The sequence below is a fragment of the Mustela lutreola genome, chromosome 2, assembly GCF_030435805.1.
Source record: "Mustela lutreola isolate mMusLut2 chromosome 2, mMusLut2.pri, whole genome shotgun sequence".
Taxonomy (NCBI): Eukaryota; Metazoa; Chordata; class Mammalia; order Carnivora; family Mustelidae; genus Mustela; species Mustela lutreola.
Window position 1 is genome coordinate 87,387,954 of NC_081291.1, and position 144,179 is coordinate 87,532,132.

General features: G+C 38.4%; 3 protein-coding genes across 5 annotated transcripts; 2 read left to right on the plus strand and 1 right to left on the minus strand.

The window, feature by feature from the left end:
* The first annotated feature begins 1,767 nt into the window (after positions 1–1,767).
* On the plus strand, positions 1,768–22,917 carry PP2D1 (protein phosphatase 2C like domain containing 1). The gene is made up of 3 exons (XM_059162512.1): positions 1,768–1,935; positions 8,224–9,287; positions 21,306–22,917. The coding sequence occupies exons 1-3, from the start codon at positions 1,907–1,909 to the stop codon at positions 22,103–22,105; spliced, it is 1,893 nt and encodes a 630-aa protein (XP_059018495.1). The 5' UTR covers positions 1,768–1,906; the 3' UTR covers positions 22,106–22,917.
* On the minus strand, positions 22,296–50,867 carry RAB5A (RAB5A, member RAS oncogene family). Its single transcript, XM_059162513.1, has 6 exons — positions 50,495–50,867; positions 47,213–47,468; positions 28,937–29,088; positions 28,503–28,625; positions 26,286–26,379; positions 22,296–23,738 (listed from the first exon to the last, which is right to left on the minus strand). Exons 2-6 carry the CDS (start codon positions 47,373–47,375, stop codon positions 23,623–23,625), a joined length of 648 nt encoding a protein of 215 aa, XP_059018496.1. The 5' UTR covers positions 47,376–47,468; positions 50,495–50,867; the 3' UTR covers positions 22,296–23,622.
* A 161-nt stretch (positions 50,868–51,028) lies between these two features.
* EFHB (EF-hand domain family member B) lies at positions 51,029–110,525 on the plus strand. 3 transcript variants are annotated; one of them, XR_009350880.1, is made up of 14 exons: positions 56,040–57,159; positions 78,238–78,300; positions 78,768–78,911; positions 79,616–79,796; positions 82,055–82,165; positions 85,836–85,965; positions 91,576–91,659; positions 92,231–92,298; positions 95,822–95,976; positions 102,113–102,320; positions 105,091–105,303; positions 106,938–107,119; positions 107,548–107,669; positions 110,189–110,327. XR_009350880.1 is itself a non-coding variant. In XM_059162510.1 (13 exons), the coding sequence occupies exons 6-13, from the start codon at positions 85,928–85,930 to the stop codon at positions 110,360–110,362; spliced, it is 1,122 nt and encodes a 373-aa protein (XP_059018493.1). In that variant the 5' UTR covers positions 51,029–51,079; positions 78,238–78,300; positions 78,768–78,911; positions 79,616–79,796; positions 82,055–82,165; positions 85,836–85,927; the 3' UTR covers positions 110,363–110,525. The 3 variants fall into 3 exon arrangements, 2 of the variants coding, with proteins under 2 accessions (XP_059018493.1, XP_059018492.1); XM_059162510.1 differs by lacking the exons at positions 56,040–57,159; positions 107,548–107,669 and adding an exon at positions 51,029–51,079 and having other exon boundaries at positions 110,189–110,525; XM_059162509.1 differs by lacking the exon at positions 107,548–107,669 and having other exon boundaries at positions 110,189–110,525.
* Positions 110,526–144,179: the final 33,654 nt, after the last annotated feature.

The window sequence follows — 144,179 nt, forward strand, 5'->3', positions numbered from 1 at the left end:
GTATCTTCAATAAAGGGTGGTTAAATAAATTTGAAAAATGCAAAATGCACTTTGTCATTGATAGAGGAATTTTACTCTTAGGAATTTATCAAATGGGTATATGTACAGGATTTTTTTGTTGCAGCATTGTTTTTTGTTTAGTGTTTTAAAGATTTTATTTGTTTATTTGAGAGAGAGAACACAGGAGTAGGGAGGAGGAGTGGGAGGGCAGGGAACAAGCAGACTACCTGCTGAGCAGGACCTGGGTGTTGGGCTTAATCCCAAAACCCTGGGATCATGACCCAAGCCAAAGAGAGATGCTGTTGTTCAGGTGGTCTCTTTTTCGATGATGGACCGAGGAAGGAAGAAAAGAACATTTTCACTTGAGAATCCACTTACTTGCTTACATTTTCCACTATAATAAGAACAAGTACAAGTTTTATGACTTTTTCTTTTAAATTGATTTTTTTAAAGATTTTATTTTATTTTATTTTAAATATTTTATTTATTTATCAGAGAGAGAGAGCAAGCACAGTCAGACAGAGGCAGAGGGAGAAGCAGGCTCCCTGCCGAGCAAGGAGCCCGATGCGGGACTCGATCGCAGGAAGCTGGGATCATGACCTGAGCCGAAGGCAGCTAAGCAACCAACTGAGCCACCCAGGTGTCTCTAAAGATTTTATTTTTAAGTAGTTTCTATACCCAAGGTGGGGCTCACAACCTCGAGATCAGGAGTCACATGTTCCACAGACTGAGTCAGTGTAGAGCCCCAGATCAATCCATAAATCAATCTGTATTTATTGTTCAAGTATAATTTATTTTTTTTTAGAGATTTATTTATTCATTTGAGAGGGAGAGAGAGAGAGCACAAACAGGGGGAGGAGGAGATGGAAAGGGAGAGCTGTCAAGAAGGCCTTCCATCAAGAGGAAGAGCTGGAGGTGAAGTGGAGGGAGCCAGGACCAGCTGGAACCTGCCAGGCATCTCTGCATCTACTGGTCATCTCACTGAACCATGATGGCATTCGGATATGGTGCTTCCAAATTCCTGTCTTGGCCAACTCTAACCTGGAACCACACAGGGAAGAGGATTCTGTGAAACAGTTTCCAGCTTAATCAAGGTAATGCTAGGAGATTCTGGAGGAAATGTAGTGATTTCCATTTTGGACATATTAACTTTGAGTTGGCTGTAAAACATCCCCACGGAAATGTCTAGTAAGCTGTTGTCTTGTCTAAATTTCTTCAATATGCAAACAAATTGCTCTAGAACTTTAGTTTGAATCCATCCTGGGGTGAGAGGGTGGAATGCAGTTTTGGATTATAAGCCTAGGAACTAAAGGTATTGGCCAGGAGTGAAGACAATCTCAAGAAACAAAAAGACAGTTCAAACAAGGTCCAGGAGTCAGATAATGACGTAGGGCAGCGAGATGGAGTGGGCAGACCCTGCAGGGCAGGTAGGAGGCAGCCTCCTGGAGGGACGGCCTGAGATACCTTACCTCCACCGACTGAGAACTGGTGTATACATTAAGCGTAGCCTTCTGGAATCAGTATTTTGAAAGTGCCATACTTACAAGAAAAAAACTCAACTGGATAGGCCCTCCTCTTATTTTTTAATCCTAGGATGGAGGCATAAGATAGTATATTTAATGAATGATTCTCCTTTTTGAAATTTCAAGCACAGGTTTGTTACTGAATACAGTTTTTGCCCTTCCTCCTTCATAGTCCTTCAGAATCATAAAGAGAGTTCTGACCGAGGTTCCAGGTGATGTCGTGAACATTCCATGTGGAGAGGTCTCCCATCACATCTGTGGGACAATGCCCCCCGCGACCACCATCATAACCACCTCCAGCCATCACCATTACTATCCAAGTTGGAGGAGCAGAGACTGGGGAAAGGTGGTAAAGAGAAGGCTAAGGGAGGTAACAATTCCAAATGAGCAAGGAAATTAATAGTGCTTTCAGGTAAATTTTCATTTCTATTGGATAACAGATGTAGTCAATGAACATTAAAAAAAAACTCAGGTGTAATTAACGTACAGTATTACATTCATTTCAGGTGTACAATGTAGTGATTCAACAGGTTTTTTGGTAAAGATTTATTTATTTATTTATTTGAGAGAGAGAGAGAGAACATGAGCAGGGTGAGGGGCGGAGGAAGAGTCAGAATCTCCAGCAGACTCCACAATGAACACAGAGCCTGACCCTGGGGCTTGACTTCCCAACCCTGACATCATGACCTGAACTGAAATTAAGAGTCAGAAGCTTAACTGACTGCACCAGGCCCCCCAGTGATTCAGCAGTTCTGTATATTACTCAGAGCTCATCATGATAAATGTGCTCTTAACCCCCTCCCCCCCCTTTTTTTTTTTTTTTGCTTGTTTGTATACAAGTTTGATGAGAAAGAAAACACAATTGTAAGAAACCAGAACACTCACGGGTCGCTCAGGCTGAATACACTTGATAACCCTCCCGGGCAGAGGGCTGAAAACTATTTGGCAGATTCCCTAAATCAGTAAATCAGATCCCAGTGTAAATGATCAAGGCCACAGACAGACAAATAGGATCCCAGGGAGAGTCTAGGAGGTGGGACTCTGTGAAAGATCCCACCTGTTTCCCTCACCGCCCCTCAGATAACTGTCGATTTATTCTCTATACTTAAGAGTCTGTTTTTTTGTTTGTTTCTTTTTTTCCTTTGTTCATTTGTTAAATTCCACATGTGAATCATGTGGTATTTATCTTTATCTGACTCACTTCACTTATCATTATACTCTCCAGATCCATGTATGTTCATACAAATGCGAGATTTCATTTTCTATGGCTGAGTAATATCCCAATATCCCAAGTTTTATATACATACATATACATATATATGTGTTTGTGTGTGTAATATCCATATATATGGTTATAAGTAATATAAGTAATATCTATAATTATGTAATATTTATAAGTAATATTTATATCTATATATGGATATTCTTTATTCACTTCTCTGTCAATGGACATTTAAGCTGCTTTCATAATGTGGCTATTGTAAATAATGTCCTCTATACTGTTTTCCACAGTGGCCACAGCAGTTTGCATTCCCACCGACAGGAACAAGGGTTCCTGTTTCTCCTCATCCTCGCCAACACCTGCTGTTTCTTGTGTTTTTGATTTTAGCCATTCTGACAGGTGCGAGGTGATATCTATCTCATTGTGGTTTTGATTTGCATTCTCTAACGTTGAGCATCTTTTCATGTGTCTGTTGCCATCTGTAAGTCAATAAACAATTTTATCTGCAATGTTCTTTTTCCTCCACTTTCTTAGTTATCAAATGAAATCGTGGCTTCCTGTTAGACTAAGTATATGAGGAAATGATATATTCTTCTGACTACCTTATACAAAAGAGGGCTTCCATCCCTCTCTATACTCTTATTCTGCCTTGTTTTTCTATCTTTCTTTAAGATTTTTGTTTATTTATTTGACAGAGAGAGAGAGAGATCACAAGTAGGCAGAGAGGCAGGCAGAGAGAGAGAGGGGGAAGCAGGCTCCCCGATGAGTGCAGGCCTTGATCCCAGGACTCTGAGATCTTGACCTGAGCCGAAGGCAGAGGCTTAACCCATCTGAGCCACCCAGGTGCCCCTCTGTTTTTCATGTTAGTACTTACCCCCACCTGGTATTACAGGTATACATGTTTCCTTTATGTATTGCCTTTGTATCAGAATATAAGCTTCATCAGAGACCATGCCTGTTTTGTTCACTGTTGTATCCCCAGCAAATAAAACAGTACTTAGCATATTGCAGACACTCAAGTAGTTGTTGACTGAATGAAAGACACATTACACTCTAAGCATAGCTTCATGTGAGAGAGAACTGTACTATGGCTATTCCCCATACACAAGAAAATAAACCTCTGGTGTAAAAGATTGACTCTAAGTCAAATGACAGTAGTAGTGTGCCTTATAGATTGTCCCAACAGTTCATCAAGCCTCAGGAAAACTGCAACCTTTACATGAACATTGCCAAATAATAGCAAATAAAAATATTTGTAATACATTTTAGCCAAAAGAGCTCAATAGCTTTGCCAGTACTCATTTCTCTCCATACTTCTCTGCTTGCCTGTCCAGTTCCTTCCCTGGGTCCTCTTCCTCCTTCCTCCTGCTAACTGGTCATTCCCTTGAATTTGCCTTGGACCCCTCCTGTTGATCTCTCTCCACTGTGAGTTTTTCTGGGTAGGCTTCTCAGGTGTCATGATGCCACTCATAGCTAGATGAGGGGTTAGGTCCCTGGGTGGGCACTGTCCTGGACTTCATCTGACCTGTTTAATTCTTTGCATGAGCACATGAATGGCTCTGCAGACTCCTCCCCTCGAAGCTTCAAGCCTCACCTGTCTGTGTGTCTTTAGCAACATGTGCTCACCGTAGGTGGCCTGGCGTAGGTGTTGAAGAAGTGAATGGAGGGGGTGCCTGGGTGGCTCAGTGGGTTAAAGCCTCTGCTCAGGTCATGATCCCAGAGTTCTGGGATGGAGCCCCGCATCGGGCTCTCTGCTCAGCAGGGAGCCTGCTTCCTCCTCTCTCTCTGCCTGCCTCTCTGCCTACTTGTGATCTCTGTCTGTCAAATAAATAAATAAAATCTTAAAAAAAAAAAAGAAGTGAATGGAGGCTGATCAAATTTGGTTTTGAGACTGAAGTGTTTATCAGTGAAATTGATATAATTTTGGTTTTTGCTTTTAAAGATAAAGATAATAGAATGAAATAAGACAAAGTTGAAACAAGAATGGAAAAATATTGATAATGTTTGAAGCTGGTGGTGGGCATATGGGGACTCATTATACTCTTCTATTTTTGTGTAGTTTTAATTTTTTCTGTTTAAAAAGACACACACAAAAATTTGTTGTTGAGGCAAAGCCAGGAAGGCCTACAAATATGCTAATATTTTCAGAAGCATTTATGAGGTGGAAATTTGTAAATAGGGGTGTCTGGGTGGCTCAGTGGTTTAAGCCACTGCCTTCAGCTCAGGTCATGATCCCGGGGTCCTGGGATCGAGCCCGCATCAGGCTCTCTGCTCAGCGGGGAACCTGCTTCCCCAACTCTCTGCCTGCCTCTCTGCCTACTTGTGATCCCTCTCTCTGTCAAATAAATAAGTAAAATCTAAAAGAAAAAAAATTTGTAGATAAAATTTTACAATATAAATGAGTAGCTATATTCAGTACAGTTGTGCCCTTCAGGGAATTAAATACAAATAAAGAAAGCAGCAAAACATTTTAAAATTTTCAGAGCTTTGCTTGTTTAATTTTAAATCATATTGCTATATGTAAGCCATAAATGAAGGTTGCTAAAGCCCATTGCCAATTACACCATCTTATTTATCATTTATCATAGAAAATTTTCATCGCTAGATATAAGACTTTTGCATAGCATATAGAATGAAAATTCTACTGGGAAAAAAATCTTAAAGATATTTGCCTATTTGCCTATTTTCTATAGCTATCGTATTGCTTTACTTATTTTTAGTTTACATAAGTTTCTCAAAATGGTGTTCCATTTTCTTTTAAGTCTTTATTTATTTAATCTCTACACCCAACGTGGAGCATGAACTCAGGACTCCAAGATCATGAGTCCCAGGCTCCTCCAACTGAGCCAGTCAGGTGCCCCTAAATTGTGTTCTGTTTTATGTGTCCAGTTTATTATTATTTGTTAGAGTAATCATTGTAGTAAGGCAATGATATATACAGTTTACCACAACATATTAATAAATACATATAACACAATTCTCAAACACTCAGATTCAGGTACTGCTATTAAAAAAAATCCTCACCCAGGGCACCTGTCTGGCTCAGTCAGTAAAGCAATTCTTGATCTCAGGGTTGTAAGTTCAAGTCCCATATTGGGTGTAAAGATCACTTAAAAAAAAAAAAGATTCCCATTGACTTACTGATTTTTTTAAAATTAGGTTTGTTTTTTTTTTTTAAGATTCTATTTATTCATTTGACAGACAGCGATCACAAGCAGGCAGAGAGGCAGGCAGAGAGAGAGGAAGGGAAACAGTCTCTGGCTGAGCAGAGAGCCCGATGCAGGTCTCCATCCCAGGACCCTGGGATCATGACCTGAGCTGAAGGCAGAGGCTTTAACCCACAGAGCCACCCAGGCGCCCCATTAAAATTAGTTTTATATAGAATATATTTTCCTCTAAGCGTTACAATTTCATGTGTTCATGTCATGTGATATGTTTTAATTTGGTTCAGTCCTAAGTGTCCCTTTTTGCTTAGAGTAGAAGGTGCAGGCAGTTTTCGAGCATCCCCTATTGCCAATTGCTTCACCATTTATCTCATTTGATGCTATAAATAATTGTGTTCATTTACAGATAAGAAAACAGATGTTCAGAGAAGCTTAATAACTTGGCTAAGGCTATGTAATTTCTAAGTGACGACAGGCTTTTTTTTTTTAAGACAGTTCTTTTTTTAAAATCCAAACTCTACATTGTTCATAGTATATTGTTTTGTCTGTCCATATTCAAACTTTCAGTATGAGACCATGACTTAGTATTGAGTAATAATGGCAGATTTTAGGATGGTCTACAAAATTTACATTTCAGAAAAGATGACAGATATATTTTATAGGTAAGTATATTTATGTAAGTTATGTTAATACTATTAATGTATTATTATATATTTAATTATTATGTTTAATATAATAACACATTATATAAGTGATATAATTATAATACTTATATAGAAAATATATAATATATATTATTGATATATGATCATTATAAAATGACACATATATTATTAATATATTATAGTATATATTATATATACATATTTCAAAAGATAGATAACAGGCCACTAACCAAGACTGGGATTTGGGAGGTAGGGGTGAGACTGGAGAAAAAAGGTGAAAGCTCTTTTATTTCTAGTTTGTCTTCCTGTCTTGAACTTAAAAATGATTATGTATTACTTTTATGCTCAGAGATACTATTTTGTCATCAGGACTAAATATATTCATTTCTTATTTTAACAACTATAAGCATTCTTGAATACCTGTTACTATGCTTGGAATATTCCAAGTCCCTACGGGCCTCAGACATTCTTATTGTTGTAGGCGTATCTAACACATTCAATGTACTAAGATCAAATACAACTTCTGTGAGTTGAGTTGAAGTTAAATATAACTTACATGAAGTTGAGTTAAAGTTAACATGTCACATATCATAAACATTTAAAGCTACTAACTAGGGGCGCCTGTGTGTCTCAGTGGGTTAAGCCTCTGCCTTCTGTTCAGGTCATGATCTCAGGGTCCTGGGATGGAGCCCCACATCGGGCTCTCTGCTCAGCAGGGAGCCTGCTTCCCCCTCTCTGCCTGCCTCTCTGCTTACTTGTGATCTCTGTCGGTCAAATAAATAAACTCTTTTAAAAAAATAAAGATTTTATTTATTTTAGAGAGAGTACACCAGCAGGGGGAGGGGTCGAGAGGCAGGCAGAGGGAGAGAATCTCAAGCTGACAGAGCCTCATGCAGGGCTCAATCCCCCCATCCTGAGATCATGACCAAAGCCAGAAAAGCTGGATGCTTAACCGATCGAGCCACCCAGGCATCCCTCCTATTCATTTTCCTGTGAAACCTTTAAGGAGGGGGAAAAAAAAGTATTTTCAGCAAGATAAAATGGAGTACAAAAATAATTATGCTGAAATTTTAAATCAAATAGCTAGTTTTCAAGCATAAACCTTCACATGCCTGGGATACAGCTTGTGCTGATTTCTCTGAGTATTTGTTCTTAGATTTCTAGTTGACTTCGTAGAGACTTTGCCCAATTTTATTCAGGCATACAAAGTTCAATCACCAATTTTTTGAGCACTTTTTGTGCATCTTTTTTTTTTTTTTTTTTTTTTTTTTTTTTTAGGAATGATAGACAGGTGCATCAGAATATTCAGTAGTAGGCCCGCATAGAGTTTTGAGAACCTAAAACAAATTGCAAAGACAAGGGTCTGCTTGCAAGGACTTTCAATGTGTTGGAGCACATGGGTGGCTCAGTGGGATAAGTGCCTGACTGTCCACTTGGGGTTGGGGCTTAGCTCATGATCTCACGGATCAAGAGATCAAGCCCAGAGTGGGGCTCTGTGCTCAGTGGGAAATCTGCTGGAAGACTGTCTCCCTCTGCCCCTGCCAGGTGCTCACTCTCTCCAATTCTATGATACATAAATAAACATAAAAAAGAAAAAAGCTTTCAATGTGTTATTCATGGCATGTCAATATCTTTTGTCCTGTTTGCAGAGTGTTTTGGAAATCAAGGGAATGGAATGAGGGAAAATCAACATTTGAATCAGAAAGTGACATCTCACTTTCATTGAGAAGAAGGTGTTCTAGAAGGAAGAAGAAGGACAGACCATCAGGAGACTCTGAAGACCATGAAGAGAAGCATGACCAACCGATGACAGTTCCCTGTTCCATATGCAAGCGCGAAATTGATCTACCTGATGTTTTCCTCCATAAAAAGCAGCATGTGGCTCTGGCCACCCTGGGGTTTCAATGGATAAGTACAAAGAAACCAACACTTCCACTGGTTTCCATTGAGAGACAGTTTATGATCACTAAACTATTGTCATTTTCTATATTCACTGAAAAAGTCCTCCAGAGCATTAATAATGCTTTTGAACTACTTTGGAAGAAACAAATACCAGCATACTATAAGATCATTGATAACATTCACAGGAGTTCCATATGTTCTCAAGCAATCTGTCATGGATTGATTAAAGGTGTAGCCATTTGTGAAGACAGAAATTCTACATGGAAAGCTGACATGAATGATAAATTCACTGTCGTGAATAACTTTGGCAATAAACCTCATGTGTGTTTTTTTGGTTTGTTTGATGGACATCATGGCGCTTCAGCAGCAGGCTTGACTTCAATGGAACTCCCAGTTTTACTTCTCCATCAACTTTCCAGATTTGATCCTTCCTACCAAATGACTCCTGAAGAGCAAAATGTAATCAAATCCTTTCACACGGTATTTAGGGAAGAATACATAGCTATAGAAGAACTTTTTTCCTCCATAAAGAAAAAGAGAAAAAAGTTGAAATGTGAGTATGAAAACATACACAAAGCCTTTGCGAAAGCCTTTTGGAGAATGGACAGGCTTTTACGTCTTGGAAGGAATGAAGTGTCCAGGGTTCGATGGAGTGGCTGTTCCGTAGTTACTTGTATATTGGAAGGCAATATTAAAAAACCCTGTACTGAAAAGAACTGGAAAATCAATAAAGCTGATGACTTGGCAAAGAGTTTCCCTTCCCAGATGATGCCACGAATAATGTCTGGAGTACTCCATATTGCAAACACTGGTATGTACATGGAGTAGTCTCATTACACCTTACAGTTATTTTTTATCCCTGGCAGCAAAACTCCTCTTGCTTCTGGAGCTATTTAGTGACCTATGATTTAGTGACTTACTAATCTCTTGAAATTCCATTGACTAAGAAATGATCAAGAACCACAGTTTTTTTTTTTTTTTTAAGATTTTATTTATTTGACTCAGAGAAAGAGATCACAAGTAGGCAGAGAGAGAGAGAGAGAGAGGAGGAAGCAGGCTCCCCACTGAGCAATGAGCCCAATGCAGGGCTCCATCCCAAGACCCCGGGATCATGACTTGAGCCAAAGGTAGAGGCTTTAATCCACTGAGCCACCCAGGCATCCAAGAACCACACTTTAGATGCAGATTGCAGGTACAAAAATAATTGTAATTTTTTTTCCCCAAGAAGGAACATATATGTAATAATTTGACCAAAACATTAAATTTTCTAAATGGGGTACCAATATAGCTGTAGATAAAGGCAAAGCAAACATATGACATTTGCTTAGATCTGAATAAAACATAAAACATTTCCCATACTTCCCTTTTTCAGGAGAATGGAAAGTTTTTTGAGGATTGTTACAAGTCTGGTCGTTTAAACTGGTCAGTTATTCTGATAACACATTTGGAATAGGTCACTTGTGCTCAGTGGGCAAAGTAGTATCAATTTAATTTTAGAGAAAACAATAGTTTGTGCCTTTACTTGTGCCTATACTTATAAGTTTATGAGTATACATTCCCTTCTCAAACATTTGGCTGTGTTTTTAAAATTGTATTTCAAGAAGCAATCCTTTTAGGGCTAAAGTTCTACCTTAGGAGGTTGCCAAAATGGAAAGCCCATAAGTAAAACATTTTTAGCAAAGTTAAGCTGAGTTCCATGAGATGCTTAGTCAGGTACCACTCTCATCAACAGAATTATTATTATTTTTAAGTAAACCCTACCCCCACTGTGGGGCTCAAACTCACGACCCTGAGATCAAGAAATCTCTTGGTCGGGCACCTGGGTGTCTCAGTGGGTTAAGCCTCTGCCTTCGGCTCAGGTCACGATCTCAGGGTCCTGGGATCAAGTCCCACATCTGGCTCTCTGCTTGGCAGGAAGCCTGTTTCCTCCTCTCTCTCTCTGCCTACTTGTGATCTCTCTCTCTGTGTCAAATAAATAAATAAAATCTTTGAAAAAAAAAAAAAAAGAAAGAAATCTCATGGTCTATTGACTGAGCCAGTAAGGTGCCCCTGTATAGAGTTGTTATTATTTTTTTGAAGATTTTATTTATTTATTTGAGAGAGCAAGAGAGAGCATGTGCAGGGTGAAGGACAGAGGGAGAAGCAGACTCCCAGCTGAGCAGGGAGCCTGATGTGGGACCGGATTCCTGGACTCTGGGATCATGACCTAAACCGAAGGCAGATGCTTAAACCACTGAGACACCCAGGTGCTTGATAAACAAGGACAGTTTATTTATTATTTTATTTCATTTTTAAAGATTTTATTTATTTGTGCGAGAGAGCACAAGCAGAGAGAGTGGCAGACAGAGGCAGAAGCAGGTGCCCCACTGAGCAAGGAGCCCAATACAGAACTTGATTCCAGAACCCTGTGATCATGACCTGAGCTGAAGGCAAATGTGTAACTGAATGAGCCATCCAAGCATCCCTAGAGTTATTGTTATTATTTTTTTTTAAGATTTTTTTTTTATTTATTTGAGAGTGAGTGACAGCACAGAGAGAGAAAGGGAGAGAGAGAAGCGGACTCCCTGCTGAGCACAGAGCCGGAAATAGGGCTAGATTCCAGGATCCTGAGATCATGACCTCAGCCAAAGGCAGATGCTCAACCAACTGAGCCACCCAGATGCCCCTGCCCTAGAGTTATTATTAATAGTAGTGTCCACTTATTGAATAGGGAATATAGCCCAAGTTTTCATTTAGTCTTATGAGAACCCTGGTGTCTAAAGATATCCTCATATCTTCTAAGTATTTTTTTTAAGTGCATTCGACATATAACATGGTACAAGTTTAAAGTATATTTATATGATATTTATATATTGTAATATTGCCGTTTGGGTGATAATTAGCACTTCTATCATGTTACATAATTATTTCTTTTTGGTCGTTGAAACAATTCTCATCTCAGCAAGTTTGGTGATTATAACACAGTATTCTCGATATTCCCTATACTGTGCTTTAGATCTCCAGGATTTACTACTTGCTCCAAGTTTGGACCCTTAAACATCTGTTCTATCTCACACTTCCCCCTTTATATCTAAGTGTTGTTACCCCACTTTTCCAGATGAGAAATTAGAAGCTCAGAGAGGTGAGATAATTTGTTCAGGGTCTCGGAGGTAGTAGGTATTGGAGCTGGGAATCAAGCCCACTATGTCATGCTGCATCTGAAGGGAATTGCTTCCACAACCAGAGGAGGCTGGGTCCCAGCAAGTGGGATGTGTCTGAGATGGTTCCGAACCAAAACCAGATAATCACAAAGACTATCACAATGTCCAGGTCCCTGGATGTAAGCCTGTTTCTGATCAAGCTCTGGTTCTGAGCCCAAGATGAGTACTCCAGAAAAGCAATAAAAAGAAGCCAAGTCCAATGCCAGGTTCCTCAGAATTTTGTCATTTCTCAGACTTTATGCTGAGATGGCTTCAGAGCAGTTCTACTTCATGCACAGTTTTCAGATTTTACACCACTCTGGGGACCCATATTCTTGGACGTGGGACCTCCATTAGAAAATGTCATTATAGGAGTGCCTGGGTGGTTTAGTTAAGCGTCTGCCCTCAGCTCAGGTCATGATCCCAAGGTCCTGGGATCAAGCCCCACGTCAGGTCCCTGCTCAGCGGGGAGCCTGCTTCTCCCTCTCCTACTCCTCCTGCTTGAGTTCCCTCTCTCTGTGTGTCTCTCTCTGTCAAATAAATAAAATCTTCAAAAAAAGAAAATGTCATAATACATCAGGGTCTTGTAAAATTGAAGGAAGAATTATGAGACAGTGAAGAGACACTATCATTAAATGTCTAATTTCCTATGATTCACTACTTCCAGGATCACTGCTGTTTGGCTGGTTCTCATTTCCAGGTCAGACATTTGTTGGATCTAAATTTTCAGGCTTACATAATTGTGTTAAACTCTTTTCATTTAGGCATCCTTTATTTTAATAGAGACAAATATGTAGGGAAAAGTTCCAACTTGTGAAAAGGAGGTCGTGATTGCTCCTGAGAGAAAATGATTTAAATCGGTTACAAAAAGTAAATTTTCACGGAAATTTATCAAGAGCATATGTTGTATTTTCTATAACAAGACCTATAATTATAGCACGGGAATTTACCTTTCCTGTATTTTTCGGTATTTCCTGTACAAATTTATTTAAATTTGTAAAATACCAGGGCCATCCCAACTCAGGAATTAAATAAAACAAAACAAAAACCTCACTATATAATGAAACATGAGTGCAGTAATGAAGCCACTGAATAAATTTTGAATTCATGCATGTGGGAAAAAATATTTCCAAACTGACATTCTAGACTTTTTTATTCTTAATGTTTCCCATTTATGTTTCATTTTATAGTTTCACTTGGTGCTCTATTTTATTTCAACTAATCCTCATAGAATCAAAACACTAACAAATATATTTATACAGAATACATAATTATACTTTTCTCCTAACCTTAAATAAACCATAAGTTTTACATTTCTAATTAACCACACTAGTTCCTTAGAAACATAAAGGATTCTTATCTGATCCCTTTGTCTCTCCCAGTGTTTTTATTTTTAATAGCTTTATTGAGATATAACTCACAAAGCACACAACTCACCCATGTAAATTGTGCGGTCCCAGATGTGTGCAACCATCCCCATAGTCAGTTCTAGAACATTTTTGTCCTCTTAAAAAGACACCCAGTACCCTTTAGAAATCAGCTCTCTAACCTGCCATTTCTCCAGGTCCAAGCAACCACAAATCTACATTCTGTCTCTATACATATCCGTATTCTGGGCACTTCCAATAAATGTAATGACTTCTTTCACTTTGCATGTTTTGAAGGTTCATCCGTGTTGTAACAGGCATGAGTACTTCTTTTTGTTGCTGGGTAATATTTCACTGTATAATTATGCTGTATGTTGCTTATCCATTTATTCAGTTGAAAAACATCTGAGTTGTTTCTAATTTTTGGCTATTATGATGAAGAATGCAGGCATGGACATTGTACATAAGTTTTTGTATGGACATGTGTTCACTCCCTTGGGTATATACCCAGGAGTGGGATTGCTGAGTCCTAAGGTAATTCTACACTAAACCATTTGAGGAACTGCCAAACTATTTTCCAAAAGGCTGTACCGTTTCACTTTCCTGCCAGTAACCTATGAGGGTTTTAATTTTTACACATTATCCCAATGCTGTATTTCTGATTCTAGCCACCTTAGTGGGTATGAAGTGGTATTGATTTGCACTTTTCTGTTGACTCATGATGTTGACTATCTCTTTATGTGCTTACTAGTCATTTGAATATCTTCTTTTGAGAAATGTCTACTTAAATCTTTTGCCCGTTTTTAAATTGGGTTACTTATCTATTGAGTTGCAAGATTCTTTTTTATATTCTGAATACAAGTCCCTTACCAGTTGTATGGTTAGGAAATACTTAATAATAAATAAATACTAATTATTAATTCTGATAATTAATACTTATCTTCTGAAGCAAAAACTTTAATTTTGATGAAATCCAATTTATCAACTTTTTTGTTTTGATATTTGTAGTTTTGATGTCGCTTATGAAATCATTGCCTAAACCAAGGCCACAGAAACTTATACCAGTATTTTGTTCTAAGAGATTTATAGTTTTATCTCTTACATTCCGGTCTATTATCCATTTTGAATTAATTCTGTATATGTCATGGGGTAGGGGTCCAACTTTATTCTTTTCTTTGTTGATAACACAGTTGTATATTATCTCTTTTACTACCTTATTTTGAATTGATTTCTTTATTCCTATTTATCTCATTTGTTAGGTTGTTAGCTATAACTCTTTGTTATACAACTTTTTAAGTTTAACCTCTCAGAGTCTACCATCAAATGATATATACCACTTTACATATAGAATAAAAACCTTACAACAGCATAATTTTATTTCTTCCCTCTGACTTTTTTGTTTATATGTGTGTGTGTATATATATATATATATATATATATGAACTTGTCTCTTTTTATACAAGCATACCTAGGAGGTATCGTAAGTTTGGTTCCAGACTACCACAATAAATCAAATACTGCAATAAAACAAGTCGGATGAATTTTTGTTTCCCAGTGCCTGTAAGTTATGATCACACTGTATTGTAGTCTATTGCATGAAATGCATTATGTCTAAAAAGGCAGTATGCACACACTAACGAAAAGTATTTTATTGCTAAAAAATGCTTATCATCTGAGGTCTCAATAGTGAGTTGTTACCTTTGGCAAGTAGAGGGTCTTGCCTTGATGCTGATGACTGCTGGCAGATCAGGGTGATGGTTGCTGAGGTTTTGGGTAGTTATGGCAATTTCTTAAGATAATAAAGTTTGCCATATCCATTGGTTTTCCTTTCATGAGTGATTTCTCTGTAGCACGTGACACTGTTAATATTTTACCCACATAGAACTTCTTTCAGAATTGGAGTCAATCCTCTCAAACCCGGTCACTGCTTTATCAACTGAGTTCATGTGATATTCTAAATCCTTTGTCATCCTTTCAGTGATCTTCACAGCATCTTCACCAGGAGTAGATCAGATTCCATATCAAGAGAACACTTTCTTTGCTCATCCGTAAGAAGCAACTCGTCATCCATTTCGTTTGATCAGGAGACTGCAGTTACACAGTCCCAGCTGCAGCCTCCACTTCTAATACTAGTTGTCTTGAATTTCCACCATATCTGCAGTGACTTATGGCACTGGTCTCGAACCCCTCCAAGTCATCCATGAAGGCTGGAATGTTGAATGTTAATGTTGATATTTTGACCTCTGCCCATGAATCATTAATGTTCTTAATGGCATCTAGAATGGTGAATCCCTTCTAGGTTTGAACTTACTCTCCCCAGATCCATCAGAGGAATAATTATCTATGGTAGCTATAATTTCATAGAAGTATTTAATGACTTGAAAGTCAAAACTCGACTCCTTGACCCATGGGCTGCAGGATGGATGTTGTGTTAGCAGGCATGAAAATAATGTTGTTGTACATCATTAGAGCTCTTGGGTGACCAGTTGCATTGTCAATGAACAGTAATATTTTGAATCTTTTTCCTGAGCAGTAGGTCTCAATAGTGGGCTTAAAATATTCAATAAACTGAATACACGCACTTTCATCCAGGCTTTGTTGTTTCATTTATAGAGTATAGGCAGAACAGATTTAAGACAATTTTTTTACAACTTTTTTTTAAAGATTTTTATTTATTTGACAGAGGCAGAGGCAGGCAGACAGGCAGGCAGAGGGAGAGGGGGAAGCAGGCTCCCCGCTGAGCAGAGAGCCCAATGCGGGGCTCAATCCCAAGACCCTGAGACCCAAGCCAAAGGCAGAGGCTTTAACCCACTGAGCCACCCAGGTGCCCTAGGATTTCTGGGATGGTAAATGGGCACTGGTATGTGAATGGTTTACTTTATCTATTCAGTATCTGTCTAGTTTGTACATATCTGGGGCTTAAAAAAGTATTTTATTTTATTTGACAATGAGAGACACAGCGAGAGAAGGAACACAAGCAGGATAGGTGAGAGGGAGAAGCAGGTTTCCTGCCAAGCAGGTAGCCTGATTTGGGGCTTGACCCCAGGACCCTGGGTCATGACCTGAGCCGAAGGCAGATGCTTAATGACTGATCCACCCAGGTGCCCCTCGTTTTTTTTTTTTTTTTTTTTTTTTTTAAGACTTTATTTTAGAGAGAGGCCGATCACAAGAGTGGGAGGAGGGGGCATTGGAGGAAGGTGAGGGAAAGCGAGAATCTCAAGCAGACTCTGTGCTGAGTGTGGAGCCTGATGTGGGTCTCTATCTCATGACCCTGAGATCATGACCTGAATGGAAACCAAGAGTCTGAGCCACCCAGGCGCCCCAGTACCTATTTGTTCTTAATAATTCCATTCAATGAGGCCCCAGAAACTACTTTTGTACTAGTGATGCAACCTTACATAATTGGTGAGCTTCATTCTTCTTACGCATTTAAAACATGCATATCCTTACCTTGAGGCTGTATTAAAATAATCACTTGGTAACCTTGAGAAGAGAAAGACAGGAGCTTGAAGTGGTCAGCAATTAAGGAATTGTGAATAGTAGAAAAGTATTGGGAAAGCTATGACTGGTCTCTGGATCTAGAATGAGCTCATTGGACAGAAAACTAGGGCACTAGAAAACAAAAGTAGTTTCTGATAATTATTTCCAGTTCCATCATTTTTCTTTAAAACCTAATTCAGGGATAGAGTCCCACATTGGGCTCCTTGCTCAGCAGGGATCCTGCTTCTCCCTCTGCCTGTCACTCCCCCTACTTGTGCCCTCTCCCTCTCCGACAAATTAAATAAAATCTCTAAAACAAATAAAATCTCTAAAATAATAATTCCAGAATCACCTTACTCTATGCAGGAAAAGAAACCATATCCTTTTTTTTGAAAGATTTTATTTGTTAGAGAGAGAGAGAGAGAGGGATACAGAGCACAAGCACAGGCAGACACAGTGGCAGGCTAGAGGCAGAGGGAGAAGCAGGCTCCCTGCCGAGCAAGGAGCCCGACCCGGGACTCAATCCCAGGACGCTGGGATCATGACCTGAGCCGAAGGCAGCCGCTTAACCAACTGAGCCATACAGGCGTCCCAGGTAACCAACCATATTCTTAAATAACCCTGACTTTTTTATATGCTTTACCTTCCCTCTCTTTTTCTGGGTTATGTTGGTGGTGAACTCATATATTGTTAGGCTCTAGATGTACAATAGTGCATTTGAGTTTCATGGTCATACAGCTTACAAAATGAACAAAGGGATCTTTTAAATAATCGATGAAAACTGGCTCCCCATCAGCAAGGCTCTCATACTGATCAACAGTAGAGTCATAAACCTGGTGCCCATGCATACGAATTCAGCCTTTCTTGCCAAAATTAGTCTTGCAGAAAAACTGGATATAAGTTGTTTCCCTGACTTCATTCACATAATTTCATTACGCTTCCAATTTAGGTACACCTCAGTTTCAATTTCCTGTTTGTCCATGCTCCTCCTCAATTGCTTTTTCTTTCCCCAATAACTATTTCATTTCTCAAGCTCTAAGTTATTGCTCCTTACTACTTTAAACCCATTAATCTACTTCATAAGAATTAAAAGTTTTTTTGTAAATGTGTCTGAAATCAAGTATTTATAGCTTCATCTCAATCTTTGGATTGCCTCTCTTCTCCTGCTTTCCCCTTCATGGAACCCAAAGGAAAAAAAAAAAACAAAAACCTTTATCAAGTTTCAACTTATTAAAATCACCTTCTTAAATCTTCACAGTAACAATGAAAAAATAACACTGCAGGTAAAAAACTCAACTCAGGGAAATAAAAGTGACTAAATGAAGGTCACACAGACATCAAGTTGGAATTAAAGCCCAACCAAGTGTGTCAGACTCCCAAGTGTTTCCAATTCTCCACGCTGTTTCTTCCAAACCAAGCTATTTCTGGGCACTCCTGCATCCCAGATATGTTTCTTTTTCTTCCACTACAAATACTTTTTCTTCCATTTTCCTCCAGTTTTTAAAAAATTTTCCTATTATCTTTAATGGTGAGTGGCTTTATCTGAAAAAAAAAAAAAAAATCTTGATCTTGCCCATTCAGATCTAGAATTCATGATTCTAAGGTCACTCCAAAGTTTACAGGAGTACTCTTCATTTTCACAAGTTGAAGATAATCCAGCAATCAAGTGCAGGAGGCAGTCACATCATTGTTCTCTGTATAAGGAATACTTTGCCTGACTACACATACCATCTTGAAAAGGGTTAAGTATCATCTCAAAGCAGTTTTTCTAATCCCCGTATAATTAATGTACCTCTTACAGTAATCCTGTTCCACTTTTGTTCTGGTAATACTTTCTGAAGGGCACAATCTCTCCAAACTGCTGAAGCTGGTAACTTTGTCTAGGAATTTGAAGTACTGATGTCCAGATTCACAGAAACTTTTGTGTAAGAGTCTTCAGATCAGCTCACTGTCTATTCTCATTCCCTCCCGAGATGTTACAGGAACCTTTCTTTAAAGCCAGTCTTTGGGACGCCTGGGTGGTTCAGTTGGTTAAACGGCTGCCTTTGGCTCAGGTCATGATCCTGGATTGAGTCCATCAGCGGGGAGCTTGCTTCTCCCTCTGCCTCTGCCTGCCACTCTATCTGCCTGTGCTCACTCTCTCCGACCAAAAAAAAAAAAAAAAAAAAAGCCGGGCTTTAAATTGTCATGAACTGTTTCTTTCCCCTTTCGGTTCCCCAGACACGTGGACACAGTGTTATTTAAATCTTCCTCCAATTTCCCCTCTTCCTTGGGACTTTTTGTTCATTAGTCTCTTAACTTTCAGTTTAATGTAGTCATCTGCTTTCAACAATTCCACTTGCAGCTGATAGCATATGCAACGTAGGCTCAGGCAACAAGAAAAAATTATTAACTCTGCACATAACAATTTTCCTTCTTGTTTGTCCCAACAGTACTCCTCCAAGGCTTGAATCTTATTTACCCTCTACTTCTTGGACTATGCATGAATAGTTGAGTAGAGTAAGCACCTCTTCCTCACGTTTTTCTTCATGTACCATTCACATAGGAAAGGATGTGAATTATTCAGAAGGCACTATTTCCATTTACACCAGGATGAACAAACTGTCAACTAACTCAAAGCCAGACAGCAAGTAAATGGTAGAGTGAAAAGAGCAACCAGAATTTAATGACCCTTCTTCTAGAAGTTCTATTGTACTCAGTCCAAGGGATGTTCACAACAGTAAAATAAGCCAAAATGACATTTCCTACATCTAATGAGCAACTGGGAAATGGAAAAAAAAAAAAAAAGGCAAATAGTGCATAAGGTTATGCTTACCAATTTCTGCAGAGGCAACTAAAATAAAGATACCAGTTTACCACTTTTCACTGTAACAACATAATTGTATTAAATTATTTTCCAATCATACAACAGAAGAACAGTACTTTTTCTTTTGCTTAGTGGTCTTTGAATTGCTGCATGCAAATAAAACATTTACGAAATCAGTCCATTTAACTATTCTGAGCCAAATAATGTCCCCTGTGTTTTCAGAGCTATGGTCGCAACTATTTCTAGTTTATGTACACACACATAACAGAAATTTTCTGAAATTTAAAAGAAAGAAATTTAAAAGAGGTATTGAATCATATGTCCTCCTAACAGAACATCTGATTACCCAGGTGGCATGTTCATTACCAATCCATGCTGTTTTGCTGGTACAGTAATAATTTACAACTCAGCAAAAGTCAAGAATTATTTTACCAATTTATCTTCTGCAGAGTTTAAGTAAAATGACCAGAAGAAAAGACAAGTTAATACAAAATAATAACCAAACTACAGAAAAGTAAGAGGTCATGTAGTTTTTAGGACTATCACTTATACAGTTCTCTGGTTTTAAAAACATTTTCCAGGGACGCCTGGGCGGCTCAGTTGGTCAAGCATCTGCCTTCAGCTGGGGTCATTATCCCAGGGTCCTGGGATAGAGTCCCACATCAGGTTTCTTGCTCAGTGGGGAGCCTGTTTCTCCCCCTGCCTGCTACTTCCCCTGCTTATGAGCTGACAAATAAACAAACTAAAAACAAAAACAAAAACCAGTATCTTTTGAACTCCCATTACTTAATGAGCCAACAGGTTCAGCCTATGTCTGACACTGATGCTTCATCAACTTAAACTCTTTAGGTCCAACCATACTATAGTTGGGTAGACTTTAGCCTTCTGAAATCTCAATTTCTTTACCTCAAAAACAGGATTAGAATTGAACCCCTGTAGCAACAAAATTCAGATTCCAGGTATAGTACCATGCTTGAAACCAGATATTCTAATGTAAATTTTGCATGATCCCAGGGATTTTAATTCTCAAAGGTACTGTAATATTCAAACATTATTCAAACTCCATCTCAGAATAATTTATATACCCTCTTATAAACAATGATTCCTTATCAAGAAAAACTTGCTTATGCTTGAATATATAATCATGTTCCTGAAAACTTGGGGAAAATTATTTTCTTAATAAACTAAAAAAATTTTTAATAAACCAAAGTTAGTTTCAGTAGTACAACCATCCCTTAATCTGTTCAGATTATGTTTAGATTTTTTAATGATTTCAATGAAGCACACATCACAAGTTCATCTGAACCATGATAAACTACAATCAACTTTTAAGACTTCAGTTTTTAATCAAAGGGTTTAATTTAATGTTGGCTAGCTATTATCCATGTAATACATTAATAATACATTTTTTTTCTTTACAGGGCTAATTGACTTAATTTCTTTTTAACCACACAACATGAAACTAGTAAGACTGACATTAACAGTGGCATTATAATTTTCTTCATTGCCCATACCTATAATGTGCTTAAGTTTTAAGTTTTACCAGGTACAAAACTATCAAACTCCACTTTTTAAAAAAAAATCAATGCTTGTGTTTTTAATTAAAAAGGCATTTATTTAAACATTTTAAAAATGTCTACTCTATAAGAATATATGCTGGTCATAAAAAAGTTCAACTCTTGGCTCTATAAAATATTCAGAAGCTGTTTCATAAAAAAATTAATGGTTATTTTGTATTTGTAGTTTTAGTTATTTTAATATTAAGTGCAGCATTTTAAACACCAAGTTACTAAAAAATGAGGGATAAACAGGCCTCTCAGTTTCAAATGTTAATTACCATAAGTCACCTAATATTATCAGTATTTCACATTACATAAAAAATATTTTAAAATGGCCTTTCTACTTATGCACTGAAACACAGAATAAAATTAACAGCATATTTTGATACAATTGGCTGTTAAATTTCTAAGATCAATTTTTTTCTAATAATCTTCTAGGTAATGTACAAGCAATCTTATGCAGAAATGGAAGAGGCTTTTGCATAACCAAAGAACACACTACGCGAAACATAACCGAAAGAAGAAGACTACTTCAGAATGGAGCAATGATCAGTTCAAATGAACCATATGGGCTCCTAGAAGGGCAAATAAAAACCACACGAGGACTTGGATTTCATGGAAATCTCAAACTGAAAAAATCTATTATACCAGCACCTCAAACGATCTCTGTCCCTATTGATGACTTATGCCAATTCCTTATCTTAGCTACTAATGGACTCTGGGAAGTTTTGGATACAAAGGAAGTCACTGCACTGGCAATGACAATATTTCAGGTATATAAAGAAGCCTATTATTCTAACACACAAAATCAATCTTTACCATCCAAAGAGCCTTTCCCAATCTATGAACCAAGCAATTCTGTATCAGAAAGTAATATACATATATTGTTTCAGTATAAACCTGAATCTACAGAATGTGTATCAACTATAGATTCAAAGGAAAATTTGTTTGATTCAACATGTTCTAACCCTAAAAATGAACAAAGATTTCTACCAGAAATGAGTAATCATGATCTTTACAGTGAGAAAGTAATCAATGGACCAACCAGTGTAGATGAAGTGTCCAAAAATTCAAGTGAAAAAGAACCATGCACTGAAAGTTTCTATGAAGGTGCAGCCAAATATATTAGCCATGAACTTGTAAGTGCTGCTTTAGTGGCTGGCTCCAGAGACAACATTACAGTCATGGTAATACTTCTCAAGGGAATTGAGTATCAGTTTCTGACTGACAAAAGATAAAGTTCCAATTATCAAGAGTATAAAAATGTAAAGACAATTCTTCAAAGAACCAGATATTAGGATAATATTTCAATACCACATAAATAATTTTTAAGACTGTATTAAAGAAACTATAAAAGCATATTTTAAGTTACATAACACCATTTATATATGTTCACTGTTCCATGCCAAAAAAGAGAAAAACAAGTACTTGCTTTTTTATACCACTTTATTCCAACCTGAGCACCTCAATATAAAACTAAACACTGGTGAACTGTTTTCCTTACTAATTCTGAATTACTGTAATGTACAAGTTCTGCTAGCAGTTCAACACTTAAATAGATTAAATCATCTCTGACACATGGTAGATTTCATATAATGAAAATACCTAGAACAATTAGTGCAATATACTGAACTGATCAAAATAAAATGAACTTTGGAAAACAAGCCTGCAAGATTGTTACTAACATACTGCAATACTTATGTTACAAATTACTGGTACATTGTTTATTATGGTTCTAAGCCATGTAGGAACAACAGAAGCCCCTTCCTTTCAAAGGGAGAGAAAAGGAAAAATTAGCTGTTTTAGTAACTGTACATTTTGTATACTTTTAAGTAATTCTTAAATATTACAGGAAAGTAATAAACATATATGGAGACTACAGTGCAGTACCCTATTTACAGTACAGCTGAAGATCGAATTTAAAATAATCAAGTTTGAATGTACATAATTGTTAGTGCATTGACTATATTATGTCCAAAGGGAACAAAAGCTCCCTCCCTTCCCCCAAACAATAAAACCTATGTAATGGCTAGCAGTGATTAAACAGAAATCACAGACACCTGGTTCGTTCCACTTCTGCTGAAGAGCTCACCTGTTTGAAGGGAACACTATCCATTAAGATGCATTTATCAGTATTCATACTCTTAAAACAAGATGAGGTTACATTTGACTTTTTTTTAACCCCACTAAAAATATCAGGACTGGCTATACTTTAGATACCACTAATGTTCGTGTTTCCCCCCTTGAAGATGTGGGACTGTTTTCTTGTGGTTAACTTGTTAAAATGTGGAATGTACATTTTAAATATGCATACTAAGAAATTACCAGTTGCCTGAATACTGTAGCTAAGCATAAATATTTTTAGAACCTCCTTCTAAAAAAAGACTGTTTTTGAAAAGCCCAAATTAATAAGTTCCAAATCTTTTACATAGAAGTGGCTGGTTAACTGTGGGTTTACATCATCCTTTGACTCTATCCCTGGTGACGAGAAATGATTCCCTAACCGTCCAAGGAAACAAGCGTACACGCACAGCTCTCATTCCCCCCTTCTACTTCTGAAACATTAGTCAGAGGGTCACATGCATGTTATTAAAAATTAAGTTCAAAACACTTAAAATAATTCTGTATTAGAAACTTGACTCTATCATAAGTCTCTTCTTTTTGGAAGTCATACTGGGCTGGTTAAATGCTCCAATTCCACTGTCATTAACATTTAGGAAGCAGAAGAAAATTCCAGCAAGTTCAAACTGGAGGTTTAGTTACTACAACACTGACTCCTGGTTGGCTGCGTGGGTTCAGTAAGGTCTACTCCTCTTCCTCTTGCAGAATTTGCTCCTGGATTCTGTGGTTCATTCTTTGGCAACTTTTTAGCTGAGAGATAAATTATTAAAATACACACAATTAGAATATTCATGTTAGAATTATTTTCATCTGCTGACTTATGATCTCCCCCCGTGCTTGGTTAACCCTAACTATCACAGAGCTATTTGCTCATTCTTTTCAAGTGTTTATTAAGTATCTACTAGATATTACCAAATACTATTCTTTGGTCAGCCCTTAGTGAGGTTAGTGGGTTGAGGGAAGGGTAAGATGAGGAACAGTTAGAGACATACAATTAAAACTTAAGTTGACTAGAGCTATATTTAATTCTTTATATTCAGTTAGTACACCAGAATAGTAGTACTTTATTTCATTATCATTAATACCTCTACTGTTTAAAGAAAATCTAAGTCAATAAAAATGATGGCCAGCCAATGTTTATAAAGAATCTTCGCTTGAATCAATGATTTCTGGACTGCTACATAAATACTTTTTCACCAGTAGCTCTGCCTACTCTAAGCATACTTGATTCTGAATGGTCTACCTCAAAAAACTTTCCCAGTTCTGGGCTGCATGATCCTGGCTTGCCACGTCTGGATAAAGTCCTCAACAAGCAGTTATAGTTTTAGCTCTGCTAAGCTCTAATGGCCATTCTCTGGAGCCTGGATCCCACTGATTTAAAAACATACCTGTTAGATGTAGTCTGCTTGAATCCCAAAGATTCTTCATATGCTGCATTCACTGAATATTAACTATCTCTATGAGTACCAGTTATAAAGGTGACTAAAAATATTGGTCTTATCAACCCTGGGCAGAGACTACTATGGTTGAATTCTAGCTTTACCTTAGCCATGACTCAGGTTACCCAAAAAGTTGAACATGCTCTACTTCAGTATCTAAACGCTCAGTTGCACTTTGGATCTTTTTTTGTTTTAATATTTCACATCAACATTAATCATCTTAAGAATCAAGGGAAATGTTGGAAGAAAAGCCTTCATCTTGGGCTAATTCTCTAGAAACGGTGCTAGGGATGGTAGGGTAAATGGTAATAAAATGGCAAATTTCCAGTGAAATATATTTTCAAACGAAGGCTTATAGGGATAAAGAGTAAACTAGCATTTATAAACTTTACTATAATTAATACTCCTAGATTTTGAACTGAGATTTCTCCCTTTATCATACTTTTCAATGAGCTTTCTATAATTAGATCTGAAATTACAAGGCTGAAGGAAATAAAGTAGAATGAGAAACTTTTAAGCTTCTACTGGTAAACTTTTACTGTGAGAAGATAAAACACAACTTAGAGGTCACAGAAGCAGTCTTCTGTCTCACATCTTATTATTACTTATCATATTATTATAGTAAAGGTGATAATATTTGTTTGCTATATGGAAACTGGAGCTTACCAATTTGCCCCTAAATTAGGATTTTAAGAGGCTAAAAAATCCCAGATCAAGTTCATGAAGACGCACAATGAAAGCAATGTAAGCAAAATCTTACCACATTGAAAGCAGATGATAAATTTATTGTAGACTTCCTCCCACTAAATAACTACTCCCTATAGGAAGTCATCAAGAGTGAAAATAACGAGTGCACTGTGTGATCTAAGTTACTAATCTGGTAAATGAAATAGAAAGGCCACAATTCAATTTAATGCTTGGTATTTCTTTAAAGGAAAGAAACATTGTAATTTCAGGAAAATACCGAAGTTCTAATACATAGGTTACTTTGTGACTGGAAAAATATATTAGCACATCTGAATAAAAAGCACAAATTAAATCAAGTCCAAAAGGGGGTGCCTGGCTGGCTCCGTGTAACATGTGACTCTTGAACTTGGGGTCATGAGTTCAAGTCCCACACTGGGCACAGATTACTTAAAAATTAAAAAAACAAGCAAGCAAGCCCACCTGTCTTAATGGTATTAAGACACCTGGTGGTGTCTTAATACCATTAGAAAAGTTTAAAAGTTCAGCCTGATTTGATGGACCTATTATTTTCTTGATTTCTGTTACTAGCTTTTCAGATGTGATTTCTGGGTGTAATCTTGTGTTCTATTTATAAAAAGAGCGTATTGTCACACAATCCTTCACAATTATTTCCCTAATAAACTTCGAGCCTGAGCTTTTCAGTAAAATATTTTAGTGTACAACAGTTAAGTTTTTTTCCTATTGAGCCTAAATGGGATACCATTAATTTCTCTCACTTAGTGGAAGATATTCTGACAGTATTTGTAGCAATTCAGCCTCTGAACCAGCTGTTACTTGGTTAATTTGCATGACTTCAATAAAAGGAATATTTCTTACTTGGGCATAAGTCTGTGGGCGCCCCAGTTAATAAAAATGTTTTGGAAATGAGAAGAGTGCTTGGTGCATGAATAGTGCATAGACAATAAAATGCAAGAGCCACCAATGTAGACAACTTCCTGATGTAGGACTTGATCAATCCCAGAACCCTGAGATCATGATGTAAGCCAAAGGCAGATACTTAACCAACTGAGCCATCCAGGTGTCCCAATCAAGAGTTTTTAAAAAGAAGACAGTTAAACCAAGTATGCTACAATGTAACTTGCTTACATCTACAGCTTGGAAAAAAACTTACCTATTGCCATGAATATTTCATTTACATTCATCGATGTTTTGGCCGATGTCTCCATGAATAATAAACTGTTGTCATCTGCATAGGACTGTGCTTCCTGTTTACAGAACAACAACAAAAAAATGATATACACCCTTTGCACATACCTAACTTACTTTTGTTAAAGAATAAGAAGCTTCTTTATTACCACTCCAACTTGATTACCTATAATCAGCAACTGTGTAACAAGCAACTGTTACTAATGAAAGGTAAGAGAGGTAAGGGAACTCCTGTATGTACCTTTTCAAATTTCTTTTGCCTTAACTTCTTGCACTATCCCATTCTGATTCAACCGGTCTCACATTAAATTTGATTTCAAACGGTAAGTTATAGAGGGTGGAAAATTAAAATTTTCTTCAATCTCCTGGGGGAGGCTGGGTGGCTCAGTAGGTTAAAGCCTCAGCCTTTGGCTAAGGTCATGGTCCCAGGGTCCTGGGATCAAGCCCCGCATCCGGCTCTCTGCTTGGCGGGGAGCCTGCTTCCTTCTCTCTCTCTGCCTGCCTCTTTGCCTACTTAGATCTCTGTCAAATAAATAAATAAATAAATCTTAAAAAAATTTTTCTTCAATCTCTATGGCACATTTTATTTATGCTTATCATTTGCAATGAAATCAAAGGGAATCTAAATATCTAATACTGGCCTCAATCACTAAATGGCTAACTATATTTTAATTTTGAATATGTCATAAATCATTCCTTTAAAAATATTACTACTCTATATTTTTGTCATGCTTTACAATTTACACGTATTATTGCCTTGATCCTCAAGTTGTTGTGAAGAGCAACCAATTACCTTTCCCATTTAATGAAAAAGATGAGTTTCCTTTGAACTGTTCTGTGAGAAGGCCACTTCTGACTATAACTTAACTGTTCTCTCTCCCCCTCTATGATGTAACCATCTTAGAAAGAATAGGTTATTATACCTCACATGATCATAACCAGAATTAAATAAAATCACACGTGCAACATGCTCGGCTTACTACCTACTGGTGCCAAGAAATATTAGTTCCCTTTCTCAGCCCATGTACTCCATCAATAGCCATCATCAAAGACAATTTTCCCATCACTCATATTATATATATAAAATGACCACAACAGGGAGCCTAGGAGGCTCAGTGGGTTAAGCCTCTGCCTTCGGCTCAGGTCATGATATCTGGGTCCTGGGATTGAGCCCCACATTGGGCTCTCTGCTCATCGGGGAGCCTGCTTCCCCCTTTCTCTCTGCCTGCCTCTCTGCCCACTTGTGATCTCTGTTTCTCTGTCAAATAAATAAATAAAATCTTTAAAAAAAATAAAGATAAAATAAAATGACCACAACAAACTTTTCTGACAGCCCAGATCCGAAGGCAGAGGCTTAGGCAACTGGGCCACCCAGGCACCCTTTTGAAGGCCCTTTTAAGGACCATGTAAGTGAGCGGTGCCTGGTGGCTCAGGTCATGATCCCAAGGTCCTGGGACTGAGCCTTATGACAGGCTCCCTGTTCAGTGGGAAGCCTGCTTCCCCCCCCCCCCCACTCTCTCTGTTTATGTTCCCTCTCTCACTATATCTGTCAAATAAATCTAAAACAAAACAAAACAAAACAAAACAAAAACCACCTAAGTGTAAGCTGTATGATGTATGTGTGTATGTTGGTATGTTTATGTGTGCTGAAATAAATACTGGCAGGTAAATAAAAAAGGAAAGATACCAAGGTATGTGGGGGTGGAGAGATTAGGTAAGAGCTGATCACCTTTTGCTTTATATATTTCGGCATTATTTGTCAACAATTACTTCTTTTGTAATTGTTTAGATCAACAAAATTTTTAAGAGATGTAGGGAGGGGGAGAGAGGGAGAGAGAAAGAGAATCTCAAGCAGGCTCCACACCCAGCGCAGAGCCTGATGTAGGGCTTGATCTCATGACCATGAGATCATGACCTGATCCAAAATCAAGAGTCAGATGCTTAACCAACCGAACCACCCAGGAACCCTAGTCAACAAAATCTTTGAACCAATTTATGTATTACAATGTGTCAGGATATCTAAAATTCAGATTTATCGTGAGAAGCATTACATTACATAGAGTAGATATACATTTGCTTTAAAAATTGTTTTCTATTATTTGCATGGTTTAAAAATTATAAATGTAATTGATATGTGGACACAGAAGAAAAATTTACAATACACATGTGCTTTCAAACATACCTGGAAATCGACAGCTCTTTTATTTGCAAGGTCAGCCTTGTTTCCTGATAAAGCTATTACAATGTTAGGACTGGCTTGCCTCTGAAGTTCTTTAACCCAGTTTTTGGCTCTGGCAAAGGACTCCTGAGAAACAAAGAAACAGCTATTTGGCACATGCTCAAAAAATGGTTAGGGAGCGCTTTTGTAACACAAGGCTTTGAAGACTCTTCAATGTGACTCTTGGAAAGAAATTCTTAGGACTATTATATTATTTGTGACACTTTAATCTCTCTTTTCTTAAAAATCAGCTCTTCTAACTCATAAAAGCTTTGGCAGAAATGTCATGACTGGCTATAAAAAAAAAAAAAAAGATTTAAAAAAATCTTGAATCAAAATTCTGAATACCAAAAATGTATTTTTAAACTATTCTCATTGTTGGATACATTTCTACTTACCTCGTTTGTGATATCATATACAACTATGGCTGCTTGTGCTCCTCTGTAGTACATTGGTGCTAGGCTATGGTATCGTTCTTGACCAGCTGTATCCCATATTTCAAACTTTACTGTTGTGTCATCAAGACACACAGTTTGGGTTAGAAAAGCAGCTGAAAGAAGAAAATGTCTGGAATAAGTTTATCATTCTTACCCTAATATTTTCGTAATACAGAGAACACCTGGAAACGCGATATATTGCATAGCACAGTCAATAGTGGCTTTAGATACTTGCAAGATCTGGGCCTCAAAGTTTGATACCCATATATGCTTATGTAAGACTTATGTAAGAATATACAGATATTCTTGAAAAACTGCATGGAGTGGGGAGGACACACAGAGGAAGGATTGGCATACCTATATAACTATCATCTACACTGTCAACACAATGCGCCCTGCTCCATTCTCCTAGTAGTTATTGGCATATTTGGGAATTTAGTCCCATGCCTGTAATACTAAATATTTTTTGTTATAATATTTTTTACCCTCAAAACACTTTTTTTATAATTGTTATAATCTCAATCTAGACTTAATGTGTTAGATACACTGTTATTATCTCCTAGCTGTTTCAATCCTTGTACAGATTTTTTTGCATTTGTGCTTTTTCATTAGTTCTTTTCTCAGATTTTAACAAACCCAATATCAAAAGGCACAAGCTCTACCGACTCAGCCAGCCTGACACCCCAAGAATGTATTACTTTATAGTGATATTTTTGCATTTAGGGTTAAGAAGTTGCTATCCAATCTTGCAAATTATGGTATCACTTATTCTCTGAACTGCTTGTTGACAATAGTATGAAGTAAAATGTCCATTATGATCCTCTTAGTTCTAAAAATAAACATCAGGAAAAACAATGTAATGGATATTTACAAAAAATGAAAATCCATTAATTTAATCAACAGACTTGAACTTTAAAATAGCAACTGTTAGACTAAATTTCTAAGTGTTGCTAGCTGGGAGTTTGACGCCGGACTTGATCCTGAGACTCTGGGATCCTGACCTGAGCTAAAGAGAGTTGCTTAACCAACTGAGCCACCCGGACACCCTAATTAGGTATCTTTTACATTAAATATAACATTTTTTTCCCACAGTATTTTTATCACCATGGTTGTTGGCTTTGTATTAGCAAATATAACCTCAGTTTTGCAAACATCTTAACTGGAAATGTCTTTATTTTAAGCAGATTCTAATTAATAGTTCTGTGAATTCTCAGAAGTGGCTAGACATAATTAAAATGTATTTGAATTCATTGAACTTTTTAACATACAAAGTTAAGAAATATCCATTTTCTTAAATCCTGTATTTATGGTAAAGAATTCCAAAAAAGGACTATGTCACTTTTTCAGTCATGAAAGGTTCTCCTGCAGAGTCAAGAAAAACCTCTTAAACCCGTTAAATTAAACCTCTAAAACAGTACTTCTTCCATAAAATGAAAAGAAGGAAAAAATGAATCACAAAATAAGCCATTTCTCAAGTACAGTCTGATGCACCTTTAAAAAAGACAAAACAAAACTGATTACAATTTGCATTCAGACTTTGTTTTCTATGACCACAAATATACTAGTAAAAACATTCACTTACACTTACATAAATCAACCTTAGGTTCAGAAACATAACTACTAGTTATACTGCCTCAAAGGAAATATAATCTGATTCTCAAACACAAAAGACATCACAAAAGATTACCAGTCTTTTTTATAAATGTATATACAAAAATGACAAGTAAAATACATGCAAAGAAATTTCCACAAATACATTAAAAGAACAACAGCTATGACCAAGTAAGATTCAGAAACATAAAGCTATCACACCAGCAGGCTAAAAAAGAAAAATCATGTATTTAAATAAATTACAAAAAGGCATCTGAGGCAATATCCATTCCTAATATACATGTAGGAATCTTCCTCAAAGTTTATCAAGTGTTCTTCTACCTGTAGGCCTGAAATTAGCATTTTGATAAGAGTACAGCTCTTAAGCAGTCTAAATCTAGAAACAAGTAAGACTGTCCACTATCAGCATTATTTTTCATTATTTCAAATATCCTTAGACAGATTTTTGAAAAGAGATTACTTGTGTAAGACTGACTAGAAAATGCAAAGGCATCAGCTAAAAAAGTGCAGATAATGAGTTCTTTAAATTGACCAGAATAGATTAAAGTCAACATCCTTAAAACACACAGCAATAACCAGGTTTTCAGTGTTATGCTGGGAGAATGAGTTCCAATCATATTAACAAAGAACAAGAATAATCAATTCACTCAACTCTTAGAAAGCATTCTTTATCACACCCTATTTTATAGCTACCACCTCTGTGCAATGAATATCTTCACAGTTTTTGTAATCACTGATTTATATAATCTTTTTCTTCTAGACTGGGAGTTTCTTGAGAAATTATTGTTAACTATTCTTCATATGCAACATCTAATAAAAATCCCAGGTCATAAAACTATTCAAAACGTTCATTAAATGAAGTTCACAAAAGATATGTGGCATTATTTGGGGGGTATCTTAGATAACATTTGAATAGACAGTTTCCAAATGGGGAAAAAATGACATTTCCAAAGGCCTCTACTCAAGTCATTTTATAACTAACAACAATCTTAAACAAGATACCATCAAGATCTTTTTTAACTTGGTAATACCATAGTTTTGTTCATATGGTATGATAAACAGATTATAAGGTTGGAGGAGGAGAAAAGTACCAGTATTTAGCGGTCAGGGGAATGGGTCTTAGGGTACCTCAGAAACACATTAAAACAATTAAAAGTGCTGTAGGGCCACAAGAACAGAAATATTGTCTGTTGTGGGATAATCCAGTATTATTACTGATGCTATATACTGCAAGACCATCATGCTTCCTTAAAGATCTCAAGTTTTCAAATACTTCCCCCATAAAAGTCAGTGCAGTATAGCTGACATCTTCATATTCAATGCTTCTAAAATTATACGACTAGTCATTTATAAGGTCATAAAAATAAATTCTGACACTCAAAATATAAACTACTACATCAATACTGTTTTAACATTAACCACCACAAACTTACCTGAATCTGCACAACCACTTTAATTTATCCAAAACGTCTATTTTCTGGCTAAGAACCACCACACTCTTAGACCTCTTCATTTTCTCTTCACTTCATCACCAGCACTAGCAGTTGGTTTTCTTTTCGGGCCCACATTTCACAAAGAAACAGCTTTTATCACTTCGAGAGTTACTGTGTACGCGACGACAAGTAGAGAAAAACAAAGCTGCGTTGAGATGTGGGTGCTGGCCTGTCTAATAGGCTCCCTCTATGAGCTACATGATCAGTTCCTAATGGAAAGGCTGGCGGCAAGCAAGTAACATTTCAGTCTCAGCAAAACTACAAATTAGCGAATCATAGACCTTGTAGTCAGCTGGTAATAGCTGAAACTGTAAATGTTAAATCTGCAAATACCAAAGGCCTGTAACGGGTAAGACCTTCATAAATAATAAGTACGGAACAGACACTGTAATATACTGGACCAGAGAAAAAAATTTACAAAAGGTTAACAACTAAGAAAAAAAAGGTTTAACCTAATAACTAAAATGAGTCTACAAGAATTAAATAGAAGGGCTTAAAAGAGAAAAATCAAGGAACCAATACCACCCCAACTTCTTTTCAAATTTTATAAGAATACCTTCTTAGAACTGACTATCCCATGAGACTATCAGTTTGATTACATAAAAAAATTGAGACTTTGTCTGCAAACATGTATCATTACTCCAAACACAGGAGTGAAGACATTTTAGGAAAATTTCTACAGTGGATACTAAGAGATTAAATTTTAATATATAGAGAGCTCATATAAATCTTAAAAAAACTACAAAAGCATCAAGGATAAAAGTGTAAAGAAAATTTGCAACAGGAATAGAACATAAAAAGTCAACATCACTAGTAATACAGAAAATCATCCCTAAAGCAAAAAGTTGAAAAGAAAAGGGACATTTTTTTATGGGGTGCCTGGGTGGCTCAGCCTCTGCTTTTGGCTCAGGTCATGGTCCCAAGGTCCTGGGATGGAGCCCCACATCGGGCTCTCTGCTCAGCAGGGAGCCTGCCCCCCCCAACCTCTCTGCCTACTTGTGATCTCTGTCTGTTAAATAAATAAAAATAAAATCTTAAAAAAAAAAAAAGGCCATTTTTTACCTCCTATCTAAGCAAAAAGGAAAAAAAAAGTGTGTCACAAACATATTGCTGGTGACACTGTGTAGTTTTGAAAACAATTTTGCCAACACATAGCAAAACTATAAAAATGCTCATACTTGTTAATCTAACATCTCATGGAATCTCCAAAAGATGGTATGGGGAGCAGGAGAGTAGGGAGAACAAATCTTTATGCTTAAAAGAATTTTTGTATTTAACAATTAGAAGCAACCTAAGTGTATAAATAAAAAGATACCGGTGTCCTGGTAGGTATATTAAGTAGCAATTCAATAAAAAATGGTTATAAAATGAAAAAAGAAAAAAAAATTAATTAATTTAAAAAATATATAATTTCCTGATAGAGATATGGTACATCTATGTAAAATCATGCCCAAAAAAGCACAGAAGGGGGACACCTGGGTGGCTGGGTGGCTCAGTGGGTTAAAGCCTCTGCCTTCAGCTCAGGTCATGATCCCACAGTCCTGGCATGGAGCCCCACATTTCTGCTCAGCAGGGAGCCTGCTTCCCCCTCTATCTCTGCCTGCTTCTCTGCCTACTTGTGATCTCTATCAAATAAATAAATGAAATCTTAAAAAAAAAAAAAAAGCACAGAAGAAATTTAAAAAAAAAAAAAACAGTAGCGTCCTCATAGTAGGATCACGAATGTTCTCCCGTATGTAATACTCTGAGAAGCAGTAAATTTGTGGCCTTGGGTGGCTTGGTTGGTTAAGCGGCTGCCTTCGGCTCAGGTCATGATCCCGGCGTCCTGGGATCGAGTCCCACATCGGGCTCCTTGCTCAGCAGGGAGCCTGCTTCTCCCTCTGCCTCTGCCTGCCATTCTGTCTGCCTGTGCTCACTCTCTCCCCCCTCCTCTCTCTGATAAATAAAATCTTAAAACAAAACAAAACAAAAAAACCCTGAAAGGTAAGACTGTAATTGCCAGAGAAGAGCAGGGCCTTGGTTCAGTTTCTCAGAAGTAGATCATAAAATCCAAACTAGAGAGACTATTTGGAAGTGATTCACAGGAGAAACAAAGGTTATTAGAGACAAGGAATTTAATAACTGAGTTCAATGGATCTGGATCGAACTTCAAGATGAATAACCAATCAGGGAAAAGGATGGCAGGAATTAACCAAGTAGCATCAAGAACCAGGTACCAAAATTATCAGGGTAGAAACTGGCTTTGGGAAATACCCACAGCAGTAATCTAATACAATGGATTTTCTCAGATGAGCACTGACTTCATATAAAATTATATATAGAGAAAAAAATGTGGATATTCTAGAGCTGACAGCAGACAAAATAAAAAACTGCCCATTTTTACTTCCCATTAAAATCATATGTGCATAGTGAAGAATACCCAAGTTGACTACGGCAGCAAAACCATGTATTCAGGAAAGAGTTACGGTTCAATTAATGTGAGAAACAGAAGGGTGATAAATACTAATTGCATAGGATTCATTTCTTAAAAGTATCAATGAGCATGTGGTAAGAGATTAATATCTAGAATATATTTAAAAAATCCTACAATTCAGCAACATGAAACATCCACACAACACAATTAAAAATAAGCAAAGAAATTTAACAGATTTTTGTCCAAAGAAGATATACAAATGAGCAAGAAGCAAAGATGCTTAACACCACTATCAGGAGAAAAATGAAAATTCCACAATGAGATACCACTTCACACCCATCAGGACAGCTATTAACACAAACAACAGAAATCAAGAGTTGGCACGGATATGGAGAAACTGGAACCCTTGTGGGAATATAAAATAGTGTACTGCGAGGGAAAATGGTAGAGATTCTTAAAAAATATCAAACAGAATCACCATATGACTCAGCAATTACACTTCTGATATACACCCAAAAGAATGTTCACAGCAGCATTAGAAGAGCCAGGAGGTGGAAGAAATCCAAAAATCCAAAATGAAGTATCAGTGAAAGATAAGCAAACTGTGGTATTATACATGTGACAGATCATTATCTCGCCTTAAAAAGGAAATCCTGACACATGAGAACATGGATAAACCTTGATGACATGCTAAGTGAAATAAGCCAATTACAGATAAATACTGTATAGTTTCCTTTACAGGAGATTCCTAGAGCAGTGAAATTCATAGATGGAAAGTAGAAATGGTATTTGCTATGGACAGAAGTGGGGAAGAATGGCTAAGTTATTGTTTAATAAGCAGAGTTTCAGTTGGGGGAAGATGAAAAAGTTCTGAAGACAGGGAGTATTGATGGCTATACAAGGTTAATGTACTGAACGCCACAGAACTATACACTTAAAATTATGTTTAAACTGTAAATTTTATATTATGCATACTTTACAACAGAAATCATTTAGCAACATCTAGAGGTAACTTAGATGTTGCCAAATGAACTGCAACCTTGGAAAATATTAAAGGATACCTGACTATCCTAAGGGAATCCACTAACCAGGACATAAAGTAGTCACACCTCACCTGTCAAACATTACACTAGTATTTCTGATACTAAACTAGTACACATTCTTAAAAAATTAGTCTTTAGAGTTTGAGTTTAATTAATAATAAATTTGTGCCCCAAACCTGAATACCCTAGAATGAACTGATAAAACCAGGGTCTGAATCTTAAGACTAAGAGCCTGTGCTTGCCCCACCACGGGCCCAAACCTTTAAAAATCTTTACTCTAAGACTGTATTTACATGACAATGATGCATCAAATAATAAATTGGAAGCAGAATGATTGCATTACAAAGAGGAAAGGCGAAAGAGATGGGAGAAAAGGGAGAGGCTGTTAGAAGTTATTAGGGGTGCCTGGGTGGCTCAGTGGGTTAAGGCCTCTGCCTTTGGCTCAGGTCCTGGGATCAAGCCCCGCATCCCGCTCTCTGCTCAGCAGGGACCCTGCTTCCCTTCCTCTCTCTCTGCCGGCCTCTCTGCCTACTTTTGATCTATTTATTAGATTATCTATTTATTAAATATAATTAAATATAATTAAATTTATTAAATATAATTAACTATTTATTAAATAGTTTAAATAATACTTTATTAAATTCCCATAAAATTCAAGGAAAAAATGACTTCTGATTTCTAATTCTGCATGTATGGAGCTTAAAAGTCACCACCCTATCCTAACATGCAAGAAGATGAACAAACTGAAAAATCAACAATTCTTCTTAGATCTGTAAGAAAAGTGGGGTCACAGGGCAATCCACTGCTCCCAAAATTAGAAAAGTGGATATGGTAAGGACACATTTCAGATCAGAAGGCTGAGGAAAACCTGAACTGTAATAAACAAACTGCTGGAAATTAGTGTAGACAAGTCAGTTAAAAACTCTAGAGGAAACAAAAATAAACAATTCAGACTACATCAAAAAAAAAAGCTTTTGTACTGCAGAGGAAATCATCAACAAAATGAAAAGGCAACCTACTGAATGTGAGCAAATATGTGCAAATGCTGTATTCAATGAGAGGTTAATATCCAAAATACATGAAAGAACTCCTAAAACTTGACACCCAAATAATCTGATTAAAAAATGGACAGAGGACCTAAACATGTTTAGAAGACATACAGATGGCTAAAGGACAAATGAAAAGATGCTGGACATCACTCAACATCAGGGAAATGCAATTCAAAACCATAATGAAATATCACTTCACACAGTCTGAATGGCTAGTTAAGAAACAATAACAATTGTTGGCGAGAATGTGGGGAAAGGGCAATCCTAGTGCACTTGCTGGTCGTGCAGCATTGGTGGTATAGTGGTGAGCAGAGCTGCTTTCTTAGTGCACTGTTGGTGGGAATGTAAACTGGTACAGACACTACAGAAAACATTAAACATTAAAAAAATAACTCAAAAACTAAAAAGTTAACACAGAATTCAGTAATTGCACCTCTGGGTATTTACCTAAAGAAAATGAAAATGCTTATTTGAAAAGGGGGAAAGCTCCCCATCCTTCTCTTTAGTGATACACCTTCTCAACTGGCTTCAAGAACCTAGCATAGCACTTAATGCTTCCTAAACAGAACTGCCCAGATCTTTAAAAGATCACTGGCTGTGAAAATGACTAATACTTAGCAATAAACCTATCCACTAAGTTAGCTTAGAGTGCTAATATATGAGAATTTTAGAACACAAGAATGGAAAAGGACAAGTTAAAGAAGGGACAAGAGGGGTGCCCAGGTGGCTCAGTTGGTTGAGTGTCTGCCTTTAATTCAAGTCATGGTCTCAGGCTCCTGTGATTGAGCCCTGTATCAGGCTCTCCACCCGCCCCCCCCCCCCCAGGGGCCTGCTGCTCCCCCTACTTGTGCTCCTTCTGTCAAATAAATAAAATCTTAAAAAAAAAAAAAAAAGAGCAAGCAAGCAAGAAGGGAGAAGAGAGAGACAAGGAAGACTTTAACTCTCAAGAGTAACTGTTACAGGAACCTGCAATCTCAGAATACAATTATGTAAGCCAAGCAATGCCTTAAGAAACTGAAGTATCTCCAAGGGAGGAAAAAAGTAATGAGAAGACTGAAATCCTTTTGATCCCACCATCATTTGATAAAATTACTTTTGGTTCAGTAACCACATCTAGAAACCTTACAGAAATAAGTCCAGAGTGGAAAAAAATTCTCAGAAAATAGCCACAATTAGATGATTATCTGAAACAGCAAACAAAAATACAAACATTAAATGTCCAACAGTATGAGTACAGTTAAAGAATGTGAAATTACCAGTTACTAAAATAAATACGATATAACACAGAGATACTGAGAAATTACACTAATAAATGAAATGGTATATAATAGCATGACTATTACAAATTCAGACTATCATGGAGCTATAGTTAACAGAGAAAGGAAACACAATGGACTCTAAAAATGTAAGATTCTTGATCTTGCTCATATTATGGGAAAAAGTACAATAAAAAATGCAGAATAGTAAAATCTACAAGTCCCCTGAGATAGTAAAATAGAGTAACAGACATTCTGTACACTGTTGTTGAAGGGCTGTCTGGAAAATTTTACCAGAATTACAAATGTATGTAACCTTTGACAAACAAAGGCAATCAACTTCTAGAAATTTACATAATAGCAATACTTGGGATATATGAGAAATGACTATGAATTATTTATTGCACTTACTGTTAACAGTCAAAAATATAAAACAATGTGCAAATCCAAAACTAAAGAACCGATTTAAATGATTTAAACATTGGTATGATCCATGCAATGAGATACTGCTACAGCCAAGATAAATGAAATGCCCTTCCTAAAATGATATGGATAGATCTTTGACAGATTGTGTTTTCCAAGATGGCTTCAACAACATTTCCTACACCACATTCTTCTTACATGACACCTACACTCCTTTGAATCTGTGTGAGCCTGTGACTAGAACATAACTGATGCTATCTGTGTGAATTCTTAGGCTAGGTCATGACAGGTCACCCAGCTTCACCTGGTACTTTTTGGGACACTCATTCTTGAACCCAGCCATCATGCTGTGAGGAAACCCAAGCCAGGTGGCAAGGACCACATGTAGGTGTTCTAGCTGAGGCCCCAATCAACAGCCAGCAGCTGCTGAGCTGATTCTAGCCCCAGCACCAACAGCAACCCATGAGAGATCAGAAAACCACCTACAAAGCCCACTCAACTCCCAGAACCATGAGAGAGAGAAAATGGTATTGCTCTAAATCATTAAGTTTTGTGGTCATTTTTTTCTGAGCAATTAATAACTAGGACAGTATTAAGAGTAAAAAATATGATACAGTACAGTGGCCCTGATGTTTCAAATTCCACAGTATAGAGACTATATAAATTTAAAGTAACAGCAACCTCCCAAGGACATACAACGAAGTTACATTGTCTCTGGGGAAAAGAATTGAGTGGGGTTGGGAATATAGAAGGGAGAATATAGAAGGGAGAATATAGAATTTTCAGTGTATTATCATATAGCTATGGTAAGGTCCATATGAAACTTGTAAAAACACTGAAAAATGCTAAAGGTGTCCAATTATTACATATAGACTTAGTTCCATATCAATAGATTATCCTCTTCTGAGTCCAAAAGCACCTGCTATCTTTAACGATAGAAACCAGGAATAAGTGGTCCCTCATCCTGCTTCTACTTATTCTGCCACATCTATATTACCTTGGAAAGAGGGTGAATGCTGTTCATCAACACTTACTTCAAAATAATTGAAGTAATTTTGTATATTTGTATATTCTGTTATATAAAAGTAATAAAACAGGAGCATAATTCCTTATTTCCAAAATCCAGTATGTGACTTCAGTAAGCACACTCTCATCTTGAGGAATTAGTAATTTGTTTGCTAGAATTCGTATTTGTATCAAGATAGCCAATGATCAAAATTCCAAAACTTCTGGAATTATTCCTATTGCTTTTCTCACATTTACACATTCTTATCCTCCTCCACTAAGAGGCCTGTCATAAAAAGCTCTATGATGACTCCAAATTATGTCATCCTATAATAAATTCAGTGTGCACCACAAAATTGCATATAAGATCAGATTATTATGGTGTAAGACACAAAAGGGGAAAAGAAACATTTTTCAACAACAAAACTTCCTGTTTATTTTTATCAAGTCAGAATTCTTATTCTATTAAAAGCAAATTTTAAAAAAGGTTCTCACCCCACCACACCCAATCATTATCCAGAACAAGTATCATTTATGGGTCCCTGCTGTCTACAAAAGGTCAATTATCCACAAACCTTAAATGTTTAGAACAGAGTCAACAACAGAAAGGTAGCAAAAATAGACTGAATGCAGCCAAAATACATGTGATCAAGTCCAAGCACCAAAGCTTTTGAAAACTTACAGATTTTTCCAGTATGTAACTAACAATACACTTCCTTTATATATACATATATGTCCTCTTTTGGAATATATAATAAATAAAACAGGAAGGCCAACTGGAAATTTAGACATAATTTACATAGTTTTATGTGGGAAGCCTGGGTGGCTTAGTCTTAAAGCTCTGCCTTTGTTTGGCTCAGGTCATGATCCCAGGGTCCTGGGATCTAGCCCCATATCAGGTTTCCCTGCCTGCTCCTCCCTCTCCCACTGCCCCTGCTTGTATTCCCTCTCTTGCTGTCTCTGTGTGTCAAATAAATAAATTCTTTAAAACAAACAAACAAACAAATAAATAAATAATGGTATATAATACCATTTTTCATTCCTTATGTGTACTCAATCTGTCTCCCATCCCAAACCATAAGGTCATCTTTAACTAGTACTTAGCAGTGTTAAGAGCTGAGTAAATTCATTGAGTAAATGAATTTTAAAGAAGTTTCACAATCTGACAGAATAAAAGCAGCAAATTAGTCAATCAATAGAGGCTGTTCACTATAGTTAGGACTAACTGGCAAAGATCCTATCAAACAGCTTTGAGCACTTTAGCAGCATCAGAGGACAATAAATGAATTAAGTAAGATGGGACAAAAATTTTAGAAAGTTTGCTCTAGAAGGATCCTTATTTAGTTCAACCCTCTCATTTTACAAACAGGTCTCAGATAAGTGTTCATAGAAAGGTACCAGAATTAGAAACAAGCTTACAGACTCCTAACTGACAGCAATATTTAGTAGTCACGTGTAACACTTTAAACTAGGATACTGGAGAATAACGATGTTTAGACTATTAAAGATTCATTTTTTAGGGCAAACTGGTACAAACTGATATAAAGCACCAAATCTCTACCAACTTCCCGGAGTAATACAACTTATCTCAAATACTGACTGAATACACACTTTCTAGAAGTGAACACTATCATGCATAAGGATATTCTTCCACTTGAAACCAATGATTAACTTTGACAATTTTAATTCTGTGTTAGAAAGAACAACGAACACTTCACTGTTTTCCTCACCAATCGAAGACCATATGCTAATGGTCTATCTCTAGGTTTTCTGTTCTTTCGGAAAAGTTTTTTAAATTGAGGTGCACCTGGGTGGCATCCAACTCTTGCTTTCTGCTCAGGTAATGACTTTAGGGTTGTGAGATCAAGTCCCACATAGGGCTCCATGCTTAACATTAAGATTCTCTCTCCTTTTCCCTCTGTACCACCCCCTTACTTGTACATGCTTCTTAAAAAAAAAAAAAAAAAAAAAAAAAAAAGCACTTTTAATTGAGAGCAATGTGTGGATGAAAAAAGATAAAGGTAATAAATGCACAGATTATAGTACAGGTCTTCCTGGACTCCTGATGGGGTTATTCCCACTAAACCCATCGTCAAGTTGAAAATATGGTAAAAGTAAAAAATACACCTAACCTACCTTAGTTTACATGTGCTCAGGACACTTATGTTAACTTACAGTTGGGCAGAATCACCTAACACAAAGACTATTTATTAACACAGTACTGAATATCTTGTGTAATTTTTTGAATACTGTACTAAATATGAAAAATGAAATGGTGTTACTGGTACAGAATGGTTGTTTCAGTTATTTACCCTGTGATCTCGTGGCTGACTGGGAGTTAGGACTCCCAGCTACTGCAAGCATCACAAGAGTATTATATTGAATATTGCCAGCCTGGAAGATAATCAAAATTCAAAGTATAGTTTCTACTGTCTGTATTGCTTTCATACCATCATGAAGTTGAAAAATCTTAAGTAGAACCCCTGTGAACTGGGGATCATCTATATACAGACTGGTTTTTCTGAAGGCAAACAAGTGAAGGGCAACAGAAAGCTTACTACTACAGGAAGAACATGACTTACTCAGATTCAAATTTTCTGGCTAGGCTTTCTTTCCCAGTTTAGGAAGTAAGTTTAATATCCGAATACATTTAGTATTCTACTTAACAGTGTAATTTCTCCCTCTGAGAAAATTTCTACAAATAACTTAGTTCATGTGGGTGGCCTGCATTTAGTGTAATATACATGACTAACCACTTTTGTGAAAACCAATAAATGGAGGGGGGAAATTAGTAAGGATTTACCATGTAGAATTTTAAGAAACTTAAGTTGTAAATGCTCATACTATCTACTTGAATGAATTTGCAAAAACTTCATTTTTGGAAGGCTCAAATTTAATGCAAGTATTTGCTTATAAGGTTTTAAACATCTTGGGTTAAGCATCTGCCTTCGGCTCAGGTCATGATTCCAGGGTTCTGGGATCGAGTCCCACATTGGGCTCCTTGCTCAGCAGGGAGCCTTCTCCCTCTGCAGTTCGTTCCCCCTGCTTGTGCTCACGTGCTCTCTGACAAATAAAAACCTCTAAAAAAAACTCTGGTTTGTTCCTATAATTTTTTTTTAAAGGATTTTATTTATTTGACAGAAAGAGGCACAGTAAGATAGGGGAACACAAGCAGGACAAGTGGGAGAGGGAGAAGCAGGCTTCCTGTGGAGCAGGGAGCCCGACGTGGGACTCTATCCCAGGACCCTGAGATCATGACCTGAGCTGAAGGCAGATGCTTAACGACTAAGCCACCCAGGCGCCCCTGTTCCTATAATTTTTACACCTGATCTTAGACAAAAGGCCGAGAAGCGACTGTTCCTATAATTTTTAATCCGAGGGTTTGTCTTTCAATAAAAGAAAATCTAAACGTAAATTTTTTAACATTGTCAAATCCTAAATCAAACACTATGCACTACATGGAATAGTTATGATTCCAAAATAAATGTCCTGTTTTGACAACAGAACAGTGACAAAAATGACTCAGCAAAAAGTAATGGTGGTGATGGTAGTGGTAGCAGCTAACATTTAATAAGCATTTTACTTTATGCTAGGCACAGTAGCCAAGAAATTTATATGTACTTTCATTTAATCCTCACCGAAACCTTTTCAAGTTAGGTACCATTATTTTCCTTTCTGTAAGAGTAAAATAAAGCTGAGTATGAGTTGCCTCAGAATATGTGCCATGTACTGGAACTACAATTAAAAAGGCACTTGTTTCTCTAACTTAGGGTATAATCAGTCCTTGATTACTTGTGACTCTAAGGGGGAGCAGCATTGGTACAGATAACTGAAAACTCCAGATACTCTAAGTTCCTTAGGAAAGACAGGGGAGAGCAACCTAGATGGGACCGAGAAGGGGCCATATTCTCTTAAAGGGCCCAACAGGTTAACAGACTTGTGGAAAGGGTTTCCATACAAACAGATACAAATAATATATGATGTAACCGGACAAAATACTTGTTATCTTCAAACTGGAGCAGTTGGATAAACAACTTATTTTTAGAAATCCTACCCAAACTACAGTTCAAAAAAAAAAAAAAAAAAAAAAAAAAAAGGCAATTATTCCAAGAACCTCAGTGTAAAAGTAATATTGACTACTCAGAACACAAAAGTAGTTGTTCTCAAACTTCAGCACATATCAAATCACCTGGAAGACCTGTTAAAATGTAAGATCACTGGTTCCACTTCAGGATTTCGATTCAATATAGGATATAGGAATTTGCACTTTTAACACATTCTCAGGTAATGAAGATGCTCCTGGAACAGGGAACATTCTGAGAACCACTGCTCTAAACCCAAGTTCAAAAATTACAGTACCTGCAAAGAGAATGCTGTTAATGTTCTCATGTATAGTTCTATAACCTAAACCATGTGTCTTCTATTCCTCTGATGACACTGCCTATAAAATTAAACTGTGGTACAAAACATTTATCTTTCAAAAGAAAAAAAGAGTTGAATGACTACATCTTATTTCACTGCATACCCTTATGCTGCTCTTACACCGAAGATCTATCTACTTGTTTATAAATAATACTTAAATGTGTTTAAAAATAAATTCTGGTTCTTTTTTTTTGACAACAGTAACTCACTTGAAATCTGGTAAAGTCTTTAACTACTCAAGGTGTTAAGTGAAAGATGGCCAGCCCTATCCAACAAATATTAACTGAGTCAATACTAAGCCTTCAGATGAGATAGCAGGAAGGAAGACAACATTCCTTGCCAACCTTCTGGGCTTGTCTTAATAAGAATAAAAAATGTCATGCAGACTTTAAACCCCTATAAATAAGCTAGAACTCCCCAAAGTGCTACACCCATCACCTAATGACCTAACCTCATTGTGAGTGTTACAGGATCAAGGGACAATTGTATGTGAAATTGAGAGACAACATGGATTCTTAAATCAAACTTCCATGTTTAGGAAGAATCACATAAACTACCCTGATATTCTTGATGAATGTAAGGTCTAGAATATACAAATTAAAGAGTACAACATATGATCCCCCCTGTAAAACACAATCAGAAGAAAATTTTAATTAAGCTCTTCAGACCATAATGACTATTACCAGATATAAACAATCAAAAAATAAAGCACAGATGAAATGCAAAACATTGGGCCAGGTTCATCTGTTAGCTAAGTCTTATCTCACATCAGCCAAAACAAAAATACTTATTTCTTAAAAGTTACAGACCTGTGGTATTCGGCATTAAATAGCTCAAACCTTGAAATCCTTAAGTAGACTACTACTATAATTCCTAAGGGTGAACAGCACCCTTATGCTGTTAGCAAACAGCATAAAAGAATAGCACTTCGTTCTCTGACACATTTTTGTCACTGTTCTGTTGTCAAAACATGACATTAAATCACTGTCTTCTACCTTAATCTTACACAATGTTTTATGTCAGTAATGTCTCAAAACCAAACCAAATACCGGTGCTCACAGCTATAATAGTAATGGCACTTCATACCTCCTAAAGATATTACTATATAGTCAAGGCAGTTAGAAAGTATCCAACAACCACTGACACAGAAATTTGGGTATAAATTCCTTATAGAGTTGGTTTTAAAAAGAAGATTTGATCTGTACAAGTAGAAAATATTAAGGAAGCTTTACATGTAGGAACAAAAACCTGAAAAACTCATTACTGAAATGTAAATAATCTAATTTGCAGACTATATATACGCATACACACATATCAGAAAATATGTGTACTTATGACATTGATACAGGATTAAGTTTTTCTTGTAAACGTCCTGCTTGAAATGTCAATTAGGAAAAAATACATTCGGATGATCATAATATTAAAAAAAAAAAAAGATTCTAGTCTTAAGCTTCTGAGGCTCCTGCAGTTTCCCAGGAATTAAGTTCTTTACTATAGCATTTCAGTGTTTTGTTATTTTGGTATGTATTGTGAAAAGGGGGAGGGTGGCATTTATCAATTCTATCTGTCCCATGTATTTATAGCCTCAAACTCATAAGTACTTTGGGAAATGCTGCTACTGACAACCACTCGAGAATTGTTATTACCTTGATATTTCATTACTAAACCAGATGTATGTGTCTGTGTGTGTCTCTACACATACATAAATGTATGTGTGTGTCTATATATGTATGTATATACATACACATATATATGTATGTATATATATATATATATAAATCTACTAACAAAGACACCACAAGAATGTATATTAAGTATATTACTCATTATTATTATTCATTGGATTTCTAACTCAAAAGCTCCATACCATGGACTACATTTTTCATGCTCATTATAAAAACACAAAACACTAGGAGCACCTGGGTAGCTCAGTCAGTTGAACAGCTGACTTGATTTCAGCTCAGGTCATGATCTCAGGGTTCTGGGACTGACCCTGTGATGGGTCCCATAATAGGCTCCATACTCTGCAGGGAGTTTGCTTGAGGATTCTATCCTTCTCCCTCTGCCCTTACTCACTCCCACCACTGTGTACACTCTCTCTCTCTCTCTCTCTCAATAAATCAATTTTGAAAAACAAAATACAACAAACTAAAACATGTAACACTGTGTAACTTGAGAGATGTACAAACAAGAGATTGACAATCACCACACTTCTCTGAGTCTACTGAAGTGGAAATATCACCTATGCAGGATACTTCCTGTATACAGGGAAAGACCAGGAGGTAGTCTAGTTTTATAAACTATTTTATTTTAAGGGTCTGAACTATGAACAAGATCCTCAAGTGTACTTGAGAACATACACTAAATGCAGGACAGGAAGTTCCACTTCTGAAAGATCTGAAGTTGCTATGTGTCAGTATCAGTCTTAAGCATCTCAAAAGTTTGACTTTTTATATGTAGGACATTAAAATATATTATGTATACCCTTAAAAATATAGTACTGCTTAATTATATACCCCTTGCAAAATATTGTAATCTTAAAACCGTGTTTCCTCTGGTATTACCCAATTCAAAAGCTTCATTTGACAGATGAAAGAGGACGCTTGGAAAAGGCTGTTCTGGGGGTGCCTGGGTGACTCAGTTGGTTAAGCCACTGCCTTCAGCTCGGGTTATGATCCTGTAGTCCTGGGATCGAGTCCCACATCAGGCTCCCAGCTCTGCAGGGAATCTGCTTTCCCCCCTCATCCTCTCACTCTCTATCATATAAATAAATTCTTAAAAAAAAAAAAAAGGTTGTTTTGCCCCACTGCTATATAATTGTGAATTTGATTAAATTCAATTTATCAAATTTCCTGTCTTCTATCCATAACACTGCACTATTAGCTGTTACCTTTCTCCTGCCTCTTACCTTCCCCTCATTTCAGCTCTACCACAACCACTGTATTCAGTGTACTCTACTTCTTAACCTTTCTTTTGTCTTTCTCTCCAGGTCCCATTTCCCTTTTTGTCCCTCTTCCGTTGATCATTGACTTTTTCTCTTCCTTCACCCTAGGAGCACTCTTAAACAAGTTTAATAAAATTTAATTAATTTTACTAATCAGTGTAATTTATAAACAGTCCAGTTATTTAGAATTAGAATTTTAAGGTTAACTTTCATTATTTACTTTTACTATTTTCTTACTCATCCTAAAGTGCTAAAACATGTATTAATTTGAAAAAGCCTCTAATAACTATCAAGGAACAGGCATCAGATCAAATCTAAATACTTGGGATATTGACTCTCTTCATGCTTGCATCTGTATTCCAGCTTATACACAAAACCATCTTGGGGATAACCAGGAAATCAAAATGTAGGAAGATATTATCTAAACAAAAATCAACGTAAGTTTTAAAGCCTGAAGTCTGCTGAACAGTTTTCTTCACTATGCAACCTATTTAGGTATTCATCATCAAACAACTAGAACCGCAAAATTTTTGCCAATGTATAATTTAATTAAATGAAGAGAAAAAAGAAAATCTCACCCCCTATGGTACTCTCTTGAAATTCATGAAACTGGCCCTTCACAAAACGAAGCACTAGGCTTGATTTCCCAACAGCAGACTCTCCCAGAAGTACTAGTTTGAACTGGCATATTTTATTTCCAGTATTTGGCCCGTTGGGTCTTGTTGCTCCTCGATTAGCCATGTCCAAATTTGAAAGAAGTCCCTAATTTCAGTCTCTTAAATGAACTTCCAGGATGCAAGGTGTCAATTTTTTTCTTTCTAGATGTAGAGAAACCTGTAAAGAAAAATTAAATAAATCAGGAAACAAAACAAATCTAATGTTAATCACTTCAGCAAATTTTGCCTGTACCATATTATTGCATGATAATCTTAACATCGATATGACATTGAATGTCATTTAAGTTCACTACCTTTGTAATAATATAAAGGTATGAGATTTAAGCCTAAAATCCTGCTGTAATTTTCAGAATTAAAAAAAAACTCTATAGCTAATCTTTATTAAAGACTTAACTTTGTGCCAGGTAGTTAAGTACTTAACATTTGCTCAACAATCCTATAGATACTACAACCCTTAAAAATGAGGAAACAGGGACAGAGAGGTTCAGTAACTTGATTGAGGTCATACAGTTACTGTGACAGAGTTGTGACAAAGCCATGAAAGAGCTACGTTTCAAACTCAGTCAACCTGAGAGATGATTCAAGAGTTTAGGTTCTGGAGCCAGACTAGCTGGACTAGAATAGTTTTAGGGAAAATAAAGTTCATAAATGGAAAGTTCTTACAAAAGATCCTAGAACACAGTTAAGAGCTCAATAAATGTTGGCTATTATTATGGGAAGGCCCCTGTAAAATTATACATTTTTTTTGTTTAACTAACGGTAAATTGGAGCAACAAGTATTATAAGGCTCTCAGGTTTGTGTGTCCAGTGGCTAAAAGACTTAGAATTGTTTCATGTGCTCAAGTACATTATACATGGAAGTGTTAACAGAGGTCCTCTATGTGGTAATCTTTAATTAGTGTCTTACTTTGTTAACGCTATTCTGTAGTTTGGGCCTAACAATTAAATATGTCACTATTTTCTATTTAACACATCTAGAAAAACCTAACCTAAATGGCAACTTCTCTTATCACCTAATGCTAATTTTCAATCTCAAAGGAATAAGGGAACATTATTCCAATCTACTCACAAATCACAATGGTTTCCTCCCATCTTTAGCTACAATCTGATCATGTGCTCCTTAAATCTGATGATTCCCTCCTTAAAGTAACTGTTATATTTCATTTAGGTACCTCATTTAAGAAAATTGCCTTCCCCATGAAATGAGTTTAGATAAAAATCCCTTTGGACAATGAATTCATTAATAAATATCCAAGCAATCTTATGTTGGAGACAACAAAATCACCACTGACTTACCTAAACGGCAGCTTTGTAGTGTCCTTTTAGTAATGCATACCGAACTATTCACACTTGAAACAAGATGTTTGAGTTGCTTCCAAACAGTAGGGATGTAAATAAAACATGACTGGCCACAAAATAATTTAATGGCGATGAGTTCACTTTACTCTTCTCCCTATTTCTGTACATTTCAAAATTTTTCTGTAATAAAAAATGCTCCGGGGCGCCTGGGTGGCTCAGCCATTAAGCAGCTGCCTTCTGCTCAGGTCATGATCCCAGGGTCCTGGAATCAAGCCCCCGCACTGGGCTCGTTGTTCAGCAGGAAGTCTGCTTCTCCCTCTCCCATTCCCCCTGCTGTGTTCCCTCTCTCGTTGTTCACTCTCTCTGTCAGATAAATAAATAATATCTTTAAATAAGTTACATATCTACTGGAGAATTAGATGACAGAATGAATCAATCTACCTATCTATCTATCCAATACAGGGGCCAACACATAAAAGGGACTGAAAATTGGCAATTAAAGGGGCCCTCTGATGAAATAATGACCAAGTATCAACAGAATATCATGCAGAATGAACACGTACCAACACACTCAGATATTTCAATACCAACAGAAACACTTCCCAATTGTTTCACTACCTCCAAAACAGCAAATTCAAATACTTGTCAAGGACAACATGCTCCGAATTTCCATGGTCCAAAATTTCAGGAAAAACGACATTCCCATAAAAAATTATGATTTTAGCTTTGCCTTCTAAGGGTTAAAGCTGTTGGACTATAACTCCCTCCAACACTCTCTAGCAGAAAATAAATGTAATTATAAAAGATACAGGCAGCCTAACATTAAGGTTAATGTATTCACTACTGTTTTGTTTTGCAAAACAAAAATTTTGCATAAAATGCTTTTTAAATCTTTTGAAAATTAAGTGGTAGTCTATAAAGGTCTCTAGGTATTCTTTAATGAATAGAGTATTAACAACAGCAGCTAACATTTACCACACACTTTTGTGCCAACCACTATTCCATGAATTTTGCTTACAGCAACCCTATGAACTCATATTATCCCAATTTTACATTAAAAGTAAAGTTTCTGAGCCCTCCTGAATTATCATAGTGCTGTACACGTGTTTTTTTTTCTAACTGGTTATGACACTGACAAAAACCAAAATTTGTGAATTATGACGTTCACAGCGTACAGTCTCGGGAGGTAACCAGCTCCTAAGGGAAGAGAACAGCGGGACAGGTTTCATAAGGTCTCTCTCTACCACTGTGCATGCTCAGCGGCCTAGTTGTCTTGAGTTCTTTAAAGTTGCGGTTCATCACCTTTCATAGATGAGACACCCCCTAGGCAGACTATGTTGATGAGCCTCCTCCTCCCTCCATTACCGGTCTTTCGAAGTCGAAGGTAGGCGGAGCTCCCCAAATTCACACCTGCTGTAGGCCCCAGTTCCTCCTTGGAGAGCACCTGAGTAACTGATACCAAACTCCGGACAGCCCGAACAAGCAGGACCCGCCAGGCCCCCTGGCCATCTTTCCCATCCTGCTTCCCCCACCCTGGCCTGGCTTCGGCTGGGACCACCCCCTCCAGGACTGCCAGGACAGGGGCCAGACGGAACCGCGGCCTCCAGCACTCTTTCACGGCGCCATCTTGAGAAGGGAAGAGGGTGACACCCGTCGCTCCCTCAGTCAGTCCGCAAATCCCGATCCCCGGAGCTCTTTGAGGAATGAATCACCAGAGCCGGCAGGACGAGATGCCCAGCTCGACAACTCTGGTCCAGGGCACTGGGGCCAGGTGAAGAAGAATGGGCGGGAGACACAGTGCCGGCAGGGCCGCGGACAGACTGAGAACAGCGCATAACCTGGGGTCCTGGCTGGCTCTTGGCAAGGGAGGGAAGGTTTGGTTACCTGAGACGGCAGCACGCGGAGCCGCGGGGCTGAAGCCTCCCGGCAGCAAGTCCCAGGCGTAGCCCGAAAAGAGGCTGAAGCTGTGGCGGTGGCTTAGACGGTGGCGGCGCGTCTCCTCCTCAGGCCGCTCCCCTCAGACTGGACCGTGCGGGGATCGTGCCGTGGTGCCGCCCCCGTCCGGCTCCGTCTCCGCCTCTCTCCGCTCCGCCTTCCTCTTTCCTTTCTCCTCCTTCACCGCCGCCGGCGCTCGAGTTCCGACTAATTCTTCCTCCTCCTCCCTCCTCTGCCTCCTCCCCTCAGGCTAGCCGCCGGCTCCGCCGCGAACCAAAACACAAACACTCAAGTCCCAACCCGGGAGCCACTTCCGCCGCTCGGCGCCGGCCTCGCCGCCACGTCGCTGCACGTAGGGAGCTACGCCCCTTCGTCACTTCCGCGGTAGCTAGCCCCACCTCTCCGTCCGCTCCCCCGCCCCTTCTCAAAGCCCTCTCAGCTGGGGCTGGTCTGCGGGGCCGGCTGGGGCGTGTCATGTGACCTCTGCGTTCAGCCAGGGGCGAGCCAGCCTGCTTCCTCCATCCCACGTCCCAGGCAAGCGCGGCCCCGCCCTTGCAGGCGCCATTGTCATCTGGGTGGCGGTCCTGGGCTCCCGGCGGTAGGGGGTGGGGGAATTCTTTTATGGCCTGGGTTTTGGGGAAGCTCGAGAACAGGGGTTTGTTGCTCCCTGCCCATGTGGGGCGGAGAAATTCCTTTTGTGAATGTGAGCTCACAGCCCAATTAACGCTACTCTGCAGCACCCCAACACGGCTAGGGGGCTTTTTGGGGAGGACTTTTCTAGCCTGAGAGAGCCTCCCCAGCTCTCCGAACGTGTCCTGAGGGGGAAGCCTGGGTCGTAAAGGTATTTACTCCTGCGAAAAGGATTAGAACCTCCCCATACCAAAAGTCTCTAGGCGAGAAAATCTTAAAATAATAAGCTTTTATTGCTTTTATTCAGTTTACCTGTTTGTGTGTGTGTGTGTGGGGGGGGGGAATCTTAAAATAATAGCTTGCTTTTATTAAGGATTTTCCTTTGCGAGTTATCCTATTTTACTTTTACACTACAAGGTCTCAGGCAAATGAACATCTGAGACTAATTGCCTTCCTAAATTAGAGTATTAGCTCCCCAAAGTGGTCCTCAACACTGTGTGGCACAGTGCCTGGCAGCTGGGAGTCTCTAGTCATGGTTGTGTGATTAGTGAGTGAGGCGTGCCTGTTTTAAAGGTAAAGAATTTGAAGCAAAGAGATGGTGTAACTTGTCCAAAATCACCACTGCTAGTGAAATTGTATTCTAACCTGCAAACTGGTCCTGAGTTCTTACGCAGGATTCCAGTAAAAAAACAACAACAACAAAAAAACCCAAAACCTCAAAACATTATCCTCCGCTGCAGATCGACATAACACACTCTTCTTTGGTTAAATTTCATACAGTAGTTTCCGGCCAGGTATCTGAAACAAAACAAAATAATTCGTTTTGTAATTTGATAGAATGTTAAATTGACTTTCCTTCAGGGTAAGGGCTACTTTACGGTTTTGCATGTATAGCCCTGTTTTGAGAACATCAACATTGTCTAGGATGTATACTTAAGGTAAGGTATCCTGGGGATTCTCTGTCAACATTATGCAAGGAAGATGATTTGAATCCTTGAACAGCCAGTCTTCTAGATGAACTTCCCAGTTACTAACCAGAAGAGCATAATGTGTCATACCTAAATGGTATCTGTGGCACTTGATCCTCAAGAGCTTGTTCCAGTGTAATGTGTTAGTCATGTTAGCACCTCTTGGACAATCCAAGGAAGAATCAGGAAATAGGCTATGTCACATCAGTTGTGGCATGTTAACACTACATCCCAAACCAAACTTTCCAGCCCAAACCTCCTTCTGCTTAGTTGACTGGTATTAACAGACTTCCAGTCAACTGGACTTGAAATGGGAAAATCATCTTCCCCCTTCATAAACCATTTTCCATTCTAATACCCCAAGTTCTCTAATCCCCAAATCTGCGATCTAATCCCAACACCTGTGATCTAATCCTAGCATTATGGTAGTGTTCATATAAACTGAATTAATGCATAGTCCCATCTTTTCAATCATTTTTTGCATTTCAGCCAGTAACTCTCAAAAATGTTCAATGATATCTCACTTGCAAAATAGAGTCCAAAGTTCTTCTCTAGGCCCAACCCACATTTCTGTCATTCTATTTCTATAGTTTCCCTCTCCCCAAACTCTTGCTTTGTACCCTAATCATACCAGTATACCCAGTGTTCCCAGAATGTTGCCTATGTGTTCTCATCTTGGCATATTTAATCACTTTGTTCTCTCTTTCCCAGAACACAATTAATGTTCATCACTGCAGGTTTCACTTTCGCCAAGAAACCAAATGCTCTTGATCACATCTGAGAATATAGTTGACCCTTGAACAATGCAGGTGTTAGGGGAACCAACTCCCCACACAGTTGAACATCTGCATGTAATGTTTGATGCCCCCCCAAATTAAATACTAGTACCGTATAGTTGACTGGAAGTCTTACCAATAAAATATTTTATATGTTATATTTATTACATATTCTTACAATAATATCTAATATAATCTTACAATATTATCTAACTTCCTCTTAATTTTTTTTTTTGTATTTCTGGGCAATATCATTTGCAAGTATTTTTCAAAATTTTGCAGATCTCCAAAAAATCTTCTGATATATTGAAAAAAATCCACATATAAATGAACTAGCACAGTTCAAAACTGTGTTGTTCAAGGGTCAACTGTAGTTCTACGGGATTTATCTTTTTCCAATAGTTTCAATAGTTTGCTTTACTCCCTATGATGGTTCTAATATCTATCTGCTTTATTTTATAGTGCGTAGACTTTTCTCCTCACATTTTCATTCCCATTGGGGAATCTAAAACTCATTGGGGGAGGGGGCCCTGGATGGCTTAGTCGGTCACAACCTTAGAGTTGTAAGATGGAGCTCTGAGTAGGCCTCCTGAACTACTGGGCATGGAGCCTGCTTAAAATTCTCTCTCCCTCTTTCTCTGCTCTCTTCCAATAAATAAATAAATAAATAAATAAATAAATAAAATCTTATTAGGATTTTAAAGTTCTTAAGGACCAAGACAGTAATTTATTCATCATTTCAATTCCTCACAAAGGATTTTTGACAATAGGGACCTCAAAATATTTGTGAACTTAATTGCATTTAAAATGATGAGCATTTGACTGAGGAAGTCCTCACAAATAACACATGGATACTGTAATTTAAATTGTTAGGAACACCCCATTTCATTGTTCTAGGATAATGCTTCCTCATTTATTTTTTTCTACCAATTTTGTCTTTTAATTTACCCCCTTCATAAATACATTTCACAGTATTTTATAGTTTAGTCATAATGTTTGCCTTGAAGAGGGCTGCTCCCATGGCAGCACTTCTAAGTTCCACTGGCAATTTTGGAGAGACTGATATGCCACAGTACATCGTTGCTCTTAGTGCTGCCACTCATAATATGCTTGTGTTTTCTTCCTCACCCCTAGGTAACTGAAGATAACAGATAATTGTATATTTTTAGTGTCAAATGTGGAATCCTATTTATTGATATAATTTGTTAAGGAAGCTACAAAGTGGAGGGATGGGCCTTAAATGAAGTTAATAGACTTGAACACAGCCCTTAATGCTTCCTTTGCTCTCAAATCTCTAAATACCCATTCACAAATTCCTAGTACTTTGCATCTATCATCTCCAGCACTCTTACCTATCTGTATCTTCTACCTTCTCTTCTGGGAAATGTTTCCACCATTGTGTAGTTGAAGAATGAATCAAAGATGGTAATGACTGGTAATGTTCTTTTAACTGGGACTATCTGAGACAAACCTAAAGGTAATTCTAACTGAAGGAATTGCAGGCATAGTGATAAGGCAATGAGAAAAAGACTATGGGAACAGAGTTAGTCATGTTTAAAAAGCAGGGCTTAAAGCAAGCCTCAGTTCAAATAACTTCTAAGCCCACAAATTCTAAAGCAGTATCCCTTTATAGGAAAGTATTTTCTTCACTACACTTGTCAGTATGTGAAATGATCTTATTTATTGGTTTACTTGATGGTTATCCATCCCCACTAGAAAGTAAGTTCCAAGAGATAGGGATTGGCTTGTATTTCACAATATTCCTAGCACTGACACAAAGTAAGTACTTAATAGTTATTTGTAAAATGAAAGAATTGAATGAATGCTTATCCATAGACATACCTTCATTTATATGCTATCAAGTCATTTAAAATGCTTAAGGGGAGAAGAATATTTATATTAATTATCTGAAAATTACTTTATACAAATTTTTTCAAATGTGAAATAATATCTCCTAACTTTTTTTTTTTTTATTTTAAATTTTACAAGTCCTTCATAGTTTCTAAAAGACTGGAATCCTATAAATTCTGTTCTGATTCCAAGCTAGGTGCTGTATTTCCCATGAATGTGTAGAAATTACAAATATTCACCAAATAGACTTTCATTGACAAAGGGGGCTGCCTGGTTGGCTCAGTCTGAAGAGTATGCAACTCGACTTTGGGGTTGTAAGCTCAAGCCCCACCCTGGGTGAAGAGAATATGTAAATAAATAAATGTAAAACCTGACAATTTAAAGAAAATCCCATACTGAACCGGGTTCCTGGGTGGCTCTGGCTGTTAATCCTCTGCCTCAGGTCATGATCTTGAAGTCCTGGGATGGGTCCCTGCCTAGGGCTCCCTACCCAGCAGGGAGTCTGCTTCTCCCTCAGTCCCTCACCCTTCTCTAACACACACTTAAAAAAAAAAAAAAAATCGCGTGCTTAAAACGAGTTTGAGTTTGCCACAGTATTTTAAAAAGTCAGTATGCATTATTGTGTAACACATCTCAAACTTTATTTCAATGTTATTTAAAGCTTGGTTATTAAAGTGTAAATGTTCTCAAAGACTTTTTTCTCTACCACAGGTACCAAATATAATAACAGAATTCAAGGTAGTTCTTTAGGCTAAAAGAACTACATGCAGTATGCATGTTCTTGCATAACGAAGGACCTAAAATTAATGGTCACCACCGAAAAATGGCTACTTATTCCCTGTTCGCCAGTAAAATTAATAGGCAAATGGCCAGGGGGCGGCCCGAGGCTAAACCCATCCTAGGGAGAGTGAGTTGCTTGCAAAACTGAAGAGAAGTTGGTGAGCATTTTCTCTAGTGCCCAAGACCACATCCTTCAAGTTTTCTTGCCCTTCAGATCTAGTAAGGAAGGAGGAAGAAAAGAGAAGGGAGGGAGGGAAGGAGAGAAAGAAAAAGAGGGAGGGGCGCCTGGGTGGCTCAGTGGGTTAAGCCGCTGCCTTCGGCTCAGGTCATGATCTCAGCATCCTAGGATCGAGCCCCACATCGGGCTCTCTGCTCAGCGGGGAGCCTGCTTCCTCCTCTCTCTCTCTGCCTGCCTCTCTGCCTACTTGTGATCTCTGTCAAATAAATAAATAAAATCTTTATTTAAAAAAAAAAAAAAAGAAAAAAGAAAAAGAGGGAGAGAAAGGAGAGGGAGAGAAACGGACCGAGACAGAGGGAGAAATGGGTAGAGACCAGCTTGATGAAACAATTGCGCGCCAAGCCCCGCCCCTGTTTCCTAGGTAACCCGGTAAACAGACCCTCGTCTGCTTCTCCTCTGTGAACTCCTCTACGCGTAAATTGGTAGGCAGGAAGCTGTGGGCAGGGAGTCCGAGTGGAGATGTGTTCTTTCGTGAGAGTGGGGTTCCCTAAAGGGTTGGGGCACCCCCAGGGCTTGGGAACTTCCATTGAGCCAGGTGCAGTTTTCCCCTTAGAGATGAGTGCAGCTGAAGGAATGAGGGTTTCTGAGAGGAAATGTCCCCAGAGTATGGAGGTTGGTCTCACGGACGAAGGAAAGGATGACTCAGGAGAAAGGGGGGTCCTCATGGGAACAAAATCTCCCACGGAGTTAGGGTTCAGAGTGGGATTAGGAAAAGAAGATTCCTCATGTAGGGAGAGCCTCCTGGATAGTAATAAATTTGAGGAGAGGATAGCATCACCAGAAACAAAATCTCCATTGAGCAAGGAGCTTGAAATGAAATTAAAAATACAGAATCTTTCTAGGACCCTCCCGGAGAGGAGTAATTTGGGAGTCTATGGGGTCTCAGCCTCCCAGGAAACAAAATCTCTAGGTATGTTACCAGGAAGAATGGGGTTAGAAAATGACTGTCTTCTGGCAGGGTGCTCTGGAAGGATGATACAGCCTCACTTGGGCATGGTATGTGAAAGTCCACAGGCTCTAGGGAGCAGGAGAGGTTCTGTGGCTGGTTCCTTTGGAGGAGTAAGGGCTTCACTGGGGAAGCAGCCTACTTTGGATTTAGAACCTACACAGGAACTGGGAAAAGAGACCTGTGTGGTGATCAAGCCCAGTACAGAGATGAAGCCTCCTGTGGAGGTGGACACTGGTCTACCCAAACTAGAAGAGCCAGGGCCCCAAATAGGCTTGGTGATAGAACCTTCTGAGAGCCAGTTTGCCCAACAACCTGAAGAGAGAAAGGAGGCTGAAAACACTGAACCAGGAATAGAACCTCCAGATCGCATCAGACCCATATACTCTGGGAAATTTTTTGATCGGATGCCTTGCTGGCCAACTGTAAGTGTTTTTTTCTAGTACTTTCCCTAAGAACTTTGTATATCCATGTCTTTATCAAGATGATAAACTGATGAGACGTGTTTGGATTCACGGAGTCAAATTGTAAAGATTTCGCTGAGCTGCTGATAATTCCTTGTCCCATTGGATTCTTTCAAGGTTTCACTTTGATATTTTCTCATTCTTTGCCTTCCTTCCTAGATGTCAGCTTTGTTTTCTGTGTGTACCATACCGATGGTTCCTCCTGACTTCTCCTTTGACCTTCATTTTATTGATCAATCTGCATTTCCTCAACCCTTTCACCAAGATACATGTTGTATCCTAATAGTCATATAATGAAAGAAAAATTCCCGCATTGATTATATATTCTGTGATTATTTATTCTTCCAGCAAAGACTTGTGGTAGTGGTAGCCATTTTGCTGGATACAAGAAAATATACAACAAAAACCACATTATTCATACACTCTAGGTTTAGACACTCATTCTAATGTTAGAGACTGATAACTGAACAAATGTTATATAGGTTTCCAAATGAGTAGAAAACAAATTTGATTCTTCCTTAATAGATATATACTCTAAGCACAGAGCTCAGTGGAAAGATTGGGCAACTCTGTTTGAAGGAGATGGGAAGGCTTTGCAGAGCAAGTAATATTTGAGCTGATTTAGAAATATCTGAGCTCAGGGAACCTGGGTGGCTCAGTGGGTTAAGCCTCTGCCTTCAGCAGGTCATGATCTCAGGGTCCTGGGATTGAGCCCCGCATCAGGCTCTCTGCTCAGCAGGGAGCCTGCTTCCCCCCTCTCTCTGCCTGCTGCTCTGCGTACTTGTGATCTGTCAAATAAATAAATAAAAATCTTTAAAAAAAAGAGAGATACAGATGAAAACGAAATATGTGGAAGAAATCTAAACATCCAGAACATATGGAAACAGAAGCAATGGTGAATAAAATTTGCCTTTTGGAAAGATAATTTTGATATCAGCAGTAATGGTGGACTCAAAGGGGGTAATATTGGGTGACAGGAAAAAGTTAGAAGGCTTTATCAAAGTAATTGTGGATGAAAATTCATGTAGAGTTAGGATAGAGAAGAAAGTGCAATTTTGAAGGCTTTGTAGGAGATATTGTTAAAAATTGCCATCCAGGGACATCTGGGTGGTTCAGTTGATTAACCCTCCAACTCCTGATCTCAGTTCAAGCATCCATCTCAGGGTTGTGGGTTCAAGCCCTGTGTTGGGCTCTGTAGTTGGTGTGGAGCCTACAGAAGAAGAAGGAGAAGGAGAAAGAGGAGGAGAAGGAGAAGAAGAAGGAGGAGAAGGAGGAAAAGAAGGAGAAGGAGGAGAAAAGGAAGAAGAGGAAAAAAAATCTTTAAAAATAAAATAAAATAAAGTTCTTAAAAAAAAAAAAAAGAATTGCCTTCCAGTTGTTGTTCTATGTGGTGAAAGAAAGGAAAGCTAGGAAAGCTGATGGATGACTTAGGGGTTTCTAGTTTGATAATGATCTCTTCTGGTTTGGTGGCAAATGAATATCTGGTGTTGGCCATCCTGAATTTGAAATATCTGCAAGATATCAGATGAAGAATCCAAGGTTATGGTTGGTAATGTGAGACAGTTGGAGCCATGGGTAGGATAGGAGAAGAATCTAGGCAAGAACCTTGGGAAACATATTTATGCAGTGGTCAAAGAAAGAATTGTCAATTAGGTGAGCTTTTGAAGAGTGGGTCTTATTTATTGTGCAGCTTCATGGCATATCATAATGCCTGGCATATAGTGGTCATTTAGTAAATATATGTTGAAAGAAGGCAGGATGATTAAATTGGAGAATGAACAGAAGAAAAAAGTGAGTCCAAGAGGGTGGTATTGAGGAACATAAAAGAAGCATCCTTGAGGTATTCTGAGAATAAAAGACTCCACACACTGAGATTTGACAGTACAATTCTGCTGAAAGTGGTCAGAAGGATTCTGCAGAATTTTTTCTATGTCTACAGACTTTTTGTTCCCCTTGGGACTCAGAGTGTTTGTTCTTTTGTCTTTGACCCACTTTGCTTTCTGGTTCCCTTATTGGATTTCCCCAGCCATAGCCTTTCACTTGACCACACCTGCTTCTTCTTTCTGGATTGGTCCCACAGTCTATGGCTTCAGACCTGATCTCACACACGGGCAGATACCAGCTTCTGGTTTCCAACAGAGGCAATTCTAAACCTGTGCTTCCTCTTCCTCTCACATCCTCCTTTCTCTGTGTGATAGGACACGGTAGACAGTTTCAAGGAGAAAGTGACTAGCAGTATTAAAACACCTGTGCTAGGGTAAAGAGGATACAGATTAATTAGCTTTGGACATTAAGGAAATTAGCAACATTGGTAGAATGGCATAATGGAGAGAGAATTCAGATTCCAATATACTGAAGAGTGAAGAGGAAATTCAAATTGGAGAAAATTATTGTGAATTTTGTTTTTTCCTTAAGTGTTGACAGTGAAAAGAAGGGAGTAAAGACTCCACTTAGGAATTTATTTATTTATTTAGTGAATCAGTAGAGAAGTTTAAGATAATACAAAGGAAATAATGGGTGGAACCAGATCCTAGATAAACAGGAGGAAATGAAATTAGGGTACAAGTCAAGAGAAGTCAAGATTAGTGTGGATTAGAAATAATAATTTTAATATTTAAATATCCATTTTTACTATAAAACAAAAATAACAATATTTTAGAATACTTAGAAAACAGGAATGAAAACACCCAGAATCTTATTACCCTCACACAATGCCTACCAGTATTCTGCGGCATTCACATGAACGTTTACTAGCAGTTTACCATATCAACATCACTACTCATGGAGCTTTGCAGGTATAAATTCTTTGGCCTCCATAACGAAATTATGAGACAGCTGCTATTATTAAATTCCATTTTACAGATGAGGAAACTGAGGCAAATTAGATAATTTGGCGAAGGTCATATAGCTAGGAAGTGGTAGTCTCAGGATTTGAAGTCACAACTTCAGACTCAAGAGTCTGAATTCTTGACTATACTACATTTCTTGTGACACTTTTTTCCAAATGTGTTTTTAGGTAGTTGTTATGCCAAACATACAAATTGTTTTTATTGGTTTTTCAATAATTATCATTTAATACAACTTCAGTGTTAATAGAGAGACCTTAAAAGATCTTTTAATGCTAAAAAACAGTATTTCTTTAAGCTAATATATGATTTTTTAGTTAATTTACTCTCGTGTTGGACATTAGATTTTTTCCAGATTTTTCTATAAAAATAGCCTGTGAACATCTTTATGTATATATCTTTTTATATGTCTTGGAATATTTCCTCAGGATAGAGTTTCAGCAGAAGCCAAAGGATGGATCTTTTTCTAGTTACTGTTGCCAAATCCCTCTCTAAAAGATTGTACCACAGAATTTTAAAAATTAATAATGATTTGTAAGGCATTGTTTTAATTTACATTTATTGGATTTGTGATGAGACTGAAAATTGTTCCATAAGTTTCTTTCATTGTTATTCTTGTATCTGGTCTTCTTGGTCAACTCCTGTTTGTCTTATTTGCTTCTCATTTTGAAGTGAACTCAAGGGGTTTGCTGCTTGGGGTACATCAAATTGAGCACAACCCAAGGAAATATTGAAAGCAAAGAACTTTTTATTGTTACAAGAAAGAAGACAGGGAAATAGCTCTCAAAGCACTGTCTCCCTTGGGGTTAGTATAGGAAACTTTTATTCAGTGTATTGGGGTAGGGACAGGGAGTTTGCATGTGCACTTTTGGTTTAATTGCACATGCCTCCCATGTAAACGTGCTAGTGCATACATTGTATGTTCAGAAAATGACAGAAACTGTGCTCATAGGAAGGGAACTTAATATTATAATGAACTAAAGGTATCCTTAGGACAGTTCAGAGGGGTTTTTTGCACAGGTTCTCACCTCCATCCAGTTCAGCTCAAACTGGCTCAAGGTGTTACCATGCAGGACCCACCTAACAAGGGGCTAGCTGGTGAAACACCTAGTTAAGCATCTCCTTGGCTGGAACTGTTGGTTCTGCAAAACAAAACACATTCCTTTCCCGCTTTTGTCCCTTCCCCTCCTCCCTTCTGCTGATAGTTTTCAAACCTCTTATTTGAGGAACCTCCCATTGTGTCCTACCTAACAATTATTTCTTTTGGATTTTCTAGGTAGGCAATCATATCGATACTTTCTTTCCTTCTTCAGTATGTACACCTCCTATCTCTATTTCCCATCTCATTGCATTGCTTCTGACCAATAATGCAATATTGAAAGTGAGGTCTCTTTTCAAATTTTAATGGGAATGATTTTTATGTTTCAATGTCAAGTATTATTTTTGCTGGAGATTTCTGATATAGCAAATTAAGGATACGTATATTCATTCCCAGTTTGCTAAAAGTGTTTAAAAATTAGGAATAGAGTTTGAACCTTGAAGAGCTTTTCCCCACATTTGCTGAAATACATGTTTTCTAAATTAAAACCATTAATTTTCTAATATCAAACCATCTTCATATTTTTGAGCTAAGTCCTACCTGGTTTTAATATATTACTATTATAACATATTCCAGGATTTGATTTGCTCCTATTTTGCTAGCATTTTTTCATCTATGATCCCATGTAAGATTGAACAGTAGTTTTCTTTTTGTACCATATTTCTTTGAGTTTGGTATGAGAGTAATGTTGGTAAAAGGATATGGGAAGCCTTCCCCTATTTCCAGTTGTCTTTATGCTTGTAACTGTTTATCCATTATGTATACTACCTATTTCTTGGTAGGCTTGGGTAGAATTCACATAGCTGAAAGGGGAAGGACAGGAGATCCCTCAGTATCCTCACCAAGGGATGAGATGGTTACCTGTTTGGTGACCCTGAGTTCATACAGTCTTAACGAAGGAAGGAAGTGCATATGGATGAGTTCAAAACCCAGTTTCAAGCACATGACTGTGAGGAGTGTTCAGATGGAAATTCCTATTGTGAAGAACCTGCTAAAAATCCTTGAGGACATTGCTTTGCATTAAGGTGTATTCAGGGAACTGGGGAGCTCATCTTAGTCAGAGGCCTTTCTGGTGTTGAGGGAAGGGGAGGAGACACATCTCATGGGAAGGACACTCATCCTGTTGTTGAAGTTGCTGCCCAAAGTTGGTGTTGAGCTGTATGTGAAGGTCTGCTCTGATGGATTTATGAGACCCCCATTAAGCCTTCTAGTCCTGCTAATAAAACGGTCATTGGTGTAGTACAAGGACCTGTATTCAGGAAAAGTTTCCAAGAAATGGTGGCCTGCGGAGAGATTTTTAGAGTGTCCTTCAAGAACTGAAAATGTTCTGATAAAGAGAGGTCCTCTCTGTGCAGCTCATAAAAGGGCTCTTGGCTCTTAACACTCTGGTAGAGATCAAAATCTCTATAATGGTTATTTCTCCAAGACATCCTGAGACTGTCCCTTGATCACCGTTAATGCACTGACTGTGACAGAAACATTGAGTTATTAGACAGAACTGAACCTTACAAAGTGCCTTGGTAAACGGTATTGAGCCCTGAGGTACAAAGGGGAAAAAGGAAGGAAAGGTTCAAATAAAGGTTAAAAAAACTATATTGTCTACAATGACTTGACAGTATTTAGGCATTATAGCTACAAAAATACCTGATTTCAAGGAACTTAGAGTTTATGGACCTGAGATTGACAAATGATTTTATAATATAAATGTCATGTGATGGGGGTGCCTTATTTTTCATATTCACTAAGAGTACCTCATAGCTATTCACAGAAAATATCCATTTTGTCAGAATTTGCAAAGAACCAATGTCTGTAGAAATCTGAGAAGTGAGTGGTTTCATTTGCATATAGGTTCAGGGCCTTCTGAGCAGAAAGAAATTAATGTTATCACTCCTAACTTTTTCTCTAAGAAATTCAGAATTAGGGTTATCTCTGGGTAAAACAGAGTGATCTTGACCAAGGCCCAGCGGGAGAGATGGGACATTATGCTAGCCCACACTGAGTTTGGGAAGAGGAAGGTGGTGTGATGATTATGGGTCAGTGGGTCTTCAGTAGTTAAAAATGTCTTGTATCAATCTTCCTGAGTTGACCTGAATCTTGGGAACCAATCACATGAAATGGTCACTGAAAGCTGTAATAATGGGGACTGACTGGGGTGGTGGCCAAATGAGGCTGGACTGGTATGATTGGGAACTGAGAAAGGGGGTGGCTGAGCGGGGAGTTGGTCAGTGCAGTTGGGAATTTGGTTACATACAGAAGGCTGAGAAAGTAAGTGGGTATATTGAGGACAATAGGAGCCAGGTTTCTCACTGAGAAAAAAATTGCTCTAATATGAAAAGGAGAAGGATAAAAGGAATCCTGTGTATTGGATTGTATTTGGATGTATTGGTACAACCTTATGGTAAGTGTCCATGTCCAAAGCCATATCTATGTATCTACATGTATTAAAAAAATAGAATATTATAAAATTGATAAAGATGCTAGTATGTGGGAGAGTGTATATACACATAAATTTCTTCCCTCTGTCCTCTAAGAGGACTTAGAAGCAATGTTTATCTGGTAGCAATGAACACACCAAAACCAGATCTTGATTTTTTAATACCATTCTGTATTAAAAGGAATCAAGATTCTGGAGGAATGGCTGACTCTGGGGTTGGTGCACTACAATATGATCTTGGAACACTTTAAGACCAAAAACTAAGAAAATTTTCAAAGAATAATTCAAATGTGTTAAAGGGGCACAGAAATAAGCTTGAAAGAGCTCTTAGTAGACCAAACTGTTATATTTGAGACATTGAATAAAATTGCCATTGAGTTAAATAGATATCCATGAGCCCAGACACATGTAAATACATGAATGATTGAATAAATAGCAAGAAAAGAAAGCTTCTTGTAATATAATGCCAATTAATAAAAGTGGATGGAATGTTAGAATTAGAATGTCACCATTTGGCAATCATCTCATAGTTGTGATGATTTAGGCAAGAATCATCAATGGATATTAAATAGTAGGTGAAAGTTTGGTGAGGAACTAGATATTTACATGAATAATTATTAATTACAAAGGAAACATAACTTTATAGAAGAGAAACCTAGCAGGCATCACCTTCATTTAGTAACTAAAGTTAACATTATCAGTAATAGGACAGATTAACAGTGTGTCCTCCCTGACAGAAGAATACAGCAATGTTTCTGTGATATCCCAGACAAAAATGTATAACTTTAATCATAAGAAAACACTAGTAACCTAAACTGAGGGACATTTTATAAAACATTGGCCTGTCTTCAAAAAATGTCAGGGTCGTGGGGCGCCTGGGTGGCTCAGCGGGTTAAAGCCTCTGCCTTCGGCTCAGGTCATGATCCCAGGGTCCTGGGATCGAGCCCCGCATCAGGCTCTCTGCTCAGCAGGAAGCCTGCTTCCTCCTCTCTCTCTGCCTGCCTCTCTGCCTACTTGTGATCTCTCTCTCTCTCTCTCTGTCAAATAAATAAATAAATAATCTTAAAAAAAAAAAAAGTCAGGGTCGTGAAGGACAGGGAAATATTAGGAACTGTTCCTAACTGATGAAGACAAAAGAGACATGGCAACTAAATGCTTTGCAGGTGTGGTGCCTATGCAGGTGTGGAGGTGCCTGGCTCCATGTCCCTTCAAGAGGACCTGCTGTGGGGAGCCTGGCCAACTGATAGCTTCCTCCTGCTGCCCCCATGAAGCTATTGCCACACTGATGCTCTCAGTGATTGAATGTGACAGGGATCCTAGGACTGGATTCTTTTTACCCAACTGGATTTCTTTAATGGGAAACTTAGTCTCAGAAACCACTCATTGGGCTGGCCAAATTTTCTCAGAACTCTGAGGTAGTCTGAAGCTCTTCTTCCTCCTCCTCCTTCTTTTTTAATATTTATTTGAAAGAGAGTGAGTGTGCACACACATGAATGTATGAGCTTGGAGAGAAACGGAGGGAGAGGGAAAGAAAGAGAATCCTAAGCAGACCACTGGGCCAGACGCGGGACTTGATCCCAAGACCCTGAGCAGAAATCAAGAGTCGGTCACTCAGCCAGCTGAGCCACTCAGGTGTCCTTCTTGCTCTTCCTTCTTAACACTTCCTTCTCTCCTTTCACAGGGGTATCATAGTCTGAAAGTTCTCCCTACTCACTCCTCCCCTGTTATCATTCATTGGTGTTTTCCCTAATAAATCTCTTATATGCCTAACCATGGTATCTGCTGCTCAGAGGAACCAAAAAATCACACTGTACTCTTGGGTTTGTTCCTTTTGTTATAAAGGACAATATTGGAGCAATTGGTGATATTTGAATGGTGTCTGTAAATTAGATACTAATGTTATATCAGTGCTAATTTTTTGATTTTTGATGCCTGTAATAGTTTTTTTTTTTTTAAAGATAATAAACCATAAGAAAAAGTAAAATAGGGAAGAGAGACAATAGTTAAGAAATTTCAGTAAACTTTAGGGGCACCTGGGTGGCAGAGTTGGTTATGCAGCTGTCTTTGACTCAGATCATGACTCAGTCCTGATCCCAGGGTCCTGGGATCGAGTCCCATGTTGGGCTCCCTACTCAGTGGGGAGTCTGCTTCTCCCTCTCCCTCTGTGCCTCCTTGTGTGTGCAATTTCTCTCTCTCCCTCTAACAAATAAATAAATAAAATATGAAGAAAAAAAGAAATTTCAATAAACTTTAGAAAAGAGGCAATGAATATGACAACTGATTTTGTAACACAGAAGAAAATGAAATTTGAGGGAAATCAGGTGGTAATTTCCACCATGTATGACCTAGTTTGCCTGGAATAATCCCTGAGAAGCTCAGGCCTTGGAAGAAAGGGTAGTAAAGCTTGGATCTGAAAGTCAAGATAAGTTGAATGTTCATATTCAGCACAGTTTGGTTTCTAGGTCCACTTTTCCATCCTATGCTGTCCTGACTTCCTACCTCTCCACACCAAATCTGATTCCCTCCCTTCCAACAAATCTGTGGATCTATTTTCTCAAAACAGTTTTTAATGTCAAAGATGCCAAGGCCAAGGGAAGTCAGGGGTATAGGTCTATGCTGAAAATGGGATATTATTTCTTAAAGATTTTATTTATTTATGACAGAGAGAAATCACAAGAAGGCAGAGAGGCAGGTGGCGGTGGGGGGTGGCGCTGTGGGGAGGGGAGCAGACTCCTTGCTGAGCAGAGAGCCTGATGCGGGGCTAGATCCCAGGACCCTGGGATCATGACCAGAGCCAAAGGCAGAGGCTTAGCCCACTGAGCCACCCAAGCTCCCCAAAATGGGACATTAATAAGTCAAAGTGTACTTTCTGTAATGCGGTTTCCCCAGCTGCTTCTCCCAGTGGGCTCCAGGAGGGCCAACAGTGAGGAGGAAAGCCAGCCCTCTCACCAGTAGGCAGTGCATAGAGGCAGTGGAGGATCATGAGTAAGAGGAGAGATTTGAAAGCCAGCCTGCTTTGGTTCAAGAATCTGCCAGTATATTAAGTAGTATAATTCTGCCACTCAGCCTCTCTGTGCCTCATTTGCACACCTACTTTGTGGAAAACATTGAGTACTAAATGAATTAATACAGATAAAATATACATGCAAATAAATACATATAAAACACTTAGAACAATGTCTAGCACATTGCTATGTGGTCTGTAATTATCAGCTCTTATTACCATTATAACTATTCGCTGAAGTTCTGAATATTCTAGAGGGGAAAAAAAAATGATAATGGGGATTCCACCAAAATAAAGGCTGCCTCATCATCTGATCACCTTATAGGAAAACCTAAGACTCAACAAATCCTGCAACACACACACAGAGCTACTAATCATCTTTGTAGTGCTTAACTTTTTAATATAATGATCAGACTTCAGCTTGAAAGCAAGGGGCCAAAACAAGGTAATAGGAAACACACAAACACAGAGGGAACATAAGAAAATGTGAACAAAAGATATTACTTGAGAGATAAAGGATGTTGCATCCATACAATGAGATGGCAACTTTTAAAAGGACAGAACTTTAAATAAAATCTTTAAAAAAAAAATAAAGGACAGAACTTTTCAGAACTAAATATAGTCTAACTAAAAATTCAATGAAATCAGGAGGATAAAAAAAGGCATTTCCCAGACATTAAGACGAAGATCAGAAATATTCAGATACATTTGATTAAAAGTAGGTCCAGAAGGAGGGGCGCCTGGGTGGCTCAGTTGTTGGGCATCTGCCTTAGGCTCAGGTCATGATCCCAGGGTCCTGGGATTGGGCCCAAAGTCTGGCTCCCTGCTTGGCAGGGAAACCTGTTTCTCACTCTCCCACTCCCCAGCCCCCTGCTTGTGTTCCCTTTCTTGCTGTCTCTCTCTTTGTCAAATAAATAAATCTTTAAAAACAACAATAACAAAGAATTATGTACAGAAAGAGAGAATAGATAAAATGAAGTAGAGAAAGTTATCAAGGAAATACAGCAAAATTTCTTTGAATTTAGGATACAAACCAAGATTACAAGGAGTTAATTCCAAATGAAGGAAAGAGAACCCATAGCATGCATCATTGTTACAAAATTTCTGAAAACTGGGGATACAGAGATGATTCTCAATACTTCCACATGGAAAAAAAAAAGTCACACACAATGGAACAAAATTCAGAACTGCATTAGACTTTGTGTTTTTTAATGTCTGCTTTTTTTTTTTTTAACGATTTTATTTATTTTACACAGAGCATAAGCAGGCAGAGTGGCAGACAGAGGGAGAGAGAGAAGCAGGCTCCCTGCCAAGCAAGGAGCCTGATGTGGGACTTGATCCCAGAATCCTGGGATCATGACCTGAGCCGAAGGCAGCTACTTAACCAACTGAGCCACCCAAGGTCCCAGAACTGCATTAGAGTTCTAAACAGCAAGACCACCTCTTTTTTTTTTTTTTTCCAAGTAATGTCTTCACCCAGCCCACTATAGGCCTTGAACTCAGAATCCCAAGATCAAGAGTTACATGCTATACTAATCGAGCCCACTTGGTGTCCCAGATCACGTTTTTTTTTTTTTTTTTTTTTAAGATTTTAGTTATTTGACAAGCTGGTGGAGCATCAGGCAGAGGGAGGGGGAGAAGAAGGCTCCATGCTGAGCAGAGAGCCTGATGTGGGCCTTCATCCCAAGACCCTGGGATCATGACCTGATCCTGAGCTGAAGGAGATATTTAATTGACCGAGACATCAGGAGCCCCCCACACCACATCTTTTTTTTTTTTTTTAAAGATTTATTTATTTATTTGACAGAGAGAGATTACAAGTAGGCAGAGAGGCAGGCAGAGAGAGAGAGAGAGGAGGAAGCAGGCTCCCTGCTGAGCAGAGAGCCCGATGCGGGACTCGATCCCAGGACCCTGTAGATCATGACCTGAGCCACCCAGGCGCCCACCCCACACCACATCTTAAGGGACATTGGATAATGCCTTCAAAATTGAGAAAATTATTTGCTACTTTGTGTTTTATACCTAGCCAGACTATTAACCAAACATAAGGATAGAATAAAGATATTTTCAGGAATCTGTTAAAAAATTCAACTGAATAAATTGGAAGATCTAATGGGCTTTTTGCAACAAGTCATGAACTAATCAGCATCCCCTTTCGTAAGTGGAAAAGAGCTCCCAGGACCTGTACAAAATGGAAGGTTTTTATAAGCAGAAGGGGGTGGGGACAAGGAAGTCATTAATAAAGAGAAAAGATTATTACAGGCAAGGTCACCTTTCTTTGGGAAAGGGTGGGGTCTATCAAGCAGATGACCTTAATAATGTTGTTCAGGAAATTCCAGAGTGATTGATTTAAAATTCCATTCCTGGGACTGGCTGAGACTGCAATTAGGTTAGATATCAAGTCCTAGTTTGCTGACATGGGCTAAACAGAAGTGGCTCCATTTTGAGCCCATATTTTTGTTTTGTTTTGTTTTTTACAGATGGAATCAGAAGTTGACTTTTCATGTATTCTTTCTTGGGCAATGACTAAAGAAATTACTTCAGTGAAATGGGGGCATACACCCAAAAGAGTAATAGTTAGGTTTTAGGGAATGGGCAATTTAGCTCTGAAGAATGGCAAAAGAAAAATTCCCAGGACGGGGCGCCTGGGTAGCTCAGTGGGTTAAGCCGCTGCCTTCGGCTCAGGCCATGATCTCAGGGTCCTGGGAGCTGAGTCCCACATCGGGCTCTCTGCTCAGCGGGGAACCTGCTTCCCTCTCTCTCTCTCTCTCTGCCTGCCTCTCCGTCTACTTGTGATTTCTCTCTGTCAAATAAATAAATAAAATCTTTAAAAAAAAAAAAAATTCCCAGGACAAGAGCTGTGCTCCAGGCCTAAAAGTAACCAGCTAAGATTAAACCAGGAGGAGGAAGGGTTATAGGAGAGAGTTTATTAAAAAACAAACAAAAGTACTCTGGAAATTTGACAGATCAGTTGAAGCATTTGGAAAAATTTAGAAATAGACATGTTAACAAAACAAATGCAAAGGCTATGACTAGGAAAAAATAATATAACATGATATAATATATATAATATACCTTCTTGGTTCAAGAGTGAACAGTTATGATAATATAAACACCATTGGCTTTATTAAAAAGTATAATGTACCCATATTAAGGATGAGAGAAGGGAAGTGTAGTGGTGGTGGAAGAGAGCTACAACATTCTCCATCATAAAAGGGTAGCAGTTATCTGAAATTAATTGGATTTTTTTTGATTATCTGAAAGTAATCAATATATAACAGTACAAGGGTTTAGAAACATGAAGATAAGTATCAGAAGAAATGGCTTAAAGTATAGAAGACAGCTGGCCCTAGAAAGTAGAACTAGGTACAAATGGAGCAGAGAAATGCCATTTTTTATTACAACCCTTTGATTTTTGAGCAAAGAACATGTATTACTTAGAAGTTAATTTTGAAAGAGAAAAAGAAAGAAAGAAAAGAAAGAGAAAGACAATAATAACAGGCTTTCATTTTTCTAGTGCTTTTGAACCAGATGTCATCCTCTCTGTATCTGTATTATGTATAAATGTTTGACTTGAAGTTGGGGGTGCATGGGCTTATCCTTCTGGGTGATAGGTGCGAAAACAATGCTATATGGAGGTAAGTGATAATTCAGGTGGGGAGTCCTTTCTGCAGGAACCCCCAAGATGTAGATAAATATTTCTTATAAAACAGTTTCTCTTATCTTCCTTGGGTTTAAGACTTTATCTACCTCTCTCTCTCTCCCCTTAGAAAAATCTATCAGTAATTGTTAAAGTATTTATTCCAGGCTGGCCTTAGTTATATTGTGTGGCATTAATGTAAGTTTGAACCCAAGAGTTAAGGGTGCAGCACCTCTTTCTCTAAAATCAATCTGTGGTCGAGATATAGTAACTGGAAGAAACCTTTAAGAGAAAGAGGACAAGATTTATGTGATTGAAAACCCATTGTCTTGCCTATATGGAGATTTTTCTTTGTTTACCAACCTTGGAAAATATGACTTTTATTTTTATAAATGAGGTCAGTAGTAGAAACACTGAGAAAAATGAAACTCCAGCTGGGGTTTCCTATATGACTTTGCATGCAAGGTTAGTTTCATGTCACAGATAAATAAAACCTCCAAGGTCAAATTAGTGGAAAATCACTAAATGATCCTTCCTTTCGAGATTTAAATGTACATTACTAATCCAGCATTTCTCAAGTTTTTGCCAGCAGAATTTAAAAAATATATATATCCATTAATTATAAGTGTTCATGGGACTAAAGTTTGGGAAACACAGTGCTAAGGAGCTCTACCCATCCCTGGCAGTGCAAGAAGAGGTCCCTGCTAGGAGTTCACAGTAGGAGAGGGTGTGTTTTTTGGCTTGTTGGCGGGTAGGGTTACACTTAATATTTGGTTACATTTCTTGGCTGGATTCTGATACCCCCTGTGGCTACAAAAAGTCTCCAGGAAGATAATTTTTCTTCTCAGGTTAGGGAGGTCCTTAGGATCACTCTAAGCCACCTTTTAGAGTTAAGGAAGTAAAACTTAAGGTGACCATTAAAGCTGCTCCTAAATTCTGTCTTGGGTCTGGATGTACTTGATTATCATTTTTAGTTTCTAGTGCTCTTGCTGCTGTTTTTCTTCTAGTTGATGTTGGTTATAGACTTTTTAGTAATTTTATTGCTTTCTTTTGCATTGTAAAAGAGCAATACATAGTAATAAAATATTGAGAATAGTACAACCAAAATAAGTCACCTGTAATCTCACCTCTCAAGCAGAATCACAACTAGCAATTTTTGTCTATGTATTCTGTACGTACTGCTGCATATAGAGGTGTGAGTCTGTGTATTTGTATCATGCAAATTTACATCTTTGTTTTAATTCCCATTTTGTCATGAACATTTTTATACCATTCAAAATTATTTATATACAACATTTGAAATGATTCTACAATAGTATATCAATTGAAGATACCATAATTTATTTATTTGCCTATTGTATTTAGTTTGCTTAATTTATTTAGTGTGTTTAACTTATTTAGTGTGTTTAATTTATGTGTTTACTAATTATATTTAGTGTTTAATTTATTTAGTGTGTTTAATTTATGTGTTTACTAATTATATTTAGTGTGTTTAATTTATGTCTATATAGATAAAACACAATTTCATTGTTTGCCACTTAGTGGACCAGAATGAAAAATGACACAACAAATTTTCACCAAACTTGGCGAGTATGTTTGGAATAGCTAGATTCAAAGTGTAAGCTTTGAAGAAAAAAAACACATTTATGTTGTGGGGCTTGGTAGAGAAACTATAGGGGAGGAGAAATAATTTCCTCTCTATTCTTCTGTGTTTTTGGCTGAAACTCTCTGTTATAAAAGACAGATTAGCAAGAGTAAAACAAACAGAAGTTTTAAAATATATATACCTCATGAATACATGGAATATACCCAGAAAGACTGACTAACTCCCCGAGATGGCCCAAGCCACCTCCTTAAATACCATCTTAAGTTAAAGACAAAAGAAAGATGTTTGGGCAAAGGGAAGTCAAGTTTTGGGGAGTTGCCAGGAGAATGCTGGTAAACAAGGGTAAAATTTGTTATGCAGATTTAAGTCAGCCTTCGCCATTGATAGGCTGGAGACTTAGAGTCATTCTTTTCTTCCCGGTACAGAGAGAGAGATACCTTTACAAATAATTTCCTTTGTAAAATGTAAATATCCCTTATGAAAGGGTAACTTCTACTCTTGTTTTCAGCACTTCTTTCTCACCTGCTGTTTCTTAGAATAATCAGCTCGCAATAATCTTTATTCTGCTACCCTTCATACCTCAAATTGGTGAATAGGCCTTTGAGAACAACTGAAATAAAAAAAGATTCATGACTGAGGTGGGCTGAGGGAGAGTTGTCAGACATATTATGACACTCTAGATAGAAATCAGACATAATGGTTTCCATTTTTGTGTCTCCAGTCAAATGGCATGAGGACATCTGATGTCCTGCTGATTTGTAGTCAAATTGCTTTCATGTGGGCAAGTCTATGAGGAATTCTTATTTTTTTTTCAAAGATTTTATTTATTTATTTGACAGAGATCACAAGTAGGCAGAGAGGCAGGCAGAGAGAGAGGAGGAAGCAGGCTCCCTGCTGAGCAGAGAGCAGATGTGGGGCTCGATCCCAGGACCCTGGGATCACCACCCGAGCCAAAGGCAGAGGCTTTAACCCACTGAGCCACCCAGGCGCCCCTTGTCTATGAGGAATTCTAAGGGCATTTCTGTCCAAAAAATGTTTACAATGATGAAAACCGAGATTATCTACTGTCAAACATTTGGAAGGGAAGCCAGTGAGAGCCAAATAGAATTACCCAACAGGCCACAGATTGATTGATCCATCCATCAATCCATCCTTCTTTCTATCTATCACTCACATAAATAGCTGCCTGAATATCCCCATGTTCTTTAGCCTAATGAGGCCATCTTTCCATTGAATATTTAAAAGAATGGCTGGAGCTCCCATAGCAGGTATAGCAGGAGAGACTTTATGTTTCATGATATTTCTGAGATTTCTTACAATTTTTAGCTGAATTAAAAAATCACTTGTAGAGATACGTTCGTTAGATTACTCCTTTCTGCCCGTGGACGCTGCTGAGTAAGCATCGTTAAAGTCTCCCCTCCCACCGCCGTCATGTCTAAGTCAGAGTCTCCCAAAGAGCCTGAACAGCTGTGGAAGCTCTTCATCGGAGGTCTGAGCTTTGAAATAACCGATGAGAGTCTGAGGAGCCATTTTGAGCAATGGGGAACACTTACGGACTGTGTGGTAATGAGAGATCTGAACACCAAGCGCTCCAGAGGCTTTGGGTTTGTCACATATGCCACTGTGGAGGAGGTGGATGCTGCCATGAATGCAAGGCCACACAAGGTGGATGGAAGAGTTGTGGAACCAAAGAGGGTTGTCTCAAGAGAAGATTCTCAAAGACCTGGTGCCCACTTAACTGTGAAAAAGATTTTTGTTGGTGGCATTAAAGAAGACACTGAAGAACATCATCTAAGAGATTATTTCGAACAGTATGGGAAAATCGAAGTGATTGAGATCATGACTGACCGAGGCAGTGGCAAAAACGAGGGGTTTTGCTTTTGTAACACTTGATGACCATGATTCTGTAGACAAGATTGTCATTCAAAAATACCATACTGTGAATGGCCACAACTGTGAAGTAAGGAAAGCGCTCTCTAAGCAAGAGATGGCTAGTGCTTCATCCAGCCAAAGAGGTCGAAGTGGTTCTGGAAACTTTGGTGGTGGTCGTGGAGGTGGTTTTGGTGGGAATGACAACTTTGGTCGCAGAGGAAACTTCAGTGGTCGAGGTGGCTTTGGTGGCAGTCGAGGTGGTGGTGGATATGGTGGCAGTGGGGATGGCTATAACGGATTTGGTAATGATGGTGGTTATGGAGGAGGCGGCCCTGGTTACTCTGGAGGAAGCAGAGGCTATGGAAATGGTCGACAGGATTATGGAAACCAGGGCAGTGGCTATGGCAGGAGTGGCAGCTATGACAGCTATAACAACGGAGGAGGCAGAGGCGGCTATGGCGGTGGTAGTGGAAGCAACTTTGGAGGTGGCGGAAGCTATAATGATTTTGGCAATTACAACAATCAGTCCTCAAATTTTGGACCCATGAAAGGAGGCAATTTTGGAGGCAGAAGCTCTGGCCCTTATGGTGGTGGAGGCCAATACTTTGCCAAACCACGAAACAAAGGTGGTTATGGTGGTTCCAGCAGCAGCAGCAGCAGCTATGGCAGTGGCAGAAGGTTTTAATTACTGCCAGGAAACAAAGCTTAGCAGGAGAGGAGAGCCAGAGAAGTGACAGGGAAGCTACAGGTTACAACAGATTTGTGAACTCAGCCAAGCACAGTGGTGGCAGGGCCTAGCTGCTACAAAGAAGACATGTTTTAGACAATACTCATGTGTATGGGCAAAAAAACTCGAGGACTGTATTTGTGACTAATTGTATAACAGGTTATTTTAGTTTCTGTTCTGTGGAAAGTGTAAAGCATTCCAACAAAGGGTTTTAATGTAGATTTTTTTGTTTTGCACCCATGCTGTTGATTGCTAAATGTAATAGTCTGATCATGATGCTGAATAAATGTGTCTTTTTAAAAAAAAAATCACTTGTATATCTCTTCCCTTTTCTGTACTCTGCTTTAACCCAATTTACAACACAGTCCCTATCCTTTTTTACGTAAGTTTTTTTTCACATAGTGTAGTTTATGAGTAAAATTTACTTAAGATTTGGCATTAAAGCTGGACTCCTCCTCATTGGCTGATTTCTTGTCTTATGCCTCCTGGCCTCTCACTAGCTGCAAGATCTTTTCTTCCTCCCATCTTCTCCTCAGTCTTATTTATTATTTCCTTTAACCCTTCCTTCCTTAGTCTAGCCCATCAATAGTTCATATTTTTTTTTTAAGATTTTATTTATTTATTTGACAGAGAGAGATCACAAGTAGGCAGAGGTGGGAAGAGAGAGAGAGGAGGAAGCAGGATCCCCGCTGAGCAGAGAGCCCCATGTGGGGCTCGATCCCAGGACCCTGGGATCATGACCTGAGCCAAAGGCAGAGGCTTTAACCCACTGAGCCACCCAGGCACCCCAATAGTTCATATTTTTACCTACTTTTTAGCAAAGCAGTTAAATTCTCTGTCTAGTCATGTCTGTGGGCTTCCTCTTTTATACCCGGAGATGTTATCTAGGTACTCTAGGAGATGTTATCTAGGTACTCTATCTAGGTACTCTATCTAGGTACTCTATCTAGGTACTCTCTTAAACCGATAAATAAAATAGATTGCCAAAGGCAGGCGCTTAACCAGCTGAGCCACCCAGGTGTCCCTACACAGTTTTTTAAAAAGATTTATTTATTTATTTATTTATTTTAGAGAGAAAGAGAGAGTATATTCATGGTGGGCAAGGACCAAACAGAGAGAGAGAGAAAGAATCTTAAGCAGACTCTGAGCTGAGTACAGAGCCCATGTGGGGCTGGATCTCATGACCCTGAGATCACCACCAAACCAAAACCAAGAGTTGGACATATGCAGACACCTCATGTGTCTTTATTTTCATCTAGCCATCCATTTATTTAATATATCTGTCCCCCTACCAACATCTACACATTCATCCATCCACCCAAATGTTAATCTCTCTGCTTTTTTCCATCCTGATTTCTCCATGCTCCTCCGAAGATCCAAAATACTCATTATGGGAAGTTTTTTCCCTTAGTTTTTAATTTTTAAAATTTTATTTATTTGAAGATTTTATTTTATTTTATTTTATTTATTTGAGAGAGAAAGATTGAAAGAATGAGTGGGAGAAGGGGCAAAGGGAGAAGCCAACTCCCTGTGGAACAGGGAGCCCAATACTGGACTTGATCCCAGGACCCTAAGATCATGACCTGAGCCAAAGGCAGATGCTTAACCAACTGAGTCACCCAGGCAATCTATTTTATTTATTTATTTATTTTTGTTTGGCTATCAGAGTATTTAAAAATTCTTTATTTAAATTCAATTTAGTTAACATATACTTTATTATTAGTTTCAGGAATAGAATTTTTTTAAAAAAGGAACAGAATTTAGTTGTTCAGCAGTTGCATATAATACCCAGTTCTCATTACATCAAGTGTCATTCTTAATGCCCATCATTGAATTATTCCTTCCCCTGACCCACCTCCCCTTCAGCAATCCTCAGTTTATTTCCTACATTTTATTTCCTACATAAACAACACTTATGCTCCCCCCATTTTCATCTTATTTTCTCTTCCCTTCCCCTATTTTCATTTGTTTTGTTTCTTTTTTTTTTCATTTGTTTTGTTTCTTAAATTCCACATGAGTGAAATCATATGGTATTTGTCCTTCTCTGACTTATTTCACTTAGTGTAATACCCCCTAGTTCCATCCACATTGTTGCAAATGGCAAGATTTTATTCTTTTGATGACTGAGTAATATTCCATTATAGATTCCATTATATATATATGTGTGTGTATGTATACATATATATATAACATATATACACATATATGACGCGCACACATACACACACACACACACACAGGAAAGAAAGGGGAAACTTCTTAAACTGTTGGTGGGAATGTAAGTTGGTGCAGCCACTCTGGAAAACAGTTCCTCAAAAAGTCGAAAATATAGCTACCATCTGACCCAGCAATTGCACTACTCAGTATTTACCCCAAAGAAACAAAGGTGGTGATCCAAAGGGGCATTTGCACCCCAATGTTTATAGCAGCAATGTCCGCAGTAGTCAAACTATGGAAAAAGCCTAGATGTCCAACAACCAATGGATGAAAAAAGAAGGTGTGGTGTATACATACACAAGGGAATACTCCTCAGCCATCGAAAACGACATCTTGCCACTCGGCAATGATGTGGATGGAACTAGAGGGTATTATGCTGAGTTAATTACTTAGCTTAGTAAATCAGAGAAAGAAAATTTTATCTCACTGATTTGTGGAATTTAAGAAACAAGGCAGAGGATCAAAGGGGAGGAGAGGAAAAAATAAAATAAGGTGAAACCAGAGAGGGAGACAAACCGCAAGAGACTCTTAATCCTAGGAAACAAACTAGAATTGCTCGAGGAGTGGGGATGATGGGGTGGAGTGGCTGGGTCATGGACATTGGGGAAGGTGTGTTGTGGTGAGTACTGTGTGTTGTGTAAGACTGTTGAATCACAGACCTGTACCCCCGAAAGAAATAATACATTATATGTTAATTAAAAAATACCCAAAACTTATCCTTTTCCAGAAGTAACAATCAGCTGTCTTGAAATGACAAAGGAGAAATAGATAAAAAGTACACCGCTGGGAATAATTGTAATCTTTGCCTTGGGCAAAGGAAGGACAGATAAGACCCGAGTTAAATTAAGTGAAGGAGAGCACCTGGGTGGCTCAGTGGGTTAAGCGGCTGCCTTTGGCTCAGGTCATGGTCCCAGGGTCCTGGCTTCGGGTCCCACTTTGGGGTCCCTGCTCTGCGGAGAGCCTGCTTCTCCCTCTTCCTCTCTCTCTCTCTTTCTGTATCTGATGAATAAATAAATAAATAAAAATCTTAAAAAAAAAGAAGTCTAAAAAACAATTAAGTGAAGGAAACCAGTGCATTGGGGCCATTCACTGAAGGAGCTTGGCCAGAAATGACATATTTGCCTATGTGAAAAGTTAGGATGTTAGTGGAAATACACGCATATGCAAACATACCACACACACACACTCACACACACACACACTCAGAAGTACCTAACATTTTATCTTGAATTTAGCTTGAACACAGCCATATTCCCATTGTACTGATGACATAGTACAACTGATAAACATTATTTCTGAAAGTTGACTCCCTCAGCATGTCACAGAGATCCCATAACTGGACACTGACAAAGCTAACACTGTAAAAAAGGTATACTTATATATATTTAGCTTTAATGTTTATATTATAAATCAGGATTACTTTAGATTTGATGTATTGCATATTTTTCTTAATTGTGTTAAACCATTGAAAGTAACTTTCTAGCATAAGATGCATAGGCAAGATTCAAAATAAATGCCATTCTTCAAAATACTCCTCCTCTTTCCTGACAATGACCAACTACTTGTTTGTTTGTTTGTTTGCTTCTCCCCTTAGGCAGGAAAAGTTATTCCTGTTGGAGACAGAGTTGCAACCTGTTTGACTGAAAAACTTCCCAGGGTGAGCATTTTCAATAGGCATTTTTGTAAACCCTTAGGTTTGTCTCTTCAGTTGTCTCTTAAGACAACTCTCAATGCTCCTTAAGAAAGCTGTATAAACTTAATGTGGTCAATTTTGATTCTTTACTGCACTTTGAGAACTTCTAATGATTTTGTTCAAGGAAGTGAAAACTCTAGGCTTACAATTTTTAGCTCTATAAAAACCATTGGAGATACCTTTTATTTCTATAGAAAATAGTCATTTATGGTATGCTTTTTAACCTGGGTACTTCTTGGTTGTTTTCTAGATATAACTTTTGAAATATGACATTCATTTCTATAAAACACATTTTAGGAAGTTTCATTATATGGGTCTGTAGTTCCCCATGGACTTATTACACTCATGCAATGGTGTTCACTGATTGGGATAGGTTAATCCTAATATTTTTAAAAAACTGTTCTTAATTCTATTTTCTTGTCTCACTATAGCTAATTACTCCACCTGAGGCAAAAAAATTTTTCAACTATAGATATCCACCTGCTGGAGCTGAGAGAGTATTTTACGGTAGAGCAAAGGATCCCCAAATTGCTCCTTATTTGACACATGGAATAAGATCTAAAATTTCGATACCGGTAACTTCTTTTCCTTTTTTCCCTGTACATTATTAACTTACTAAGGTGAAAATGCATGAATGAGGTATTAATGAAATCATCAGTTCCAATTTCCTTCCCACTCTTACTTTTGAGTAGTGAAAAAACAATCCAAGCAGCAACAGCCACCAGACTGTAGAGAAATTAGATTGTAGAGACAATCTACATATTTTCACCTCAGATAATACAAGCCAAGTTGCATTCCATTTTCTCAGGCTAAAGAGAAATGCTGTCAGGCTTTGTTAGAGAACAGAGAGGATGAAGGCTGGGTGATAGAACCTCGAGGCCCAGCGGAGTGCTTGTATAGAATTTGGGGGAGTGGGCTGACTGTTACCTGTGTTAATTGGGCAGTCTAGATTCTGAAAACCCGATCTATACCTCTGGAGAGCGCTCGTGGCAATCATGTGATTCTTGTACTTGTCATTTCCGCTTTTCTAGAATCCGCATCAAATAACCAGGGCATTCTTCTTATAAACCTTAGGGCCTCAGTGAAGTAAGTTCATGTAGGGCATGTTTCAGCTACATAGCTTCAATGCTGACAGTTGATTTGAAGAGATGAGGAAAGGCAAGGATAATTAAATGTTTTTCCACAATCACTTTCTCTTCTTCCCAGCTATGGATTAGTTTCAGTTTTCAGATTTTTGCTTTCTTTGTTGTTATATCTGTGCTTTATATGATTTCTTTAGGCAAAGGTATTGATCAACCCGCAGCCTATAACAACATTTCAACAGAAACTTAAAGATAAAAAGGAATCAGTATATTTTAGCAATCAACGGGCACCCCTAGGAAAATCTCATGATCAAACACCGGGATTACCTAAAGGCCTGGATGTGCTCAATACAACATTTGGGACAACAGTCATCAGAGGTAATAAAAAAGTGATGGGGAGTTGGATGGTGAAATGTCTTCCAAAAAAAAAAAAAAAAAAAAAGGAAAGAAAAGAAAAGGAAAATCAATGTCTTCTTAGAAAGCAGGATTAAATATCTTGTTGATGCGGCACTTGGTGGTGGTGTAAATGATGATTCATAGCAAGAAAATGACTCTCAGATCCAGAATCCTTAGAGTTGATGTGTACCATGGCAGTAAAAATTCAGCTTTTGGAAACAGATGCAATGAGTAATAGAGATGGTATAAAGAGAAAGGAGAGAGATTCAAGAAAACTGATACTGGAGCCAGCTATGAAGTCCTCAGTCCCTTCTCCCTGGACATACATTTGTGTGTTTTATCTCCACCAATGCTTCTGATGTGTTCATAACTCTTTTTTTTTTCAGATTTTTATTTATTCATTTGTCAGAGAGAGAGAGAGGGAGAGTAAGAGAGAGCACGCAGGCAGGCAGAGAGGCAGGCAGAGGTGGAGAGAGAAGCAGGCTTCCTGACGAGCAAGGAGCCTGATGCGGGACTCGATCCCAGGATCCTGAACCCATGACCTGAGCCAAAGGCAGCAGCTTAACCTAACCGACTGAGCCACCCAGGTGCCCCTGATGTGTTCATAACTCTTAACTCTATGAAGCAGACCACAGAACAATTAAGTTTGTCAAATGCTGTGGACTTTTCTCCATCTGAGCAGATCCACAGTGTCTACCCACATATGCTAAATGCAGGCAGCTTGTAGAGCAGAGCTTCACTCTCATTATGAGAGGAAGTAGAGTGCATCTTTCAACTAACAACAACTTATAATGGAATTGGTCACAGGCCATTGTTTCTTCGGAAGCCCCAGCCTTCTGCCATGTTGTTGGTCATTTTACCTTCCACCTGTTTCACACTTATCTCCTCCTCTCCTTTTCATGTCTCTTCCTCTCTCTCTCTCTCTCTCGTGGTCTTACCGAAGGGGACCTCAACTTCCATTTTTATTTATCCTGGAAAGAAATTTGGTTCTCTTTGTTCTTCTGCACCCATTAAGGCTCTACCTCAGGAATCTTATATTTTTTTCCACCAAAAGGTCCATTAGATTATATTCTTTAACACAGTATCACCACTGTGGAGATAAATTATGCCTCTCTCTTGGGATGTAAAATCTTCAAAGTCTACAGCTTGATCATATCAGATCTAAAGTTAAAATTAAAGTTCAAAACTTTAAAAAATGTATTTTAGAGCAGATGATGTATCCTTTATTTTATAATAAGATTTTAAAATTGTATTTATGTAGACATGGCATTACAGCATTACAGTAATTGTATCATAACTACTATCTAGGATTGGACCATTTAATAAGAAAGTACTGTCAAGGTGTACCTCATTTAAATATACAATAGAAGCAATGTTCCAAAACGTGTATCTGTCTATTCATAGGTGTAATATTTCATATATCAGACAAAAAAAATACTGCTTTACAGGATTATTTTGAGTGGATCCACTTTCTAGTATTCTTAATTATTTGTTTACAGACCCCAAGTCTTAGCAGAAGTCCAAAAGAAAGAAAACTTCTGAATCTATGTTATCAGGTTGAGAGAGAAGAATGAAATTATGATTGGAATTATATTTAAAAATCATTACATAAACAATAAAAACAAAATAATTCACAGTATATAAAACTGGGGTCCACCAGTCTTGGGAAGGCAGCTATTAAACAAATAACTTATTGCTCTAGGTTTGGGATCAGTAGGAAGAGTTTCTTACCGATACCAGTGCTTTCCCTAGCACTTTTGGCTACTTTGAAGATGGATACTCAGATCAAAACAGACTTAGGGTATATGCTTCAATCTACAGCTATCACCAAATTTATTCCCACAAGGCATCAGGGCTTCTGAAACTGACTGAGATTCAAATTTGCTTAGAACATTTTGGGAAGTTTGGAGCAAACTAAAATCAAAATTGTCCTGAGCATCTCAGAATCAGAAAATTTAACCAGGCTTGGAATACAGCTCAGAATAACTTAAATAGTTAGCCAATACACAGTTGGGATATTATTTAGAATTTGAGGGAATGACAGGTCAAGTGGGAGTCCCTAGGACAGTAACACGTAGGTGGTGTCCTGTCTTTCTTGCTAAATCTTCGTTTGTGTTCTCAGAATGCCCATGTTGTTTGTGTCATTGGCATACCTCATTGTTATTTGTTCTGGTCAATTTAAATATGTTAGAAATAGATAAAAGCTACCTTAAAACTGATTTCATTAATTCTTCCTTCAGACTTACCTGCTAGAGATGTGGTGAATCCACCAAAATCCTACGAAGAAGTATTTAAGGAAGGAAAGGAAGGACATGATTTGTATATTGTTTCTCACAATGATTATTATGTGGGTAAGTGTCTCCCTGTGTAAAATAGACCTGAGGACTCTCAGATTTGCAAAGAGGAATAAAGGAGATTATGTGCATAAAGCAATGCCTGGCATATAGTAAGTGATCAGTAAATAGTAACTTATTCATAAGGTCATAAATCCTCATAACTAGGAACACATATATTTAGACATTTTGTATATCAGATGTAGAAATGTATGTATTATTTAAAGGAAAAACATCTAAGAAAGGTTACATTTAGTTTTAGGCTTAGAAAATACTGTCCTTATTCAAATGTCAGGATTACTCTAAGGACTTAGATTGGGTAATGGTCAGTACACAATTTTTTGAATCACATAGAATAGCTTCAAATACTTGCTTGTCCATTAATCTCTTAAATGGCGATTATAATATTGTGAGGATTAGGTGAGTACCTGCAAAATGCATCCGTAGTGCCTAGAACATAGTAGGTGCTCAATTACTACTACTACTGCTACTACTACTACTACTACCACCGCTACTACTACTATTATGTGATCTTGTCTAATGTAGCTCATTACTAGAAGTGTTCTATAGCACAACTAAAAGGCATTAGATGTTTACAGTGCTATGAAATACAGCTTAGTTGTTGACATGTTGATGTTAAGTGGAATCTTGATATAATAGATTGGGAATTGGGCTCTGATGTATGTCCTGAGAAAGCCAATGGATTGTATGTGATTGATTCATGAGCTCAATCCTCATTAACTAGAAGCAAGACTTACCCTTTACTGCAGCACAAGGATGCTCTCATCCTTCCTTTCTCTAATTCTTTACTTTTTCTCCTCCTCCTCTAGCCTCTCACACCAACCATAGTTCTTCTCTGTGCCCTTCCTCCTAATTCTGCTCATAGCTGGTGCTGTTTCCTATGCCCATTGCTCTGCTGTCTGGAATCTGTCATTCTCTTTTTTCATGGCCAGTCTCTGCTGCTTCCCCTACACTTGAGCACATCCCGTCTTGAGATCATCTCTGCCTTCCCCTTCATGCCGCTCCTGCTTCCCTTTACTCCATCACCAGTCACTGGTACCCCATCTACTTCCCTGTCTCCCTCCTTTTCTTCCTTTCCTCCTTCCAGTCCTCCCTTCCCTTATTCCTCCTTTGTTCTCTCCCTCTCTTGTGAAAATATCTTATTCATTTTTTGAAAAAGTTTAGTATGTATTGCACAATAAAATTCAATAACTTTCAATTGTTTTCAATACAACCTGTAAAATACAGGTAGACCACCTGTAATTAGATATCTTATATGCATTTAGCAGTTGGAGGAAAATGAGTATAGATTTCTTTTTTTATTTTTAAAAGAGCTCTAATAGACTATAAAATGACTGAAATTACCTTCATTTGCTGATTTTTATGGAAGTCTCATTGACCTCTTGAAAAGGCACAGAATCCAATCTCTTTAATATTGTCCTTATTTTTTCTCCTAATGAAAGTAGCTTTATTTTTTTATTAAAAAGCACATAATAATTGTAGAGAATTTAAATATCTCGATAAAATAGGGCAGGCATCTATCTGGCTGATTCAGCTGTTAGAGCCTGCAACTCTTGATCTTGGGGATGTAAGTTCGAGCCCCATGTTGGGTGTAGAAATTATTTAAAACAAATCTTTGGGGTGTCTGGCTGGATCAGTTGGAAGAGCATGTGACTCTTGATCTTGGAGTCATGAGTTCGAGCCCTACATTGGGGGTAGAGTTTACTTTACTTAAATAAGTATTAAAACAAATACACACACACACACACACATACAAATCTCAAAAAAATGAGAAAGTAAATATAACATTGAAATTCCATTATCCAGAGATAACTATATTTGATACATTGAACATCTTTCTAACCTGCATGCAATAAGCCATCTACCTTTCCTTAAGAGGGATGATATTCTCCATGCTTTTGGGGAACTTGCTTTATACATTAAATGTTTTTTATTTAAAATACTATGTCAAGAGCACCATTCAATAACAAATATATAATATCTTTTAAATATACTTAATTTTAGTCATTACAAGTAATTAAAATACAAAAGAAAATCTTCTTTAATTCCCAATCTTTTACAGGTGATACTTTTTTTTTTTTAAGATTTTATTTATTTGACAGACAGAGATCACAAGTAGGCAGAGAGGCAGGCAGAGAGAGGAGGAAGCAGGCTCCCTGCTGAGCAGAGAGCCCAATGTGGGGCTGGATCCAAGAACCCTGGGATCATGACCTGAGCCGAAGGCAGAGGCTTTAACCCACTGAGCCACCCAGGCACCCCCAGATGATACTTCCATAGATGCCTTTCTTTGTGTGTTTGTATATGAGAATATACGTGTGTTTTGTTCCCCACTGCATATACTTTTTTCTATTTCCTTTTCCCCCATTTAATGAAATACCTTAGTTGCATTTTCATGTCAGTTATCTATACCATATTTTTCAGTATTACAAGTAATGTTGCCTATATATCTTTGTGAATATGATGTATTTTTTAAGGATATATTCCTAGATTTATGAGCATTTGAAGTATTTACTCTTAGAGTTAAACCATTCACCCAAATAGCTGCCCCAATTTGCCCTCACACCCATAGTATATTAGAATTTACATTTCTCCACATCCTCCTTAATAGTGAGCTTTCCCATCTTCTTTATTTTTATTTAACTGAGAGACAAATTATGATTTCACATATTTTTTGTTTTTATTTACATTGTTTGGATTACTAGTGAGGCTGAATCGCCCTCATTTCTTTATTTCATTATTTGACAGAGAAAGACATAGCGAGATAGTAAACACAAGAAGGGAGAGTGGGAGATGGAGAAGCAGGCTCTCACCGAGCAGGGAGCCTCATGCGGGGCTTGACCCCAGGACCCTGGCATCATGACCTGAGCCGACGGCAGACACTCAACGAATGAACTACCCAGGCACCCCTAGTCTTACTTTTCTTATCTAGAAAATAGAAAACTGGGGCGCCTGGGTGGCTCAGTGGGTTAAAACCTCTGCCTTTGGCTCAGGTCATGATCCCAGGGTCCTGGGATCGAGCCCCACGTCGGGCTCTCCGCAGGGAGCCTGCTTCCTCCCCTCCCTCTCTCTGCCTGCCTCTCTGCCTACTTGTGATTTCTCTCTGTCAAATAAATAAAATCTTAAAAAAAAAAAGAATAGAAAACTAATACTACATCATGATTTGAAAAAAGTACAGTATTAGATCTTAAATATAAAGACCTCCCTTTGGGTACTCAGCCTTCAGTTCCTAATATGAGATAAGTGATTATAATGAAAAAGGAGGGTTGCAATGTTCTGATGATCTCACCAAATCTCTGTGAGAACAAGTACACAACAGCCTCTCAGATCTTAGCAGAATGGAAAGGACAGCTGGGGTCTCAAAGCACTGCAGTACCTCCCCTGATCTTCAGGATTTCTGTAACATTAATGGGGCCTGAATTTTTCATCATTTATATGTCTTTCTCCTACATCATTTCTTGACTTACTTAACCAAGTATTAACACAGGAACTCTTGTTTTGCCAGTCTCCCAGCTAACATAGGAGGGTGCTTGTCCTCTAGCCAAATCTGTGCAATCCTGGCACTGTTACAATTGCATTTAGTTCCCACTCCCATTTTCAGCGTCAGTGAGAGCATAATGTGCTTCTGGCAAGATAAGGTTATTTGTGTTGCTTCCTCTTTTTTTCACAGGAGAAGCAAAGAATCGAAAGTATAACCCATCAAGTTTCCATAGGTTTAACTTGTATGGGGTTCCAACACCACATTTTAATGATGGAAGAGCCATGGCAAAAACTTTATATTGGCTCCATGAGCTACAAATGTAAGTTTAATTATATTGGGTCTTGAAACAGGTATTAAATATATGTCACATGGACTTTAAAGAAGAGCTGTTGGGGTGCCTGGGTGGCTCAGTGGGTTAAAGCCTCTGCCTTTGGCTCAGGTCATGATCCTGGGGTCCTGGGATCGAGACTCGCATCAGGCTCTCTGCTCAGTAGGGAGCCTGCTTCCCCCTCTCTCTCTGCCTGCCTCTCTGCCTACTTGTTATCTCTCTCTGTGTCAAATAAATGAATAAAATCTTAAAAAACAAATAAACAAGTTGTTGATTAAATTTATTTTTTAAGGGGAGTAATACATTGACATGGTTCAAACATAAAGCTAATAGGAAAATATATATAGTAGTATGTCTTCCAAAATGTCCAGTTCTTGCAGAGATAACCATGATACTGTGTGTGTCATTCTAAATTACTTCATGCCTTTATAAATAGCAGATCTGAAGATATATGTATGTTTTTCATCTATAGAATCAAACCTATTCATGTTTTTTTTCTTTTCTTTTTTTAATGATTTATTTTAGAGGGGGTGGGCATAGGGAGAGGGGAAGAGAAACACAGGCAGACTCTGCTGAGCGCAGAACCCAATGTGGGGCTCGACATGGGGCTTGATCTCATGAACCCAAGATCTCGCGACCCCAAGATCACAACCTGAGCTGAAACCAAGAGTCAGATGCTTAGTCCACTGTGCCACCCAGGCACCCCAACCCTATTCATGTTTCTTAAAGATACAGCTTTCTGATATCTAGAACATAATCTTATCACATATAATTGTACTGTCATTTATCATTTGGTTTTTTTTAGTAGTTATTTGGGCACCTGAGTATTTGATTCAGCTCTTGTAAACTGTGACCTTTTATGGCTTAATTCTATATATGACTACTTACCTAGAAAATTAAAGTTCCTTAATTTTTTATTTTCTGTGTTATATTGTATATATAAGCCGATATTTAAGCATTGAGAGGTTAGCAATAAAAATTCTTATTTCTTACTATGCTTAAAAAATCAGAAGATTGGAAATACTGAAGTAGTGGCTTGAATGGTGCTCTCCCCCGCAAAAGACACATATTTATTCTAATCCCTAGAACCTATGAATGTTACCTTATGTATGAAAAGGGTCTTTATAAGTGTAATTAAGTTAACAATCCTGAGATAAAGAGGTCATTTTGGATTATTGGTGTGGACCCTAAACCCAGTGATAAGTGTCCTTATAAAGGAAGGTGGAGGGATATTTGAGAAAGAAAAGGAAAATACATAGAGAAGAGGTGATGGAGAGGTTCATGGAGGAGATTGGAGTGATATGACCTTAACACAAGAAAGGTCAAAGAATGCCAAATAACCTCCAAATGTTGGACGAGCAATGAATAGACACTCCTCTAGAGCCTTTGGAAAGAATACAGCCTTGCTGACATTTTGACTTCTGACTTTTGGCCTCCAGAGTTGTGGGAGAAGGTTTTTGTTGTTTAAAGTCACTGGTTTGTGGGAATTTGTTGCAGCAATCACAGGAACCTAATACCTTGCACTTGCACTTCTACACATCAGTGCTGGGAGTGGATTTGTTTTGCCCTCTGCCCTCTTTAAAGAAGACACTGGCCATCCAAGACTCCATGGGTCTCAGTGTGCGGGTAAAGTTTGCATTCCCACAGATACCCAAACTGCCTGGCTCATTTGTCTGTCTGGTCCCGGTGATAGGAGCTCCCTGTTACAGATGCGGAGGGCTAAGTGCTTTACATAGTAGTGAATTAATCCTACCAATAACTCTGGGAGGTAGGTGCATTATAATTTTTATCCTTTCCATTTTACAGATGAAGAAACTGAGGTCCACAGAAGTTAAATCATTTACCCAATAGTGTGCAGCTAAGAAGTCCTAGGGGTAGGAATAAAACCCAGGCAGTGTGGCTCCAGAGACTGCCCCTAACCACTATACCAGGTTTATAGCCACTGGATGCTGTGATCACAGAATATCGATTTCCATTCCTCTTCTACTTTTTTATTAAATGAGTTTCCAATACTTGAATTATTCAAAAACAATAAAGGTAAAACACAAACACCAAATAAATTCTTATAATATTCTATTAAACCCATATGAGATAGTTTTCTTTGGAGTACAAAAGAGGCCATACAACAAATATTTGTTAACTGATTAATATTAAAGCAGTTAAACCACATATAAAGGAAAAATGAAGTCATTTAAATATTTATTTAAATATTTAAGGACTGTTGATAAATATCATTAAATAGAATATAGAAATTAATGCTTAGTGGGTGATAACAAAATATGGTTTATCCCACTTAGAAACCTGCTATCAATTTATAAAAAACCTGAAATAAACACATTAACAATAATACGGTTCTTTTTTTTTTTTTTTTAATAGATTTTATTTATTTATTTGAAAGAGAGGGAGATAGCTTAAGCAGGGGGAGTGGCAGGCAGAGGGAGAAGCAGGCTTCCCCCTGAGCAGGGAGCCCGATGCAGGACTTGGGCATCGTGACCTGAGCCACCCAGGTGCCCTGATAATGTGGTCCTTAAGAAAATCTTAAGAGCAGAACCGTTAGATTATTAACAAGGACATATTTATCAATGTTTTGGTGGGATAGTCATAGAAAAATACACTGAGTATACCCCAAACTAATGCAATGTTATATGCCAATTATATCAAAATTTAAAAAATACGCTGAATTTGTAAAAGCAGGTAATATTCAGGGTTCATTTTCATCCAACTTGTTTCTATCCCCAAGGAAATGTTGTTACTGGAACTATGTTTTATTTGATCATACTTCTTATATTTCAAAACTTAATTATTGCTAAAACAATAATTATTACTTTGGTTTGCTGGATTTTAAAAAGGACTCACTGGGGCACCCTGGGTAGCTCAGTGTGTTGAGTGTCTGACTCTTGGTTTTGGCTCAGGTCATAATCTCAGGGTTGTGAGATCAGGTCATGACCTCAGGGTCATGGGATTGAGTCCCGTAACAGGCTCTAGGCTCTGGGCTCCACATTCAGTGTGAAATCTGCTTGATATTCTCTCTCTCTTTCCCTCTGCCTCTGTCCCTGCCCCTCCCACTCTGTCTCTATCTCAAATAAATAAATAAATAAAATCTTTAAAAATCTTTAAAAAAGAACTCACTAATTCACCCTTAAGTATGTTTACATTTCAAGGTATCTCAATTTTATATTTTTATGTAAACTTGGTTTACACTCAACTTTTAAGGGGCGTATTTCCTCTGTAAAGCTACCTCCATCTGTACTCTTCTTACGACCTTTGGTTTCATAAATCAGAATCTTCATGTGATAGGTGAGTGTGTGTGGGATTGAAATAATTCACATGGAAGCCTTTATTTCAAGTTGTTTAGTGAACACTGTGAGGCTGTGCAATGGATGTTGCAGTTATGGATATTTAGACATAGATGACTGCTTGCAGATACTTCCTACTTCTCCCAGAAACATAATCCAGGCAATTTTAGGGCAAAAGGAATAGGCTTTGTGATTTATATTCCTTCCCCGCTTCATCCCTGCATGTTCTTAATTATGCCTTTGGAACTGGTTTTTAGAATATCAACTTTATTTGTTCAAATTATGGACCTTAAACTGCCATTGATTTATTCCGACTATACCATATTGTTCTTTTTCCCTTTTTTGAACTCATGGGAAGTAAATGAAGACAGAAGAGATGAATTACTTTGTATTTCATCTTTTGTTTCTCCACAGAGTGTCACTCTTCTCCAGAAATTTATTCAGCTCAGTATTTCTAGTAGAGGAAATAGTTTTAAAAGCAAATGGAGTTTAAGAATTAAATGTTCATTGTTTTTAGTCTTAACAAAACAATAGAGAGTTTGTTAATTTTAATGTTATTAAATAGTAGTGTTGTAATTTTCCAGTTCTCAAAAGAAACCTTGTTCATTTAATCACGGTGATAAAAGTAATGAAATTATGTTACAGAAAACTGGCAAAATAAAATCACCCATAATCTTGTCACCAAAATTCAACCACTATTATCTTTTTAATGTATTTCTTTCTAGTGTAGCTTCCTGTGTAAACGTTTGCATAGCTTTAATCAGAGCACAATCCTATTTTATATCCTGCTTTTTCACTTAACATAAAATAATTTTATATTGTTGTGTATTCTTAATAACTAACATTTAAAATGCATGTGAAGTGTATTCTTGTTAATGTGACATAATTGCCCTCCATGATCAAACATTTATCTCCTTTTTTTTTTCCTTTGTAGTCAGTGAGGCTACAATCATTTTTATATCTGTAACTTTCCCACATTTTACATTATTGTGTGGACTATCTTCTTAGGACTGGTTCCCAGACATAGATAAAAGGGAATGACCATTTTTATGCTTTTTGAATCATGTTACCAAATTATTTCCAAAAGGATTATAGCAATTTGCACAAGCTATCTACCAAGTGTTTTATCATACGTTGTGCCAATCAGTGTTGGGTATTCTCTCTTTCTGTCTGTCTGTCTGTTTCTATTTGCTTATGTACTGTGTTCAAAGTACCACTTTCATATTATTTTATTATATATTTATTAGTCTCCATATATTTGCTTACTAGATGTGAATTATCTGTTTATATCCTTCTGTTATTTACTTATTTGGTGCTTAATTTTCTTCTAGAAATTTTAGTAGTTGCATTATTTTTTTTTAAGGTTTATTTATTTATTTGACAGACAGAAATCACATGGAGGCAGAAAGGCAGGCAGAGAGAGAGGAGGAAGCAGGCTCCCTGCCGAGCAGAGAGCCCGACTTGGGGCTCGATCCTAGGACTCTGAGATCATGACCTGAGCCGAAGGCAGAGGCTTTAACCCACTGAGCCACCCAGGCACCCCAGTAGTTGAATTTTTTGATGATGATGTTAACACCTTGGTTTTGTTTACTGAAAAATTAATTTTTTTTTTAAGATTTTACTTATTTATTTGAGAGAGAGAATGAGAGAGAGAGCATGAGAAGAAGGAGGGTCAGAGGGAGAAGCAGACTCCCCACCAAGTAGGAAGCCTGATGTGGAACTCGATCCCGGGACTCCAGGATATGACCTGAGCTGAAGGCTGTCACTTAACCAACGGAGCCACCCAGGTGCCCCTGTTTACTGAAAAAATTTTAAATCTGCTTGTCTTATTCTTTAGACCAAATGTTTTATTCAATTGTAAACTTATCTTTATAATAGAATATAAGTGATAGAAGAATGAACATACACAGCTTTTTTTTTTAGCATATAACTTTTCTTGAAATTATGTGTATGTTTTGATGGCCCGAATGATACTATGGTATTCCAAGGGGCACCTGGATGGCTCAGTTGGTTAAGTGTCCAACTCTTGTCCAGCTCAGGTCAGGATCTCAGGGTCTTGAGTTCAAGCCCCGTGTGGGTCTCCATGCTGAATATGGAGTCTGCCTAAGATTCTCTCCCTCTTTCTGCCCCCTCCCTTCCCTACTGGTGCTCTCTCTCTCTAAAGTAAATAAATAAATAAATAAATAAATAATACTTAAGAAAAAAAAAGAACAAACGACACTTGGATATTCCTCATTGTGTATATGTATTTGGTTTCCAGGAATACTTGGTAATAGAAATGCTTGACAGTTTTCTAATTTTATAGGAAAAAAGGAGCTCAGATCATATCCAAAAGAGTTGATGATTTCAAAGAAAAGTTTCAGCATAAACTTGGAAGAGTTTTAGACCCGTAAGTTAATAATTGTTTAAATTGATAATGTCTTTGGATGAAGCACTCTTGGGGTAAATGTTGGTTTGTTTTCAATTAGGTTCTATCCATTAAGTAAGAAAGTCATACCTTTGTGTTCATTAGGGAACTCTCTTAGTATCTCTAGGGCCTGGGGTTCTAGAAAGGCGCTGAGTCCTCTGAGATGAAGAGGGCATTCACAGAAGGAGGGCAAGAGAATTTTATGTAAAGCTTTATTTCTGGGGTGTTAGAAATTTAACTTACCATGTTACATTTTTTCTCTCTTCCCTGTCTCTTGTCTGTCTTCCTATCTGTCTCTATTTCCATATTCTGCTTTGAGTATGTTCTTAATTTTCTTTTTAAATCCTGGCTTTTGAAAGCTAGGGAAGGTGTTTAAACATTGCCTATGCAGTGGAAGATTAGACGGAAGATGGGCAGGAGAACTTCTGTTTGATCTTCATAGTTTAGTTACAGGAGAAATACAGGCTATTAAAAACATATGGCAAGCATATTTTAAATTCCAGAGATGCCATGTGGTGAGTATTTTAACTAAAGGATTTGTTTTCTTTGATAGCATTGCAGAAACAATGAATGTTCCCCCAGACCACACATTTGGAGCTTGTCTTCGTGCTGAGGAGTATGGTAAATATACAAACTTTCTCCTTAAAAAAAACAGTAACATCCTCACAAAGTTATGTGGTTGAATTCACCATCTCCTTCCTTCAAACTTCTAATTTTAAAGGCTTCAAATGTTACATTAACATTAATGAACAGTTTGTAGCACACACAAAAAAATGTTCATATCGTGTTTGAAATAGGTACAGTTTAAAGCTTTTGTGAATGAATACCTAAAGTGTAGTCAAGGCTCAGTGTAGTCAAGGCTTTATTTAGAAAATAAATATGTCTTGTATTAAATAAGCCAAGGTGATTTGAGGCAGCTTTTTAATGAATTCCAGCACTGTACTAGGCCCTTGTTACTCAGAATGTGGTCTGCAGACTGGCCGTGTTGGTGTCCCCTCTAAGTTTCTTAGCATTGCAGAATCTCAGGCTCCACATCAGACTCCTGAAACTGAAACTGCATTTTACGATATTCCTGGATTAATTCTAAGCACATGCAAGTTGGAGAAACCAATGTACTCTTCGATCACAGAATTAAGAACCACTCCCTTCCTACCAGCCAATCAATCAGTTAAGCTATAAATCGGCAGAAGAAACTTGCCAAGATTTTGTCTTTATTTCTAAGCAATCTATATGGTAGACATCCAAAGGAAAGACTATGCTAAAGCTTATCAGGATTGGGTTGTATATTGGCGGTTTTCAAAAATATAGTCTGTAGTCCACCTGCATTCAAATCATCCAGGGAATTTATTAAATATGCAGGTTCTTGAGAGCTGTTCCCAGACATTCTAATCCAGTAGGCTCTTGTGTATGCTAAGGTTTGAGAACCGCTACTGAAAATGTTTTAGCTGAAGCCCATTCACTGACAAAATATATATATATATATTTATTGAGCTTATGAAACAGTATTTTAGACTATCATAATTGCATTAATTAGAAGATTGTATTTCAGTTCTGTCTTCAGATGTTACTGTTCATCATAGAGGCTGTCTTACAGGTAAGAGTGGTTAAGAGATGATTTAGGAAATCCATCAACTGGCCTAAAAAATAAATAGGTAATCGTGGTAAATACTGCTTACTTGAGGGAGGCTCCATGCTGGTGTGTGCTCTGTCTTACTGTCTGTTGGATCCTCAGGGTCTAGCACACAGTACATTTTTCACAAATATTTATGGCATGAATTGGTGAATCCAACACATGGTTTATCATTTTGACAATTTGACAACATTGACAAATCTTCCAATAATGGATCAAAGTTATCCCTACAAATGGAATGAGATAGTGTTACAGAATGAAAAGGAAGAACACTGACATTAATAATTTTAAAAAATATATAAGTATCAGTAGCAGCACTGGTGCTGCATAGTTTAACTATGAAAGGGGACACTGAGGCCTCTTTGGACTTTTCCTGGAGTTTATGGATGGATGCAGATTAACTCCAGGTTCTCCCTTTTGTGACTATTATTGGGGTCAACTGATAGCATTAAAAAAAAACAAAACAAAACCTGATAGCATTTATTCTGTAGAAAGCTGCTGCTTCTAGAAACATCTTGATTTCTTAACTGGGCCCTAATTTCTCCTTTACGCTTACTTATGGAAATAAAGGCAGCAGTACAAGGAATGTCTCATCTCTAAGGCCTGTAGTTATTGGTTATGTTAAGAAACCTCCAGGAAGAGTGCAAGGGTTGTGGCCTGCTCCTAGGATGCACCAGAGCAGAGGCAAGTAAAAGGAAAATCCAGGACTGGTGGACAGTGCTGCTGAATGGGAACTGGTTGCAGGCAGAGTACAATTAAAGAGCTTGCTTGGCTTTTCTGACAGCCATGGTGTGATAGCTAGGTCATAGGTCTCCCAGAGTCAGAACTTGTGCTCTTGATTTTAGCTATATAGAGAGATGACTCGAGTAATTAAAAGTGATATGACAGGAGCTTCAAACATATTCTTTCAGGGCAGAGCCAGAAGAAGATATCAGATACATTTCACTCAACAGAAGTTACACCTAGTGGGATTATGGTGGGAAAACCCATGGAGTTGAAAAAACAACCAATCAGATGGTTATTTTTGCATATTAATAGAGAGGGAAGGCCTCTGAAGATAAAAACTGAACCAAGAGCCACCTTGTGGAAGAAGGAAGATCTCCATTATATACAAGAGCCACCCACAGTGTTTATGTCAGAGGCAGGAATGTGGAGGAGGAGAGGAAGCCATGCTTATTTGTCAAAAATCAGTCTCACTGTCTTGATTTCCTCTCACAGAGCCTTGCTTGTGTTTGGCCCACTTCAGGATGATCTGATGGTAGCTGATTTCATTTCAGATGTTTTGGTCTGAGGCACTTGCCCAGTTCCTGGAACTAGCATTCTTGAGGGCTTCTCACCCCTATCTACCTGTAAAAATGTAACTTTTATCAGAATATGTGAGATCAGCTCCTGATTTTATAATAAGCAAGAATCTTAGAGGTGCAATGGGTATCTATTAAAAGAGACTCTTGACAGAGCCTAATACAGGGCCTTACACAGAGTAGGTATAAATATTAGTTGCCGTAAACTGCAATAAATGTAGTGATTTAAATTATTCCATCTAGAATATCATAGCCAACTGCCAACATAATCCTGCCCCAACAAAGCAGGAAGGGAGGAGTACAGGCCAGGAGAAAATGAACTGAGGGAAAAGGTTCCGTCTTGTGACATCTACCAAGCCGTAACATCTGAAGCAACGTGGTCAACTCTAGTCTGATCGCTGTCACCATTAACATCCAAGGAATGTTTCTCAAAAGGGAGTGGCAAGGAATGCTTCTAGGCAGTGTCTATGTTTGTACTTTCTTTGTGTCATAATCTGGGGAAGTTCCCCTAAGTTATTAATGATAAATGGAAACAAGGGCCAGGCCTAGAGGAATGTAGCAGGTGGATTGGAGAGTTTATTACTTCCAGATAACTGAGGGGTTGTGGGTCGGGACTCAGTTAATAGAATTGTGGGTGAGGGTCGGTGTGCAGGTGGTGGTTCTCAGGAAGCAGGGCTGAGAAATGGGAGCTTGATAGCCATACTGAAGGCAGACTGGAAATTCATATTAGGAGGGAATAGGGTTTTTGAGTTCAATTTTTGCAAGGGATCCCAGAGGTTTAGTAAACTTCAAGGCATATAGTGTGGCCCCCACATGGACTCTTTCCTAGCTTTCAGATCTTCAGCATTGTAGACAAATGTGTGCAAAGAGGTAGAGACAAGGGCTTAAAGTCCTAGGAAAGATAGTCAAATAGGACTGATGATTTCCCACTCTCCCTACCCCCGGCCAAATTAATTTTGTTAGAACTTTTTCACTGAGCAGAGAAGTCACATAAAACAGAAATATTAAGCCTTATCAATTACTTTATGTACTTTTTTATACATAAGGGTTTTCTGTCCTGCTGCATAATAATGTCAGATTTAGGCATGAGGGTTTTTTTTTTTTTTTTTTTCCATTCACAGACTTTGCTAGATCTCTCTTTTTTAGGATCAGAATAATATTAACAGACTTTAAATTGAGATAAAAGTCTCCCTCCCCCCTCCCCCTTTAATAGGAGCTGGTGATCTCATCCATAACAGACTTCCAGGTGAATATCTTCGAGGAAAGGATAGACAGAGAGCCCTGATTGCAGCTGTGCGACATCACTTGAAGAAATTTAACTGCCAAAACTTTGACACTTTGTTGGCAGCCTTCAGGCACTATGATAAGGCCAGTATTTGAATGGACTTTTTTGGACTATGCATGACTTATAGATCCTGGCAGGTTGGTGTAGATCAGGGGTCAGCAGACTATGGCTGGAGAGAGTCAAATAGCCCACCACCTGTCTTTGTAAATAGTTTTACATGGCAATTTGTTTTAAGTATTTTCTATGGCTGCTTTTGCACTACAAATGCAGAGACTGAATGGCCTGCAAAACTTAAAATATTGTTTTTTGACCCTTGACAGTAAAAGTTTGCTGATCCCTGGAGTAGATCAGTGGTTGCCAAAGTGTGGTCCTTTTATCATCACCAGGGTTACTTGAGAACCTGTTAGAAATGTCTATTCTAAGGCCCATCTACTGAACTGGGAACTCCAGGTTGGGGCCTAGCAATTGTGTTTTAACAAGCACTGCCGGCCGTTCTGATACAACTTGAGAACCACCGTGGCAGAATGAACTGTGTTGTGCTGGGAGCAAGGGGGTGGTGGTGGGGGAGGGGCAGGTATCATAGATCCTCAGGGAAGACTCCTGGGTCTAGGCCGGCTATACCTAAAACTGAGTATGTACATGTAGGGCTGACAGTCTGCATTCAAGTCAAGCTTGGAATGCTTCTCCCCAGAGGGAGCAGGATGTAGTTTCAGTTTTGAGAGTGTAAGATGATTCCATTTCTAACATACTCTAAATTGTGTCCTTTCATAAAGTCAGATCAATCTGGGCCTGCATAATTCCCTCACACCATTTTAGGCCATCACAGATTTGCTTTCACAAAGCTGCACTGCCTTTAGCTATAGTAAGGTACACTATTGTGTCAACCTCTTATGAAACATCACACAATTTTGTTTCTATGCCCATGGTGTCGTTATTTATTTTTGTCACACGTATCCTCTTTATTAAGAAATCCAGTCTTCCTAAAGGAAATAAGTATGCTTCATTTATGTATCTGGTTTGTTTTTTACCTCATAAACAGCATGAATTTTGTACTGATTGTGAGTACCTTTTTGACTTGGCCACCAGGAAGCTCAGAGCCAATTCAACAAAGTACATCTAGTTTGTGAACATGTTCTTAACAGCACACATTTTGTGTGCTTCTTCTTATTTTATTTTATCTTGATTTTCTCTTTGTCCTGATTTCCTCAATTTTGAGGCTCTTTTTAATGGTACTTATTTTTCTAGGCAGCCTGAAACTACTTTAGAATGAGTCTAATTTAAACAAATAAAAGCTCATAAATAAACCTGCAATGATGTAGTGCATCATAATCTTGATATGAGAAGGGGGAAAAAAGTAGAATAATTTTATTTTATCTCAAAAAGAAAAGATAATATTTGTATCCCCCTTCCAATGTTGAGCACAATTTTAGAAAAGTTATACTTCACATTTTTTATCTTAAAATAATCTTGATTACTCATTGGCTTATTCAGTTTAATCCATTCATTTTATTTGTTTTTAGATTAGAGGCCTGTGTGCATGTATTGTACTGATGAATAAAAAGTGGGTTAAGTATCTCATTTAGGCTTGTACCAATTATGTAGGGACAAACACCAATCAGTCACTCACTATATGTCTCACAAAGTTGTGTTTAAAGAAAATGTAAGTATTCAACTGTTTCTCTGGTTTTTAATAGAGACCAATTGCTATTTATAGGTAATTTAAAAATGAATCTTCAGAATTAAAATATGTAAGCTCAAATAAGTACATTTTAAGCTTTACATAAATACAAGTATTTTACAAAGATGATAGATGATAGCAGGATAAATTTAGATAGTAGTGATATGAATCAGAGAACTTACCACAATACATAGAGCTCTGCTTTTTAAAAATTCTTCACTTTAAATGTAATTATAGGCAAAATGATCATCTTAATAGCTGCTGATTATCTTAGTGAACCACCAGGCATATTCCTTATGATAAAATTAAATTAAGCAGGGAGGAAATTACTGAGAATTATTTAATGTTGATATACCTTTTAAATGGTTAACTTTTAATATGCACAATGCAGTGCTCAGTGTCCTCTAGGAACCTTTTCTTTTTCTTTTTTTCTGAGAGGGTAATAAGATGTGGGTCTTCTAGTACAGCTGTAGGATAATTTTTGATTATTTGAATCTTTTATTATTGAATGCCCAGATTTACTTTAATGAAAAACACAAAACAAAACAGAATAAGTAAGCCATGATTTTCTAAATGAATCTTCTTGGCTTAGAGGATTAATTCTGTTATTTATTGAACACTCACTGTACATCAAACATTATTTCAGATAATATGCAGTCTTTCCACTTAGGAAATTTAAAATATGGAGAGGAAATAAAAAGACTCATCATGTCAACAAGTGGTCACAGTAGAGTCCCAAATTTTCAAAATAAGTATATTATTTTAATTCCTTTTATTATTTTTTTTGAAAATTTTAATTTCTTTTTATTTATTTTTTTTCCATCACCCAGTTACCCCATCCCTCTCCCCTCCAGTAACCTTCAGATTTTTTCCTAGGATTAAAAGTCTCTTATGGTTTGTCTCCCTCTCTGGTATCATCTTGTTTTATTTTTCCTCTCTTCCCCTATGATCCTCTGTCTTGTTTCTCAAATTCCAGATATGAGTAAAGCCCTGTGATAATTGTCTTTCTCTGATTGGCTGATTTCTGTTAGCATAACACCCTCTAGTTCCGTTCATGTCATTGCCAATGGCAAGATGTCATTTTTTGATTCCTGAGTGGTATTCTGTTGTATATATCTATAACACATCTTCTTTATCCATTCATCTGTTGATGGACATCTAGGCTCTTTCCACAGTTTGACTAATGTGGATATTGCTGCTGTAAACATTCGGGTGCAAGTGCCCCTTTGGATACTACCTTTGTATCTTTGACATAAATACCCAGTAGTGCAATTGCTGGATCACGTGGTAGCTATATTTTCGACTTTTTGAGGAATCTCCATACTGTTTTCCAGAGTGGCTGCACCAGCTTGCATTCTCATCAACAGTGTAAGAGGGTTCCCTTTTCTCCATATACTTGCCAACATCTGTTGTTTCCTGACTTGTTAATTTTAGCCATTCTGACTAGTGTGAGGAGGTACTTCATTGTGATTTTGATTTGCATTTTCCTGATGCCAAGTGATGTGGAACATTTTTTTCATGTGTTTTTTGGATGTTTTCTTTGGAGCAATTGTCTATTGGTGTCTTCTTTCCATTTCTGGATTGGATTATTTGTTGTTTGGGGATTGAGTTTGACAAGTTCTTTATAGATTTTAGATACTAGTCCTTTATCTGATAAGGCATTTGCAAATATCTTTTCCCATTCTGTTGGTTGTCTTTGGGTTTTGTTAACTGTTTTCCTTTGCTGTGCAAAAGCTTTTTGTCTTGATGAAGTCCTAATAGTTCATTTTTGCCTTTGTTTCCCTTGCTTTTGGAGACGTGTCTAGCAAGAAGTTGCTATGGCTGAGGTCACAGAAGTTGTTGCCTGTGTTCTCCTCTAGGATTTTGATGGTTTCCTGTCTCATATTTAGGTCTTCCATTCATTTTGAGTATTTTTGTGTATGGTATAGGGAAATGATCCAGTTTCATTCTTCTGCATGTGGCTGTCCAGTTTTCCCAACACCATTTGTTGAAGAGACTGTCTTTTTTCCATTAGACATTCTTTCCTGCTTTGTCAAAGATTAGTTGCCTAGAAAGTTGAGGATCAATTCCTTTTATTCTAATCATTATCCAGGAAGGAGCTGAGATGAGATTATTCCTTTTTGGAGACAGGTATATTCAGTGATAAAACTGGTTGTGTGAGCCAGAAGCTGGTGAGGAAGTTAGACAATTTTTGAAAAGTTTTTTCCAAAGCTCAGTCCTATCAGGTGTCTGTGGATGGCTGGGTGTAGGAAAGGTTCATTGAATACCTTGACTGACAGCTCATTGTTGAGTAACACTTTGGCTATAAGACACACCATTGTCAGGCAGAGAATGGTCCAGAAAGCAAAGCACATGGGTTAGATTAATTTCATGGGCCATACGCTTATGCTTGGCGTTGGCTGATAAAACTGGGATAGCAATTCCACAGAGGTTCATGTAGTCAGTATGCCAGGAGCATGGAGGCAATGCCTTATGTGGATGTGTCTTCCCCCCATGAGACAAACTGGCCAACTTTTGTCAGGAGTCACAAGTATGGCATATGGTGTGGTAGCCTTTGCCTCCAAAACATAGTGTGATTTACTTTCTAATGATTAGTGTGTTACCATGTCTGGTACAACAGTGGATCCAGGCAGCAAAGGTTTCATATGGATGGTTTAAGTTCAGTCAGAAGCTTGATTTCTATCTGAGAATGAGCAGAGAATGGACGCTTATCATGTTTTCAATCCATACAAATTGCTATATTGGGCAATGAAGCCATCATTGTTGGTACCATCTATTACAGTTTTGAGAAACTCTTGATTCAACTGCCATATCCCAGGTAGCTTTTCAGCTAGGGCTATGGAGTTTGCATTTTTGGTTGACTTGGGCTTGTAGCAGAAGTTTTCATAAAAGAGTCTATAGTCCAAGGCCTTTGCAACCCCTTATCAAGATAATATGTTTAAAATTCTCATTCTGTTTCAATATAAGCATCAGGGATGTTTTCCAGGCCTATGGATCTGACTGCAGGAATTTATCTAGAGTTTGTTGGGTGAGTTCCCCATTCTCCAGGGATCACCTTCATAAGCATTTTAAAACTAATCCTGAGCATAAGAGCTGAAACACTAGTCAATGAGTCATTTATCTTTTCTCTGGGAAGTTTGTCTCAGAAACTTCTCTGAGAAGGCCAAAGCTCCCTTAATAGCAGCCGGGCGCGCCTGGGTGGCTCATTGGGTTAAAGCCTCTGCCTTCAGCTCAGGTCATGATCCCAGGGTCCTGGGATCAAGCCCTGCATTGGGCTATGTGCTCCGTGGAGAGCCTGCTTCCTCCTCTCTCTCTGCCTCTCTACCTACTTGTGATCTCTGTCTGTCAAATAAATAAATAAAATCTCTAAAAAAAAAAAAAAAAAAAAAGCAACCGGGACCGACTGCAAAAATACTCAGATCTTTCACTATCATCTCCAAGTGGGTTTTAGGTTTGATAGACTCCAGGAGGGGCTGAGAGGTAAGATACTTCAGGTCTTGCCATTCTTTGTTAACAAGCATTACGTGGGGCCCCGGAGTGGCTCAGTCTGTTAGGTGTCTGCCTTCAGTTCAGGTCATGATCTTGGGTCTTGGGATGGAGCATGACTGCTGAGCAGGAAGCCTGTTTCTCTCTCTGCCCCTCTCTGCTGCTCTGCGCTCTCTCTCTTTCTCAAATAAATCAATACAATCTTAAAACAACAAGCATTATGTGTTTGGCTCCTTTGTCTCTCATCCAAGTGCTAACCAGGCCTGACCCTGCTAAGCTCCCAACATCAGATGAGATTGGGAGTGTTCAGAGTGGTTTGGACATAGACTACCTTTTTATCTCCCAAGTGAACCAACTAGTTCCTGCCCAGAGCCTTCATAAATTTCCCTCCTTTTTCACTTAGTGTAGGTACTCCTGTCTTTAACTGTTGTCTGGAAGAAGGTGGAACTTCCCCTGCTCCCCATACCAGGATGAATTTTAGTGCTAATTGTTACACTGTGGCCAGATTGCTAGCATGTCCCTCTTGCCCACAGGAGTGTTGACAACAAACAGGCAATGGTCTTAGAGTCTACCTCCCTGTGTTTGGCCTATAACTACTTCCCCAATTTCTCCTCATTACCAGACAAAAGAATGGAGAACCATTTAGTGCTCAGTTGGAACACCAGAGGTGTTAAAAACTTTGAAAGCATGGGAAAATGTAGAAAGCTATCAAGAGTTCACAATGTTGGTTAAATGAAATGTCAAGCACAAATCATGGTTACACCTGCCCAGCCACAGTGTAAATAGCATGATTCAAAGAAAAAAAATGTTAAAGTGGAATGAACAAAGATTCTGTGTCACATCCTGCTTCAACCAGGGTTCAAATTACTGTGTGTATATCAGGTTAACACAATGAGGAACTCACTTAGTATTTGACTGCTCTTATGTAAAAAATAAGGCAAATTCTTTGAATTTATGTGATCTCTTTCTTTTTTCTTAAATGAGATAATACATGTTGCATACTCTGCTCTTAAAGACAATGCTTGCTTCATCTTTTTCTGTTTTGTGTCTAACAGAATGGAGATGGGGTGATAGATAAAGCCGAGCTTCGGGAGGCTTGTGAACAAGCCAGCTTACACTTAGAGGAGAAGCTCCTGGACCAGCTCTTTGACTACTGTGATGTCGATAATGATGGGCAGATTAACTACCTAGAATTTGCAAATTTTCTTAACTGGAAAGATAGAATGCCTCTTAAAGAGCATGAAGAGAGGGTCATTATTAAAGGTATTTAATTTTTGAAAGATTGCTGAATTCTTACATGGGCTTTTATATTTTCAATTTTCTAGGAGCTTGACTCTTGTCAACTTTAATATTTTATATTAAAAATATGCACATAGATACATATTATTTGCTTATTTATGCATAGAATATCTGTGGAAGGACAGGAAAGAGTTTGGTGATGTTTAAGGGGAACCAGGTAGATAGGGGACAGGGTGGCAGCAAGACTCACATTTTAATCTATGTGTTTTATGTCTTTGAATTTGGAACCATGCAATAACCTCTTCAAAAAAAAAAATTATAAGCAAAACAGTTTACACCAAAATCCAAAATATGAAAGATAGTTCCTCAGAAAGCTGTTTGAAAAACCATTGTCTTAGAGTAATTAGCTCCCCTCCCCCAGGAAAACTCAGTAGTAGTCTAGGATTTGACATAAGAAAATTTATTCTTTTGCATTTTATATGAGAAAGAAAAGCAATCTTTACCTTTATTTAAATATTTTCCTGTTTCCACGTTGACTTCTTGCATCACTAACACTGTGTGTGTGTGTGTGTGTGTATGGATATACATACACACATAGATGTACTCTCTCTATATAAAATCACAGTGAATGTACCATTTTTATTTGGCTTTTTAAAATTTAGTTTTCAAATTTCTATGGAATTAAGAAATAATTTTATGGTAAACTTTTTTATGAACTTCATTTTCAGTTCCCTCATGCAGATGTAAGATGAATTACTAAGCTATTTCCTCACTCTTTGAAATTTAGGTTATTTCCAGATTTTTAAAAGTAATATCAGTAACGCTATAATGATTATCATCTCTCAAAAATCTTTGTTTCTAATTATATCTAATTTCTTATGAATGTTATTATTGTCCCAGAAGTAACTATATTTTCATTTTGCTTTTCTAAATGATTGTACCAATTTGCAATTTTATCAGCCAGATCTGTGAGGTTTTATTCTAACTTTGCTACCACTGAGTATTATTCCAATCATTCTTGTAATTTAGTTATTATTATGACACGTTGTTCACTTTAATGTTCAAATCTTGATTATTAGAGAGGATTAACTTTTTTAAAAAAGATTGTTTACATTTCTATCTCCTCTGGAATATTCTCCTCTAAAAAGTGAAGTTATTACTGTTTTTACTTTTATTCCTGGGTCATGCCTTTCTGCAAGGCCAAAACCAAATTTGGGGCCTTATTTATGATGGGAGCCCTTATGAGTTTCTGAGATGACCTTTCTGTTCAAGCAGCTAGGACAGTAGGGGGATTTTGTTTGCCTAATGAAGATTTTATAGAAAACAATTCTTCCCTAGTCCTTTCAGAAATACAAAGGGGTGATAGAGTTTTTTCTTCTTGGCACAACTCTTCGAGTAGTGGGGGAAAGTAGAAGCCTGTTTTCAAACCAGATCATTTTTCAAATTGTTCCTAGTGCTTGGGTTCTGACTTCATCAGTCGCTTTCAATGGAGTCCTTGAGATTTTCCATCTTCTAAGACAGTGGCCAGTGGTTCAGTCAGGGGCTCAGGAAAGTTTTGCCAGGAATTTTCTCATATCCAATTCCGCTTTCAGAGGAAAGGGGTAAGTATTCTTTCTTTCTTTCTTTTTTTTTAAGGTTTTATTCACCTATTTGACAGAAATCACAAGTAGGCAGAGAGACAGGCAGAGGGAGAGAGGGGGAAGCAGGCTCCCTGCCAAGCAGATAGCTCGATCCCAGGACCCCCGGGATCATGACCTGAGCCAAAGACAGAGGCTTTACCCCACTGAACCACCCCGGCGCCCCAAAAGGGGTAAGTATGCTAAGGCAGTGGCTTTCAAACAGTTTTCCGAGACACTTTTTCTCATACTGGTCCAGATTTCTGCTTTTTGTGGGGCGCAGGGAGGAGATTAGAAGTTTTGGAACACAAGACCTGAATGTGTTCATGGCAGATTGCCAGGATCTGAATGGGGGCTCCAGATTTTAGATAGGCATGTCTTTTCTGGTTTGCCACAGTTCCCACCCCAACCGGATACTGGGGCACCAATTTGCCTTTATAATCCTTGCTTGGGCTTTCCCCAAACCCCGAGCGTTCGTCCACAGATTGAAAGACCACAGCGCCCTCTAGTGATAGCTGTGGAGCTCCCAGCTCTGTGAAAAAGGTGCGCCAGGAATTTACTCCTAAATTTCAGAACGACTCAACAAAGCAGATCTTCAAAAGGACTGAGTCTTACAATTCGAGTTTTACCTCAGGGTTTTGTTTTATACACCGATGTGAAGAAGGTTATTTATATAATCGGTTCCTGAGCTCACACTGTGTTCTCATTGCCTCCCCGAATGTTGCAATACGTGGGGGGCTCCCCCTCACCATCAGGTATGTGTGGAATTTACAACTCCACATGCGTCTTCTCCAGTCTCTCCTTGGGGCACAACTCTGGAAACAACTCTGGTAATCCTGTAGTTCAAGTTAAATATAAAAATAAACTCTATTTTTTTTTAAAGGGAAAAAAAGGTTTCATTTTTTCATCTGGTGTCTTAGATGTAAAAGCTTTATTCTAGATTAAAGTGGGTGGAATGGTGAGAAGAAACAGGCCACATTCAGATTTCCTGGTGTATGACATTGGCCTGCTCTTGCTTTTCCACAGTGGGATGCTGGCATTAGTGACCTCTGCTCAGTCTCAGTCTCTACCAGCAAGGAGAAACTAACCAGGAAAGCTGATTTTGTTACAGAGCAGCAAGCACCCAATAGTGATTTCTTCCAGTAATTTGTCCCCCACCCTCAACTCTTTGCTTAAAGGTAAAAAACCAGCTTGTGCAAATCCTGATGAGGCTAATGTTGAAGAATCTGAACCAACTCTCCTGATAAAGCCGGAAGATATTGTCTTAAAAGAACCAGGGAGCTCAGAAAAGACTCTTCGGACACTTCTGAGGCCAAGTGATAAAGTTTCTAGTCACTATAAGACAACTTCTTCTGAGATCAATGCAGTTGTAGGGGCTCTTCCTTCTACTTGTGAGTATGTCACATTATTTGCTGAGTTTTTGAAGTACAATCAGCAAACATAGAAGTGTCCTTTGTCTGTCCTTGTATTGTCCCCAGCTGCTACCTTCACTAGGCTTTTCTCAAAGCCTAGGGCCTTTCATTCAGTTCTGTATTTGAACCATCCAGGAGGTCTCAATAAATGCAGGCTGAATGGAACTATTGCTAATGATGACCCAAGTAAGATGATTTCCTTAACACTGAATGTTACACAGACTATGCCAAGTGTTAGGAAATCCATAAGCCATGTGATTCTTAGATATACGCAGATTACCTTCAAATATTTAAAGAGCTTTTGCAAAACAATTCTCTGTATCTTCATTCTCCATCTGTGAGTTTGCTAGGGCTGCCATAACAAGTACCACAAACCTGAACAGAAATTTATCATCTATGGTTTTGGGAGATGGAAGTCTGAGGCCAGGGTATTGGTAGGGTTGGCTCCTTCTGGGGCTGTGAGGGGGAATCTGTTCCAGGCTTCTCACCTAGATTCTGGTGTGTTGCTGGCAATCTTTGGTGTCCCTTTGCTTTTGCTGCATCACCCTGATTTCTGCCTTCAACTTCACATGGTGTTCTGTTGTGTGAAAGCCTGGGTCCAAATGGCCCCTTTTATAGGGACTCCCAGTCACATTGGATTAGCGACCTACTCTATTCCAGTGTGACTTCGTCTTAATTAATTACAAAGGCAATGACTCTTTTTCTTTTGAGTAATTTCTACACCCAACATGGGGCTCTAATTTATACTCCCAAGATCTACCAACTGAGCCAGCCAGACATCCTGAAATCGCTCTATTTTTAAATAAAGTCACATTTAGAGGTACTGGTGATTAGGATTTTAACATATAAATCTGGGGAGAATATAGTTCAACTCATAACACCTCATATCTTATTATTTGTTTATTTATTTATTTGTCAGAGAGAGAGAGAGAGCAAACGCAAGCAGAGTGGCAGGCAGAGTCAGAGAGAGAAGCAGGCTTCCCACGGAGCAAGGAACCAGATGCGTTACTCGGTCCCAGGACCCTGGGATCATGACCTGATCCAAAGGCAGTGGCTTAACCGATTGAGTCACCCAGGCATCCCAACTCATACCTTATTATTGAGCATGATGACTCTTGGTTAGTTAGAGACTATTTTATGTTGGCTAAGATCACTTCCTTAGACTAAGGACATGATTAAAGTTTTATGCATTTTTCTTAACTGGATTTTATAGACATGTTATATATGTTCTAGTATAATGAGATCTTGCTACTCCCTTTAGAATAGTGTTGTCCAATAGAAATATAATTGGAGTTCTATGTATTTAAAAATTTTTAGTAGCCACATTAAGCAAAAGAAACAGGTGAAATAAATTTTAATAGTATATATACTTTATGTATAGTATATAGAGCTTCCAAATATTTTTTAACAATTAATCAATATAAAATGATTAAATATGCCACTTTTTTGGGGGGTACTAAATCTTTGAAATTCAGTGTGTATTTTATACTTATATCACATCTCAGTTTGGACCCATTTCAAGTATGCACTCAATTGCTCCATGTGGCTGGTGGCTACTATATTGTACAGTTCAGTTTTAGAATGTTTTTTTCCCTTTCTCATTGGTGTCTTAGGTTATCCCATCTATGGTGTTCCAACCATTCGGTCTGATATTCCTGCCCCCCGAATTCGTCGTGTCAGTGATAGAACTAATTATGGTGAAGAGGGCAATGCCTATTCCTTACTACATCCTACCATCTTTGGCCAGAAAGGAGTGTTTGAAAGAGACTTCTTCAAGACCAGATCAAAAAAAGAGGTACAGCATATTATTTCATAAGATTTGGAAGAAATGTCAGCTTCACACAAACACACAAAGATGAAAATGTTTATTTATCCACAACTATTTAATTTTAGACTGTATAAAATGTGAGCTTTGATATTACAAAAGTCATCAGGATCCTCAAATACAGGATTTTTTTTTAAAAGATTTTATTTATTTCACAGACAGAGATCACAAGTAGGCAGAGAGAGAGGAAGGGAACCAGGCTACCCACCAAGCAGAGATCCTGATGTGGGGCTCGATCCCAGGACCCTGGAATCATGACCTGAGCCGAAGGCAGAGGCTTTAACCCACTGAGCCACCCAGGCACCCCCAAATACAGAATTCTTGAGGATAATGTTCAGTTTGGTTGTTCTGGTTGATGTTTTCATACGATTCTTGGAGCAGTTTTTCTTCTATCATAGGAAACATTACATTCACATTATATATCCACTATGACCTACACATAAAAAGAAAAACATTTTCCTGAGGAACTCAACACTATTCGTAGTTGAGAAAAAGCAGAAGAGATTGGTCCCTTCCTTGTGTAAGTATCTTATGGTTTTGTATCTCCAAAACCAAGAAGTAAGTATGAGAAGGGCCACTCTGTGCCCTCTTTATGTACCGTGGCTATCTTCTGTCTTAGATTATCTGTGAGAGCACTGATTTATTTATTCTGTCCTGTTGCCACACTATTTGTCAACCCATGTATCTGGTTTTTGTTTGTTAGAAAACATGGTCCTCATATTGTAGGTGATTTTCTTCCTACGTGGGTTATAAAACAGAAACAACCGGCTAGGTCAGAATAGCCACTGAGGTTCTAAGAGCCAAAGATTAATAGCAATGCTTGGCCAACCTGCCTTGGTCTGCACTCATAAAAAGCAGGGTGTAAACTAGGGTGCAATAGCTTCTTCAGAATTTTCATATTCAGAACTAGGAATGGTTGAGGAGACAGTCAGATGGTACCTTCTGGCACTTCAGATGAAGCATTGATGGCTTGAAAACTTACTAACTACTACCTTAATTATAATACATTCATCCCAACATTTAATCCCCACTGAGGTAGGAGACAGAAAGAAGAAGGGAGGAGAAACTCAGAGAAGATGCCTGCTGGGTGTTCCCAATGAAGGAACTCAAAGGGACACTCCCAAAGTGTTTCACTTCCCTTGATTACTCTAAAGGGCCTATGAAATAGTTGCCAAAAGAAACAAAAATCATGCTTGTTGCATGATACCTAAAATTCTTTTAACTAGGAAGTTGTCCTTTAATTCACACTTCTAGAAAAAAAGAAAACCCAAATGAGTGGTTGAGTAGTAATGCTAACTTGAGAGTGGATGGACTTCTGGAAAATAATAGCAAATCAGTGCACTGTGATGGAATAGGGAACTAGGGGAGGGAGGCCTCCTGAGGAGGCGGGAAGGAAATGGAGGTGGAGGTTTGGGATGCTCAAGACTGACTTGGGCTATTTCTGGAATTCGCTCTGTCAGGACAGTCCTTACCTGCCCCTGGATGGGGGGAAACCACAGCTCTGCACTTGGGCACTGAGGTGTTTTTGTTGTACAACTGCAGCTGCTTGCAGCTCTGCTTTTTTGAATTTCAAATGTATTTGATTATACTGTTAATTTCCCATGAGGGCACATCATTTCTAGGAGATCTTTTAATTTTGTTAAGATTTTGTTTAATAGATGTATTCTGCAGCACTTGTATTTCTTTGGCTTTCCTATTCACTAACCTTTCTTTCCATTTCCCTCCTGGCTTTTTTTTGTATGCCTCAAAGTAAATATTTTTCCTCTTTTAAATTTAATTTTGGGCACCTGCATGGCTTAGTCGGTTAAGTGTCTGCCTTGGGCTCAGGTCATGATCCTGGGGTCCTGGGATAGAGCCCCCACCCACTGCATCAGGCTCCCTGCCTCTCCCCTCGCTCATGTGTTCTCTCACTCTCTCGCTCAAATAAATAAATGGAAAAAAATCTTAAAAAAAATAAATTTAGTTTCATTTTTTTCCCACACCTTTTATTTCCTCTACTCATTCTAACATTTCTTTCCACTGCTGGTTCTTATCTTTCCTTTCTTAAATTTTCCCTGGGATGTAAGAAATATGTTTTCCCATAATAATTATCATTGCAGAAAAATTACTAATAACCAGAATTTGCTGGTTTTCAATATGCTCAAATTTTAGTTTGCTCAGTTATTCATGCATACTCTATCTTTCTGACATTTGCACACCTATAACTATAAGGTTTATAAGAGGCCAGTAAGAGACATTTTATAAGTGATCATATTTTAGAGAAGAGAAACTAATTTTCAAGGGATTGACATGACATATACAAGATCCTAGTGATAAGAAGTGAGATAGAACTCAGATCCAGCAAGTCTTCTTTCAACCAAAAACAAAGAGTTGGAAGCAATTTTGTATATGGGCTAGTATAGGTGAATATTCTCATCTTCATATTAACAAAATGATTCCTGAATTGAAAATACTGGAATTTTTGATAGCTGATTATTATTATATATAACAGGCACACATGTACATACATGTGTTGGTGCACAATTTTGGGGGGATAAATATCCATAGTATTAGATGTTATAAAGATATTTTTAAAATTCAAATTTAAAGGGGTGCCTGGGTGGCTCATTGGGTTAAGCCACTGCCTTCGGCTTGGGTCATGATCTCAGTATCCTGGGATCAAGCCCCGCATTGGGCTCCTTGCTCAGTGGGGAGCCTGCTTCTCTCTCTGCCTCTGCCTGCCTCTCTGCCTGCTTGTGCTCTCTCTCTCTGTCAAATAAATAAATAAATAAATAAATAAATAAAATCTTAAAAAAAAAATAAATCTGGGGCACCTGGGTGGCTCAGTGGGTTAAAGCCTCTGCCTTCGGCTCAGGTCATGATCTCAGGGTCCTGGGATCAAGCCCCGCATCAAGCTCTCTGCTCCGCGGGGAGCCTGCTTCCCTTCCTCTCTCTCTACCTGCCTCGCTGCCTAGTTGTGATCTCTGTCAAATAAATAAAATCTTAAAAAAAATAAAATAAAAGCACAAATCTTAGTCTGACCTTCAATTTTTTTTCTAGATTGCAGAGATATTTTGTAATATTGGTGTCAAGCTTTCTGATGAAGAATTTGAAAATGTATGGAATCTTGCATCAAAAAAGCATCACAGAGGAGAAGTTTGTGTTGAGACCATCAGAAATGTTCTGGATGAGATACAACATGCAGACCGGGTCAAGTGTAAAACAACCATGTGATATTTTTGGAGTTCATTCATTTAAACAAAAGAATTATTAAATCTGAATTCATCAAAAATTTTCAGTCCATTCTGGTTTTAGATATTATGTTAGAATTCAGCAATCACTGTAGTAGGACTCCTGTGTCTGTGTATATGGCTAATAAATTTGATTGGGATTTTAAGATTTATTTTATATTCTATAAAACACCAAGAACTTGAAAAGCACTTAGAGTTAACCTTTTACCTTACCAAAGGTAAGGTATGTTTAGAATACTTAAGAAGTCTATGCATTTAGTTGGTTGACTGAATTTCAAAGTCTAGTTTGTGATACCAGGTTGACAAAATTTTGCTTCCAACCTTTTGTTTTTTTTTCTTTAGGTGTCACTATAACAGAACGGAATAAGCTTAATAATAAGTTTAGTAAGCTTTCCATCTCTGTTAGCGTCTGAGGAAAAGAAACAAGTACAGGAAGCAGGAGCTAGAGAACAAAATGTGGAGTTTCATCAGTGACATAATAGCCATTAGTTTTGCTATCTCCCTATGGCCATTTATAGCAGCATTATCAACAATAGCTAAACTATGGGAATAGCCAGGCGTCCATCAACTGATGAATGCATAAAGATGATGTGAGATATGTGTGTGTGTGTGTGTGTGTGTGTGTGTATTCATATATTATGAATAAAAAAGAATGGAATCTTCCCATTTGCGGTGATGTGGATGGAGCTAGAGAGTATTATGCTAAGAGAAATAAGTCAGTCAGAGATAGACAAATACCATATGATTTCACTCATATGTGGAATTTAAGAAACAAAACAAGCAAGCATAGGGAGAAAAAATGAGAAGCAAACCAAGAAACAGACCCAACTATAGAGAACAAACTGAGGGTTACCAGAGGGGAGGTAGGAGGGGGAATGGGTTAAATAGGTGATGGCGATTAAGGCGTGCACTTGTGGTGATGGGTGCTGGCTGTTGTATGTAAGTGTAGAATCACTAAATTGTACACCAGAAATCAAGATTGCACCCACTGGAATTTAAGTAAAAACTTAAAAAAAATCTATTTTCTATGGCCAAAAAAAATATTGTCCTAAAAGGGCACAGCTGACCCACCATTACAGGTAGCTTTAGAAATTATCAGTGGCAAATTGTGTTAACTCATTCCCTCCCTCATGCCTTGGCCCTTTGGTGGGAAGGTGTGACCTCAGTGTATGTGTTCTTTCTACATCAGAAGCTTCAGGTGTGGGTTGAAGCCACCAATGAAGCTTGACTAGTTATATATGGTCTACCATTACTTAGAGAGAGAGAGAGAGAGAGAGACCTAAGGTTTAAAAAAATGCTTTACCCAATGTCTAGAAAAAGTAATTTTACAATTCATTTATTATATAGGTAACTTATATTAAAAATTATTAACTTTGAATTCTGAAATAATTTCAGACTTAGAGTAGATTTGCAAAATTAGTACAAAGCATCAGGCAGTGGTGTGCTAGAACTGCTGTTAATGGTTCACTATAGTCGATTGTGAGTATTTCTTCCCTCTGCTGCATCCAGTGACTCCACACTGATAGTTTGAAATTGTCTACGGTGCAAGTATTTACACTAAGGAAACAAACAAATGCTATGGATCATGAATTTTTTCCCTTCTGAAGAGCCAGTTATTAAACATTTACAAACACCTCTCTATCCATCCATCTATCTACCTACCTACCTATCCATCTTTCTGTTTTTGTCCTTACTGAGCCTGCATTGCTCAGTTTTATTTTTTTTTAAATTTATTTATTTATTTGTCAGAGAACGAGAGAAATTGAGCTCAAGCAGGGAGAGGGGCTGAAGGAGAAGCAGGCTTCTTGCTGAGCAAGAAGCCTGAGGCGGGATTTGATCCTAGGACCCCAGGATCATGAACTGAGCTGAAGGCAGACACTTAACCGACTGAGCTACCCAGGGCCCCTGTATTGCTCAGTTTTAGTAAGAATCCTGCGAAATCCAGAGTGACTTCCTACTCTTGATATCTGATTACCCTCCCTACCTTTATGTCTGATCAAATTCCTCATCCCCCATCTTTGATGTATAAAACCTTGGTCTGTCTTTAGAAAAAATTCTTAAGTTTATTTTGCAAGAATTACTCCTACCCTTATGTCTTCTCTTAATAATTTTCCATGCACTGACCTCCCCCAACCTGCTTCTTGGCTATAATTACCCACTTTTCCTTGTTATGTTTAGAATTGAACCCAGTTCTTCACTGAGGTCTCTATTCCCCTGTTGCAACAGTTCTGAAGAAAACCTGTCTTTTATTGCTTTAACTACTGTCCAGCCCTGTTTTCTTCAACTCTGCCCATTCATCCATCCATCCATCCTCCTACCCACCTACCTGCACATTCACACTGTACTTCCAAGTACTTTGGTATGTCTTTCCTGAAAACAAATGTAGTCTACTATCCAAATATAGTGCAATTTTCAAAATCAGGAAATTATCATTACTATGATATTATTTTCTAATCTGTAGACCATATTCAAATTTCTCCCCAAATTCTGTGATGCTAATGCTTTTTACAGTGAAAAGTATTTTTTGGGGGGTCTAGCTTGGATTTAATCAATGATCATATGTTGCATTTAGTTGTCATGTCTCTTTAGTTTCCACTCATCTGAAACAATTCTTCTATATTTAAGCTTCATGACCTGTGATGTAATCCAAGCCTCAAGGGACTAGAGGTAATGTAGATGCTATATCATAGCCTATTGTCAATATTCTCTTGTGAGTGGGTTCCTGCAATCTTGTGCCCAAGACTGTTTCCCTTGCTCCTTGGGTTGATGTTGCTTAGGATTCAGAAAACTACATTCTATGAAGTTTTTTTCCCCCCATGAATTAAATCATCAGAGTCAGTGGGGCACCTGGGTGGCTCAGTGGGTTAAAGCCTCTGTCTTCAGCTCAGGTCATGATCCCGGGGTCCTGGGATCGAGTCCCGCATCGGGCTCTCTGCTCAGCAGGGAGTCTGCTTCCTCCTCTCTCTCTCTCTGCCTGCCTCTCTGCCTACTTGTGATCTCTCTATGTCAAGTAAATAAATAAAACCTTAAAAAAAAAAACATCAGAGTCAAAGTGGGGCAGATGGTTGAACTGATCCTTGATGAGTTAATCCAAGTGAATCCAAGTTAAGCTGATTGATAATTTGCTACCTGCCTTGAATGCAAGGTAGCACTGGGGTGATGGACCTAGTGATGTCTAGTTGGGCAAGCCTTATTTAAAAGCTAGAGACTCAGAAGGTGCCTGGGTTGCTCAGTAAGTTAAGCATCTCTCTTGATCTCAGTTTAGGTCTTGATCTCAGGGTTGTGAGATCAAAGCGGGGTATGGAGCCTACTTAAAAAAAAAAAAAAAAGCCAAAGCCTCACTATAAAAGTGTCTGAATTGAATTGAATTACAGATTCAGTTTCACTACCTAATGTCCAAAGGGTTTATGTACATGGAAAGATTCTCTTTTCTAGAACTGAATTTTTTTTTAAGATTTTATTTATTTGACACAGAGAGACACAGTGAGAGAGGAAACACAAGCAGGGGGTGTGGGAGAGGGAGAAACAAGCTTCCTGCAGAGCAGGGAGCCGGATATGGGGCTCGATCCCAGAGTCCTGGGATCATGACCTGAGCCGAAGGCAGACATTTAAAGACTGAGTCACCCAGGAGCCCCTAGAATTGAATCCTTGACTTACTTGCTTCTTACTGGGCCCTGGCAATCCATTATCAGCCGAGGCCACTGCCACTCACAAGTACATTTAGTGTTGTAACTGAAATGTACAATGAGGTGGTAGCAGGTTATACTCTGAGGCTGCCTCTGCCTATTCCAGGCCTGGTGGCTGGGGTTGACTTGCCAGATGTCTGGCTGGGAATACCTCCATGGATTATGATACCACCAAGATCAGCTTGTTGGTTTATAAAGGTTGTCTTTCCTAATTTCTGAGCAGTTAGAAACTTTCCAGTTTGTCTTTTGTGAAGACCAACATTTCCTGTTTGCTGTATAAACACTGTCACTAAAGAAGCAGCCTTTTTTTAATTGTTCGTTTGTTTATAGCTCCTGAAGAGGGGCAGAGAGAGAGGGAGAGAGAGAATCTTAAGCAGACCCCATGTCTAGCATGAGCCCAAAGTGGGGTTTGATTTCACACCCTGAGATCATGACCTGAGCCAAAATCAAAAGTCAGATGCTTAACTAACTAAGCAACGCAGGGGCCTCAAGAAGAAGCCTTTAAAGATTGCTGGGAAGGGACGCCTGAGTGGCTCAGTAGGTTAAGCCTCTGCCTTTGGTTCAGGTCATGATCTCAGGGTCCTGGGACTGAGCCCAGTATCAGGCTTTCTGCTCAGCAGGGAGTCTGCTCCCCGCCCCCTACCCCACTGCCGCTCTGCGTACTGTGATCTCTCTCTCTGTCAAATAAATAAATAAATAAATCTTAAAAAAGACTTCTGGGAAGATGGCAGAGTAGGAGGCTAGGCTTACCTCGTCTCAGTTCCACAGACACACCGTGTAACAACTACATCAGAAAATGATCTGAAGAGCGGCAGAACAAACTTTCCATAGTTAATCATAGAGAGGAGTCCATATCAAACAGGGTAGGAGGGGCAGAGACAGTTGGGAACCAAACTCCCAGGGAGACTAACTGCAAATGGGAGGGACATCACAAGCACAGAGAAAGAAGAGACCCCAATACCCCATACCAGGCAAAATAGGCACATGACATGAGAGACCTTCTCTGAAACGACTAATCCCCACATTTGGTTTTGAAAACCAGTGGGGCTTAACTCCAGATATTTTAAAAATCAGCAGGCTTGCCTCTGGGAGAGCCAAAAGGCAATAAGAAACAGTCCTCACCCTTAAGAGACTGCAAAACAAACACCGCCCCCTTCCCTGCCTACACACACAGCAAGATAAGAATAGAAGCACAGTTTGAAAAGCACCTGGAGTGTAGGTAGAAGTTTTTGTTGGTTGGTTGGTTAAGAGGATTTATATACTAATCTCAGAATGTGTGCTGGAGGGTCAGGGATCTTTGGGAGACTTCTCCATGCACAGAAGCGCTGGTGGATGCTATTTCCCTCCCCACTCCTCAGCCTAGAGAGTTGAATACGTGTGGGAAGCTGGCAAACACTACCTATCTTGGTAACACTGTGCACTCCTGTGTTCTCCAGTGGATCCACACCATCCAACCTGCCCTACTCATCAGGAGTCCCTCCAAAGTGGCTTGGGACATAATCTGGCAAGCAGCCCCAGCAGGGACCATCACCACTGCAAAGCGACTCCAGCCCTGGGGAGAGGTGGTGATAACCACACTTACCAGTTCAACTGCAGTCACAGCAGCTGAGCTTTATACCTAGCAGTGCAGAGAGTGCTCTGCCGATCTGCATGTCTGCAGCCCCAGTAGATGGTTAGGGGCAGACGTGTGGTCTGACTGCAGGCCTCACCCACCAATAAAAACATCTCAGGGAGCAGCACAGGGAGATGCTCTGCAGTTTGGGGTCGCTGCAGCCCAGGCAGATGGACTGGGGGCAGGCATATACCCTGGGGGCTGACACCACCCACCAACAAAGACTTCTCAGGGGACAGGCAGGAATAGCATCCTGCAGGGTAGTGCTACTGCAGCCCCAACAGATGGACTGGGGGCAGGCATCTGATTTGTCTGCTTGTCCTGCCCACCAATGAAAGCTGCTCCAGGAACAACACAGAGTGCCCTGCAGTTCATTGCGACTACGGCCCCAGCAAATGGGCTGAAGGCAGCCCATCTGATTTGACTGCTGACACCATCCAACTATAAGTCCATGACAATCCCAAACTGGCCTCTTAACAGCATAGAAACTGAACCTTGCCCCCAACAGGCAAAGTGGGCCACTGCAACTGACTTGACTGAAGGCAAAGGTAGTTTAGACACAATTGTAGGGCACATACAGCCCACATAGGACACACTGTTGCAGCTCCTGGTTCTGGTGAACAGGGAACATTGTTATGTATAGAATACCATGGGACATCTTCCTCCTAAGTCACTAGTTTCAAGATTAGAGGACATAACTGACATTACTAATACATAAAAACACAGGAAGTTAGACAAAATGAGATACAGGAATGAGTCCCAAATGGAAGAACAGAACAAAACCATAATAAAAGAGCTAAGTGAGGTGAGGATAATATGCCTCATAAAGGATTTAAAGCAATGGTCATAAATATCCTGGAATTGAGAAAAGAGTGGAGGACCTCAGTAGGACCTTCAACAAAGAGAAAATATAAAAAAGAACCAGTCAGAGCTGAAGAACCTAGTGACTGAAATTAAAAATACACTGGAGGAAATCAATAGTTGTTTAGAGAAGGCAGAAGGATGGACCAGCTCGCTGGAAGACAGGATAATGGAAGGCAACCAAGCTGAATAGCAAAAAGAAAAAGAATAATTATAAAAAATGAGAATAGGTTAAGGGAACTCAGCAACACAGTCAAGTGTAATAACATTCACAGTATAAGGATATCAGAAGAGAAAAGAGAATATGTGGTAGAAAATTTATTTAGAGAAACAACAGCTGACAGCTTCCTGAATCTGGGGAAGGAAACAGAAATCCAGATCCAGGAGGCAGAGAAAGCCCTCAGCAAAATCAACCCATGGAGGTCTACACCAAGACACATAATAAAAGGGGAAAAAGTAGTAATAAAGAGAATTTTAAGAGCAGTAAGATAAAATGTTTAAATACAGGGGAACCCCAAGAAGAATATCAGCTGATTTTCAGCAGAAACTTTGCATGACAGAAGAGAGTGCCATGATATATTCAAAGTGCTGAAAGAAAAAACCTCCAACCAAGAGCACTTCACCCAGTGAGTTGATCATTCAGAGTAGAAGAAGTGATAAAGAGTTTTCCAGATGGAAGTTAAAGGAGTTCATGACTAATACGTCAGTCTTACAAGAAATGTTAAAGGAAATTTTTTTGAAAAAAAGAAAGGGTTATAATCAGAAGCAAGCAATTATGAATGGAAAAAATTTTACAGATGAATACAAACATAATAAAACTAGATTAGTCACTTATAAAACCAGTGTGGAGGTTAAAGCACAAAAATAGTAAAGTCAGTTATACATAAATCAGTCAAGGACTTCACAAAAATAAAAGGCTATAAAATATATATATAAAACATGGTGCTGGGGGGGGGGTAAAAATTTAGTGCTTTTAGTGGGTTGAAACTTAAACAACAATCAATACAGACTGCTATATGTATAAAGTGTTGTATATGACCCTAATGATAACCACAAATCAAAAACATGTAATAGATATACAAAAAATAAAAAGAATCCAAGCATATCACTAAAGCCTTCAAACCAGAAGGGAAGAGGAAAGAAGAAAGGACTACAAAACAACTGTAAAACAAGTAACAAAATGACAATAAGTATATACTTAGGAATAATTACTCTAAATGTAAGTTGACTAACTGCCCAAATCAAAAGACATAGGGTGGCTGCATGGATTAAAAAGCAAGACCCATCTGTATGATGACTCATTTCCGACCTAAAGACACATGCAGATTGAAAGTGCAGAGGAGGAAAAACATTTGCCATGTAAATGGAAGTGAAAAGAAAGATGGGCTAATAATACTTCTATCAGACAAAACAGACTTAAAAACAAAGCTTACATGTTGGGAAAACTGGACAGCAACATGCAAAAGAATGAAACTGGACCATTTTCTTACACTGTACACAAAAATAAATTCAAAATGGACTAAAAACCCAAAAGTGAGACAAGAAACCATCAAACTTTTATTTATTTATTTATTTATTATATTTTATTTATTTATTTGACAGAGATCACAAGTTGGAAGAGAGGCAGGCGGGGCGGGGGGTGAGGAGCATTCTCTGCGGAGCAGAGAGTACAATGCAGGGCTTGATCCCAGGACCCTGAGATGAAGACCTGAGCCAAAGGCAGAGACTTAATCCACTAAGCCACCCAGGCATCCTAACTATCAAAATTTTAGAGTACACAGGTGATAAACTCTTTGACTTCAGTTGTAGCAATTTCTTACGAGACATGCCACAAGGGGCAAGTGAAATGAAAGCAAAAATGAAGTATTGTGACCTTATCAAGAAAAAAAGTTTCTGCACAGTGAAGGAAACAATCAACAAGACAAAAACACAACCTATGGAAAGGGGGGAAGTATTTACAAAGACATACTGAAAAAGGGTTAGTATCCAAAACATATAAAGAACTTCGAAAACTTGGGGCACCTGGGTGGCTCAGTGGGTTGAAGCCTCTGCCTTTGGCTTGGGTCATGATCTCAGGGTCCTGGGATCGAGCCCCACATCGGGCTCTCTGCTCAGCGGGGAGCCTGCTTCCTCCTATCTCTCTGCCTGCCTCTCTGCCTACTTGTGATCTCTGTCTGTCAAATAAATAAATAAAATCTTTAAAAGAAAAAAAAAGAACTTAGAAAACTCAACACCCAGAAAATGAATAATCCAATTAAAAAACGGGCAGAAGACATGAATAGACATTTTTCTAAAGAAGACATACAGACAGCCTACAAGACACATGAAAGGATGTTCGGGATGACTCATCATCAGGGAAATACACATCAAAACTAAAATTAGATATTACCTCATACTTGTCAGAATGTCAGAAAATCAACAACACAAGAAACAATAGGTATTGGCAAGAATGTGGAGAAAGGGGTTCCTCTTACACTGTTGGTGGCAATGCAAACTGGTGCAGTCACTCTGCCAAACAGTATGTATGTTCCTCAAAAAGTTAAAAATAGAACTACCCTACAATTCAGCTATTGCACTACTAGGTACTTACCCAAAGAATACAAAAATACTAATTTGAAGAGATGCATGCACCCCAAAGTTTATAGCAGGATTATCAACAATCATCAAATTATGGAAAGACCCCATGTGTCTACTGATTCATGAATTGATAAAGAAGAAGTAAATTACTCAGCCATAAAAATGAGTGACACCGTCTCATTTGGAACAACATGGATGGAGCTAATAAGACAGTCAGAGAAAGACAATACCATATGATTTCACTCATACGTGGATTTAAGAAACAAAACAAAGGATCATAGGGGAAGAAAAAGGGAGAGGCAAACCGAGACACAGACAACAGACTCTTGACTATAGAGAACAAACTGATGGTTACCAGAGGGGAGGTGGGCGAGAGTATGTGTTAAATGGATGATGGGGATTAAGGTGTGCACTTGTGATGATGGGCACTGGGTGTTGTAAGTGTTGAATCACTAAATTGTACACCCAAAACTAATGTTACACTGTATGTTAATTAACTGGAATTTAAATAAAAATAAAAAAAAAACCAAACCCAAAGCCTGTAACAAGAGACAAAGAAGGATAATGATAAAGAGAACAATACAAGAAGAGGATATAACAATTATAAGTATTTATATACCTAATATGGGATTACTTAAATACATAAGGCCACTGTTAACAGACAAAAAGGAACAAATTGATGGTAAAACAATAACAGTAGGTGTCTTTAACACCTTACTTACATCAATGGACAATTCATCCAGACAAAAAGTCAACAAGGAAATACTGGCTTTGAATGACATATTGGGCCAAACGGACCTTATATATATATATCTCAAAACAGCAGAATACACATTTTTTTTTAATGCACTTGGAACATTCTCTAGAATAGATCACATATTAGACCACAAAACAAACCTCAACAAATTGAAAAATATTGAAATCGTGTTATGCATCTTTTCCAAACACAATGATATGAAACCAGAAATTGACCACAATAAAAAATGTGGAAAAAGGGGCACCTGGTCCTCCTAAAGGAGCTAGAAAAGGAACAACATGCAAAGCCTAAAGCCAGTAGAGGGAAGAAAATAATAAGGGGGATTAGAGCAGAAATAATGACACACAGACTAAAGAAAACAATAGAAAAATCAATGAAATTAGGAGCTGGTTATACCAAAACCAGATAAAGACACTACAAAAAAAGAGAATTACAGGCCAATATCTCTGATGAACACAGATGCAAAAATTCTCAACAAAATATTGGCAAACTGGGGCACCTGGGTGGCTCAGTGGGTTAAGCCTCTGCCTTCGGCTCAGGTCACGATTTCAGGGTCCTGGGATCGAACCCCACATTGGACTCTCTGCTCAGCAGGGAGCCTGCTTTCCTCCTCTCTCTGCCTTTCTCTCTGCCTGCTTGTGAGCTCTCTCTCTGTTAAATAAATAAATAAAATATTTAAAAAAATTGGCAAACCAAATCCAATAATACATAAAAAAAAAAAAACAAAAAAACTATTCATTACAATCAAGTAAGATTTATTCCAGAGATGCAAGGGTGGTTCAATATTTGTGAATCAAGCAACGTGACACATCACATTCACAAGAGAAAGGATAAAAATGGTACCATTCCAGTATACACAGAAAAAGTGTTTGACAAAGTACAATATCCATTCATGATAAAAACTCTCAACAGAACAGGTTATGTTTATATACCTCAATGTAATAAATGTCATATATGAAAACCCAGAGCTAACATCATAATGGTGAAAAACTGAGAGCTTTTCCTCTAAGGAATAAGACAAGAACTTCCATTCTTACCACTTTTATTCAACACAGTACTGGAAATCCTAGCCACAGCAATCAGATAAGAAAAGGAAATAAAAGATATCTAAATTGGTAAGGAAGAAGTAAAACTTTGACTATTTGCAGGTAACATGATATTATATATAAAAAACCCTAAAGACTCCACCAAAAAAGTATTAGAACTGATAAATGAATTCAGTGAAGTCACAGGATATAAAATTAATGATAGCAATCTGTTGCATTTGTATACACTAATAATGAATTAGCAGAAAGAAAAATTAAGAAAATAATCCCACTTACAATTGTACCACAAAATAATAAAATACCCAGGGATAAACTTAGCCAAGGAAGTGAAAGATCTGTACTATGTAAACTATTAAAGATTGCTGAAAGATATTTAAGAAATAACAAATGGATAGTTCTGTGCTCATGGATTGGAAGAAGAAATATTGTTAAAATGTCTATACTACCCAAACCAATCTACATATTTAACACAGTCCCTATCAAAATACCCACATTTATCACAAAGCTAGAACAAATATTTCTAAAATGCATATGAAACCACAAAAGACCCTGGATAGGCAAAGTAATCTGGAAAAAAAAAAAATGGACAAAGCTGGAGGTATCACAATCCTAGATTTCAAGATATACTACCAAACTGTAGTAATCATAACAGTATGGTACTGGCAAAAAAACAGACACATAGATAATAGAACAGAATAAAGAGTCCAGAAATAAACCCATGCTTTCGTGGTTAATTAATCTATGACAAAGGAGGCAAGAATATACAGTGGAAGAAGACAAATGTTATTGAAAAAACTGGAAAGCTACATGGAAAAGAATGAAACTGGACACTTTCTTATGCCATACACAAAAACAAACTCAAAGTGGATCAGACCTAAATGCGAGACCTGAAGCCACAAAATTCCTAGAAGAAAGTATAGGCAGTAATTTCCTTGTCAACAGCTATAGTTACATTTTCTAGTTATGTCTCCTCTGGCAAGGGAAACAAAAGGAAAATTAAATTATTGGGACTACATCACAATGAAAGCTTTTCCATCAGTAAAATGGAAAAGGCAACCTACTGATTGAAAAAAGATATTTGCAAATGATATATCAGATAACGGGTTAACATCCAAAATAAATAAAGATTTTATACAATTTAACACCAAAAACATTAATAGTAAAATAAAATTTAAAATATAATAAAAAGTAGTCCAATTTAAAAAATGGGCAGACGATCTGAATAGACATTTTTCTAAAGAAAAAATTAGGGTGGTCCACAGACACATGAAAAAATGATCAACATCACCAATCATCAGGGAAATGCAAGGAAAACCACAATGAGATATCACTTCACACTTGTGAGAATGGCTAAAATAACACACACACACCAAACACACACAAGCATTGGTGAGGATGTGGAGAAAAAGGAACCTTTGGGTGCGCTGTTGGTGGGAATGCAAATTGGTGTAGTCACTGTAGAAAACAGTATGGAGGTTCCTCAAAAATTAAGAAAATAGAAAAAAATTAATAAAACAAAAAGAAGGAAAAGTAAAATAGGATAAAAACAAAGAGGGAGAAAAACCATAAGAGACTCAACTATAAGGAACAAACTGAGGGTTGCTGGAGGGAAGTGAGGGCTGGGGATGGGGTAATTAGGTGATGGGTATTAAGGAGGGCATTTTTTAAAAGTTTTTTTTTTCTTAAATTTCATTCATTCACGACATAAAGAGTGAAAGAGGGAACAGAGGCAGAGAGGAGCTGGAGAAGGAGAAGCAGGCTACCCCCACCCCCAGCAGGGAGCCTCATAGGGAGCTCCATCCCAGAACTCTGGGATAGTGACCAGGCACATGCTTAATGACTGAGCCACCCACGGGCCCCAAGGAGGGCATTTGATGTGATGAACTTGGTGTTAGATGCAACTGATGAATCACTAAATTCTACCCTGAAATTAATAATACTTTGTATGTTAACTAACTTGAATTTAAATAAAACAAAAAAAATTTAATTGACAAAAGCTGAAAAAATATTATCCTCAGGTAGGTTTCCTATCTGTTCCTATCTCCTTCCTTCCTTCCTTCCTTCCTTTCATCCATCCTTCCTTCCTTCGTCCTCCCTTCCTCCCTTCTTCCTTCCACCCGCCATGCGACTAACCGTGCCTTGACTGAACTCTGGTTAATATCGTTTTCCGGAGAATCCTATTCTTTGAATGGAGCTGCAAAGAACTGTGCGTCCTCATTTGTAACGGTAGGGGGCACCCTAGCATTTCCAAACTTCAGAGCTTTAGCCCACAGTGCAGAAGGGCGGCAGAGGCTCAGTAATATTCTGAGTAAAAACAAGAATGTTAAACTGGAGAGAGAAGACTGTTTTCCACTGCACTTTCCAAAATCCAGGGTAATCCATGCAGCTTCTCCTTTTGTTATTTTGTGGCAGTAATTAGGTTGGAAAGGAACATTTTAAAATAGTAAGCTAGAGTGGAGACTCCTTTGGATTATAAAATGTCATCTCTTAGTGACACGAGTAAAACAATGTGAAATATTCAAGTGAGATAAAAATAAATATCCAAATATATCACCATGTTCTCACCTGAATCCATGTTTCTATAGTGTTCAGGATAGTCTTGTTATTGGTAAAATATATTAAACCCATAACAACTGTTATAAGCTCCCTAGCCCAGGTAAATAAACTTAATACATTCTCTTCACAACATAGCTGACAAATAGAGAAACTCGTTGGAAATATTATGTGGACCAATAAAAGGTAATTTTATTTTATGTAGTAAAAATATGAAAACTCACAGTGGCTTGATGTGAAGAGCTGGGCTATTTAGAGGTTAACACCCCAATCATAAAACAGCAATGAGGATAGACTTGAAGGGCATTTCTTCTATTATGAAACATTTATAATAAAAACCTTGTAAAAAATAATGGGATCTATTTAAAGCTCATTTATTTCCCAGCTAAGTGGCAATTTCCCATCACTCAAAATGCTAATACTTCCTCCTGAAACCCTAGGGATAATCCAATTCATGTGTGTTCGTTAAAAAAATCTGGTTAAAATAAGCAGGTGATTCTGTTTTAATAATATCTGTCCTGCCAGCAATAAGACAGTCTCAGGTGCAAATAAATATATCAACAAACAGATTTTCTTTAAAGCACACAGGGTCTCATATCATTTCCAAATTAGCCAATTAGCATGATGCTATTGGAAGAGCTAATTAAAAAGTGCATTTAGACTCAGAAATGTTTCCTGAGAGTAATCTGGAGCTTATAGTCCTTATTCCATGTGTAATTACTCTGCCTAATTTTCCACTCTGTAGATTGAGGTGAACACATCTTCACCTGGGTAGAGGAAAAAGCCTTCTCCTTTTTCTTTTGGAGTGAGCTCGTGTATATCAATACCTTGAACTGATCAATACACACTTTTTAAAAAGACATTCCCCATTCCAACTTCTAAGTTGTTAGAGGAATGGTTAGCTAGGACAGAACTCAAGATTCAGAATTTCTTTGTCTAAGGGTCTGCTTTTGGCTCACGTCCTGGGATCAAGTCCCACTGGGGGATGGGGTTCCCTGCTCAGCAGGGAGCCGAGCCTGCTTCTCCCTCTACCTCTGCTGCTCCCCCTGCTTGTACTCTCTCTCTCTCTCTCAAATGAATAAATACAATCTGAAAAAAATTTTTCTTTGCTCAGAAATTCAGGCTAGAGTTTGTCCTGTTAGAAATATTTTTACAATTAGAGTCCTAGGCAAGTTCATCAACTTTCGTAAGCAAATATGTCTACCAGAAAAACTGAATTCTTGAGATTTTGCTGGGAGGAGGTGAGGATAGGCAATTTATATTTGATGGCCACTAAGATAGTGCCTTTTAAAGTTTAATATGCATATAAATCATCTGTAGCTCTTGTTAATATGCAGGTTCTTATTTGGTAGATCCCCTGGCTGCAGCCCGGGATTCTGCATTTCTAAAGTTTCCTCTGGAATGATAAAGCTTTAAGTCTTCTGTCAATTCTGTGACCAGGCAGATCAGCATTCAGTCATTCTCAGTTCTTCACCCTCCAGGTTTATAGGACCTTCCACTGTTTACATTCTTTCTATTCTCTGCTCCTATGTACTCATGCTCTCTTTTTTGGTGGCATTTACTTTAATATTAAAAATAAGCTTTTACCTTTTATAAATATTTTATATTTTATAAATATATTTTTAAAGATTTTATTTATTTATTTGAAATAGAGAGAGATCACAAGTAAGCAGAGAGGCAGGCAGAGAGAGAAGGGGAAGCAGGCTCCCCACTGAGCAGAGAGCCCGATGCGGGGCTCGATCCCAGGACCCTGAGATCATGACCTGAGCAGAAGGCAGAGGCTTAACCCACTGAGCCATCCAGGCACCCCATAATTTTATAATTTTATTTTTTTAAAGAGGTGTTCATCATTTTTTAAAAAAGACTATTTATCGGGGCACCTGGGTGGCTTTTTACTTTTTTCCCTCCTTTTCTGTACTGTACTTTGTGGAAGGAAGTTACTGTGCACAGCCCACACTTAAGAAGTGGGAAATTATATTCTATCTCTTTGAGAGCAAAGTATTTGTGTAAATTATTTTCAATATTTCTGTGTAGATTTGTCTTCCTCTCCCCATTTATGTTTATTTATATCATATATATTTATTATATATGTTGAGTTATAACTCAACATTGCTTTATTTTTTTAAAAAGATTCTATTTATTTATTTATTTGTCAGAAAGAGAGAGAGAGACGGCACGCACAAGCAGGCAGAGTGGCAGGTTGAGGCAGAGAGAGAAGCAGGCTCCCTGCTGAGCAAGGAGGCAGATGTGGGACTCAATTCCAGGACCTTGGGATCATGATCTGAGCGGAAGGCAGAGGCTTAACTGACTGAGCAACCCAGGTGTCCCAACATTGCTTTATTTTGTTGCTCAAAATTTTCCAGTGGTTTTGTTTATGTTTTAGTACCTTCTCACTTTCTAGCACCACAGACATGCACTGGGCTCTTTTTGCGTATTTTGTGTTCTAGTCATAGAATTAGCCATTTCTCCAAAGAGTCCTAACCAGCCCTATTAGTAGGGAATGGTATTGGGAACCAAGTTCTGAGCACTAGGTGTGCTGGTTGCTACTGGGCTGTCTTGTTTCCATTCCCTCTCAGCTAATAGAACAAGGAAATATACATGTGTATATTAGACTGTGTATATACAGATATTTCCTTTTTTTATACAGATATTTCTATGTGTAAACATTTGTGCCTACATTAAACTAAACTAAAAAATAAATTAAATTAAAAATGAGCTTATATTGATGTCCTTTCTTCCTCCCTTTCTCTCTCTCTCTTTCTTTTCTCTCCTGATATTCAAATTATGCCCATATTAGGCCTTTTGAATATAAAATTGTCCCACAGCTCTTGGATGTTTTGTTCTTTCCTCTTTGCCTTTTAGTTTGGGAAGTTTATATTGGCCTATCTTCAAGCTCACTGATTTTCCTCTCAGTCATGTCAAGTCCACTGATGAGTCCATCCAAGGCATTCTTCATTTCTGTTCCAGTGTTTTTGAGTTTTATCATTTCTTTTTCATTCTTTGAGTTTTCATCTCTCTGCCTAAATTATCCAGCTGTTCTTGCATGTTGTCTATTCTTCATAGCCCTTGGCATATTAAATCATAGATATTTTATTTATTTTTAAAGATTTATTTATTTATTTGAGAGCGAGCGAGAGAGCGAGCAAATGGGAAAGGGAGAAAGAGAGACTCTCAAGCAGAGTCCCCACCGAGCATTGAGGTGGGGTGTGGCTCAGTCCCAAGATCCCGAGATCATGATCTGAGCCAAAATCAGGAGCTGAACACTTAACAAACTGAGCCATCAGGGTGCCCCTAAATCATAGATATTTTAAATTATCTGTTTGAGAATTCAGTGCAGGTAACTATTTTATGTGTTCAGTGTCATAATAGAGATGTCTAATGTACAGTTATAGGATCTCATGGTCATCTCTGCAAGCATTGGCACTTGTATGAACCACCACCTAATAGATCAGATAAATGTTGAAAGGGATGTTTCAGGAATGTGTCTGGGCCATTCTTCCTTTGAGTTTGTACCTTAATGACTTGAAAGAACTTCTGGATGAACTGATTTATGCTCCATATATTTACAGTTTCTATGATTATTGTTGCTTCTTACAACTCACTTCCTCCTCTGGATTTAATTTCCTTCTTTTCCTTTTCTGTATTTCTTCCTGCAAAGGCTTATGATTGTTAATTCAATCTGTCTATTTCACTTTCATTTTCAATCATGTAATGTTTTAGCTCAGTATAGAATTTTAATTAATAATTATTGTTGGTCAACATGTTGGCAACATTCATTGTATTTCAGTTCACATTATTACTTTTGAAATAACTGATTTCTGACTATTTCTTTGTAGATATATATCTTTTCTTTTCTTGTTCTCAAGACTTTTTCATATTTTTTATGTTCTGTAGTTCACTGCCATATAGATATGACTCTTTTGATCAAGACTCATTGCAATTCTTACATTTGAGTTCACCTTTGGCAAGAGAACAAATGAGGTTCATGTGTTTTATTCTCTCAAGTTAAAACTTGGAATAAATTTAAATTTTTTTAAAAGATTTTATTTATTTATTTGACAGAGAAAGATCACAAGTAGGCAGAGAGGCAGGCAGAGAGAGAGAGGGAAGCAGACTCCCTGCTGAGCGGAGAGCCTGATATGGGGCTCGATCCCAGGACCCTGAGATCATGATCTGAGCCAAAGGCAGAGGCTTTAACCCACTGAGCCACCCAGGCGCCCCGGAATAAATTTAATTTAAATTTAGTGGCAATCTGTCAAATGGGACTGAAGTTTCCAGACAAGGAACAGAGCTGAAATCCAGTTTTGGGCATATGGACCGGGCTAACACTGTTTCTCCTCCCACTACAAACACATGGGCCTGACGGACAAAATATGAGAACAGAAACACAACTAAATTGTATCTCTAAAAAAAGATATGGAAATCCTTGGATGCTTGAAACAAATAGGTAATTTGAAATTGGAGAAACATGTTTGTAACATGACATCATGGTAACCTAAGCCTAATGTAAGTTGTACATTAGAACTGAGGCTCCGGCATCAAGCCAGAGCCCTTTAAGGGCTGCTGTGCCAGATTATATTCACCAAATCTGGCCAAAAGAGTATTCCTCAGTCCACGTGTTCTTATAGATACTTGCCCTACCATCAAAAGGTGGAGTTTGATTCCTCCTCTCTTGAATCTCTTCTGTCTCACTTATAACCAACAGAATGCAGATGTTGAATGACTTCTGGGTCTAGGTCACAAAAGATGATGTATTTTTCACTTTGTATGTTGGAGCACTCATGCTGGAGGCCTGCATTGCTATGGAAACTGCCTGACTGCCCTCAGGCCATCCAGCAATGAGGAGGCTCAAATGATCCCATGCGGAGAGACCACAAGGAGAAGTCCTGACGCTATACATAGGGAGAGATGCCTGGCCAGCTCCCATCTGCTCCTGCTGACCCCACATTCCTACCTCACTTCTAGCTCCAGTTACTGTATGCCTATAACCACTTGAGAGATCTTGAGCTAGAACTGTCCAACAGAACCAGTATCATATTTCTGACCCACAGAGACCTTGAGATAATAAAATGATTTTATGTTTATTTATATCATTTTAAGCCACTTAAGTTTTAAAACAGTTGTTATACAGCAATAACCACCATTCTTTCAGTAAAAAAATGGGCTAAAGGCATTCTTTCCACTGACTCATTGGAAATAGTTTCTTTGGAGAAATCAAAAGTCATGAGGTCTCTCTCCTGAGATTGTGAGCTATGAAGACTATTTAAAGATGGATTGTTGACTTTTTTTTTCATCACATGGCAACTGTCTTTCAGAAAATAAAGCTAACATGGACTTAAGTAGAGCCAAGACATAGAGAGAAAGGGTGTCCCAAACACAGTATTTGAGTGCCTAGATCCAACTATGCCTGAATTTATAATAATATGAGTCCATATATTTTGATTTTTGTTTTAGCTTGTCTGAGTTGAATTATTATTACTTCTAACTAATAGGATCCTGTCAATTATAACCCTGCTATTCTGGACCAGTTCATACCAAAGAGATAAGATGTGGAAACAAGCTGGCGTATGAAGTAGACATTTATACCAGTGGCTTAAATGACCCACACCCCCTGGATTCATGTTCTCTATTGTCCCTTCACACACTGAGTCTGATTCAACCATATGAGTACCTGGTAAGTATTTGCACTTTGGGGCTGGTCTTGGTGGAAGACTTTCTCCTAGAACCCAGCTGCTGCATGGAGGTCGAGGGTAGTCTGCTGCATGGAGAGGCCATGTGTAGAATTCTTAGAAGATGAGACAGATATCCTGTGTAGAAGAACATTGAGGTACCCCGCCCACTCCTCCTCCCTGAATGTAGCCACATCAGTGATATAGCCAATACCATGTAGAGCAGAAAAACTGCCCAGCTGAATACATCAGCCTGTAGAAACATGAAAAATAATAAATTGTTATTGTTTTAACCAACTAAGTTTTGGGGTAACTTGTTATGCAGCAGAAGGTAACTGAAATAGCCAAGGATCAGAACACCCAGTGAGTATGTCTTCAGCTATTGTCTATAATAGAGTGTCAGTGATATTCATTCATTCAATGCAGCATTTAACGAATGTCTACTATGTACTGATCAATAAAAAACATAAAGAGCCCATGAAGAAAATTACAAATGGCAAGAAAATGTACACAATCATTAGTAAATAAAGGATTTTACTTTAGAATTTGATGTTTATCTTTTTCAGAAGATTTAAAGTGGTTTTGGCCTGTGAGGGAAATAACTTCTGATTATTCAATACTGACAACCAAATTTTCCAGCATAGAAATGGAGCTAGGGGCTATGTTTTAAGGCCACATCCTCCCAAGGTTTATTCTAGTTACCTATATTTAAGGACAGATTAATTATTTCAAGATTTAATGGAAACATACTTTCATTGAAGTGAGAAACTAGTCATTATTTTCTGCATTGAAATTTATTCTTTACTGCAGACATCTGACTACCTGGATTTCACTTTTAGTTCCATCACTTGGTAGGCTTATGACCTTGGGGGCAGTATTAACCATTCCAAGCTATGATTTCTCCATTTATTAAAAGGCATAATAGTATATACCTTATAGAGTAAGCCCTAAAAAAAAAAATTGACTTTTATACTCCTAGATGACTTCTGGATCACCAACACTGTCTTAGAAAATCCATTTTCGGGGCACGTGGGTGGCTCAGTGGATTAAGCCTCTGCCTTCGGCTTGGGTCATGATCTTGGGGTCCTGGGATCAAGCCCCACATCAGGATCTCTGCTCGGCAGGGAGCCTGCTCCCCATGCCCCCAGCCTGTCTCTTTGCCTACTTGTAATCTCTGTGTGTCAAATAAATAAATCTTAAAAAAAAAATCCATTTTCTTTTCTTTATTTGAAAGAAAATAGTGGTCATCTTTGCTTCCTAAGAGACAAAACCCAGTATTCCTTCTTAGTATTAACTAACTTTATCCTTTCTTTTCACTCCGTGCTTTGGGAAATTAAAGATTTTAGAAAAAAATTAACCTTGAGAAAATGTATTAATGTATTAAATGATTTTTATACCTATAAGCATTGCCTTATTAAAGGGTATCTGAAGGAGTTAGTGAAATATCTGAATATGCTCAGTTTTATGAGGGGATAGGGAAACTGAGAGAAAGAACTGGGGTCATCTTTTCCTTTTTGGAATAACACATAAAGGTGTAATTTGACAAAGGAGAGAGCTCTGTTTTCAAGGGATTTAGGTTTGAGGAATGAAGGGTAAATGCTAGCCAAGTTGGGAAAATTTGGGAAGTTCTAATCTGCAGAAAGTAGAAAGCCTCTATGTGCCAAGAACATGGAAATCCTGGCCCCTGTTTGGGTTTGGCTTTTGCCACGGCTCTGCTTGTCTTTAACCTCCTGATCTGGTCAATTCATATCCTCATGTTTGAGTACTTGAGGATATGGTATGTCCTGGGATACCTTGTGCATTTGAATTATACTCTTACTCTTTAGAATGGCAATGATAATTCTAATCACAGAACTGCTAAAAGTAGTTCAAAGTAGGTATAAGCTGGAAAAATGGCTGAGACACTCTTTAGCATCATATTCTTCCTCATCTGTTGAAATATTGAAAACTTGGCACAAGTCAGATATTTATGGGAGGTCTTAGGAACTTTGAGTTTGGGACCTCATGTCAAGTTTTCTGCAGGGCCTCTACCTGAAGATAGAGTTAACTGCTGAACACACACACACACACACATGCACATGCGCGCACACACACACACACACACACACACACACATTATGGCTCTGATGACTTAATTCCTTCCTTACAACCCTTCAATTCTATTCATAGGCACACTGACAAATAGTTTATCTCTTAGAAGAACATAATGCTAGGGGGATTGACTGAGAGGGTTCTTCTGTGAACTATCCTAAAACATCCATGGATATACCTAAAGCAATCATGAAGCTTTTCCCTCAGGAGCATTTGTGGGCTTGTGGATAAGATTTGCTGATTCTGTGGACATGCCTCACCCACAGTGCCTTCTTCCTCACTTCCCTGGAGTGGTAACATCAAAGACAATGAGACATGGGCCGCTGCTAGTTGGCAAGTGGGTTGTGAGAAGAGGAGTGCTATAAATATCCTAACCTACCTGGGTAGATTGGATTTCAGAGTAAGATGTTCCTTCCATACCCCCTCCCTCCCTCCCTTGTTTATTTTCCACATATTTACTCAGTGCCTTCTCTGTTTCTGAAACTGTTGCTCGAGGCTTGGGGTATAAAGTAGTTCTCCTTATTAGGGGTTTGGCTTTCAGCAGTTTCGGTTCCCACCACTAACCTTGGTGGGAAAGTGAGTCAGCCTCCTTCTGATGTCACAGCGCCTGCAACATTCCCCTCATGTCATCTCATCATGTAGGCATTTTATCATCTCATGGCATCAGGTAACGGCAGTACAGTAAGATATTTTGACAGAGAGTGAGAGACCATATTCACATAACTTTTGTTATAGTATATTTTTGTAACTGCTCTGCCTTATTGTTAGTTTTTGGGGTTTATCTCTGACTGTGCCTCATTTATAAATTAAACTTCATCATAGGTATGTATGTAGGGAAAAAATATGTACAGAAAAAAAACCCAGTATATATAGGGTTCAGGTACTATTTACAGTTTCAGGTATCCACTGAGGGTCTTTGAAGGTATACCTTGGTGGATCTAGAGCCTTGGTGGCTCTCGGTGGGGAAGGTGAATATTAAAACAAGTAATTCCAATAAAGTGGGATTATCATTATGATAAGGGAGAGAAAAGTATTTAGCCAGAACATTTGTGTTTTCCACTCTGATGACATTCTTTACACTGTGTCTGAAGCTTCAGTCTCCCTTCCTTGGTTGTGCTCTCCTAGAAGGTCTCATTTAACGTGGTATCCCCACACCCAGCTCAATGCCTGGCATTTGGAGACTAGTAAGATTTCTTTGAGTGGATAAACACTCTTTGAATATTGTTGAGCAAAGATTTTATTCAGCTTTTTATATCCATAGTCCCGAACATATGGTTGGCACATCGTAAAAATTACTCAATGAAATGATAGTCATCTCTTTCTTATAGAATGTGGATTTATTTATTTATTTACTTATTTACTTATTTATTTAGAAAGTAATCTCTATGCCCAATGTGGGGCTTGAACTCCTGACTCTGAGATCAAGAGTCACATGTTCTATTGACCCAGTCTGCCAAGCGCCCATTAGTCAATGAAATGAATGAATAGCCATGGTATGGTGAGCTGCTATTGTTGTGGAGAAAAAATGTAACCATCCCTCAGAACAACATACTGCTTGTTTTAACTCCTTCAGTAATTTGAAGGGAAATGGCTCATGTATGGCCTCATAGATGCCATTAGGGTTGTTAGAATCATGTCCTGGAACAATATGTTCTCTAATAGTGACGAGGAAATTAAAATGTAAGGCATCTAGGTCTCCTACTCGCTTTGCTTCAAGAAGGTCTTTTCGAATGGCTGATAACATAGATTTTTCATCCTTTTGACTAAATGGAGACTTCTTACAGGATGGCGGAGCTGATGGTGATGACGCAGCCACAATTGTTCTCCCTTTTCGTTTTGATATTGGAGGAGAGAGGGGAGGAGATTCCTCCTTTAGATATTCCTTTACAACTACTTTAGTAATTTCTTTTCCCTACGGAATAGCATATTCAGGTTCCTCTTCTTTAGTTTCTCCTGAACATTCATTATCACTATCAGAATCCGGGGTTTATAAAGGCTCCAAAACGGAGTGAATACGCGTCCAAGTAGGCCATACAGTAATTGGAATTAACATTCCCTTTAGCATGCAAGAGTTTTAACTCATGACCTACTCTTTCCCTGTCTGTAAATCTGAAGTCCCTAATGTAGGGAACCAGGAACAATGTTCTTTAATTACTTTTAAAAGCTCCAAAAGTTGGCCCTCGTTGACTTTTCTCCTGCCACCTCTCGGAGCTGTCTCCATAAACATAGGTAAGGGCTATGTTTGTGCTTTCTAGATTACCCATACACTGCGATAAGTAGCCACAACTCACCAGCGGGAAAAGGGAAGGGCCGTGCAAAACTCACCTTGGGGCTTCTTCTCCTGTTTCGTCTCTCATCTCTCGTGTCAGGTCCCAGTTCGGGTGCCACCTGCTCCCATTTTCTTGCAGGTGACTTATTTGTGCCTCATTCTTCTCAGGAGGCGGCAAAAAAATACTGACTTCCAGGATGGAAGGGGAGACAGCATCGGCCACATACTGAGCTGTAGTTACTGGAGCCCAAGACAACCTCTCTCTCGGGTTCTGATTCCTAATTTGAAAGGTGAATGTAACTGCCTGGCCTGCCTCTTTCGCAGATTACTCATCAACATCAAATGGCAAAATGTAGGTGAAGTGCTGTGAAGCACTGTACACATCTACAATTCAGCACCTGCTTGCTACAAGAAAGGGAGGGGCTTTCAGGACAAAGAAGAGACCAGCTTCATTTTTCTTTGAGAAACTTGAAAGGTAGAGTGCTTTCCATCTTATGTAACCATGCTCCTTGGTATGTTTTTTACTGTTCCAAATCCTTTCTTAACCTCCTTCTTCCCTAAATATCAAAAGAAATAACACCATTCTTTTATACCTTTTCCCTTGGCATTTTATATTGACAAATGTGAAGCTTACAGAAAAGTTGAAAAAAAAAATGCTGTAGTGAACACCTTATACCTTTTATCTAGATCACTAGTTAGTCTTTTGCCACAATTTCTTACTCTCTCTTCTGTCTGTCTCTGTGTATATAAGTCTCTCTCTCTCTCTATATATATATGAGAGTTTCACACAGCAATACTCTTTACCTCTAAATATTTCAGCATAACATCCTTGTATAAACACTATACCATTATCAAACTCAAGAAAAGTAATTTAGATAAATTAATTCAATATAATTACATAATTTCTTTAATTACAAATTTCTTTAATTATCCCAATATGTACTTTATGGTTATTTTTTGTTTTTTAAACCAAGGATCATGCACTCATGAAGTGAATTTATTAATTTTGCTCCTTAATGATCCCCCCTTTTAAAAACATTTTTCAGAGTCCTGGCTAATGTCCCCAAATTTAGATTCGTCTCTTTGTTTCCTTAGGATTATATCCATGTTAAATGTTTTTGGCAAGAGTAATTCATAAGCCATAATGAGTTCTTCTTGGTGCATGTCACCAAGAGGCATATGTCAGTTTGTCCCATTATTTATGATGTTAAACTTGATCAAAGCCCAAGTTTGGTTAGGTGTTGTCACTTCGATTTCTTCCTTGTAAAGATCACTCTTCTGCATTGTAATCAGTATGTGGTCTGTGGAGCGATACTTTGAGACTAAGATACCTTGTTTATCTTCAATCTTTTACCTGATAGCTTTATTCTTATAATTGATGATAATTGATAAATTATGCAGCCGTCAAACACATGATTATAATTATAAATTATATAATTTATATATTATATCATATATATGATATATATTACATATATATGTATCATGTATATATATATCATGTATATATGACATATGTACTATATATTTTAATTATAAAATTATAATTATAAAGTATAATATAATTGATAAATGAATACAACATTGACTTTATAAGTCTTCATGGTTGGTGTGTGAAGGGAAGTGAGTAGTGAGACTTTGGGGGTGAACATAGTGGTCTGCAGATGGAAGGAAATCTCATGACAGCATGAGGACATATGTAGGATAAAGGCTGAACTGTTGTGGGGACACGACAGTCTTTACTGGCTTTGGAAACTTGGTCGGAAGTCAGCTTTGGTAGAGACTATTTATTGCATTTTATTTATGCCATTTAAATAAAAAGTGACTTTCCTGGTGATAGAACTTGAGTTCTGAAGGTTGTAGTATTGGCCAGACCATGTAGGATTGAATCCTGGAAAATAAATAGTAAAATAGGGAGAGGGTAAGGCTTATGGGTAGATTGCCTGTTAGCCAGGTAGGTAAGGATATCAGAGGAGAGGAGGCAGGCTTCAAGTGAGAACCGTGTTAGGGGTGAGGATTTCTTTTTTTTTTCCTTTTCTTTCTTTTTTTAATTAACATATAACGAATTATTTATTTCAGGGGTACAAGTCTGTAATTCATCAGTCTTACATAATTCACAGCACTCACCATAGCACATATCCTCCCCAATGTCCATCCCCCAGCCACCCCATTCCTCCCACCCCCCATCACTCCAGCAATCCTCACTTTGTTTCCTAAGAGTCTCTTATGGTTTGTCTCCCTCTCTGTTTTTGTCCCACTTCATTTTTAACTTTCTTCTCCATGATCATCTATCTTGTTTCTCAAATTCCACATATAAGTGAGGTCATATGATAATTGACTTCCTCTAATCAACTTATTTCGCTTAACATAATATCCTCTAGTTCCATACACATCATTGCAAATGGCAAGATTTCATTTTTTGATGGCTGCATAATATTCCATTGTGTATATATATATCACCTCTTCTTTATCCATTCATTTGTTGATGGACATCTAGGCTTTTCCCATAGTTTGGCTATTGTGGACATTGCTGCTATAAACATTGGGGTGCATGTGTCCCTTCAGAACACTACCTTTGTATCTTTGGGGTAAATACCAGTAGTGCAATTGCTGGTCAGACGGTAGCCCTATTTTAAACTTTTTGAGGTTCCTCCATACTGTTTTCCAGAGTGGCTGCACCAGTTTGCATTCCCACCAACAGTATAGGAGGAGTCCCCTTTCTCTGCATCCTCATTAACATCTCTTCTTTCCTGACTTGTTAATTTTAGCCATTCTGACTGGTGTGAGATGGGACCTTATTGTGGTTTTGATTTGTATTTCCCTGATGCTGAGTGATGTGGAGCACTTTTCATGCGTCTGTTGGCTATTTGGATGTCTTATTTTATTTGCAGATATGTCTGTTCATGTCTTCTGCCCATTTCTTGATTGTATTATTTGTTTTTTGAGTGTTGAGTTTGATAAGTTCTTTATAGATTTTGGATACTAGCCCTTTATCTGATATATCATTTGCAAATATCTCCTCCCAATCTGTTGGTTGTCTTTTGATTTTGTTGACTGTTTCCTTTGCTGTGCAAAAGCTTTTTATCTTGATGAAGTTCCATTAGTTCATTTTTGCCCTTGGGTCCCTTGCATTTGATGATGTTTCTGGGAAGAAGTTGCTGTGGCTGAGGTCAAAGAGGTTGCTGCCTGTGTTCTCCTCAAGGATTTTGATGGATTCCTTTCTCACACTGAGGTCTTTCATCCATTTTGAGTCTACTTTTGTGTGTGGTATAAGGGAATGGTCCCATCTCATTCTTCTGCATGTGGCTGTCCAATTTTCCCAATACCATTTGTTGAAGAGACTGTCTTTTTTCCATTGGACATTCTTTCCTGCTTTGTCAAAGATTAGTTGACTAGAGAGTTGAGAGTCCATTTCTGGCTCTCTATTCTGTTTCATTCATTTATGTTCTTATAATTGTATTTCTTTGGTGTTGGTTGTGATCTCTCCTCTTTCGTTCATGATTTTATTTATTTAGGTACTTTCTCTTTTCTTTTTGATAAGTCTGGCCAGGGGTTTATCAATCTTATTAATTCTTTCAAAGAACAAACTCCTAGTTTCATTGATTTGTTCTTTTGGTTTCTATATCATTTATTTCTGCTCTGATCTTTATTATTTCTCTTCTCCTGTTGGTTTTAGGGTTTCCTTACTGTTCTCTCCTCAGCTCCTTTAGGTGTAATGTTAGGTTGTGTATTTGAGACCTTTCTTGTTTCTTGAGAAATGCTTGTATTGCTATATACTTTCCTCTTAGGACTGCCTTTGTTGCATCCCAAAGATTTTGAATAGTTGTGTTTTTATTTTCATTTGTTTCTATGATTTTTAAAATTTATTCTTTAATTTCCTGGTTGGCCCATTCATTCTTTCATAGGAGGCTCTTTAGCCTCCATGTATTTGAGTTCTTTCCAATTTTCCTCTTGTGTTTGTGTTCCAGTTTCAAAGCACTGTGGTCTGAAAATATACAGGAATGATCCCAGTCTTTTGGTACCAGTTAAGACCTGACTTGTGACCGAGGATGTGATCTATTCTGGAGCATGTTTCATGTGCACTAGAGAAGAATGTGTATTCTGTTGCTTTGGGATGGAATGTTCTGAGTATATCTGTGAGGTCCATCTGGTCCAGTGTGTCATTTAAAGCCTTTATTTCCTTGTTGATCTTTTGGATCTTTTGCTTAGCTGATCTGTCCATTTCAATGAGGGAGATGTTAAAATCCCCTACTGTTATTATATTATTGTCAATGTGTTTCTTTGATCTTGTTAGTTGGCTTATATAATTGGCTGCTCCCATTTTAAGGACATAGATATTTAAAATTGTTAGATCATCTTGTTGGATTGACCCTTTAAGTATGATATAGTGTCATTCCTCATCTCTTATTCTAGTCTTTGGTTTAAAATCTAATTTGTCTGATATAAGGATTGCCACCCCAACTTTATTTTGATGTCCATTAGCATGATGAATGGTTTCCATTCCCTCCCACTTGCTTTCAATCTGGAGGTGTCTTTGGGCCTAAAATAAGTCTCTTACAGACAGCATATTGATGGGTCTTATTTTTTTTTTATATAATCTGATATCCTGTGCCTTTTGATTGGAGCATTTAGACCATTTACACTCAGGATAACTATTGAAAGATATAAATTTAGTGCCACTGTATTGCCTGTAAGGTGACTGTTACTGTATATTGTCTCCGTTCCTTCCTGGTCTATGTTACTTTAAGGTTCTCTTTGCTTAGAGGAACTCTTTCAATATTTCTTGTAGGGCTGGTTTGGTGATTGCAAATTCTGTTAGTTTCTGTTTGTTCTGGAAGCTTTTTAATCTCTCCTTCTACTTTCAATGACAGCCTAGCTGGATATAGTATTCTTGGCTGCATATTTTTGTTGTTTACTACCCTGAATATATCATGCCAGTTCTTTCTGGCCTGCAAGGTCTCTGTGGATATGTCTGCTGCCAATGTAGTGTTTCTGTCATTGTAGGTTATGGACCCTGTCCCTAGCTGCTTTCAATATTTTTTTTTTCTCTGTCTCTGAGATTTGTAAGTTTTACTACTAGATGTTGGGGTATTGACCTATTTTCATTGATTTTGAGGGGGATTCTCTGTGCCTCCTGGATTTTGATGCCTCTTTCTTTCCCCACCCACAGACACATATAGTTAAATACAATGTAGGGATAGACTATGACTAAAATGAAAATTTAAAAAAAGGTTTAAAAAAAGAAATTGATAAGAAGTTGTTGAAAAAGTAAAGAAGAAAAATTTAAAAAAAGAAATAGAAAAAGAAAAAAAGAAAATTTAAAAAATGAACTTTGAAAGACTAAAAAATAATGGAGAAAAAGCCATGAATTCTTTTTGCTATATTTCCCTAGTGCTGGTCTTTTGAAGTTCTCATTAATCTGTAAACTTGGTCTTGTCTAGATGTTTTGCTGATCTTCTGCGGGAGGGGCTTGTCATAGTGATTTTCAAATGTCTTTGCCGGAGGCAGAATTGCACCGGCCTTACCAGGGGCCAGGCTAAGTAATCTGCTTGGCTTTGCTCTCAGGAGCTTTTGTTCCCTAAACATTTTCTGTAGAGCTTTGGAGGACAGGAATAAAAATGACGGCCTCCCAATCTCTGTCCTGGAGAAGCTGAGAGATTGGGACCGCACTCCTCACTGAGTCCTCAGAGAAGAGCAGTCAGTCACTCCTTTCTCCCTGGTCTCTAGCCACACTCTGTGCTCACCCAGCCTGTGATCGAGCATTTCTATCTCTGGCACATGGCCCCGTTTGGAGTCTCCAAACCCAGCAGATTCCTGAAGCGCCCTCCTGTGCCACTCTTCCCTGGGAAAGAAGGTGAGTCTCCCCAGATCTGTCACTTGTTGCATCCCTGCTTGAAGAACAGCAGCCTGACTGCCACAGATCACAGTTTATGGCAACCCTGAGCTGACCTCCCACTCCTAAGCTCTGTCTCTGCAGCTAGCTTCCCTGCTCTGATACCTGGGAGCTCTGCTGCACTCAGGCACCCCTGGTCTTTCTGTGACCCCGTGGGTCCTGGGACCAAACTGTCCCAGAGAGGGCTCCACCCTCTGCTTAGCCACCAGAGTGATGTCCCTCAGTGGACCAGACCTATAAAAGTTCCAGTTTTGTGCTCTGCTGCTCTATCACTTGCTGGGAGCCAGCTCTCCCTCCCCCCTCACTGTCACTCTTCCCATATATCACCTTGGATTCACTTCTTTGCATGTCCTACCTTCCAGGAAGAGGTAATTTTTCTGGAGTTGCTGCTGTTCTTTTCTTCTATCTCCTATTAGCTCACAGGTGTTCAGAATGGTTTGATAATTATCTAGCTGAATTCCAGGGACCTGACAAAACTTAGATCTCCTACTCTAGTGCTATCTTGGGGCCTGCTCCAGGCATGAAGGTTTCATCAGCTACAAGGATGCTGGTGTGTGTGGGTAGAGAATATAATAAGGGGAAGTTTGAGAACTGGTGATACTGTGTACCAGGAAGGCAAATAAACAACAGGTATCAAACTGCAGGTAGCATAGTCTCTAGACGGATCCCCAATCTCAGAGTTTAGGGTGGACACTGGAACTCAGAATAGAATATATCAGAAATACAGTGAAAAACCAGGGGCTCAGAGCTAGAGGATGATGGCCTCAAAGGCAGTATGATTGGGAATATGTTTCCCTACACTTTACACACCAGGAGGTGGCCATTATCCTCATTTTATTAGCATGCACACAGCCACAGAGAAGTTAAGGGATTTGCCCAAGACCACAGAGTGGCCAAGCAAGGATTCAAATGCAGTTTGTATGACTCCAAATCCAGGATTTTGACCACAATTCCTTGTATTATGGTCCCTGGACACAAAGAGCTTTGAATCTGAAGAAAAATATGCTCAAAATTAAGAAAACTGTAGTGGGATTGGTTTGCTGAGGGATGATAGAATTGAAGACCCCAGAAACTAAGAAACCTGAATCTCACTTGGCTTTGAAGAGTCAAAGACTACTGCTCACTTGGGTATCCAGCACAGGATGTTGGGCTGCTCCTTACTCACCATCTCCCCTGAGTAAATAATGGCATCTTGATAGGAAAAACCAGAGGATGTGGCTGGTGAGTGAAGTCCAGTCAGATCAGCACTGATGCACATCACTTGTTTGGTGTTTGTGGCAGGGCTCTACAGTCAAAAGGGTCAGGGGTGGAGAGTCAGGGTGATGGGAAAGGCAGGGAGTGATCTGAGAGGTAAAAGAGGAATGAAGCAGAGGTCTAAACCATTTGGATGGGCTTGGAGGTGTGTGTTACTCCTCAGGTATGGATTTATAGTTCTTGTGGCATTAAATCCAAAGGATCACAAGTCTAGTTGATTTGGAAAGGTGGTAAGTCAAGTGGATCATGATCTTCACAGTATGTGTATTAATGATATACTTCATTCATCTATTCCTCTATCAACTCATTCATTCATTCAGTTAATGTTAAGTGAGCAACTAATATTTAAAAATCAAGTTCTGTGTAAACCTCTAGGGTTTCAATGATAAAAAAATGAGGTCTGATGTCCCAGTCCTCATGGAGCTTATAGTGAGTAAGGGAGGTAGATTTGTCACGTACTTAGAACAAAGCTGAAACTACAACTGTGGCAAATAAGAAAGCTGGGGAATTTGTAACTCAGTATTTCTTCAAAATTAGAGGCAATCATTATTTAATGCATGATTATTCTATGTACCACTAAGGAAAAAAAAATCATTCACAATGGAAACCCTTTGGTGCCAAAAGGTTGTCACATTTAGCTGGGGTACCAGACGGCTGTCCTACTCAATAAAAGGGTAAATGAGGAAAAAGTAATCTCACAATAAGGGACAGCAAGGAAACTTGCTGATCTCAAACTTGGCATGGGTGGTAGGAGGAAAATAAAACTCCCTTAAGAGTTCCAATGGCAAGTCAGTACTAAAGTGTTTTCAATTTGAATTCACATCTATACTGTGTCCAAAAAACTCAAGCAGAGAATTTAAGGGGATTTCAGGTTGATAGTTCTCTGAGATGACTGATTGAAGCAAGTGCAAATCTTTCTGGAAGAGTTTGACTTTAATCTGGGCCAGCAGTGATTGGGAGACTCCGTTTACTTATAGGGCATACTCTCGTGCTAAAGGGGAAAGAAACGTACATCACTGACTTGATGAAACACGGTAATCAAGGAGATGTGGGTGGCTTTCCTGATACACGTTGAGATCTGAAGGACGCAAAAGCTTTACCTTGGGGAAGGAGGTGGGAAAAACATTCTAGGTGGAGGCACATGCAAACACCTGCAGAACAGGGAGGTACAGAGAATACAGGGAACTGGAGAGGACTGGGATGCTGGATCAGTAAAGGAGGGAATGGCTGTAAAGGGAGTAAAAGGAGGCAAGGCTGGAGGGCAGGGCTCAGGCGAGGCTGCGCAGACCTATGGAAGCCACATGAAAGATTTTTGCCCAGATCTTAAGAGAAATGGGGAACCTAAAAGTTTTTTGGACGGAGAGATTGAGAGGATCACATATGAGTTTGGAAACAACGGTTTTGGCTGCAGTAAGGAAAATATATTGAGGGTGGATAGAAGGCTAGTGAGTGGTATTGTAGTCTAACATTGAGACAGGACTCTACTATGTAGAAAAGGCAACTCAGAAAGACTGAGGCCCACTTTGGATTCTTCTGTCTGAAAGAGAATAATTCTCAGACATGGCAAGTTTAGAGAGTGTCACCATGCCAGGAGGTCTGCAGCTGATGGGGGGTATCCTGGGGAAGGACCTAGTACAGTCTAAAGGTGGTGGTTTGGCTTTCTCATAATATATCTTATAACACATTACTTGCCTCTTTTTTTTTTTTTTTTTTTTTTTGGTCCCTAAGTGAGCTGCTCTAAAGCCACACAGTTAAAGAAATTTTCACAGTGCAGATGATAATGCTTTTCTTAAATCTCACCTGTCTTATTTTTTTAATAAAAATCTGCTGTAGTTCAATAACTGGGGCTTGTTCTACACTAAGAAATGCAAGGTGTGGTTTTAGTGGTTGAATTTGCTGTGGTTGGTCTTTTTGCAGTTCCCCTGACTCTGGCTTTTTGTAAAGAATATCTTATCTTTAAGTTCTAAATATGATGTTAGGAAAGATTTATATATCCTATATATTATATGTTTTGCATTTTAAAAATTATTGTGAGAAAATCCATGGGTTTCACCAGATTCCTAAAGTGTGTCAAGGGCTTAGAACATGCCCAGGTCATATTAGCACAACATAAGTTTTATTTAAACAACAAAAATAAATTTTTAAAAAAGATTTTAGGGGCGCCTGGGTGGCTCAGTGGGTTAAGCCTCTGCCTTCGGCTCAGGTCATGATCTCAGGGTCCTGGGATGGAGTCCCGCATCGGGCTCTCTGCTCGGCAGGGAGCCTGTTTCCTCCTCTCTCTCTGCCTGCCTCTCTGCTTACTTGTGATCTCTCTCTGTCAAATAAATAAATAAAATCTTAAAAAAAAAAGATTTTATTTATTTGACAGACAGAGATCACAAGCAGGCAGAGAGGCAGGTAGAGAGAGGAGGAAGCAGGCTCCCTGCTAAGCAGAGAGCCCGATGCAGGGCTCAATCCCAGGACGCTAGGAGCCTAGGATCATGACCTGAGCCGAAGGCAGAGACTTTAACACACTGAGCCACCCAGGTGCCCCAACAACAAAAATCAATTTAATAAGTTACTTGTGAGGTGTGGCACAGGAGGAGGCAGAGTTAGAAGTAAAAACAGTAAAATTTGGCTCCAGTCTTTTCCTTGTATATCTAGGGGCTGACGTTTTGGCCCATACTCTCAAAGCCTGTCAGGACCTGTACTCCTTCAGGCATCCCTTCTGTTTGCAACATCACCAACCTCTCCTCCTTTCTTAGGAGGCCTCTTCACCTGTGCCACATGATCCCATGTAACTGCTGCCCATGTAATTGTGGCTACATTCCTTGACAGCTCTTCCACGGAAGCCACAGCAGTCAGTACTGGTAGACTTGGAAAGCTGAGGAAGACCTCAGGACACTAACTTCTGGCAAGCCTGTGCTTGGTTGATAATAGCACAGCAAGGAAAACATGAAGAGAAGCTGGTGGGGAAGTGCGTGGACTTTAGCTTTCAAAAACTCCAGTTCTGAGAGCACATGGGAGATTTCACTTGACCCTTCTTGCTGTTAACCTTTGTGTGACTAATTCTCTCTCTTCCTCCTTGGATAAGAAATGTTCTATTAGGGAAACTGGCCTAAGTACCAAAAGATTGTCATAAAATTGTTATTTTCCTTCTTCTTTTTTATTGTATCAGGTGACTTCCAAAAGAGACTGTTCTGTTAATATCAATAAAATCCATATTAAACTTCCCCACATTAGGGAATGGAGAGAGAGGGAGCATCAGGGACTGGCAGACAGATGGGACATTTTTAGTTCTGATAGGTTTTCAAGTTTGTGAGTTAGGAACACTTTTCTGTAATGTGTTACTCCTGGCAATCTGGTCTCTGTAGCTGAACAGCATCATTTGGCTTCTCTTTGTCTAAATATATGCTCATGCTTCCTTAATACTTAGGCAGATTATTAAAATGTCCACTGCATCTTTCCTTCCTTCCTTTATTTTTCTTTAAAAGATTTTATTTTTTATTATTTATTTATTTATTTGAGAGAGAGAAAGAGAGAGAGAGAGAGA

Coding starts and splice junctions, on each gene's coding strand:
- EFHB (XM_059162509.1), top strand. CDS start 56,248: ATGTGTTCTTTCGTGAGAGTGGGGTTCCCTAAAGGGTTGGGGCACCCC. Junction 79,797..82,054: donor TGGGACAACAGTCATCAGAG/GTAATAAAAAAG, acceptor TTCTTCCTTCAG/ACTTACCTGCTAGAGATGTG. Junction 82,166..85,835: donor TCACAATGATTATTATGTGG/GTAAGTGTCTCC, acceptor TTTTTTTCACAG/GAGAAGCAAAGAATCGAAAG.
- PP2D1 (XM_059162512.1), top strand. CDS start 1,907: ATGAGCAAGGAAATTAATAGTGCTTTCAG. Junction 1,936..8,223: donor GAAATTAATAGTGCTTTCAG/GTAAATTTTCAT, acceptor TCCTGTTTGCAG/AGTGTTTTGGAAATCAAGGG. Junction 9,288..21,305: donor ACTCCATATTGCAAACACTG/GTATGTACATGG, acceptor ATAATCTTCTAG/GTAATGTACAAGCAATCTTA.
- RAB5A (XM_059162513.1), bottom strand. CDS start 47,375: ATGGCTAATCGAGGAGCAACAAGACCCAACGGGCCAAATACTGGAAAT. Junction 29,089..47,212: donor TCAAGAGAGTACCATAGGGG/GTGAGATTTTCT, acceptor TTCTTCTTTCAG/CTGCTTTTCTAACCCAAACT. Junction 28,626..28,936: donor TATATGATATCACAAACGAG/GTAAGTAGAAAT, acceptor TTTGTTTCTCAG/GAGTCCTTTGCCAGAGCCAA.